The 144,179-nt window shown below is 41.2% G+C and overlaps 6 protein-coding genes across 6 annotated transcripts in view; 4 read left to right on the top strand and 2 right to left on the bottom strand.

Annotated features, from left to right (window-relative positions):
- Positions 1-2,719, top strand: part of LOC139472005 (A disintegrin and metalloproteinase with thrombospondin motifs 20-like) — a 17,943-nt gene extending 15,224 nt beyond the window's left edge. The window contains exon 5 of the mRNA XM_071254514.1: positions 2,670-2,719. Within this exon, the coding sequence (XP_071110615.1) occupies positions 2,670-2,704 (35 nt within the window). The 3' untranslated portion in view covers positions 2,705-2,719. The remainder of the gene's footprint in view (positions 1-2,669) is intronic.
- A 14,974-nt stretch (positions 2,720-17,693) lies between these two features.
- LOC139471693 (uncharacterized) lies at positions 17,694-22,065 on the bottom strand. Its single transcript, XM_071254156.1, has 2 exons — positions 22,015-22,065; positions 17,694-18,764 (listed from the first exon to the last, which is right to left on the bottom strand). Exons 1-2 carry the CDS (start codon positions 22,063-22,065, stop codon positions 17,694-17,696), a joined length of 1,122 nt encoding a protein of 373 aa, XP_071110257.1.
- Positions 22,066-26,195: 4,130 nt separating this feature from the next.
- On the top strand, positions 26,196-78,697 carry LOC139471694 (cilia- and flagella-associated protein 74-like). Its single transcript, XM_071254157.1, has 43 exons — positions 26,196-26,258; positions 27,868-28,004; positions 28,369-28,503; positions 30,117-30,215; positions 30,657-30,761; positions 32,344-32,517; positions 33,074-33,184; positions 35,645-35,747; positions 36,315-36,472; positions 37,151-37,283; positions 37,452-37,565; positions 38,205-38,325; positions 40,548-40,672; positions 41,194-41,313; positions 43,286-43,404; positions 44,623-44,689; positions 45,255-45,344; positions 45,963-46,086; positions 46,221-46,270; positions 47,014-47,131; positions 48,310-48,459; positions 48,983-49,176; positions 50,321-50,442; positions 51,731-51,859; positions 52,124-52,211; positions 54,709-54,882; positions 55,623-55,756; positions 57,167-57,342; positions 58,187-58,287; positions 58,745-58,900; positions 60,038-60,195; positions 61,956-62,081; positions 63,310-63,475; positions 64,367-64,486; positions 65,639-65,794; positions 65,935-66,064; positions 67,344-67,409; positions 67,953-68,041; positions 69,138-69,270; positions 69,820-69,947; positions 76,652-76,720; positions 76,907-76,972; positions 78,067-78,697. Exons 2-43 carry the CDS (start codon positions 27,868-27,870, stop codon positions 78,163-78,165), a joined length of 5,133 nt encoding a protein of 1,710 aa, XP_071110258.1. The 5' UTR covers positions 26,196-26,258; the 3' UTR covers positions 78,166-78,697.
- A 612-nt stretch (positions 78,698-79,309) lies between these two features.
- Positions 79,310-101,318, bottom strand: LOC139471869 (phenylalanine--tRNA ligase beta subunit-like). Its single transcript, XM_071254373.1, has 18 exons — positions 101,179-101,318; positions 99,937-99,992; positions 98,461-98,558; positions 96,874-96,930; positions 96,491-96,563; positions 95,769-95,828; positions 95,315-95,370; positions 94,646-94,796; positions 92,960-93,068; positions 91,529-91,661; positions 90,605-90,656; positions 90,161-90,222; positions 88,652-88,758; positions 86,890-87,071; positions 85,365-85,457; positions 84,553-84,670; positions 83,599-83,751; positions 79,310-82,472 (listed from the first exon to the last, which is right to left on the bottom strand). Exons 1-18 carry the CDS (start codon positions 101,234-101,236, stop codon positions 82,321-82,323), a joined length of 1,770 nt encoding a protein of 589 aa, XP_071110474.1. The 5' UTR covers positions 101,237-101,318; the 3' UTR covers positions 79,310-82,320.
- Positions 101,319-106,764: 5,446 nt separating this feature from the next.
- Positions 106,765-108,032, top strand: LOC139471825 (uncharacterized). The gene has a single exon (XM_071254327.1). It carries the CDS (start codon positions 106,765-106,767, stop codon positions 107,911-107,913), a length of 1,149 nt encoding a protein of 382 aa, XP_071110428.1. The 3' UTR covers positions 107,914-108,032.
- Positions 108,033-117,934: 9,902 nt separating this feature from the next.
- On the top strand, positions 117,935-126,953 carry LOC139471563 (uncharacterized). The gene is made up of 4 exons (XM_071253940.1): positions 117,935-118,127; positions 122,344-122,569; positions 123,547-123,623; positions 126,691-126,953. Exons 1-4 carry the CDS (start codon positions 117,935-117,937, stop codon positions 126,951-126,953), a joined length of 759 nt encoding a protein of 252 aa, XP_071110041.1.
- The last annotated feature ends 17,226 nt before the right edge of the window (positions 126,954-144,179 follow it).

Genomic DNA, 144,179 nt, shown 5'->3' with positions numbered 1-144,179 from the left:
GCAGAAACAGGCTATAGGCATTATGCAAATTAGCCTGGAAAAAAAGTTATAAAAACAACAATAAAAATAACAGCTATGTTTTTGTACATAATAATAATGACATGTAAGTTGTTGTTTGAGAAGGGAATATGTTACTTTAACGTTCTGATATTTGTTATAGCTTTAGTGCCGCTTTGTCAGCGTGTCCGTTTCCAAACACTCCGACGTCGGCAGGGATTCGAGTTTGCCGAGTTGGTTGGAGCTTTTAAGTATTTGGTGTTTTAGTTTAGGTCGTTTTTGTGTTTTGAAACTGAACTGTGATGTGTATGTATGTAGACGCTCATGTAGGCCATGTAATACACACGTCTGGGGCGGTCGGGTAGCCCAGTGGTTAAAGCGTTAGCTCGTCACGCCGAAGACCCGGATTCGATTCCCGACATGGGTACAATGTGTAAAGCCATTACTGGTGTCCCCCGCCATGATATTGCTGGAATATTGCTAAAAGCGGTGTAAAACCATTCTCACTTTCTCACACGTCTAAATTGGTGAATCCTGAATTATTTACTCATTGCTTTGGAGACGACCCTATCTTAATCCGGATTAAGCAAGACACCTGCCTGACTGTTTCGAGAAACATTTTCATGACGTCTCTGTAGAGGATTAGTGAAAACTAAGCTGGTCACCGCCCTGCGATTAAACAGTTCAAATTGTATAGTGTTGTTTTTTCAGTCTAGCAGTTGATGATTGGCCCAATAACACAAAGACAATGTTTCAAGCATGACACATCTAGATTTGTTAACGGCCATCTTATACTCCGGTACAATATCTGTGAAAATAAAATTAATCAGCCTGTTCAGAATGCAACCGATAATGCCGCGCCATTATGTTGTTGTGAATAATAACACACGCTGTCGTTTCTGAGCGCCGTCATGATAGCATCTATACATCCAAAATGGAGTATCGTCGGACAGAGACCACATGTCGATATCGGTACATGGTCTCAGCATCGAAGGAACATTTATAGACTGTGTGAGCAGAGACCAACTATTAATCGTGTTTGTATTATAGGCATAAAAGTACAGTAATTAACAACTAATTAAAGTAATTAACAATTCATTAAGACACCTACGTCATTGTATATAAAGGCCAAGAAGAGGAGTTGAAACCAGCAAGATGTAAACATAACACATTGATATATATAGATACGAGACGGGCAATTCTGATAGCTGAAGACTACGGGGAATATACTTGGCCACGAATAACCAGGGGTGAGGGTAGTAGGTCGAGGGTTATACATTAATAAAAAAGAAGATTAACCAGATGCCGAAATAGATAAAAAGTGGAACAGAGATGAGAGGAACGGAAACGCCAGGGCCTCTAAGACAGATATGGTATTGGGGGGAAATAGTTCGAATTCCAAAAGGGTGAGAAGCTACATCATGGAAGTCCAAATAAGGTGCTGGTTATTAGATAATAGTGGGTTAGAATGATCTAGTGTAGGGGGGAAAGGTGGCTGACCAATGATAGATGGAAAAATGAGTAGAGCTGTGACGTAGGTACCGGTTTAAAAAGGGGCAAAAGCCCCAAATGAAAAACTACGGCTGGAGAGACGATAAGAGACGGCTAGAGAGCGGCTGGGTAGCGGCAGCGGCTGGGGAGACTACATCTGGACTGGTGCTCCGCTCTCGGCTTGTTGTCTCGATCTTTCGAACCAGAAACCAAACCTAGGCACCAGCATTTCGACTGAGACTGAAGCTTTGCGGCCGAAGTCTCATAATTAAGTGACAAATAGTGTGGGTTGACCGGCAACACAAAGTGGGAATAAAAGCTGTTAAACGAAGATCACTCTTTGTGCTTGTTGGAGGAACTACGGTAATTCATCCAAGGCCCTCTGGTACTGACATTGTACCTCTCGCTCATCCCAGTCTGTCAGCACCAAGAACGAGGGATTGACGTGGTTCAGAAGAAGAGGTACGCGACTGGCCACACTCCGGTTATTAAAGACAATTACCGCCGGTCTTTAAGGCGTTTTAAAAGTACCTTGGATATTTGTGTTCGTCTATATATTTTGACGTACATCTATGCATGAAGAATAAGGCGACAACGATGACGACATGCAGTGAACTTGTTTTCGCTAGCTTCCCGATAGGCTGCGCAGTACAAGCCGTAGCGCTGAAAGGTTCGCGGACAGGTAAGATGGCCGAACCTTTGGTCTCTGACGTGAAGTTTTTGTTGTTAAAATCGAAATTTCAGAATCAGGTGGTAAAAAGCTGAAGCCAAATCGTTTTAGAAAGCGGTCATCTGATTGATTCTAGAACCCACGCTTCCGTCATTTAGATAAGGCTGTTCAATCGTGGTTCACCTGATGCGACCTTATATGGAGGTAGCAACAGATCTTGACACAGTGAGGTATCGTATCAGATCAAAAGATCTGGTTTAATTAGATTGAAGGGACACTTATCCTGAGGATAGAGCCGAGACAATTGAGAATCGGTTGGTCACAATGTTTGACATGTAACTCCGTACCTCCTGGGCGTAAGTGTTGATTATATTGCCAACAAGCTAAGACTCAATTTGCGAGTCCTAAATGCGAGATATGAATCTATTCAGGAGATTTTATGGCGTTTCCCAACTGTTAACCTTGTTCGTTTCACATCACCTATTAAACGTTGTTTCCGGAAATGTTTCAGATGCGAGTCCTGAAAGTGCAATCTGGATGACCTGAATGCGTAACCATGACAACGTTCTGACTGCGATGACCTTGAACCCCTAGAAGTGTTACTAACTTTCCCGTGTGAATACAAACAGTGTGAAGACATAGGGTTGAGCTCATTAAACTATTACTATGTCTGCTGTGGCGCGAGTGAACCTTGTAATGGTTTTGTGAGCTCGTCACACAAAACGACCCGACAACGTACCTTCACCAACCGTGAATACTTACATTGTGATGGAGTCGCTTTTGATAACCACCACAGCTTGGTTCCAGCGACAGGGAAACCAGCGTGTTCCCTGACCAATGACCAGTCAGATTACATTGTACAAATGATAATATTTCTCTTACAATTTATGCCTCAACTTTGCGGCGGCCATCTCCTCTACACATTGCTTCAGTATCAGGCAACCTTTGGATTCGCACAAAATTAATGCATGGTGTTCCTCTCATTTAACTTCCGGTATACACGGACTTATGTCATTGCTTGATTTAACGTCAGCAGGCGTCATCGTCCGGATTTTTTCACGGGTGATGGGGTCATCGTATCCGAATTGCGTGGATCGATGCTCATGATGTTGATCACTGGAGTGTCCTGTCCAGACCCGATTATCTAAAGACCGCCGTCATATGGCTGGAATATTGCTGAGTGCGGCGTAAAACAACAAACAAACAAAACGGGTGATAGGAGAAACGAAGTGTAAACAACTCCGTGAAGCACTGACGTTGGATTTTATGCGGCCCGTTGCTATTTACATTGGCGGATCCAGAGGTGTGTGTGTAGTTTGTTTAATAAGCATATATTAGCCACTACGAACCTGGTGTCTTATCGCTGAAATGATTAGTTGCGAGTCCGAGGCCCAACTTACCATTTCAACGGGGAGACGCCAGGGTACGAAAACTCTATCCTGTCTAAACCATGGCCAACATTCAAAGAACTCTAGCACATAAAATGTTTAAAAAACATTCGTTTAATAACCAATATTTTAAAAGAAATTTTAAAAAAACCTTCAACTGAAATGTTGAACTGTGAGAATACTGTGCGAGTCGCCCCTGCGTGATGCACGTGAAATGCGTCCTCTAAGCCTTTCGCGCGTGCATCGCTCTTTGGCGACTCGGGTTATGAATTGCATGGTCGGGGCAAATATACATTTAGTATAGGACCAACTCGAGCATATATATATCAATCACCTAAATATTACTTGCCCATGTTGATAGTCTATTCTGAGCCTTGAAATTTCAAGATATTAAGTTGAAATTTCAAGATATTAAGTTGAAATTTCAAGATACTAAGTTGAAATTTCAAGATACTATATTGAAAACTCAAGATACTAAGTTGAAATTGGCCCTAAAAGGCTTCCGTACCAACATGTCATAAACGGATAAACTATAAGTGCTGATGTAAGTAAATATTTAGTTGTTAGTTTCATAAAAAGTCGTCTTTGTCGCCGTGGCAGGAGACTTCGTTAGCCTTCGGTGCGGACGTCACGGGTTTGAATCACGCTGGTTTTTCGTGAAGTTGTTCCATCATCAAGGAAAACTTGCGAATTGTTTGATATGTTTGTGTGTGAGGTACACATGCATTATACCGGACACCAATCCGCCATGTCTGTTTGATGCTACTGATAAAGTATTTGTATCTACTTTGGTAATTAAAGATTTCATTTACTGCATTCAGCTTAAGCTATCAGTATCTCGATTCTACTACTCTTGGATTATTAGAATGGGATTCGAATACAAAATCTTTCAAACGAGAAACCAGCTGAACAAGCGATTAGGAAAATAACAACCTTTAATGACTAAAATGTTTTATTAAAATTAGGCACATTTACCCCTGATTACATTTTAATGCACATTCACATTTATGGTAATGTTCAAGTTCTCGTTTTCAAGAGCGACTCCGACACTGCGAACGCCGCTGGTAGTCGTCTCAGTCGAACCCTGAATGACACTGCTCACAGCCTTCTTCCGAGATCCGTCGAAAGCCTGTAGTGAACACACAGCCGAGTCACATTACATATTACTTGTTCGTCTTCTCCCGCCTCAAAGTCGGCTTGCTGCTGAGGCGCGCAGTGAGTGATTCGTACGGTATCCAGTAAGACCTGCTGTTTTGCATATTTTTGAAACAACACACGCAAGCTTATGTCTCCCCAGAAGTTGTTCACAGATCCTCTCAAGATGGCTTGTCCAATGGTCGTAAGTGAAACCTGTCTGTCTTCGATGAGGTGAGGTGAGGTGAAATGGGGTTTAACGTCACGTCCAAAATTACTGCACTTATATAGCGACGTGTACTTGTCCTGACTGATTTATAGTGCTAGCTCACTGAGATACCATGTCGCAGTTTAACATGATTAACCCATGACACAGTATACTGACTCCGAGCCGACCAGTCCTTGTTTTATTTAGCCCCTTAATGCCGAACGCCAGACAGGAAAACAACAAGTACCCTCTTTTAACGTCTTTTGGTATGACGCGGCCGGGGATCGAACCCCGGACCTTCCGCTCACCGGACGGACGCTCTACCACTAGACCACGTAGGCGGTCCAGTTTTCGATGCAATGCTTTGCAAACAAATGCATCCACCAGGCCTGTCCACATTTGCGCACGCAACAACACGTTTATTGTCCAGTCTACGATGTTTCAGTCCACCACGGTTTGTTTTCGAAGTTTGTTCAGTGTACATAAGATGACTTTCACAGATCTCAAATTGTGAAAATGGTCCTCTGCGCAAGTTCCTCTGTTCCTGTCCACTACGTGCAAAGTTGATACCAATCAGATGTACCATTGTGTCCAGCATTTGGGAAGGTTTGTCACTTCCTAAACAACCTTTGACCATAAAACGTCTAAATAATCTGTGCTTGTTTCTTCTGTTCGCCTGTTTTGCGATAGATTTTCACCACATTATCTGCAGTATTCCGAATCTGTGAAAACGAGTCATCAGTTAGTAGTTTGTAGCACTTGCCAAGCGTATCCAAGTACAGATGAATGCAGATGACAAAACTGTAAAGTTTATCTGGTGTGTGTGTGTTTGTTGGGGTGTGTGTGTGTGTGTGTGTGTGTGTGTGTGGGGGGGGGGGGGGGGGGGGGGTGAATGCAATATGTGGTAGTAGAAACAAACTTGCATTAAATACTACAACAATAACGTTCGGGCTACCATATCGCTTCAATTTGAAACGTGAACAAGTGGAATATATATGTACATCATTCTAACAAATGAACCTAATTTCTTAAACAAGCCATATTAATGATAAAAATGAACGAAATGCACCACGTGTTTGCTGACCATTTGGCGTTGCATATTTGCTATAAGCGCACAATACATAAATAATGTCCATATTAATAGAGTATTGCATATATTCTATTACGACGACGTCATCGCCCCAATATTTAAAATATACTAGGGTTCTGAATAACGTACGTTCTATGTCCAAAGGACGTGATTTCTTCATCCGATTTAGGCACCCCAAACCTGGACCACGCAGCAGACGGTACACATGTCCGCAGGCGTCACATCAGCTTCCAAGGTGGCCGTCAGCTCACCCTCATTTATAAAATGTCAGAAAACTCGAAAGTTGATTGTTCACAAATTCGATCTTCCTTTTCACAAGATGATACGAGTTCGTTGTCACTTATGTCCGAAGACAATTCATAATACAGCCTCTCCAAACTGCTACTTCCACAAGAAGTCAAACCCCACAGTTGTCTGAACTACCACTGTCATTTTGGGAGACAGAGGCCCGACTCTGTGTGATAAAGAGATCCTCTTCGTCTGACATTTCAACATTAACTTGCAGACCGGAAAAGACAGAATTCAGCCCGAAAATATATATGCACGGGTACAGACGATACGATTACAGCCAGAGGAAACTAAAGAACTAATCAACACCTAATTCAAACCTATATTTCTTAAAATTAAACATTCTCCCAATAAATTCAGCAATAATAAAAACAACAATTTGTCACACAAATATTATTAGTCAACAAGTCTTCATGTAAGTGTAATAATCTATCCACTACTCACCAGATTGTATCGCCTTATGACAATAGTGTATCCCAAGTAGTGGTAGCTGTTTCAGTGCACGTGTTAAGCGGGTTCGACCAACAGCGTGACGCTGGTTGTTTAAAGTCGCTTGACACGAGGGGTGGATTCTTACCGGTTATTTACATTGTGTGCGTGTTTTCGTAATACATTTGAAGTAATGTCATCACATTTCTGCATTAGGGTGTAGGAAATTATCAAGACGCGTTATACCAAGTCACATAAAATATAATTGAAGTAGGGGAATATCTCGGACATTGCCCTCTACTTAGAGTGAGTGAGTGAGTGTGGTTTTACGCCGCTTTTAGCAATATTCCAGCAATATCTCGGCAGGTGACACCAGATATGGGCTTCACACTTCCCCTCTACTTATAGCCGAGCTCAAGACAGGGTAACAACAATTATCATCTTTCAAAGTCTTTTGGAATAACCGACCTTCCGCTCTCCGGTCAGAGGCTGTCTTCACTTGGTCACAGTCCCGCTAGTGTTAAAGTTGGATACATATATATGACTTGCTTGTGAAAAATGGTATCAAATGTTCGTTGTTCAATGCCACAATGAGTCGAGCGGTGCGAAGGCAGCCTGTAAATAATTGACAAAACAATGATTGACATTGTAAGCAACGTCCCACGCCGTCCGGATCAGAAACACGCCCTCAACCAAGCCACCAAGCCTGCCAAACCCATCCATTAAGTCGCCTGTTATGACTAGAGTAGGTTGCTGGGGACATAATAATATTCTAACCCCGGAATCCCCGCGCGGGATATCATCGTATACGTCACTACTTATTTAAGAAAAAACAAAAACCTAAACCCCTCAACAGTTCTAAAGTCTTCTAATCCAACGAATCTTGGCAACTGCATAGATAATAATTGGCTTTTGTTTAAATATCATATTTTAAATCATTGGGTGACCTGATAACATTGATTTTGTTTTTAAGCGATAACTGTTTAAGGTCACGAGATGAGACCTGAATGTGTTTATGAATCACTATAAATAGTGATGATGCCAGGTGTTTGCGAAAAGGTGAGCGTATCCTGTCCCACCGGAGGTACCCGTCACAAACACATGCAAAGGCAAATTAAGTGTTCACCTGCACGGTAATTTGAACGTATGTCACTCATTGTCAGATCAACCCACGGATGTTAATCGAAGCTACAGTGCACAACATGATATTTTACGACACTTCAAATAATTGCACGCTCATTGAACGCGTTCCACGTTCATTGAAGCGGCATAACAAACATCTAACATATCAAAGTGATATATTTGTCGAAATTGACGATACCAATGTCTCTTAAATTTGTTTGTTTTTGGAGGGTAAGTTTATGGTGAGCTCAGCACGCGATTTTAGGATACCAAATTACCTCCAGGGAAAATACTTCCTTGTGGCCATAAAAGTTACACACAAATTTGGATGAGTTATCGATTAGTTTCCAGATGTTAAATATCAACCGGGAAAAAACATGGTTTTATTATTCTATTCAGAAAATGTCAGGCAGATATCTATCTCTTGATAGATGAACTGCCTGATAAAAGAAAGTATACACTTGCAAACCGTATTTGTTGCCCAGAAATACAAACATTATGTCAATGTTACTAGGCTCAAAATAGTCGCCGAAGCACTGCACACTGAAGATGCAAAACACAACTATGATAAATGAAATACATCACCATCGATAATCCATTTCTTCTATATTTCATTTTCAGCAACCATCAAACATGTGTGTACTTTCATTTTCCCGGCAGTTCATGTGCGTTGCGTTCAAAATAATATTGACGGAAACAAAGAACAAGATACAGTGTATGATAAGGACGGTCACCCTTTTTGTCCCAAAGGCTATGCATAATATAAGAAATTAAAAACACTTCAGACATCATTATGAAAGTATTCAGATGTATTTCCGTGAATGAGAATTTGACTTTCTTCATTCCAATACTGGCATGTTTTTTTACTGATAATAGACTAAATTTTTAGGTAAAAAAGCAATTTAACTTTTGGGAAGCGTTTTTTGGTGTTTTTTTTAAGATCAGCATGTTTATGAACGCTACCCTACCCTACCGCCCCAGACTTTGGAAGACTGCTGGCAGGGACAGATGTGTAAGAGACACCCTATGCATGATTATGAAATAAAACCTAAATACTTTATTTGTTTGGGCACTGGCCGTTGGAGTAAGCGGGTTCACCTGTACTTCATCTGTTCATAACAATGTTACATCTGCAGCACATGTCACAACTGTAGCCAAGCAAGTATTCATCTGGGAACTGTAACGATTATAATTCAAGATCAGTAGAGCTTGCCCTTTTGTAATGTGTCGTCCCTGATCGGGGATGTTTCAAAGATGAAACCGCCTCCCACGCACTACAGATCACAACCGTTTGTCGCTTGGTTATTGCTGAGCAATAGTCGGGGTATCGAGAAGTGTAGGTGATAGATTGAATCCATCAATAATTCAGGCATGAACACTTTATATATAACTTATTATACATATAAACATTAATCTAGCTGTGGAAACTATGGCTGAAGTAGACGGCCTGGACAGACACATTCCATTTAGTTTCCACATGTTTGTAGATATGTTGTTTAACGCCGCTTTATGACCCGCAAAGATCGGGGGTAGAATAGGTCTTCAGCAGCCAATGCTTGTCGTAAACGGCGACTATGCTTGTTGTAAGATGCGACTAACGGGATCGGGTGGTCAGACTCGCTAACTTGGTTGATGCATGTCATTGTATATATCCCGATTTCGAGGATCAATGCTCATGCTGTCAATCAATGGTTTGTCTGGTCCAGACACGATTATTTCCAGACCGCCGTCATATAGCTGAGTATTATTGCTGAGTGCGGCGTTAAACAACAAACAAACAAAACAAAACAAAACAAAACGCTGCTTTATGGCTGCGGGCTGAAAATAATCGAGTCTGAACAAGACAATCCAGTTATTGACATCATGAGTATAGCAATTGGGAACCGCCGTCATATAGCTGGAATACTGCTGAGTACGGCGTTGACTCTGTTGATTCTGTGTTCACAGGTTGAAAGGCGTGCAGTACACCCGACAACAGCATATCTTCAATACCTTGTTTCATTATGTACGCTTTTGCAACGAAATCTATAGCCGCCATAGTTCAGTTGCTGTCCGCCTCTCACAATCTTTATTAAAGTCACTCTCACTTGCGCATTTGTCATTTTGGTGGTATTATAGTTGTTGTTTCTTTAAGTGAGTGAGTGAGTATGGTTTTACGCCGCTTTTAGCAATATTCCAGCAATATCACGGCGGGGGACACCAGAAATAGGCTTCACACATTGTACCCATGTCGGGAATCGAACCCGGGTCTTCGGCGTGACGAGCGAACGCTTTAACCACTAGGATACCCGACCGTCCCTGTTTCTTTAAGTGTTTCATAGGTCTCCCTCTGCCTTCGTAATATCGGCTGATCTGTCCCTCTTCTGGGACTTATGTGTGCGAGTAGGGTACACATATCTATTGCGAGTTTTGGTATGTTTGTTTGTTTGTTGTTTAACGCCACACCCAGCAATATTCCAGGTATATGACGTCGGTCTGTAAATAATCGAGTCTCGAGCAGATAATCCAGTGATTGATAATTATCATGAGCATCGATCCAGGCAACTGGGATCGATGACATGCATCAACCAAGTAAGCGAGCCTGACCACCCGATCCCGTCAGTCTCCTCTCACGACAAGCACAGACGCCAATTACGGCAAGCATGGGTTGCTGAAAACCTATTCTACCCTGGATCATCACGGGTCGCGAGTTTTGGTATTCATATGTGGTATTATTATCGGAAAATAATATTTATATCATGCATTTTTACTCAGTGTCATGTTTTTAACAGTTTTGATCTTATTGAGCGCTTTGTCTGCAAACACATCCGCTTCGTGACTCACACGCTGCAACTATAATCATAGTCAATAACACTTAATAACTCGCTTATATCGTACAGTGAATTTCTACTACAGTAAACTACGGTTATAACGAACTCAAAGGGACCACTAACTTTAGTTTGTTATAACCATAGTTCGTTATAAGCATATATACAGCATAACTATAGCAAATAGTCGGGATAAAAAATCGGTTCGTTATATCCGTCAGTTCGTTATAAGCGTGTTCGTTATAAACGTACTTTACTGTAATGTATTTCGGTATGCCTCGTTTATATCATAAAACGGTACGCATTCACGGTTCGCCGCACGGACTCGTAATCCGCATACCCGCCACAACAGCAGAATCTCTCAATTTATGAGTTCGGCACTCCCGGGTCTATCTGAAATTCAGATTTGGCGTTCCCAGCCTATAATCGATACGATGACATGCATCGACAAAGTGATTACCCGTTCCCCCGATCCCGTTATGGGCGACTGAAGTTCATTCTAACCAGGCTCTTAATTGGGCGTTAACCGACTCTGATGTTTCTCATATGAAATATGCATACTTTGCACATCACCTTTGAGTGATTCTCCATTCGGTATAAAATGGAATCTATTTTGGTCCATTCTCCACCTGAACGCATCTCCATAGGCTGCCCCCCCCCCCCCCCCCCCCCACTGCAACTTGTAAGCTGAATCCAATTAGTTTTAGGACATCATCCATTAACAGGTGATCTCCATTCAATAAATATTTATAACCATTATATGGATCTATAACACTGGATCGAGGATGACGTTTGGGCTACAAGTATGGGTCTGTTGATTTACGATTTGAAATAGTCAGTGTTAACACATCGTGAGTACAAAATATATGTTTGCTGTTCAAATCGTTTCCCTACGAGAAACTTTAACCGGGTACATTAATAAGAGGGTACGTGCCACGCGGTCTTTCGCAGTAAAAATCGGGTTTGTCGTCGGGTTACTGCATGTACTAGTCCGGTCTTGTGTCGATTTAATTTAGTACTTACTTGCCCACTGAGATACAATGCCGCAGTCACACATTTCACTATGCCGAGCGCCAGGCAGGGTAACAACAAGTACTATTTTTCAATGTCTTTTGGTATGACGCGACCACGGGCTTGACCCACCGACCTTCCGCTACGCAGGCAGACGCTCTATCCACGAGACCACGGAGGCGGTCAACAACGTTGTACGTTTTGTGTACCTCTTTCGGTATGACGCGACCTCGGGCTCGACCCACCGACCTTCCGCTACGCAGGCAGACGCTCTATCCACGAGACAATGGATGTGGTCAACAACGTTGTACGTTTTGTGTGCCTCTTTTGGTATGACGCAACCTCGGGCTCGCCCCACCGACCTTCCCATATCCAGGTAGACGTATTTTGGTGTCCTTTGTCGACAGGCTGTATATCGTCTAAATTGGTATATTATTAATATATAAATAAGTGTTGCATTAGTCACGATATGGCTGAAATACTGCCGATGTGACTATAAATTTTAACTCACTCACTCTATCCACTACACTACGGAGGCGGTCCCATGCTATGCAGTGGTATAGACGCTGTGTCACGCACCTTGCGTGAAACCGAATCAGCGCGTGTTTATGAGCAGGTGAGCAGGGTAATCATGAAGATATACACTGTACAACCTGGGCTATCGGACAAAGTGCTGCCTGTAGGACTTGATTCAAATTTACTAAGACAGCGAATATTCCCGCCTTTGATGGTTCTGTATTTAGAGAGAAAAAACAATGCACTCAAATATTATTATATTCCGATACAATAAGAAACGATTTGATGTATATACTGCATATGAACATATGGCCATCAAACAGTGATCAACGGTTAAGAGGCGTGTATAAACATGCACCTGATTATTGAAACGACGCCGTGTTGTCTTTCAAGACTTGCTTTTATCATACAAGCATTGCACGTCAACAGAGAAAGGTATTGTGATGCACCGAACATACAGCACATCGCCATTAGTGCAAGTGCGTTGAGCGTTAAGACAACAATGCTTTGAGTCGTAACATTATGCAATCAATAGAAACGCCCGCGCTCTGGAAGTCGGGTCTCCACGAATATGACCGCAGTCTTGCAGTGCGAGCTGTTTACTTATAGCACTTTACTTAAGCACCTTGTTGGGCATCAAGCAAAGAGATTGATAGGTTGCATCGAGAGGGTAGGCTGCATCGAGAACTAGTTTCCATGTGTACTAAATACAAGGTGAGGAGAGGTGAAATGGGGTTTAACGTCGCGTCCAAGATTATTGCACTTATATAGCGACGTGCATGCACGTGTGTGTGTGTGTGTGTGTCTGGCTGCTTGTACTAGTCCGGACTGATGTCGTTTTATAGTGCTAGCTCACTGAGATACCATGCCGCAGTTTAACATGAATACCCCACTCAGACACAGTATACTGATTCCGAGCCGACCAGTCCTTGTTTTAGCCCCTTAATGCCGAGCGCCAGGCAGGGTAACAACAAGTACCACCTTTTAACGTCTTTTGGTGTGACGCGGTCGGGGATATACCAACTAGACCTGTGTATGCATTTGTGAATCTAGGAACACTACCAGTAACATCTGGACTGCTTAATGTGTGATGAGGATGTGCGATGACACCAGCTGCTTTGTACAGCTTTAGCTGATGCAAGGAACACACTTTATTAGCATCTATGGACAAAACATGTGTATCGACGACGGTACAGATGACGAAGTGAAAAATGTGACATTATCAGGTGGTTAAAAAGTTTAAAGAGGTCGGTATTGGAAACAAATCGAAAAAAACTTTTAAAGACCTTTATTTTTGGAAAGTTTCTTGAAATATCAGACTTTCCGCTGATGGAAATGCTGGAAGGAACACCCATTCCAAGTTCGTTCCAAGCTTCAAAATGTTGCTTTGTCTTCCAGTGTCGCATTGTGGACATATTGCAGTTTAATTACTCTCGCGTGTAGTTCGCTTCACATTTCGGAAACAATGATTTATGATAAAGATCCCTAAAACATAATGGATGAGGTAAAATGAGGTTTAACGTCGTGTTCAAGATTATTGCAGACAGATGACAACGTGCGTGTACGTGTGTGTGTGTGTGTGTGTGTGCGCGCGTGTGTGTGTGTGTGTTTCGTATTGGAATATTTGACTTATATAACGAATGATATTCATCCTCCACATAGCGCATGTTACCTGTCTTTCAAAACCTCTGGTCTCTGGGAGGAATATCGTATCCATATTATCCGTATTCCACATGTTAAGAATGTGAGGTACAGCGGAATCGAGCCATTGTCGATCTAAATTTATATTCCACAGTGAAGGTTGATTTAAAAAGAGCATAATGGTGCATCTTTGAGCTTCCAACAATTGAGTGCCAGTCCTGTTCATAAGCCGATTACAAACGTGTTACAAATTCAGAAATAAACAGTTTAGATAAATCGGCACTCCGACGCCCCCAAATATACCCAAAACCAAACAAAAGGAGCTTAATTTTATATGCCTAAAAACATTTACCATTGGCAGCTTCAAGATACAGCATATGACCTTTTATGGTAAAAAGATTGAGTCATATTTACAATCATGCATCAATATGAAATAGTGAGTGAGTGGATGAATGAGTGAGTTTGGTTTATCGCCGCTTTTAACAGTATTCCAGTTATATCACGGCGTGTCAGCTTAATGTGGGAGGAAAACCCGAAGTGATGCAGGTCTCAGACGTTTACCACTTCGGTGAAACCCACGAGCACGGGTATGGTGCTAACAACCCTAGAAACATAATCAGGGCGAGCCGGGATTCGAATCCACAATCATAGGTTTCTGGCGTGCCCAAGGGACGCAACTCTGCACAGCGAATCGCGGCGCCTTAGACGACTGGGTCACCCGTGCCCCCAATATGAAATACATTTCTTAAATACTGAGATATACAAAGGATATATTGTACATTCACCTCCGACACAGTGGTTTGACGTGGATGGCTTTACCTCCAAAACTGCCTACATTCAAATAGATGGACAGATTCAATTTCCTTGTGAATACCTAGCCCCAAATGTCAGCTCCTTATACAAAAATTGGGACAACTTCAGTGTCAAAAGTCTTAAAATACACATCATAATCACAAGGCTTCAAATTTCTCAGTGACTTTTAAACAGAGATAGTGATACATTTGACACATGTTTGCTCCAATTTAACTTGACACAAATATGACACACATTCCAAGGGTCAGTCACAATAATATTATTTTGCGTGTTTTGAGAAATTCCCGCCCTCTTTGAATACAGCATTGTTTGTTTTATCAAGATTGAGACTATTAACTCCTAAGGAGGTTAATACGCCTTTGGAGACCAATTACAGTGTCAGCAATAAGGGTTATGTCGTCTGCAAACAATAACAGAAAACGCTCTTTCAGCCCTGGGTGGAATTGGATTCCTTGGTACCGTTGTACAAAGCGATCTTGGCGCTGAGGTGATCGTAACTCCCATACCTTAACATAGACTTACGTCAGTCTTAGCTCTAAGGTTGTTTTGTAGAACGGCACCCTGGAGAATAACCAGATTCGATCTCCTAAATTATTTATGAACATATTAAATAAAATCGGCTCAGGATGCATCCCTGCCGAACACCTGGTAACATTCGAAACTCTCTGTAAAGTGATGGTTATATTTAATACAATAATATAAATATCTATAGATATATTTAACGGTATTATACATCTTTGGAGAAAGCCATTATAACTTAGTCCCATCGACAGAATCAAAAGCTTTTGTGAAATCCGAAAAAAGTGTATATATTGTACCCCTTCTCTTGGATACATAACGCTGAATTACTGATAAGAAAATGAAAATGTTATCCGTTGTAGAGTAGCCACTCCTAAAACCTGACTGTGATTCCACTAGTTTATCATATCCTTCACTCCAAAACTGCAATCTTGTATTAAAAATTGAAACATGTATCTCACTAAAAATCATAATTCCTCTGTAGTTTTCTGGTGTGTTGATGTCACCTTTCTTATGCAATGGGACAATTACTCCACGAGGCCAACCAGAGGGAAAATACGCCGAATCGAACATAACATTGAACAATAATGTCATGAATGGAACCAGGACATCCCGAACACCTCTAAACATTCCAGAAGTAGCTCCATCGCTGCCAGCCGATTTACCCAATTTTAGACCATAATAGGAATTGATTATCTCTTGTTGGAGGATAGGAGCATCAATAGATTGAGACAACTCATCAGAAATATGATTAACTGTATCTGCATCCTCAGCCTGGAAGAAAAATACTTAAACAAATGATCAACACTTAACACTTCAGTGATGACCAAAATAATTAACCATCATCAATATTATCCATAATGGCCTTGCGATTCTTGCTGACACACCTTTCTCTCACGAATAACGGCTGTGTATTGGTTTTTGCTTTTATATACTTATTTAAAGTACTCTGTTTTTATGTACTGTCTAAATCTCTCAGAACGATAACAACTGCATGAGACATAAGAGATTCGTTAACACACCCCGTGCGTCATCAATTTCACCAGAGGTAATAAGATCTTTACATTGGTCAAAGATAGCCAGCAAGCTGGCCGTGAGAAGACATACCGCAGTTATACCATGTCGCAGTTTAATATGATGGATACCCCACTCAGACACGGTGCACTGACTCCGAGCAGCAGTTTAACAAGATGGATACCCCTCTCAGACACGGTACACTGACTCCGAGCCGCAGTTTAACATGATGGATACCCCTCTCAGACACGGTACACTGACTCCGAGCCGCAGTTTAACATGATGGATACCCCACTCAGACACGGTACACTGACTCCGAGCCGCTGTTTAACAAGATGGATACCCCACTCAGACAAGGTACACTGACTCCGAGCCGCAGTTTAGCATGATGGATACCCCACTCAGACACGGTACACTGACTCCAAGCCGCAGTTTAACATGATAGATAACCCACTCAGACACGGTCCACTGACTCCGAGCCGCAGTTTAACATGATGGATACCTCACTCAGACAAGTTACACTGACTCCGAGCCGCAGTTTAACATGATGGATAACCCCACTCAGACACGGTACACTGACTCGGAGCCGCAGTTTAACATGATGGATACCTCACTTAGACAAGTTACACTGACTCCGAGCCGCAGTTTAACATGATGGATACCCCCACTCAGACACGGTACACTGACTCGGAGCCGCAGTTTAACAAGATGGATACCTCAGCCGACCAGTTCTTGTTTCAGCACCTTTATGCCTGGCGTCAGTTCGGGAAACAATAGTCACCATCTTTTTACGTCTGTTGATATGAAACAGGTTACCATGCATGGCTGGCTAAACCGCCGATTCGACGGATAGAGAAAAAATGCAGCCAAGCGTTTTTCGATCGAACGTATCAATTTCAGTAGGTATTCGACCGATCGGAGTGTACCGACCGTATCTTGGGAAAGCATTAACCGTGGGGCAGACGCTCTGTCCACGAGACCAAACACTGTAACTGGGCGATTGATTAATTGTTCTCGCCAAGTACCGCGTCAGTTTGTTTCAACAAGTTGATCCCCAAGCGTGTATGATGGGGTCTTTGTTCTTTGTAACCTTGTCAACTGATTTTTTTACAAGCTTTCAACCTTCATGGAACAAGAGCATATTTTACATATCATTGATGTATTACATAAAACAAATGACAAAGTGATATAACGGCATACAGGTAGAACTATTTCACGTTTACAGTATTTAATTTCAGACAGGTTTTTTTCAGTACTGTGCAGTGCGTCACTTGGGTATGCCAGAAACCTATGGTTCTGGTTCGAATCCCGGTTTCTTGATTTGTCAGCACCTTACCCGTGCTTGTGGGGTTTCACCAAAGTGTTACCTGTCTGAGACCTGCATCAGTTTGGGCTTCCTCCCACATCAATCTGACACGCCGTGATGTAACTGGAATAAACCCAACTCACTCACTACACTAACGTATGCAGCCAGTCAATACACCCATTCCATTAATGGACATTATTTAACAGTTGGTTCTCGCAATACTATGGGGTTTCTATTAATATGTCACTCCTACACATTATATAATGTTTTAAGCTCGCTGGGAGAACATTTTATCAAGCGGTGGTCCACCATGCAGTAGAGTCCCTCGGACATTCCTCTGACGTATGCAGCCAGCCGTCCAACACCACTGAACGTCAACACCAGCACATCACACGTCATCAGAGCGTGTTGATCGTAAATCACCTTCTCAAGCCCTTCGCAACCAAGTACGTTTGGATTATCACCTACATGGTATACGGACCCTCCGTTATCTATGATTTGACGGGGGAATAATGTTTGAGCCTTATTTCGGACATATTCCGAATCGGATGTGACGTACACCTTGTACCTCATTATGTCATCATATTGTCTGAGAAAGTCCCATATTAAGTCAACGTCATTTAATGTGGTTGACCGGTGGCCTAATTCCGATACCCTTATTTGGGCACATATTAGCTGATAATCAGAATTTGGCCTCGCTTTGGAAATGAAATCTGTTAATTTCCTATTCAGACTCGGAGAAAGTTGAAATAATTCTTTGTAAGCTTTTGCAAACACTTGGTCTCTCGTCATGTCATTCATCCAGGACAAAGGGCCGTCCATGTAGCGTGGGTTCATCTTAAGCGAATCTACATAATCAAGGTTTGTTATGAAATATGTTACATCATGTCTTAACCATTTGTCGAAGTCAACTGATTTTGCACGAAACACAAGGTTGCGGTTGTTGTATTGATTGTGGAAGCCTTTCGACGTTGTATGCCCAAGTTGCGCCACTTCGTCTATGCTCGAATACCAGTCTACCATGTTTGGTACGATGTATGACGTCAGATTACATGGTGGTGACGTCATTTCGATTCCGAATTTCCGATTTGTCGCGAGTGATATAAAATACGTCATCAAAATTCCAATAATACGGTCTGACCAGCCGCCGCAAAGTCCAAATCTGCCGCCACAGTTGTAGATGATGTAACGACTGCGTGGGTGTTTTGACGTCAACGACGTCGTCTTGACTTCAGTGGCAGAATCGATGTCGATAACCCTGGTCAGTAGGTACAGCGATAATGCTACTGGTAGGAACATCAACAACTTGACAACTTTCATCTGAAATAGAATTGTGAGATATATTCATAAATGATTCAATACGACTGATTCAGTGGATGGAACGTATCTTCTATTTTGTTTAATAGACAGTTGATAAAACTTCTTTGAGAGTGTTTAGGTGCAAGTGAGGAAATTGATATTGAACTTCGCATTTGCAATATTTATGGCAACAAGAACAAAGCATCAATTCATGTCACGGAGAAAGACATATTGTTATATATCATATCAGACTTCGTTTTCAACTTAAATTAAAATCACAACAATAAATATATTTACATAATACAATTTCACTCTGATCATGCACTTCAAACCCGGTGTCAAATATAACATCCTAAAAGGAACAAGAAAAAACAAGTTCAATGTTTACTGACATTTAGTGTGCTCTGTCAAACACGTTTAGGGTCGAAATACGTGAAATGAGCTATCGCATGAGCCTAAACACATGTACAGCTGAACACAACATCCTTAAAATCTATACATGTTTACGACAAAACCCATTTCATTGTGTATTATCCACATAATCTGACCATGATTGAAGAAAGTGCATATCATTGAGCATTAAGTCAAATATGGATAAGTTGTATAATGTATAATATTAAAGTTAGATATGCAAATCAAATACACAGGCACTTGCATAACACATCCACCAGGAATTACAACGGTACAATATTAACATAATGATGTACAAATAAACCAAGCTAAGATCATGGTGACTTGAAAAATTGACAATTGTGTTTGTTTGTTTGCTTGTTTGTTGTTAACCGCCGCACTCAGCAATATTCCAGCCATATGACGGCGGTCTGTAAATAATGGAGTCTGGACCCACACTGTTGGGATCGATGACATGCATTTACCAAGTCAGCGAGCCTGACCACCCGAACCCGTTAGTCGCCTTTTACGACAAGCATGGTCGCCTTTTACCGACAATATTGACGTCAGCACAATGTCAGACACCCCAGTTGTCAGACTGGTCAACAAGAAAGGGCTGTGCTGGATTACCTTTTGTTGCAATGGATCAGTCCAGATATGTCGATAAGAATCTAAATTAACACATCGTCTGTTCATATCTCAAATCATTTCAATTATTTTCCAATTCATATCAAAATGATTAAATATCACACTTAAAAATGCCATGTTTTAAATTGATGTTATTCATGTTTAGCACAATCGAATATATGTTTAAAAATAAATAAATATAAAGCCGAGTCTTATTAATTATTTTAATTAAATTACGTATTTTCAGCCAGCTGCTGGACAAGTAGGAAAGCACCACATAACCAAATTCAATCACCTGGTAACCGAATGGTTAAACAATTAAGGTAATAATCTAATTGATAGGAAATTGGGAAGACTGAAGGATCAGCTTGCCCATTGACGTAAGACCCTACTCGAGATATTAGGTTAGAGTGAGTGAGGACAATGTGCTATTTCCAAAGCAGACATAATTTATGAATAACATCTTTATTTTACTGCCATAGCGACGTTTCGGAATAGATACTTTCATACCGATGTCAAGCAAGGATCTATTCTGAAATGTCTCTATTACAGTAAAATAAAGAAGTTTCTGTTCCTAAAGTGTGTCTCCTTTGTCATCCGTTAACGGCGTGGGGAAGGAAGATAAAAACCCTGAACACTTTAACTGTTAAACACAATCCTAAACATGTCTGGACCCTAAACAGGTCAGACTTATGTGACAAGGAACGACTTAGGATTTTTTTATTTTACAGTGAAGGACTGCGGAACACACCATCTAAGAGGAATTCATGTAAGTTGTTCAGAATAATTATTCAACTGAGAAAATGAACTTCTGAATCATTCGGACCGGTGATTAAAGTTGTTGAAACACCACCGACCCTTATCATCAGGAATGTAAGGAAACACCGACCCTTATCACCAGTAATGTGGGGAAACACCGACCCTTATACACAGGAATGTTGTTGAAACACCATCGACCCTTTTCATCAGGAATGTGAGGAAACACCGACCCTTATCATCAGGAATGTGGGGAAACAACACCGACCCTTATACACAGGAATGTTGTTGCAACACCACCGACCCTTATCATCAGGAATGTAAGGAAACACCGACCCTTAACACCAGTAATGTGGGGAAACACCGACCCTTATACACAGGAATGTTGTTGAAACACCATCGACCCTTATCATCAGGAATGTGGGGAAACACCGATCCTTATACACAGGAATGTTGCTGCAACACCATCGACCCTTATCATCAGGAATGTGGGGAAACAACACCGATCCTTATCACCAGGAATGTGGGGAAACACCGACCCTTATCATCAGGAATGTGGGGAAACACCGACCCTTATACACAGGAATGTAAGGAAACACCATCGACCCTTATCATCAGGAATGTGGGGAAACAACACCGACCCTTACCACCAGTAATGTGGGGAAACACCGATCCTTATCATCAGGAATGTGGGGAAACACCGATCCTTATCACCAGGAATGTGGGGAAACACCGACCCTTATCATCAGAGATGTAAGGAAACACCTACCCTTATCACCAGGAATGTGGGGAAACACCGACCCTTATCATCAGGAATGTAAGGAAACACCTACCCTTATCACCAGGAATGTGGGGAAACACTGACCCTTATAAACAGGAATGTAAGGAAACATCGACCCTTATCACCAGGAATGTGGGGAAACACCGACCCTTATCATCAGGGATGTAAGGAAACACCTACCCTTATCACCAAGAATGTGGGGAAACACCGACCCTTATCATCAGGACTGTGAGGAAACAACACCGACCCTTATCATCAGGACTGTGAGGAAACAACACCAACCCTTATCATCAGGAATGTGGGGAAACACCGACCCTTATCAACAGGAATGTGGGGAAACAACACTCATAATCATGTTGGGGAAACACCGCCGACCCTTATACACAGGGTCGTGGGGAAACACAGCCGAAATTGATACCTGAGAATTAATCGTAATCGTACATGGTGCGACGTGTGTGTGTGTGTGTGCGTGCGTGTGTGTGTGTGTGCGTGCGTGCGTGCGCGCATGTTAACCCACTGAGATACCATGCCGCAGTTTAACATGGGTATCCTACTCAGACACAGTATCGACCACCACGGAGGCGGTCTACATTCAAAATCCACACTATAAATTGTACGCTTGTGACTTAACACTCCTCTAAAAGGCTTAAGCCTCGCCGATACATACATGTAATTCGCGACTGATAAAGAATTTAAATTAATGTCAACCAACGGTACCTTGCATCTACTGGAGTGGAGCACCATCGCAGACCAGTGGGTATTCTTCATCCACAGTGTCAGTGTGTAGACTGTAACTGCAAGTGTAAAATGGGATCAACCACCATCAAAGGCAAAAGCTATATAGACAATATCGACGTGTATACGTTTGAAGCTCACATCGATTATAGAACATACTACACTACCTACACCGACTTCAGTTGTTCAAGTATGATGATGTATCACTCTAACTTAATGATATAATGCTCGATTAGGGCGTCGCACTAGTCAACCGCTCCGGAGGGTGGTTATTGCTGAGCTCGCAAGAGAATATTGGATTTTTAACAGGTTCTCATTAATTTCTTTCTGGTGTCATAGTAACGTCACAGAACAACAGAATAAATTATTTGAATTCACGTGTCATCAGTTCCCCAAGCTCGTTATACTTCGTATAATTGCAATTGGCTTCAATTTGTATTTGAAAGAATTATATTTTTAGGACGAGGATAGTTTTTATATATTCTCAACATAAGGTTACCGCGGTTTTGCTTGATATTGAATTTTAAAGACTCACTCTTATGTTTCATTGAGAACAAAAGCAACGAAGGGTGGAATGTTTTATTTGTCCTCAATTGAAATCAAACAAGGCATAAAGGTCAACTTTCGATGTAAAAGATCCGATTTCAGTGACTTTGGAAAAAACATGCTCTGTCGTCACTTCCTGTAACTCTTCAAACAAAACCCGACATATATATGCAACAATCGTTGATGGATGATATGAACACACATCAAAAAGAGCCTACAAAGCGGGAAATTGTCAAGTAAACCGTAAATAATATACCTTGGTCAACACACCTTGGTCAACACGGCTTCACCTTGGTGAGTTTTGAAACTGAAAGCAAGCAATATTAATTCCGGACCCAGGCTGTTTTTTCACAGGTTTCATTTCAGAATAGAACGGGACCAGAGAACGGGGACAATTATCAAAATAGAGGAGAGAGTGGAAACAATGGACACTGATTTAACCAGTCAGACTAAATTAACCTCCACATGGCACAATAGAGAGGGTGGCCAACATGGAAGACAGACAGAGATTTGGCGAAACCTTAAGCCATGATATAATTGGACTACTGTTGTTTGTGGTGTAAACATCATTCACTGGGTAAAGTACTTTTTCAGCGTGAGGTGTCTGTGAAATACTTTACCCAGTGAATGTTGTTTAACACCACAAACATTAGTCCAGTTATATCATGGCTTTAGATTTCACCAAATCTCTGTATCGCTTAGTTATCGATGAAATGAATAATTTGTATTTATGACAGAAGAAACCATTCTCCAACGGTATCAGTGGTGGGCGTGGCTTCTCGACGTCCGTCGGAACTAAGCATCGTAGGTAGGTAGGTAGGTAGGTAGGTAATTTATTTCATGTCTCACCTCATACAAATAAAATATATACAGGTCACGTGATAAAATACATGTGATGAGAGACTATAGGACGTTAAAAGATACACAGACATAAAATATGGAATAAATATATATACGTCAGTAAAAAGGGTAAATAGCATAAAAATATTTATATAAGTTTAAGATGTATATAAAAGTAATTTTCTAACAGAAACCTATGATTGTGGGTTCGAACCCCGGTTCGCCCTGATTATGTTTCTAGGTTTGTCAGCACCATACCCGTGCTCGTGGGCTTCACCGAAGTGGTAAACGTCGGAGACCTGCATCACTTCGGGCTTTCCTCCCACATTAAGCTGACACGCCGTGATATAACTGGAATACTGTTAAAAGCGGCGTTTAACCCAACTCACTCACTCACTCACTCTCTTCAAGGGGTGTATTATTACGTCGGAACTAAACATCGTAATGAGCCATCGGTATATTTAACAATGTTTGTTTGCGTGTGCCGTATTTGAAGGATAACAGGAAGCTGTGTTGAGAAACGGCGCATACACAAAACATCAACATGCAGGAAAATATGCGTGTCAATATAATGAGGTTGGCGTGTTAAGTGTTAATTCACTGAGCACTGTAATTATACATATAGGCTACATGGCAAAATCAAACATTTTGTGCGTTCGTTGACAAATTCTGCAATAAAAACATGTTTGTGTTATATCTATATTTCACTTCGATATTAGCCATCGCAAATATGCCCATGTTCACATTCTGGGTCAATCGCAATCCTTGTTTTGAGCTCACTACCGTATTTCATAGATTTACTTATATCTTGGCCTAAACAAAACCCACATCCTGGAACCTGGGATCAAACTTTAATACTAAAAGAACAAGCTTTGAAAGAACAAGTAAAATACAAGCTCTCAATAATAGTACTGGGTTGGGAGCATGAAAACGGGTAGTTTTCGGTATAAATGCTGCTGCGAGCTGCGCCATGTTACGTCTGCTACTGGCTGCGAGTGCGCATGACACTTTGTCAAGGGAGGTAACACACTCGAACTTTGAAACGAGCCCGCGTGTTCGCAAGCTCCTCACAGATAGAGAGTGTAACGAAGGTGTCACGCGCTGGGAAGGAGCTTGGCGTGTTCGGGTCAAGGGGAGATAATTCATAAACCTTAATGCCTACACTTCATCGCCAGGGCGTATATTTCTTTTCAGACACTCTTTTCCCCAGGTGTTAATCGAGGCCCAGCGTATAAAATTTCAATTTGCGACTACTGATTCTCTCAGACACATCGTAGTTCTCTAAAATGCTTATGTTTAGCTGGGGCAAAGTTTTGAACGCATACTATACGATACGGTATTCGTTATGAAACTCGCGCTATTTCATTCATTTGTCTTTAACGTCCAAACCGCCAATATAAATTAATATTCACTTTATCATACCCTCCCTCCTCACTTCTAACCTACCTCCACACGACATGATTTTTCTATTTTATCCCAAAATACATAATTTTGGCAAGGATTTTCAGCAAAATCACGTGGTTCTGTCAAGAAGCAAGAAGCACCAGTGTAGGGATCGATCGTTACACAAAGATAACTTTGAATACAGAGGATCAACACGGCGCAAAGAATTGTATACAGTGATGTATCCAGCGTACATATGTGAAGCCAAGAAGGTGAAACAGTAATTTGCATGTGGTACCTTCAGAATCAGGAATGAGAATATGACACAATTCAGGAAAAATAGTTATGAAATATGATACTTGAAAACAAACATATTATGAAAACAAAACTAGAAATGTGTTTTCACGCTATGACTTCCTGAAAGTTCGAGAGTTAGAAATTTAGTTCGCGCAAGGTTGGTCTGATGTGACCCGTAATGGGATGTCCTCAGATCTTTGTTTAGCGGTAGCAAAAACAAAGATCTGATTTTAATGAGATTGGGTTACATCTTTCCAACTCTTACCCATCCCCGGGTAACTTTCTCAAACCAAAAACAAATAAAGCACGCCTGGCGCCGTGCAATAGTGGGGAGAATTCCGTGCATAAAAAAAACCTTCCAGGCGTTTAATCGAGGAAGTACGGTAAAAGGAGGATCACACTTGTCACAATGTGTTCAATCGTACCCTGGCGCCTCATCAATGCTCATCAGCCGTTGGTGCGACTGGTTAATGATTTATTATTTATTTATGCACAGGTCATGATGTAGCTGATACATCGCTGACTGCGGCGTAAAATATCAGGGGTTTGTAATTTATCATAGGGGAGGGGGTGCCGGTGAGATTCAGGGGCGGTGTTATGAAAACATGACAAAGCGAAATAGAGGGGGTCGCTGAAACTTACAACTATAAAAGGGGAGGGGGTTGCGCGGATATGAACATATGACACTGTTCTGTTTCTTTAATTACAAAACATATACATGTGTACATTTCTGGTTACGGCTCATTTGTTATAGCCCATCTACAGAACGCCGTCATATAGTTGGAGACCAATTTGAGTGCGGCGTCCACACAAACTGCATAAATATAAATGGAAGCCGTTTCCGGAAAATGTCGGTTGTCATTTTTCGATTCTGCCGTTTTTGACTGCTATTTTTCTCATTTGTGGGCAAAATGCACTGTGTTGCGTCGCGGTAATATATACATAGAACACTACAGTGAACATTACGATCTACATTTTATGCTTGACTGTTATAATGATATTGTTAGATCTAATTATAGAACGGATCCGTAATCCGCTTCTTAAAGTAAATCTCGCGAGTAATTTCGAGATTTCGTTGCTACAACATCAATGGCGGACGAAACTTGTGTTTGGACTTGAAGGATTGGATACATTGTGATTTTGCATTCTTAATATTTGAAGTAAGATCTCATTGTTTTTCTGATTATCAGTTGTTCTTTGAGCATATGATTCTTTGACAAAATGAGTAAACCATAGTCGTTGTCACCTCTTTCCATCGATTGTACATCGCTCTTTCTTTCTGCAGATATTCAAGCACTGCCCTTGGCCTGTCACTGACAGTGCCAGTCAGATATTTTCAACGTTTTCACTCTTGTGACTATCTTAAAATATGACAGTTGAACATGTTTACCTGATTTTGTACAAATTGTGACTGTTATTCTTCTATAAATTCACAAAAGAAATGAAAATCAATGCTTAAATCTTTGTTTACTTTTTCAGGTTGTTGGTTTATAATTCAATTTCCATCAAAACATTACCATTCTTAGTAAGACAGTAAGACAGGCGACAGCTTGAAAGTGCATGTTATAGTACATGTACTGAGGTGTGACTTGATAATTTCATTGCATAATAAGTAACATCATGTTGTAATAAGTTATCATCATGATCATGCTTTATACCATGTTAAGGGGTGGTCGGGTAGCCTAGTGGTTAAAGCGTTTGCTCGTCACGCCGAAGACTCGGGTTCGATTTCCGACATGGGTACAATGTTTGAAGCCCATTTCTGGTGTCCCCCGCCGTGATATTGCTGGAATATTGCAAAAAGCGGCGTAAAACCATACTCACTCACTCACTTATACCATGTTATACAGCAATATTGGAATATGTGCTACCAACAACAAAGGAAAGATTGTCCATAACACATGTCAGGGGGCACAGTATTGGTGCACCTATGAATTTGTTGTTTCATTTATTAAAATGTTTTTAAAGACAGGTCTGTCACTTTATGGTTAAAAGGTTGAATACAATCACTTTCGAATTTGTCTACCTGAGAAAAACTCTCCTTGATTATTTGTACAATTGTTTTGTTTTTCAAAATTCATCCAGTTACAAGATAACAATGTGTGCTACAATAAAAATACTTTTAATGCCTTAACAAATTTATTAATACACAATAAGATTATTACATGTAAGTAAATACTCAATGGGTAAAAAACTAACTTGAGCCCTGATGTGATTAAGTGATAAATATTATATGTTTTATGATTACCTGAGTATTCAATGCTTGGAAATTTCATTTGGAACTTGTACATAGAAGTTAATTGACCTTTAAAATGCGAAAGTCATGTTGACATAATAATTCAACCAAGGAAGCTACCATTTATTATTCAGGGGTGGGTGGGTGTGGTGCTTGGGTGCTCCTTTCCCAATTTGTTTTAAATATGTTTCTTGCAGGCAAGAGTTCAAAGAATATTGTTTGTTATTAGTTATTTACACAATTTTCAAAATAGTTTATTTTGGAAAAAATAATTCAGCACCGAAACATTAAAAAAAGCTGATCTCAAACAAAAATCCTGTCTCCCCCTTTCGAAAATGAAATGGCTATTTCTTTAGCAGGAAAAAATATCCAAATTGATATTGATCAAACTTTTTCAAGTTTATGATTGAGAAAGAAGTACTTATCAAGAAAAGTATTCTTACTCAGGGAAATATATCTGAGACCTAATCCCATTTAACAACATTCCTCAACCAATCAGATTCCAGCACACACTGTCATGACAATAATTGTAGATGGACCTGTCAGCATCAGCGAACATAGAAGGCCCTGATGTGATGGGGATCCTGGAGGATGAGGATGGAATCCTGGATTATGAAGGGGACCTTGACCTTGATGATGATGATGACTTGGATGTTGACACTGTCATTGAGTAAGTTTAAATGTTTGTCATAAAAACATTTCGTGCAAAATGAAAATAGACAATTAGTTGCAGGATGTTTGTGACCCAGCTAATGACCGATTTGCAAACAGACGGTGTCGGTATCTTGTGCGATTGGCTGATTACAGCAAAAGTACATACTTCAGAGAAGTCTTAAATCTCTGAGGAGGTTTTTCCAGAAGCAAGAGACCAGAGACCAGGCGATTGATCTGCAAACTGAAATTTACCAAAAAAAAAAGAAATCGCATCACAATGACAGGCAAATGAGAGAATGAATTGTTTCAGTTTGATTATTTTAAGGTTCAAGTTTTCAATCGGAAAAAAACCAACACATTGTCTCATGACAATATTTCAGCGAGCACCAGTACCCTGCGACGGCTGGGGAGAAGGTGACGTACCAGGAGCAGATTCGAATGATCCACCTGAGGAGTCACATCAACCAGATGGTGGAGAAGGTGGAGGCTCAACTGTACACAGCCGAGAAAACAAGGTCAGTCAGCTTCATATTTATGACACTGATTGTCTCTGTGCAAAGTTGTGTGTCTTAGATTTGAGAGGATCTGCTGGTTTTGCATTACTTGAAACAAACATTTGTCATTATCAACCCTGTATGTCACATCTTTGACTATTTTCTCGAGGCAAGAGCGTTAACTGACTATAAAAGTCCAGTTTCCACCCTTGTCGAACTAGGCTGGAATTCCTAGGCTCGATCGTGGCGCCACGGTGGCTATTATAAGTTATGTCCATTCTATGCCTCTCCCATACGGACCAATCAGATTCCACCTCTCGTATCACATGCATTTGCTTTAAACAAAATGGGGGCGCCCAGTCAAGACGATCTGATCGACCATCAAGATCTATTTTGTCATAAAACGGTTCTTACTTCGCGAAGTACATCAAATCATGTGAGCGCCTTGATTAAAAACATGAAAAGATTTGGAAAATATCTGTTGACAACGAGTTGGCGATGCACATGCTTTGCAAATCCTGCAATCGACCGAACTATGCATGACAGTTTACGAACTTCGATTTCGGTGCACGATTTTGATTGGACTATGTATAGACTCGTTAGTCCAGCCAAAATCTAACTCCATAATACTTTTATAGTCAGTTAACTCTCTTTCCTCGGGAAGATGAGATCATGGTAGACTGATGATATTGATCACATGCTCTTTTACAATGATGATCTTTGACTGATCTCGATATATGCAGTAGGGACAGGTAACTATGAATTCATCACTGAGTCAGTCAGATTGATTGTCCTTATTTGCAGTGGCGGATCCGGGGTGGGGGGTGTTCAGGGGGTGGACAACCCTCTTTTTTTGTAAGGAGTGATAGAAACTAACATTTTTAGACAACCTGTCCTTATAATGATAACATATAGCAGACCCCTTAACGGACTACAGGACTAGTGCCAATTTCTAACACTGACTTTGTCTTCCATAATAACATCTTGATTTGGTTGTAAAAGTAAAATTAATAATGGCTTACATAAAGCGTTTGTGATTTTGCGGGTAGGCTTTTGGATGGACTTCCGTTCACCCACCCTTGAAGATACAGATGGCCTGAGTGGAACCTTCCCTTTTTTTAAAAATCCTGGATCCGCCACTGATTTGTTAGTCTTTACACCATTACTGTTAGTCAAATCAAAATACAAAAGAACTGCATCATCTCATCTCATCTCTCTCTCTCTCTCTCTCTCTCTCTCTCTCTCTCTCTCTCTCTCTCTCTCTCTCTCTCATGCTTTTCATGCTCTCATTTTCTCACTCTATTGTCCTCTCTCTCACTCTCTCCCATTTATTGAGGGCACGGGTGGTCCAGTCGTCTAAGGGGCCACGATTCGCTGTGCAGAGTTGCTTCCTTTGGGCACGCCAGAAACCTATGATTGTGGGTTCGAATCCCGGTTTCCCCCGATTTTGTTTCTAGGTTTGTCAGCACCATACCCGTGCTCGTGGGTTTCACCGAAGTGGTAAACGTTTGAGACCTGCATCACTTCGGGCTTTCCTCCCACATTAAGCTGACATGCCGTGATATGACTGGAAAACTGCTAAAAGTGGCGTTAAACATAACTCACTCTCCCATTTATCTCACTGTCATGTCCAGGGAGGAACAGAAGAAGTGTCAGGGCCATATACAAGAGCTAACTTCAGAGAGAGACAGGCTGTTCATGGAGATAGAGCAAAATGAAACTGATAACAACACGTAAGTTATGGATATCCTTATGGACTTAAGTTACTTAAGGAAGATTTTAATGTCTCATTCATGAATGTAAGTTTGTTTATGATAATCAGAAAAACAAGCATTTTAGGTAATAACATGTTAGGTCATTGTATTTATATTTGTTGGATCACACATTCTTTTGGTCAAAGTCGGAGGAAGGAATAAAACATTTTTTGGAAATGCCGTCATCAGAAACCCATTTTAGTTCAGTTTTTCACTTCTGTGTTCACATCCAACAAGTTCTACATTTAAGTAATTCAAAATGTTCATCTTTTGTGTAATTGCGTTAAGTACCTTTACAGTCAGTTTTCAAATGTATTTTTTTGCTTTATTTAAATGAATGAAATCCTACCTGATACATTGTCTATCCATCCAATCAGAAGACAAATTGGCCTTATTACTGACCTCCATGTTGGTTGACAGAGCTGCGCTGTACAGACTGCGGTCGGCACATGAGAGAGTGTGCAGGGAGATCCAGGCTGAGGGGGACTTGGAGAGGGTGATTGCTGAGCGACTCGAGGAAGCAGAGTAAGTGTATAGGCTGCACTTTTTTGGCTGTGATATTTTTTCTGCTATGGGAAGAATCATGTCTTTGATTTTCCTTTCTGTTGTTCCTGGTGAAACATTCACTTTCTTGATATATTTTGTTTCCATGGTCACACTTTTCAGTATTAAGGTCTGAGATGTTTGTGTGTGAAGGCCATTTCTGGTGTCCCCCGCTGCGAAATTGCTGTAATATTGCTAAAGCAGTGTAAAACCATACTCACTCATTCAGTATTAAGGTAATTTTTCATGGATTGAATATGGCCGCTGTGACATTTCCAAGTCAATAATTAAAACAATTCAATTATTTTTCTTAATATTGTGTAATTTTTTTGTAAATATGTTGTTTATTCCTGCAAAATATTTTGTTCTGGTGCGGGTTATTCTCATGCAATGGGATGGCATGGCTGGCTCAGTTGTGCAGTTCACGGTGCATCTTACAGTGCATCTTACTGTGCTTCTCACAGTGCATCATACTGTGCAGCTCACACTGCATTTTACTGTGCAGCTCACAGTGCATCTTACTGTGCAGCTCACGCTGCATCTTACTGTGCAGCTCACAGTGCATCTTACTGTGTAGCTCACGGTGCATCTTACTGTGCAGCTCAGAATGCATCTAAATGTGCATCTTACTGTGCATCTTACTGTGCAGCTCATAGTGCATCTTACTGTGCAGCTCACGGTGTATCTTACTGTGCAGCTCATAGTGCATCTTACTGTGCAGCTTGAGGTGCATCTTACTGTGCAACTTACTGTGCAGCTCATAGTGCACCTTATTGTGCAGCTCGAGGTGCATCTTACCGTGCAGCTCACAGTGCATTTTACTGTGCAGCTTGAGGTGCATCTTACTGTGCAACTTACTGTGCAGCTCATAGTGCATCTTACTGTGCAGCTCGAGGTGCATCTTACCGTGCAGCTCACAGTGCATTTTACTGTGCAGCTTGAGGTGCATCTTACTGTGCAACTTACTGTGCAGCTCATAGTGCATCTTACTGTGCAGCTTGAGGTGCATCTTACTGTGCAACATACTGTGCAGCTCATAGTGCATCTTACTGTGCAGCTCGAGGTGCATCTTACCATGCAGCTCACAGTGCATTTTACTGTGCAGTTTGAGGTGCATCTTACTGTGCAACTTACTGTGCAGCTCATAGTGCATCTTACTGTGCAGCTCGAGGTGCAACTTACTGTGCAGCTCATAGTACATCTTACTGTGCAGCTTGAGGTGCATCTTACTGTGCAGCTCATGGTGCATCTTACTGTGCAGCTCATAGTGCATCTTACCGTGCAGCTCACAGTGCATCTTACTGTACAGCTCACGGTGCATCTTACTGTGCGGCTCACGGTGCATCTTAATGTGCAGCTCACAGTGCATCTTACCATACAGCTCAAGGAATTAAGGGTTTTTTGGTGGACAGGGATTTATGTCAAACCTTAAGGCATAAAGTAGAGTTAGAAATTATCAATCCCTTTAATCTATATTAATAGCCAGCCCTGGAATTAAGTTTTTTTTATATTCTATGTTGACTATTTGAACTGCTCCCTCATGTTTTTCAATTGTCACTGATAGATATGAGCTTGCAAAAACGGAGGTTGAGCATGGCAAGTATATCCTCATCGAGGCTGACCTGTTGGAGAGGGAGGAGCAGCTGGCAGCTGACAAGACAACACAGGCGATGGTGAGGTTGAAGAAGGAACAGAAGTACGCAGATCAGGCTGGACATGCACAACGTAGACGGGAGAGGTGAGCCCTGTGGTGTATGTCTGTGTTCACGTCAGCCTTGTGTTCTGTAGTGTCCTGTGCCAACTTATATTTAGCCCTGTGTTGAATGTCTGTTCATGTCTGCCTTGTGTTCTGCAGTGTCCTACACATTTTTCTTCATTGTTTTACTAACACTTTTGAATGTTGCAATTTTATGAAATGTGAATACAATACAATACAATACAATACAATACAATACAATACAATACAATACAATACAATACAATACAATATAAAACATTCTTTATTATCCACACTTAAAAAAAAGCTGTTGATTACCTCTGCACTCAGCAGTATTACAGCAATAAGACAGCTGACTGTAAATAAGCATTGGTGTTTTGTTTTGGGTTCAACCCAACCCCTGATCCCTTTGTTTTAAAGAAAATCCCATATGGTCACCAATGATTGAAGTAATACCTTTGTGTCATTGAAACATAGACAGATTCAGATTCCATCCTTGCATTTGAGACATTTGAATTGTGACAGTCTGATAGCACAGTGATCTAAGATTACCACTTCATGTTCTCCATATTGCCAGAGACCAGAGAGAGGCTATCCGGGCACGAGAAGATCGACACCGACATGCTATGGAGGAGGCTAAGAGAAGCCAGGAAAGGGCCAATAAGTACCTCAACATCACACTCGACAAGTGAGACAACTTATGGATATGTTTGTAGCGTACATCTCCGTGTTATCATTTTGAAAGTACATCATGAATCGCATAACCTGACTCAAGCACACCAATCTCATAAAATCAGATCTTAGTTCTCGCAACCGCAAAACAAAGATCTGAGGACATGCCATTAGGGGTCACGTCAGAACGACCTTTCATCTGACCAATCAGAGCGTCGCTTACCAGAACATGAAAGTGACAGTCGGAATGTGATTTCTAATAATGCAGCCTCAAAAACTTTAAAACAGGGTATTCTAAATGATAGTTACGGGCTTAACGACTGAATGTATACAATCTAGACCATATATTAGCCGTTCGAGAATGTTCTTTCGTTCAGGCTTTTAAATTTTTAAGCGAGAATTTGTCAACATATGTTTTGAAGCGTAGTCGCCAATTACTGCAGTTAATGCAGTAAAGCATGAGAAAGCTGATTGGCTAATGTCGACTTCTTGTCAGTAACTCCATTGGTCGGTCAGAGTTCGCGAAAGGTCGGTCTGACGTGACCCGTAATGGGATGTTCTCAGATCTTTGATTAGCGGCAGCGAGAACTAAGGTCTGATTGTAATGAGATTGCAAGCACACAAACAACAGTGTACCAACAAAATTATTTTAGTTGTAATATTGTTGAAAAAGACTGAAATTTGAAATTCTGATTCCAGAGGTTTTCTGTGCATTACCAAAATACCGATTTCATATTGGAAATAGGAACTGGTACAGTTTATTTAAGGGGTACATGTTTGTTACTTAATACTTTTTGTTTCAAAACCATTGGGTCACTCTTAAAAATGACATTAAATCGAAATTGATAAGAACATATTTTTTTTTTGTGATCATGTAAGAAGAGAGGGGGAAACGAAGTCGGGGTTAGAACTCAAGACCTTTACAAGCCCGGGTAAAGATAAAATGCTCTTGTAATATTTAAACAATAGGGAAATTTTGAAATGTGTACTAGCCTGCAGGAATTTGTACATGCCCCGGGCTGGTGGGCCAGTGTCAATTTCTAACCCTGACAAAGTGATGTGAGGTGGGTGAGGTGAAATGGGGTTTAACGTCGTGTCCAAGATTATTGCTCTTAAATAGCAACGTGCATGCACGTGTGTGTGTGTGTGTGTGTGTGTGTGTGTGGCTGCTTGTACTAGTCCGGACTGATGCCGATTTATAGTGCTAGCACACTGAGATACCATGTCACAGTTTAACATGAATACCCCACACAGACACAGTATACTGACTCCGAGCCGACCAGTCCTTGTTTGAGCCCCTTAATGCCAAGCGCCAGACAGGGTAACAACAAGTATCATCTTTTAGCGTTTTTTGGTATGATGCGGCTGGGGATCGAACCCCGGACCTTCCGCTCTCCGGGCGGACGCTCTACCACAAGACCACGGAGGCGGTTAAAGGGATGTGAAAACATATGTAATGATAACACCACTCAACTCTATCAGTTTGGGGAATTTATCTCCTAAATGTATCTGACTATATCACTACCAAGTTCAAATAGATCTGGATATGTATTTTACACTTGACTGTGAGGCTTAAGCTGGAATACATCTTCGATTATCCAGTGTATCATTTTGCCAGTCAATTATGATATGTCAGAATCTATTCAACACCTTTATTTTGGAAGTGATGTCACCAGCTCCATCTCTCCAATCACAAATTCAGCAAAGAATTTCTCTTGCTCATGGGGGGCACGGGTGGCCCAGTCGTCTAAGGCCCCGTGACTCACTGTGCAGAGTTGTGTCCCTTGAACATGCCAGAAACCTATGATTGTGGGTTCGAATCCTGGTTCGCCCCGATTATGTTTCTAGGTTTGTCAGCACCCCATCCATGTTCGTTGGTTTCACTGAAGTGGTAAACATCTGAGACCTGAATCACTTTGGGCTTTCCTCCCACATTAAGCTGACACGCCGTGATATAACTGGCATACTGTTAAAAGCGGCGTTAAACCCAACTCACTCACTCACGCTTGCTCATGAGCTTGACATTTTAAAATTGTGACCTCATCCAAGCAAGCCCTCGCTATATTTAATTAAATCGGAACACTGTTATAAATAAACTTTTCGGAAGAAAAGATGTTCCTGAGTCCTTACACAAGGGGGAATTTCTTATGCCACAACACACTCTAGGTGCATATAAGACGGTATGCAAAAGTAGAGTAGAGTACAGAAAGAACAGTATGGTTGGATTGGATGGGAACTTTTGGCATCGTGTCATTCAAACTGGGCTCAAAATGAATTTTTACGTGTCAAATGGATGTCCGGGGTATCTATCATAATCGAATGGAGATTTAATACGCTGGATAATCACGGAAGTAAAGAACACTGCTAACACTATTACTGTGACCTTGGAACATATATGATAACACTTGCACTAAATATAAGGATAATTTAGCCGAATTCACATTTTGGATTTCCAAAAATATTTGAATTTCTGCAGACTGCGCACCCGAGAAAAGGAGGAAGAGAACCGCTACCAGTCCGACATGCAGAAGAAAATAGAGATGTTGGTAAAACTCAAGAATGATATCGCAGCCAACAGGGTAAATAATAAGAATTGACAGTTAGTTTGTGTTGGAGTATGAGTATAGTGTGACTATCTGAACACTGAAGTGAGCAAGTCTGGAATACACTGTATGAATATCAGTATTGTGGTCATCTTACCGGCCTCTCATCCAATAGGGAAGCCACATATGTGTGAACTTCACATGAAAACTAAAATCATTAAATTATCTGCTGAAGACAGTTAACATAGCTGTAATATAAGTATCCATTTCGGTTTATTCTAGTCATATATATCAATACGATATTAACAATTGTGATTTGAGCATGTGGAGGTCAAAGGTCACATGATGGAGTCACGTGAACATCAAGTTCTATACATGTATCTCTGAACCAGCACATGTAGAATCAAGACAAACTGTTAATGACCTTTATTAATTGATGATGGATGTAGGTCAAGGTCAAGTGCAGTTTTGAGTCCATATTACTGGCTATATTCCTGTGAAGTTTTTATATCATGTGTCTGAACATACTTGATCGTTGTTTCAATAATTTCATTGTTCAGCAAGTCTTCTTGGAAAGTGTACTACGTTTCTTCTCACTTGTAGGAAAACCTGCGAGCACTTCGAGCTCGTGACAAGGCGCGCGAGAGAGAGGAGACTTTCATGGAGCAAGAGGAGAGACGGAGGATATCGCAAGATGGAGGAAATCCAGATGAGGCTCTGCTCATAAAGAAACGTCTAAATAGTTTTGAGAAGCAAAAACTGTGAGCATTATACCTTTAACAGTACGCTTATGTATCTTGAAAATGATGTCATTTAACATGGGTACTAATCTTTTGGATAATGTAACACTCTAGTGGGAATTCAATTCAGAAAAGTCCCTAGCTTTATTTAAGAGTCAGTTAAAAGGAGGATAGGCCTGTTGCAGTGGAAAATCTAACTGATTTGTGGGTCATCATACTCCAGCTGCATATATTGTTGCTCATGCTATCAGTCCCTGGTTCTCTGTTGTGTACTAACTGCAGCGTAAAGTAGCGTTCACTCATTCTGAAAACAGAGTTTCTTGTTAACCTACACACAATGAAAATAGTTTTCACTTCAGAGTTTTTGCATTGAGAAAATATCATGTTCATCAAATATTTATTTAATCGAATATTGTCATCTTAATTTTCTTGTTATGAGGCCTAAACTTTAAGAGGACTTTGAATTTCTTGTATATTTTTAGTCTTCTAAAAGCATCCATGCTTCATTATCCAGGGTACCTCAATTTTAGTGTGATAAATTCCCAGAATCCATTCGCCACAATAACTTTGTTTTGAGACCAATTCAAATAACGCAATGCTAAAATGCTCCAAATAGCTGTCCAGTCAAATTCTGTGCTCAGAGATATGAGCCATAATGTCACTTACGAACAAGCAACCATGGGGAACATGTATTTACAGTCAGTTTGAGGAACAGCAGGTCCAAAACAAGAGTGAAATCCTGGGGCGGGTTTTGTTGGAGGAAGAGCGGATGCGCCGGAGGAAGAAACAACAGCCCCAGTTGTGGGAGGACCCGAAGAGACAAAAGGCAAAGGTATGTAGCATTTGAACAAGGCGTGCATACAATGTTGAATATTTGAACTTGTAGCCTGGTATTTTTGTCTGATTAACACTCTGGGATTAACAGCTTTTTTGAAAAAGGGGTTGTTGCACCTCTTATGTAACTTTCCTCTGAAATTGCCTCATTGTTTTATTTTTGAAGATGGTTGCCCCCCATAAGAAGAAGACTTTGAAAGTGTTTGAGGAATATACCAAGATGTCTGAGGGTCTCACGTCAGAGGAAACATTCAGTCGATCTCCTGATCTACAACCAGAGGTGAGATGCTATCTCAGTCCAGGGCCCACTTGCACAAAGCGACTTAGCTCTAAGCTGATCTTAACTCCCATACTTTAACATAGGCTTACAATAGTCTTAGCGCTAAGATCGTTTTGTGCAAATGGGCCCTGGTCCTTTACCACAAGACGATCCTAGTGCTCTGACAAGCATAAGTCAGTGTTGAAGTAGCTGTGTGACAGTCATGATTGAAATTAAGCATGAAGGTCAAATATGCTTTTTAACCCTTGTTTTAAACTGAAAAGATTTCAGGGTGGTTAGATTAAAATGTTTGTATTCAGATAGGTGGACATTGCGTGAGAAGATGAATTCATTAATAGACAGCAGCTATGTTTCTTCAAGTTGGGCAACTTATTCTCGTCATAATATGGCCATATACCACTCACTTCTACTCTCTCACTCCAGTGGGGCAGGAATTCCCTGTGAGGGGTTGTCCCCTGTGGGAAATAAACACATCATAACAACCACTGGCCTGTTGAACTGACTTGTCAGTATTGGAAAATAATAACAAAAAATAAACTCATTACAATAATCTATGTTATGGTTTTCCTGCTACTTCTCATTTCAATTCTCTGCTATTGTTGAATTTTTTCTGAATTGTTTTAAAAACTTTGTGATCAGAAGCAGGATGGGGTGAAGGATGACACAGAGGATGAGGATGAGAGACAGGACACGTTCCGGGAGATGGACACTACCCATAAACTGCTCGACTCTAGTGACTCCAATGCCGGAGACAGTGAAGGTAAGATGTGCTGCCTGTGGGGAGTCTATGCTATGTTGTCTTCTGTACTGTCTCCCTGTGGGGAGTCTATGCTGTGCTTTCTTCTGTACTGTCTCCCCGTGGGGAGTCTATGTTGTGCTGTCTTCTGTACTGTCTCCCTGTGGGGAGTATATGCTGTGCTGCCTTCTGTACTGTCTCCCCGTGGGGAGTCTATGTTGTGCTGTCTTCTGTACTGTCTCCCTGTGGGGAGTCTATGCTGTGTTGTCTTCTGTACTGTCTCCCTGTGGGGAGTCTATGCTGTGCTGCCTTCTGTACTGTCTCCCTGTGGGGAGTCTATGCTGTGCTGTCTTCTGTACTGTCTCTCTGTGGGGAGTCTATGCTGTGCTGTCTTCTGTACTGTCTCCCTGTGGGGAGTCTATGCTGTGCTGTCTTCTGTACTGTCTCCCTGTGGGGAGTATATGCTGTGCTGCCTTCTGTACTGTCTCCCCGTGGGGAGTCTATGTTGTGTTGTCTTCTGTACTGTCTCCCTGTGGGGAGTCTATGCTGTGCTGCCTTCTGTACTGTCTCCCTGTACTGTCTCCCTGTACTGTCTCCCTGTGGGGAGTCAATGCTGTGCTGTCTTCTGTACTGTCTCCCTGTGGGGAGTATATGCTGTGCTGCCTTCTGTACTGTCTCCCCGTGGGGAGTCTATGTTGTGTTGTCTCCCTGTACTGTCTCCCTGTGGGGAGTCTATGCTGTGCTGTCTTCTGTACTGTCTCCCCGTGGGGAGTCTATGTTGTGTTGTCTTCTGTACTGTCTCCCTGTGGGGAGTCTATGCTGTGCTGTCTTCTGTACTGTCTCCCTGTGGGGAGTATATGCTGTGCTGCCTTCTGTACTGTCTCCCTGTACTGTCTCCCTGTGGGGAGTCTATGCTGTGCTGTCTTCTGTACTGTCTCCCTGTGGGGAGTATATGCTGTGCTGCCTTCTGTACTGTCTCCCCGTGGGGAGTCTATGTTGTGTTGTCTTCTGTACTGTCTCCCTGTGGGGAGTCTATGCTGTGCTGCCTTCTGTACTGTCTCCCTGTGGGGAGTCTATGCTGTGCTGTCTTCTGTACTGTCTCCCTGTGGGGAGTCTATGCTGTGCTGCCTTCTGTACTGTCTCCCCGTGGGGAGTCTATGTTGTGCTGTCTTCTGTACTGTCTCCCTGTGGGGAGTCTATGCTGTGCTGTCTTCTGTACTGTCTCCCTGTACTGTCTCCCTGTGGGGAGTCTATGCTGTGCTGTCTTCTGTACTGTCTCCCCGTGGGGAGTCTATGTTGTGTTGTCTTCTGTACTGTCTCCCCGTGGGGAGTCTATGCTGTGTTGTCTTCTGTACTGTCTCCCTGTGGGGAGTCTATGCTGTGCTGTCTTCTGTACTGTCTCCCTGTGGGGAGTATATGCTGTGCTGCCTTCTGTACTGTCTCCCCGTGGGGAGTCTATGTTGTGTTGTCTTCTGTACTGTCTCCCTGTGGGGAGTCTATGCTGTGCTGTCTTCTGTACTGTCTCCCTGTGGGGAGTATATGCTGTGCTGCCTTCTGTACTGTCTCCCCGTGGGGAGTCTATGTTGTGTTGTCTTCTGTACTGTCTCCCTGTGGGGAGTCTATGCTGTGCTGCCTTCTGTACTGTCTCCCTGTACTGTCTCCCTGTGGGGAGTCTATGCTGTGCTGTCTTCTGTACTGTCTCCCTGTGGGGAGTCTATGCTGTGCTGCCTTCTGTACTGTGACAGTGAAGAGACGACAAGAATCAGTATCAGATTGTTACGTCCCAATGGTTGTTGAAGATACAACAGTCTCCTTGACTTGCTTGTTTGTGTGCCCTGATGGTTTAGATTGTTGTTCATACTTTCGTGCTCTCAGTCATTGTCACAGTGTTTGTCTGGTCCTGATTCGGTTATTGACAGGCGGCTTAGCTGAGTAATTTGATTGGAAGGCCATACTTAACATAGTACCATACAAATCAAGCTCAAGCTGTGATGGTGACTGGTTCCAGGGTATTTATCATTATCATGATAATTGAAAAGAGACATAATACCCTGAATACTTGTGGACAGGAAGACCCCAGATTCAAATACTATAAGAAGAGACCTCAAGGCCACGGGTATTGATTTACTTGGTTTCAAACACAGGTTGTTTCATATTCTAGTAAAAATTGCAGAAAAGCCTATTCGTTCAGATAAATGTTTCGTGGAAACCACTTTCCTAATGTCATGTTTTCTTTGTGATTCCAGATGAGCAGCATGTTAACTTGGCCAAGCCAGAGTTTGAAGGGTTGTGGGACCAGCACAAGCCGTACAAGGTGCCAAAAGATATGGAAGGCCTTGTCAAGGTGCCTGGAGCCAGCAAAATGGACCAGGTGAGGATAGGCACACATGGCCCAGTGGTGTGAGCTGCCACAATTCTCTGTGTAGAGTTCAACCCCAAGCATGTCCAGATCTTCTGGTCAGTGGGTTTGAATTCAGGAGTAGGCCTGAGTATGATGGTCTGCGAGTTGATCCTTGCTCGGGAGTCTCGCAAAAGTGAGAAAGTCTTATGACCTGTGTTACTTTGATCTCTTCTCCCACATTAAGATGGCAGGCGATAACAAGATGGAAATACAACTCCAAGCAGCATTAAATCTATTGGACTCACTCATTCACGTACGGTCATCATCATCATCATCATCATCATTAGAAATTGGCACTAGTCCTGTTGTCCTTTCCAAACTGCCAAGTAGTTATGATCCATAAGGACCAGTAAAAAATTGCCATTTGTAAGAGTTTTGCTGTATGTTATCATTATAAGAACTAGTGGACTAATAATGTTAGTTTCTAACCCGGATGCATTGTGGTGTTAGAAGGTCATGTTTCACAGAGATAACTTGTCATGTTAAACCAGGAAATCTTGGCGAAGGTTTTGGACAAACACCGTGAGGGAATCATTGTCAAACAAGTGGCTGCAGGGAAGGAGTTCACAGGATGTCCCTTCTACAGCAAGCCGGACATTATACACTTCAAGGTAGGCCAGTTGTCTCCCCTTCTTGTAGGCCTCATTGCTGATCAATCTCATTAAAATCAGATCTTAGTTCTCGCTACAGCTAAACAAAAGATCTGAGGACATCCCATTAGGGTTCCTTTCAGAACGAGCTTTCATCCGACCAATCATGAAAGTGACAGTCGGATTGTGATTTCTAATCATGCAACCTTGAAAACTTTAACATGGGGTATTCCCAACAATAGTGACGGGTTCATCGACTGAATCCATAAATCTAGACCATCCATTAGCCATTCCAGAATGTTCTTTTGTTCAGGTTTTCAAATTTTTAATCGAGAATTTGTCAAAATATGTTTATAAGCATAGTCACCAATTTGAAATTACAGTGGTAAAGCACGAGAAAGCTGCCTTCTGATTGGCTAATCTCAATTTCTTGCCAGTCATTCCATTGGTCGGTCAAAGTTCGCAAAAGGTCGGTCTGATGTGACCCATAATGGGGTGTTCTCAGATCTTTGTTTAGCGGAAGCGAGAACTCAGATCTGATTTTAATGAGATTGCATTGCTCACTCATATCTCCGAGAATCCCCCAACATTCATGCTCTTGAGGCAAATATGGCACCATGTTTTTGGTACACCAAACACAACCATACCTTCACATTAAATGACATGAACATGATAAATAACTAATATATTGTAAGTAACTCTCCAAATTTATTTTTGTCATGTAAATATGTTTACATATAGTACCATGTTTTGTTTTTTTCCAATCTGCTAACCGTCATGTAAATAAAAAAGAATCAATAGCAAACAGAATAGAATTATAATCTCTTTGGTGGTTAGTAAAGAAGGGTTGATTGTTCATGTTTTCTGCGGCATTATTTTAACAGTCCTTCAGACATTCAAAAGCAGAATTTTCCGTCCTTTTTTCCTGTGTCCCAAAGTTCTTTGATGGCATTTCTTAAAAAAAAGACTTTTCCGTTCAGATAGAATTTTGAGTTATTTTTTATGAAACATCATGCTACTGTATTAATGTTCGTGTCCCGCATGTGTGTCCCTGTCATTGACGTCTCTGTGTACCTGCAGTAACTACTCATGTGATCTTTGAGTGGCTTTCAGAAGTACCATATATGTTACTGATGACAAGATTCTATGGATGATCAACTTTTTACAATTGTTTTTTCTTCTTTTTTTCAAAAAAGGTAATAATGAAGTTGATCATCCATATTATCGAGGGATATCAATGTATTTAACTTACTGTATATGTGTGCCGTTTGGAATTAAAGTGTCTGATCATGAACAAGTATACTTTAAAACATTACTGAACTCACTGAATTTCACAATAAGCAAAACAAAACGCAGTTGTTAGTTAGGAAATTTACCCCTGTCCAGTTCATTGAAAGTTATTAAAATAATTTCCATTTCTGAATCTCTAAGTTTATTTTGTGAATCATATACTGTATTCGACGTAATAAGCACCCCGCTCTAAAAAGCGCCCATGGCGATATTTGCTAATATATTGGCTAGTGAACAATCCCAATCAGCACCCCTTCCGATTGATCAATGTACACAAGACTTATTTATTCCTGTATAATACGCACTCATGTGTTATATCACCCTTAATTATGGGCAATTAAATTCTTGAAAAATATATCTGTCGTATGTAAACATTTCAGGCTGTTAGCATAAACCACGAAATTTACGATCTTTCAACTCAAATTAATATTCTAATAAGCGCCCCCTATTTCGAATTTTGAGAGCGTCCTGGGTGCTTATTACGTTGAATACAGTAGTTCATTATGTAAGTTCCTATTCTCATCATTCCATGTGTGTTTGTCCAGTTGACTTGTGTGTACATATATAACTGGATTTGAACAACTCAAATGGGAGTTTAGTTACAAAAAAATAATTTCTATGTATGCCAAATACCCTGGGAACTCACTTCAACTGTTTGATTTGAGTCCTAACTTTGTGTCTCATGACAAGTTGCTTCTCCTAGGACTTCAATGTCGGCCACTGCTACAAGAAGAAGGTGACGCTGACCAATGTCTCGTACACAGTCAACTATTGCAAGTTTGTGGGTATCACAGAGAGGCTCAAGGACTTCATCCATATCGAGTGAGTCACACAGAACACCACCTGGTGTCCAGTTGAAGAACTGGAATGAATGAATGAATGAATGAATGAATGAATGAAAAGATTAAGGGGGCCCCCAGATTAAGATGTACTATACCAGAAACCATCAAGGATCATTGACCCCCATTAAATTTGAACACTATTTATCCTGTCATTTACAGAAATTCCAGTAATTGACAGATTGGATACCTTTTAACCTGCTACATGTCAGGGATTGATCCAGACAAATTATTTATGCATGCTTTCATAAGAACCAATCAAGAGTTTGGGACAAAACAAATAACAAGCATCATTTTTTTATTGAGCATTATGACAGAGCTTCACATTTGAGAACTTATCCCATGGCAAAGATGAAAAGGTAGTCTTTTCCAAGCTGTAGTTACCCTGCACAGAGCAGGTCTCGTCCAACTAAGATCAGTATAGAGTTGTCACAATGGGCTGACATTTGTGTAAATGTACCTGATGTGTTCCCATGATTTGTACCCTGAGGTGTACCCTGATGTGTACCCTGATGTGTACCCTGATGTGTACTCTGATGTGTACCCTGAGGTGTACCCTGATGTGTACCCTGATGTGTACCCTGATGTGTACCCTGAGGTGTACCATGATGTGTACCCTGATGTGTACCCTGATGTGTACCCAGATGTGTACCCTGATGTGTACCCTGATGTGTACCCCGATGTGTACCCTGATGTGTACCCTGATGTGTACCCTGATGTGTACCCTGATGTGTACCCTGAAGTGTACCCTGATGTGTACCCTGATGTGTACCCTGAAGTGTACCCTGATGTGTACCCTGATGTGTACCCAGATGTGTACCCTGATGTGTACCCTGATGTGTACCCTGATGTGTACCCTGAAGTGTACCCCGATGTGTACCCCGATGTGTACCCTGATGTGTACCCTGATGTGTACCCTGATGTGTACCCTGATGTGTACCCCGATGTGTACCCCGATGTGTACCCTGATGTGTACCCTGATGTGTACCCCGATGTGTACCCCGATGTGTACCCTGATGTGTACCCTGATGTGTACCCAGATGTGTACCCAGATGTGTACCCCGATGTGTACCCTGATGTGTACCCTGATGTGTATGTTGTGATACAGCTGGATTAGTTATGCCTGCAGCAGATAATGTTCACTCACTCATAATGTAAATGGGAACAGCTGCAAAGTTACCTCCCCTGATTCTTCTTTCAGCTTTGATCCGCCTGGCCAGATGTCAGCTGGTTTGACCTGTGAGATGATGGTCACATTCAAGCCTATGGTAAGTTAATATATTATTATAAGATCCTGAAACGGTCACATACCGTTTCCAGGCTAGAATTGGTCCCTAGTACCCTTAGGTGGTTGTAAGAGGCGATTTAGTGGATTGGTTGAGGGCATGTCTACCTGCCCAGATGGCATGGATTGTTGTTCATAATATCAATCACTGGATTGTCTGGTCCAGATTCTATTATTTACAGGCTGCCATCATATAGCTGGGGTATTTCTAAGTGCGGTAATATGCATCAACAGACGTACACACTTGGGTTCACTGTGTGAGGTGGATTCTATATGTCTCCTGTCATGATGTTGAAGAATTATTGCTGAGAGGACCATAAAACCATGTAACCACTCACTAATACAATAGAAGTGCCAACGATATCTGAGATTCCAGTGGATTACTGAAGTTTTTTTGTGGTGTTGCCATTTTCAACCAGTGTACAACTATATAAATATTGTCCCTAATTCTGTGCCTACATTTTCAGAATCCAATGAACATACAATAATACATTATCACCTGACTGGAACAAATTCTGTTTATTTTCTTTGAACCAATTAATTCACAGATCAACGAGGACCTGATTGGTGAGGTCAGCTTCCTGTCCCAGACGGGGCCTTTTGCAATCCCGCTGCGATGTACGACCAAGAAATGTGATGTAAGTTCGAACCTGTAGTCGTATTCCATCACCAGATCAAGGAATGAATGAATCAAATACTCCGATTAGTAGCTCACAGGACATGCTGTGAATGTGTACCAAGTGCCTAAAATGGAGGATAGTATTTAACGTAGGACCTCCAGAAAAGACTCTCAAATTGATGCTCACACTATTAACAACAGGTTTATCACCTGCTGTAATATGACTGGTAGCCTAGTGGTTAAAGCGTTCTCTCGTCACGCCAAAGACCTGGGTTCAATTCCCAACATGGGTACAATGTGTGAAGCCCATTACTGGTGTCCCCCGCCGTGATATTGCTGGGATATTGCTAAAAGCGGCGTAAAACCATACTCACTCAGTCAGTCGGTCAGTCAGCTGATTTTGACATTCTGTGGTAGAAGAGCTGCAGATAGATATGATCCTACTTTTTCAAGCTCATTTGTCTGGAACCATTTTTGTCTGTGTTCCTGGTTTCTGAATGTTGGGAAAAAACATTGTGACGGGAGCTGATACAGATTCTAGATGATTAGAGAAATTGTATTCAGTTGTTATTTTAAGTGTGCATACACAAGGTGACACTAAGACCATGATCTAGTGACGGAAGTTTATTTGTTCCAGCTCCATGTTGACTCCAAGATCGTGGAGTTCGGTACCACCGTGATTGGAGAGACACTCAAACGCACTGTGACTCTCAGCAACAAGGGAGCGCTTGGAACCAAGTTTGAGTTCTTCAAGGTCACAGGTTAGCTGGACAAAATGCTAAATTTTCTTCAAATCAAAGCACTTTATGAGGGTTAACTTATGAAAAAACAAATTATGTTGCTGAAGAAGTTTCCATTGTGTAACCATGGCTACAGTGTTGAATGTGTGTTGCAGGGATGAAGCAGAGAACCTGCACAACAGCTGAGACTTCTCTAGGAAGGCTGGTAAGGCAATGCTGTTTACTGTACAACACACAGTGTATGGGTGGCCCAGTTGTCAAAGATATATTGCTCTGCATCCCTTAGGCATGCCATAATTTTTTTATCGTTAGTTCGAATCCTGTTTAAGTTTCTCAGTTTGTCAGCACCTGTGCTTACATCACCCAGGTTATCACCAGAGGGGTAAACATCTAAGACCTGCGTTCCTCCCACATGAAGCTGACATGCTGTGATATTACTTAAATACTGTTTAAAGCAGAATTAAACACACCTCACTCACTCAAAAATACAAAATGTGAAAGCATTTCAGTATGTTAAAATATAGGGATGCAACGATTGATCCAACTCTTAATTATTCATGGGCCTTGGCCCAAAAGCAATACATTGAGAATAATTGACATCGATGCCATGCTTCACTATTGATAAAATAGTTATGTGTAAAATGAAACAAATACTGTCAGCAGCTATAGATAGATAGTTGTTTGGAGATTAACTAACAGAGGTGCCTGTGATTATTTTTGCCCCCTAAAAAGGAAACAAATCGAGGATTTGGCTCAAATGTCATTGTGTCAAATAATGCATCCTGGCACAGCTACGTCGATGTATAAGTCAAAATCGGTTATAGGTTGACCCACAAATGGAGAAGACTGCATAAATGATTTGTCTCGGATATAGGCTGATCCCCAAATGTGATCCTTGAAAAGCCTTCATAAATGATATTCCTTAGAAAAGCCCTCATATCCTTCCAGACAACTGCAGACACACTGAGAGCTGTGAGCCCAGACTCGGTGGAATTCACAGACAAGGCTAAATCCATCAGTCTCACAGACAGAGGGCAAGAGAACAGAAAAAAGATGTCTATGGATGGTGAGAATTCCATAAGAAAAGCGATTTCAAGTCATTTTTGTGCTACACCCTGTATCAACACTTTACAGATTTACACAAACACACATATACAGCTTCTTGATAAAGGGGAGTGGAGTTAACATACAAAAATGCAGGCACAAAATTTTAGAAATAATTTGAGCTTGCTTGCCCAAAATAAGTCCATTAATTTTATGTCACCAAACAATTTAGTTAGTTGTTTGTTTTTTGTGAACATACTTCAAAACAGTGAGTAAGCACTCTTGCACCTCCCTTCTAGATCAGTGAATACTGTAAATCATGAAATCAACGTAAGCGTGAATTAAGTGCGAAAAATGCAAGTGGTCTTTGCTCGCATTATTAAACATCGCATTTATATCAACAATAAGATAGGTCTTCAGCAACCCATGCTTGCCGTAAAAGGTGACTATGCTTGTCGTAAAAGACGACAAACGGGATCGGGTGGTCAGACTCGCTGACTTGGTTGATGCATGTCATCGATCCCAATTGCGTGGATTGATGCTCATGATGTCAATTACTGGAATGTCTGGTCCAGACTCGATTATTTACGGACCGCCGTCATATAGCTGTAAAATTGCTGAGTGCGGCGTTAAATAACAAACCAACCAACGTTTTGGGTAGCAGAAATACCAACTTAGACATTCGCTGAAAACAAACAACTATGTATTGCACATCACTGATTATTGAGCAGCACTTGTAACAAGTATATAAACAATGTCATTCAAACACTAATTACATCCTGTGAATTGTCACTGCTGGGGTCAAGACAAGCGTTCTACTCACTCATGTCATCACTGATCACACCTGCAAGTCCAGACAGACATCACCCATGCAACACTGTGTCTTTGTTCTTTATGACTGCGTCAAAGTCCGACATGAGCCCTATTGTTTTAGGGGAAGTACTCTACTCAGCGCTAATAAGAGGTGCTATTTGGTTTGTGATTGGATTAATGTAAGGTTGGATTAAGATGAGGATTCTCCTGTAAACCTGACAGAGGACGTTTTCTTTAGATATTTGTATAAATCCACTGATGCTTGAGAGGAGGTGGGGGTCGCATTCATATTGTGTCGCATTTTCGGCGAGGGGCCAGCAGTTGCATTCTTTTGGAGACGCATTAATTTCACGATTTACAGTACTTGAAGTTTCTGTTTTGTCTCAGATTTGGAGAAGATCTCAGAACAAAGCCCTGAGTTGACTCTTTCATATGGTCAGGCCTTACCCGATGGAGCTATTCTACCAGAGGGTCCTGGTGGGAGAGCAGATGTTCTGCCAGGCAGTGAGCTGAAGCCAGGGGAGCTGGATGGAGAAGGTAGATAGTTGAGAGTTATCTCCCTTGCATCCATTGTTTCACACAGAACCCTGGAACATGCAGATGTCTGTTCCGCATCGACTTGACCAATAATGTAATCCCCAAGGGTATAGCCCAGTAGATAATATTAGTTTTCTCTCACCAAAGGTCCGGGTTTGATTCTCTTTGTGGTGCCCTTTCTTTTAATCTGCCTGTCGTGATATTGCTGGGTATATTTGGAAATGTCAGCGTAAACGTATTGTCACTAAAAAATCTCACTCTAGCTTTTGTCTGACCTTTGATGGCTAACAATTGATTGTTATTTACCCAACTATGCTTTTCTTTAAAGATTCATTTGTTGGGGATTGAAATACCAACTCTGAAGACACATCATGATTTTGTTATGGTTGCCATTTTTTCTTTACAAGCTCAAGCTAAATATTTCTGTAATTTCTAAATGAGAGATGAGATTATGTTTCAAATATATTTTGTTCAAAAATGATACCTTCATTAGAAAATATATAAAAAAATCAACTTTTTTCAGTTGCCTCCCCTGACTTTGCGATCAGTGACATGGACGATTATGGGACACTGGACGGAATGCGAGTCGGTCAAGTGGTCACAGGGGAGATTGGTGCTTTCTCGTCAATCAAACTTGAGATCATCTGGCAACCAACAATACCAGGCAAAGTGGACACCGAGTTCCTTGTTACTTTCTCAGACCCCCTGTCTGATGTGGTAGGTGGAGCTGCTGCCTATGACTTGTAATAGAAACCCCAGAGCATTCTGGGGCAGAATTGATGCCCAGTACCCCATGACGTCATAAACAAAGCATTCATAAAGAATTGGTCCCCAGTAACCTATACTTGTTGCAAGTAGCGACTCATATCGATCACATGGTCAGGTTGGTGACTTGCATTTGGCTGATGGTTTAGATTGTTGCTCATGCTTTCAGTCACTGGTTTGTTCGGTACAGACATGATTATTTCCAGGGTTGCTGTGACATAGCTGGATTATTGCTGACTGCGTCATTTGACAACATTCACTCAAAGGTGTTGACTGAAATGAGGATCACATGCACAAAGTTATTAGCAGGCTACATATCGCTGAATAAGCATAAACACACTGACTCACCCCGCTGTACCATTATGTATTATATCAGATATATATAGCCATGATTGAAGAAATCTAGAGCTGAAAGACCTTCATTTCTTGTCATATATAACATAGCTATGCAATAAATGGCAAAGAACAATGAAGAACAAAGCATGGTTTATCTCACGATAAAACATTGTTCTTTCGTGACGTCATTTCTGGAGATTTGAATGTGCGCTTGCAACTTGATGATGTCGTATGTTTGACGATATTATTTTTGAGAGGGGAGAGTCTTGTGAGTTATTCACCATAGATGTAGCAGGGCAACGCATATAAACATGATGGCCGAACTATTGCATCCAAAACCAGGAGAGATATGTCGGTCGATATTGGGGGAAAAGGTACAGGTTAATGACATGAGGATTGCGAGAATATGCGGGAAATGGCCGATCACATAATCAGACCCTTGAAAAGCCTTCTTAGATGATAACTCTTTGGATAAAGGTTTATTTTATCAACATCCTTAAAGAGGCTGTACATAAAGTTGATATCTCATATAAGAAATAAACGACTCATGGTCGTTGTTTATCGTACAATAAAACACTGCAGGGAGAATAAACCACTAGGGGCTGCAACCTTCATGGTTCAGTTTCCCTGCATTGTTTTATGGTACGGAAAACAATTCCCACTCATCATTTATGTCTTAATTAAGATATATTTTGAGGAATAATAACAAATGGATTAATGGACATCTGCATCTCTGACTGAAAATGGTGATATGTTGCAGCTCTCTGTGAGTGCATTGGGGACGGCGATGGACGTCCCTGTGTGGGTGGAGAGACAGACCGTGGACCTGAGGATCTGCATGCTGGACCGACTCTTCCAGGACACTGTCATCGTCAACAACAGGTGGGTGTGGCTTCCTGCTGTCTTTCTGTAACATGATGGAGTCTCCTGTTGATCATGATGGGTAGGAGTAATCTGTATACAGTCTCCACTGTTACTGTTTGATGGTTACAGGGATTAAATGTGGGTACTGTAGTCGACCCTCTCTTATGAGCGCCCTAGGCGATATTTCCTGATATTGTGGCTGGTGAACAATCCCAATTAGCACCACTTACGATTGATCAATGTGCACAAGGCTTATTTATTCGTGTATAATACACACTCATGTGTTATATGCACTCTTAGTTATGGGCAATGAAAAAATTCTCGAAAAATATATCTGTCGTTACTGTCGTATAAACATTTCAGGCTGTCAGCATAAACCATGAAATTTACGATCTTTCAACTGTTTTTTTTTCCACCAAAATAGTATTCTAAAGAGCCCCCTATTTCTAATTTTGAGAGCGCCCTGGGCGCTTATAATGTTGAATACGGCATGTCAAATTTAGCTTTATTTCAAGAATAACCTGGGTCTTCTTTGTGATGAAGCATTGCTTTACCCACTTGGCTACTCGACCAACAATTGGCTCCCCTTTTTGTCAGGCTCCTCATGTGTAGAACCTGTGTCAGTCCCACAAACATGTGTCCTGTTCATGACTTGGGTTGTGTACAGTGTGCACCCGACCTTTTCAAAATCCTGGCACCACCAAGGTAATCTGTACCCAGAAAATGGGAGTTAATTACCAGTCTACAAGTACGATGTTCAATCGCTCTGAAATTTAATTAACATTTGTTGTTGGATTATACATCATTCCCCGGTTTTCTTCAGTTAGCATTGTAATGGGTGTTATGTAGATTGTGTTCCAAAGCAAAATATGTCTCTAACAAGGTTGGTTGGTTGGTTTGTTGTTTAATGCCGCACTCAGCAATATTCCAGCTAAATGACGGCGGTCTGTAAACAATCAAGTCTGGACCAGACAATCCAGTGATTAATATCATGAGCATCGATGCATTAACCAAGACAGCGAGCCTGACCACCCGATCCCGTTAGTCACCTCTTTAGACAAGCATAGGCGCCTTTTACGCCAAGCATGGGTTGCTGAAGACCTATTCTACCCCGGATCTTCACGGGTCGTCTCTAACTAGGGACATTCAAAAGATGTCAGACCCACTTCACAGGTGTTACCCTCTGGAAGATCCGGGGTCTTTCTATAAAGTGTCCCTGGGACAGAAATATTTTGTAGAAAGGCTTCGAATGTTTTTTAGGATGACACGTCTAGTGGTTTATAAAATAAGGTAATCTTTGTTTTAGAGCGACCACGGCCCTGCGGCTGAGGTTTGAGGTGTGTAAAGAGTTGCGTAACCACCTGGAGCTGCTGCCTAAAACTGGATATATCCAGGCACAGTCCCAGTTCTCTGCCCAGCTCAAGTTCCTGCCCAGGTAATCACTGTGAGACTGATGTCACAGGCTGCCCTAATGCTTTAATGGAATTAAGATTAAACTTTGTATCAGAATTATTGCAACTGTGTAGCCAAAGATTTGAAATGTGGAAATAATGTGTATTTTTCAATGTTTACCAAATATTCATGCTTCGTGTGAATCACATGAATCTGTTGTCAGTGAATGTACACAGATGCCTTGAACAGTTTTTGAAAACAATATACTGTACTGCGTTATTATAATTTACTGTTTCTTCGTGGCCAGAAAGAGCCTGTTTGAGGAAGCAGGGAAGTACTTTGACAAGGAGACTGGAGTGTTGGAAGCACCCCTGCTCATACGGGTGGCAGACCAGGTTCGTGACAACTTGTATTTTGTATTCATTGTTGTAATATATTCAATGTATACACAGGGTATTCAAAATAAAAAGGCTTTATTTATGTCATTGCATTGGTTATAACAGTGTGGGCCATTTTCTTTCAAACTTTGCAATACTCTCATTTATGAAACTAACAGAAATTTCATTACTGCTGTGAGGTCAAGCTTAGAAAACAGTTCAGTAATGTCCTCAAGGTTCGAGATCAGATTTGTTTTTGTCTTCTATGGATTTTTTACAGTTTACATAATCGTAGTATGTAAATTTAGTACACACTCACCCTTGTGCATGCATGCATATTTGTGGCTTCTTGTCCTCGTCTGGACTAATGCTGGTTTTATGGTGCTGGCCCACTGAGATACCAGCGAGGAAACATCAAGTTCCATCTTTTTAAATCTTTTTGTATGACGTGTCCTTGAATCGAAGCCCCCACCTTCCACTTTCTGGACAGATGTGAAGGATATGATGGCTGCGTGAGTGCCCCCTGGTGGTGTGAAGGATATGACGGCTATGTGAGTGCCCCCTATTGTTGTGAAGGATATGACAGCTGTGTGAGTGCCCCCTGGTTGGGTGAAGGATATGACGGCTATGTGAGTGCCCCCTGGTGGGGTGAAGGATATGACGGCTATGTGAGTGCCCCCTGGTGGGGTGAAGGATATGACAGCTGTGTGAGTGCCCCCAGGTGGTGTGAAGGATATGACGGCTGTGTGAGTGCCCCCTGGTGGTGTGAAGGATATGACAGCTATGTGAGTGCCCCATGGTGGGGTGAAGGATATGACGGCTATGTGAGTGCCCCCTGGTGGGGTGAAGGATATGACGGCTATGTGAGTGCCCCCTGGTGGGGTGAAGGATATGACGGCTGTGTGAGTGCCCCCTGGTGGGGTGAAGGATATGACGGCTGTGTGAGTGCCCCATGGTGGGGTGAAGGATATGACGGCTGTGTGAGTGCCTGCTGCTGGTGTGAAGGATATGATGGCTGTGTGAGTGCCCCATGGTGGGGTGAAGGATATGACGGCTGTGTGAGTGCCCCATGGTGGTGTGAAGGATATGACGGCTGTGTGAGTGCCCCATGGTGGGGTGAAGGATATGACGGCTGTGTGAGTGCCCCATGGTGGTGTGAAGGATATGACGGCTGTGTGAGTGCCCCCTGGTGGTGTGAAGGATATGACGGCTATGTGAGTGCCCCCTGGTGGTGTGAAGGATATGACGGCTGTGTGAGTGCCCGCTGGTGGTGTGAAGGATATGACTGCTATGTGAGTGCCCCATGGTGGTGTGAAGGATATGACGGCTGTGTGAGTGCCTGCTGTTGGTGTGAAGGATATGACGGCTATGTGAGTGCCCCATGGTGGTGTGAAGAATATGACGGCTATGTGAGTGCCCCATGGTGGTGTGAAGGATATGACGGCTGTGTGAGTGCCCCCTGGTGGTGTGAAGGATATGACGGCTATGTGAGTGCCCCCTGGTGGTGTGAAGGATATGACGGCTGTGTGAGTGCCCCCTGGTGGTGTGAAGGATATGACGGCTATGTGAGTGCCCCATGGTGGTGTGAAGGATATGATGGCTGTGTGAGTGCCTGCTGTTGGTGTGAAGGATATGACGGCTATGTGAGTGCCCCATGGTGGTGTGAAGAATATGACGGCTGTGTGAGTGCCTGCTGTTGGTGTGACGGATATGACGGCTGTGTCAGTGCCTGCTGTTGGTGTGAAGGATATGACAGCTGTGTGAGTGCCTGCTGTTGGTGTGAAGGATATGACGGCTGTGTGAGTGCCTGCTGTTGGTGTGAAGGATATGACGGCTGTGTGAGTGTCTGCTGCTGGTGTGAAGGATATGACGGCTGTGTGAGTGCCCCCTGGTGGGGTGAAGTATATGACGGCTGTGTGAGTGCCTGCTGTTGGTGTGAAGGATATGACGGCTGTGTGAGTGCCTGCTGCTGGTGTGAAGGATATGACGGCTGTGTGAGTGCCCCCTGGTGGGGTGAAGGATATGATGGCTGTGTGAGTGCCCCCTGGTGGGGTGAAGGATATGACGGATGTGTGAGTGCCTCCTGGTGGGGTGAAGGATATGACGGCTATGTGAGTGCCCCATGGTGGGGTGAAGGATATGACGGCTGTGTGAGTGCCCCCTGGTGGTGTGAAGGATATGACGGCTATGTGAGTGCCCCCTGGTGGGGTGAAGGATATGATGGCTGTGTGAGTGCCCCCTGGTGGGGTGAAGGATATGACGGCTGTGTGAGTGCCCCATGGTGGGGTGAAGGATATGATGGCTGTGTGAGTGCCCCCTGGTGGGGTGAAGCATATGATGGCTGTGTGAGTGCCCCCTGGTGGTGTGAAGGATATGACGGCTGTGTGAGTGCCCCCGGGTGGTGTGAAGGATATGACGTCTATGTGAGTGCCCCATGGTGGTGTGAAGGATATGATGGCTGTGTGGTGGTGACATTGCAGGGGCAGTATTTGACCCATGCACGTTTATGTTGCAGACACAGCCTGTGCCCTTCACTGTGACAGCAGTAGTCACTAACTCAGACATGGAGTTTGATATCACCAACATTGACTTCGGCTGCTGCACCATCTACGAGTCGGTCAAGACGTCCATCCAACTGACCAACAAGTCCATCTTACCCCAGCCGTTTGGCTTTGTTGGGCATCCAGATGTAAGATGATCATAGAGAGCATATTGCATAATTACAACCCCATGGTATTAACAGACTGCCGTCATATAGCTGGAATATTGCTGAGTACGGCCTTAAACAACAACCCAAACCAAAACAACCCCATGGGGATTTGGGTTTAGCATAGCTCCTCATCAACCTATGCTTGTCAACAAAATGTATTGGGGTCAGACTCAGGGACTTTGTTAATTTCATGTCATCGTACCTTGGCGTTAAACAAGAAAACATAATTACTTCTGACCTTCATAGCGAAAAACAACAGTCATTTTATACACTCTGTGACATTTGGGGTTTGCAGCGGCTAAAGGACATAACTCTTCATAGCATTGCTACAGACCATTGACCAAGAGTTTGTTTGTTGCTTAACGCCGCACTCAGCAATATTCCAGCTGTATGATGGTGGTCTGTGTAAATAATCGAGTCTGGACCAGAAAATCCAGTGATTGACATCATGAGCATTGACCCACGCAATTGGGATACAGTGACATGCATCAACCAAGTCAGAAAGCCTGACGACACGATGCTGTTAATCGCCTCTTATGACAAGCATAGTCGCCTTTTATGGCAAGCATGGGTTGCTGAAAACCTATTATAACCCGGATCTTCATGGGTACATTGACCAAGTGCAATTGTAGGATGATGTGGTATGGAATTATAGTTGGACATCATATAAGGAGTATCAAGGCACATTGGTTTTTGACCTGATCATGTTGTGACTTCAGTACGTGGAGATCCAGCCCAACGATGGGTTCGGGACTCTGCTGCCACTTGAGACTATTGAACTACACGTCATCTTCAGCCCACCCAAAGCCAGAGACTACAAGTTTGACCTCTGCTGTAAATCTCTTATCAACAGGTGAGATGTGTTTACAGTTGGTTAATAGGAACATAGTTTTGATTGTGGACTATGAAAATATCAAATGATACAAAACGAAATTGATGTGTTTGGGTTCAAATTGAGGTTGGTGTTATTGAATCTACAGTTAACAGTGTAAAGACTGTTGGTTTTACTCCATCTTCCTGAGGCAAGGGTGTTAACTGACTGTAAAAGTCCAGTTTCCATCCTTGCCAAACTAGGTTGGTATTATGGAGTTACAGTTTGTCTGGACTAACAAGTCTTTGCATAGTTCAATCAAAATTAAGCAACGAATTTGAAATCCAGTTCGTAAACTGTTGTACAGATTTAAGTCGATTGCAGGATTTGCAAAGCATTTGCACAGATAATTCCAACTGTTTTAAACGATGTCCAACTTGTTGTGAACAGATATTTTCCAAATCTTTTCATGTTTTTCATCAAATTTTCACGTGATTTGATGCATTTCACGATGTAAGACCCGGGTGCCACCATTTTGTTTGAAGCAAATGCAAGTGAAGCGAGATATATATTTCAGGCAATTCTAATTATCTATCAATCTATATAATCTTGGAAGCGATGTTAAACCCCATTTCACCTCACCTTGACAATGATTGGCTGATTAGAAAGATCACCTGACGCGACCTCCTGCAAAGGTGTCATCAGATCTTGACGCAATGAGGCATCATATCAATATTTTGATAATTGATAATTTGAGGATATTCACATTGAGCACTCCATTTTTTTTGTTTACACCTCCATTAAAACAACAACAGAAGTAAATTCTTATAAATAAATAAATCAACAATAATAACTTCATATTCTGATTATTTGTGTATTAACAAAATACCCTTTGACAATAATATCAAATCGGTGACATTGTTCAGAGCAATAATGCAACGCAGTCTTCAAAAGTAGTCTGCTGCTACACATGGCCTAATATGTTTAGGTTTATAGAAACAAACACCAAATTAGTTGCTTGGTTAGCCAATCATATGCAATGGAAGCACTCACATTTTATATATATTTGATAAAATGTCTGTTCTGTAGTATCAATTTTTTTTATTACACTTGATTGTGATTGGGTCCCCATTTGTGAGAGCTGACAAATAAGTGTCATCATTCTCCAAAAGCTTGAATAGTTGCTCATGCTATCAATCACTGGTTTGTGTGGCCCATATTTAACTATTTGCCCGCTTATGACAAGATAGTATGGATGATCACTTTTGTTTTGCAATTTTGGTATAGAATCAAACATGCTCTTGTTTGTTTTGATAACAGTGTTAGAATCTACATGAAGTTGCCGCAATCATGTCATGAGTTACGTATACTGTCAAGTCTGTTTTACAGGCTGTCGTGAAATAGCTTGAATATTACTTTGCCGTAAAACAACATTGACTCACTTTATGGCAGGATGTTCAAGATTCAGTGTAAGGGGGTCGGCGTCCACCCCCCCCTGGAGTTGTCCCACCAAGTCATCCACTTCGCTGCTACATCACTGTACGACGTCTCCACAGCCTCGCTCCATGTCGTCAACTCTCACACCAGCAGCAATGAGTTCACTCATCCTGTTCCAAGGATTGGCAAAGGTCAGTTTCAGGATGCTACATTTGGGAACAACCTGGATTAACGTATATCACTGTGTATACAGCGTACCTAGAATTAGGGGGCTGTCAAGGGGGGTCGTCTTATACACAGGGTTGAAGAACTTTGATGCTTTTTACCCCCCAACACAAAGATATTACTGTTAGCACATAAAATCAGAAATACTATGCCAAAAAATCTGTACTGAAGTACGCAAATTAATCATGTATTTACACTGTCTGGTTATAAAAAATGTTCATTGTATATCTGGACTTATTTTTGTAACTTTTTTTTAATAAAATTTATTCAAAATTTCATTCAATATTGTTTCATTCATTTCGGCAAAGTCGTATGTGAAGTGACCGGAAGTTCGCACAGCTCACCATTATTTACAGCAACCAAGATGGGGGGGGTATATTATTTAGCATCGATTTTGAAGGCTTGTACAGGAGGTCGTCTTATACGTGGGGTCCCTTTTTTTACAGCGATTTCCGGTATTTCATAATAACACTAATGGAAGCATTCATCAATGTACAAAGTGTGACACAGTGATAAGATAGAAAAATTAACTCTGCTATCTTCTAGGAGAGATGTTGGTGGTTTAGCCAAGTGGTTAAAGCATTCGCTCATTGCACCAAAGATGCCATGAAACCATACTCACTATTTTTTGAGTGACACCGGGTTGGCACAGTATTGTTGCAATATGCAGTGCAGATTTGCATCCCTCAGAAACCTGTACTCATGGGTTTAAATTCCAGATTTGCATGATTCATTTTGATTAGTCAGTACTCTGCTGGTATGTTTTACCAAAGTGGTAAACGTCTAAGACGAAATAATGTAATGTTGCAGGTGAGATTGCTCCTGTTGGTCCGACATCCTTCGAGTTTGTCCTCCCGGAGGACTGCCCACTGACCGTCTCTCCTACTGTCGGCACCATTGAGCCAGGAAAGGTCTGTTATTTTTTGTGTCATTTTGCAGGGAATCTCTTTCTTAATTCTCCACAGTCCATGTACATTTCTGGGATGGAAAGGGGGAGGGGGGGTCCTATTTTGGCCTTCAGTTGGGGTGGGGGGGTCAATCAGTCCATCAAAAAAAACACAAACTCAATATCATTTAAATTTAATGTTTCTGTCATGACATCACAATGATATTCATTGAGATACAGGATCTGAAAATGCCAATTAAATTTCTTATAAGTGTTGCAAATACCATATACGGGGGCCTTTCAGTGATGAAAGTAAAAGAATTAGGCTCGCTTCAATTATGCACTGATGGATCCAGATTTGGGTCTAGTATGCACACTCCCTCTTCATCAGATACCTTGTGTGTTGTCATGACTTTTGCACTGTTAGATCTGCCTCTGCTTTGTCAGGTGTCTTGTCATTGTGTTCGTGATTGTCTCCCCAGAAATGTCGCATCCATCTGCGATTCTCCCCCAAGCTGAAGGAGTCTGACATACGTAAGGAGGCGGTGCGGATGGCCACTCGGATCATGGAGGCCCAGGCAGACAGGGAGTACCGAGAGGCCTTGAAGAAGGAGAAGGAACAGCAGGAGCAGGCACAGGTAACATGGGGGCCTTCAGATACAGTCTAGTCCCGTTCATCTTCCCGAGGCAAGAGAGTTAACTGACTATAAAAGTCCAGTTTCCACCCTTGCCGAACTAGGCTGGGATTATGGAGTTACATTTTGGCTGGACTAACGAGTCTATGCATAGTCCAATCAAAATCGCGCACCGAAATCGAAATCCGGTTCGTAAACTTTCATGCATAGTTCGGTCGATTGCAGGATTTGCAAAGCATGTGCATCACCAACAGATATTTTCAAAATCTTTTCATGTTTTTAATCAAGGTGCTCACGTGATTTGATGCATTTCGCGAAGTTAGAACTGTTTTATGACAAAATAGATCTTGATGGTCGATCAGATTGTCTTGATTGGGTGCCACCATTTTGTTTGAAGCAAATGCATGTGATACGAGAGGTGGAATCTGATTGGTACATATGGGAGAGGCATAGCATGGACATAACTCGTATTTGGCGTGGGTGGCGCTAGGATCGAGCCCAGGAATTCCAGCCTAGTTCAGCAAGGGTGGAAACTGGACTTGTAAAGTCAGTTAACGCTCTTGTCACTGGAAGATGAGTCCCGTTAATCTGCATATGATTATGTCGGATTGACAAGTATGTCGGATAAACGAAATTAAGATGTATCAACGCTCGTGATAAAAAATCGGACAACTACACAATAGATAACGATACAAACACTAATTGTTCATTAATTGTTTATTGTTAAGCAAGTTTATCTCTGCAGCTGTTGTAATATGCAGCTACCAGTTGACTCGTCTCGCATCAAAACACGGGCTGTGTACTCGCGGGCAGATGACCATGGAGTACGCTGATCACTGTGTCAGATTAACAAGACTTATTAATGAGTGATTTGGGCAATTGGTTGCAAATTAGGTGTGTCGGAGTCAGAATGCAAGACTGTCAGATTAACAGGTCTAAATAGCTTTAATTTAATTGGTTCCCATCATAAATGTTGAATAAAGCCGATTGTCGGATTAACAAGACTTGACTGTATGCAGGAAGACATAGTTGTGTACCAAGGTCACAAAATAAGAACATCTCACTCAAAAGCTTGTAGATGAAATTTCTCAAAAGGAATTATTGCATGTAAATTACTTAGGCTTTGTGTTCCCTCTTTAGAAGGCAGCTGCTGTCGCCAAGAAGCCAGCCAAGGGGAAGGCCTCCCCTAAGCCTGCGGGGAAGGGCAAGGGCCCGTCTCCCCAAACACATGGGGCAGGGTCAGCGGTTGCCAAGCCTGGTACTGTGATCCCACCAGAGCCAGATGCTATCAGCACAGAGTGAGTTATCAGTTTAATTGACACATGCCATTTTGTAGCAGACATGTAGCATTTTTTATTGGTTGTGATCAACCAACATATGTTCGACAATCATTCACAAGTCAAAAAGAGTGTTGCCAAAACTTAAATGTTGGCCAAAATATTGATGAGAAAGGAGACCAATTCAATTTCTCACCCAGTTTGTCAAATTTCATAAACTTGTTTGCAAACTATTTGTACAATGCTTACACCTTGACAAACTTAGTTTTGAAAACGCAAATCAGCCCTGTTAAATATGTCAAATATAGCCACCTTAAAAGACACCCTACTTCCCATGCAATCCTTGGAATCGAGGATTTGCTGTGTGTTTTAAGCATGAGAGCATGTCGAATACCGTATTCAACGTATTAAGTGCCCGGGGCGCTCTCAAAATTGGCAATATTGGGCTCTTATTAGAATCTGATTTTGGTGAGAACAAAAACAGAGTTGAAAAATTGTAAATTTCGTAGTTTATGCTGACAGCCTTACATGATACAAAAGAAAAGTATGTGCGTATCATACACGACAGATATATTTTCCAGAATTTAATTGCCCACAATGAATGGTGCATATAACACACGAGTGCGTATAAAACACGAATCAATCGGAATGGGTGCTAATTGGGCAAATATATTAGCAAATATCACCATGGGCGCTTATTAGAGCAGGGCGCTTATTACGTCTAATACAGTAATTCAAGGACGCCTTCTTTTGGAAGGTTTGGGGGATAATGCAATAGAGTTGTTAAAATTGAGACATTATTGCAGTACAACCCCTAATAGCAGGACCTCTTGATATACACCCCTAATAGCAGGAACTCTTGATATACACCCCTAATAGCAGGAACTCTTGATATACACCCCTAATAGCAGGAACTCTTGATATACACTCCTAATAGCAGGAACTCTTGATATACACCCCTAATAGCAGGATCTCTTGATTTACACCCCTAATAGCAGGAACTCTTGATAAACACCCCTAATAGCAGGACCTCTTGATATACACCCCTAACAGCAGGAACTCTTGATATACACCCCTAATAGCAGGACCTCTTGATATACACCCCTAACAGCAGGAACTCTTGATATACACCCCTAATAGCAGGACCTCTTGATATACACCCCTAATAGCAGGAACTCTTGATATACACCCCTAAAAGCAGGAGCTCTTGATATACACCCCTAATAGCAGGATTTCTTGATATACACCCCTAATAGCAGGATCTCTTGATATACACCCCTAATAGCAGGAACTCTTGATATCCACCCCTAATAGCCTTTTATGAACAGCATAGGTTGCTGGGGAATTATTCAAACTTGGAATCCCAACCGATTCCTAAACCTACTAAGCAAAGTAATTCTGTTGTTTTGACAAACAAAATTAGATTTGGAAAACAGAAAAATATGCTGCTGACCGACATCACTCTTTCCAAGTCACCGAGTCTGACCACCAGATCCATTTTGTCCCCTCTGGAAACAGGGTTGTTTGGGACCTTTCTTACCTGGAATCCCCACTTATATAACGTCAGATCCACACGACAGTATGTTCATAGAACTTGACAAGATAAATATTAGTTCTAATGACAGTAGGATGTTTGAAACAGGTGTGTTTAAAGCTGGTCGTGATACTGTTTGGAGAACATTTGATTTTATCCTGTTTCCAACAGCAACCTGAGCATAATAAAGTCGCGTGAAGATATTAAGGTTTTTCTCTAAGTGTTGTGTGTTTATGTTGTTGTCCAGCTCCCCGGCCTATGCTGCTGCTATAGGATCTCTACTGAGGCAATACAGGGGAGGCTTCAAGACTTACACTGTGCCCTGCTATGTGGCCTCAGGGACATGCGCCAACCCTGGAGAGTTGCCCTACAGGTAGAGTATACTCCAGAGCTGTGAGGGCTCAGGCTGTGTCTCAACATGAACATACATGGGTCAAAACCTATAGTATTCTCTGGTGCAATTCCCGGAAACTCTTTATCAAGAGGGATCTTGTTTTGTAATAAAACTGTCAGCAGATCAGTGCCATGTGTCGGTAGAGATTCCAGAGTTCCCCAACCCCTGTGAGATTGACACAAGGCAGTCTCATATACCTGTAAACAAACAAATCTGGTGCCCAGTCAGTATAAGAGAAGTGAGTGAGGGAGTATGGTTTTACGCAGCTTTTGCTATAGTCCAGCAATACTGCTGTGGGGGACACCAGAAATGGACGCTTTGTACCTATGTGGGGATTCTAACCCGGGTGTTTGGTGTGATGTGCAATTGCTTTAACCATTTGGCTAGCCCACCGCCCTAGTATAAAAGGAACGAAGTTTGCACCACTAACATATGTCATTCCTTTGAAAAATCTGTGATATGGTCAAAATTGACTGTCTGTCTCATGGACTGTCAGGGGCACTGACTGTAAACAGGACAGCTATGAGGTGGAAGGCCAGGGTATTAGATTACTTGATTTTTACATTCTGCGAATTTCATGAGAGTAAGTACATCAATAAAATAATAATAATAAGTGCATTTATAATGCGCCAGATTCCATTCACCAAGTGGATGCTTATTGCGTTACACTATTATTACCCCGGTCAATGGATCAGTGAGCACTCGATTTTCAATCTCAGCTCCCTGGGGAGTATACAACCCAAGCTGCCTGTGAGGCGCTAGAAGGTTAACAGCCACATTGCCATCTCATCCTACTGGGTACCCACTCACTGCTGGGTGAACAGAGGCACATTTCGAACAAAGTCACTTGCCTAAGGAGACACCACATGTGGTACATGTGCTTCAGTGTGGGGCAGGACCGAAGCCCTAGAAACTCTCAGTAGTTAAGCTGGTGAACGTGGCCATCCATCCAACTACTCTCCAAGACCGGCGTTGCTTAACTTCACCTGATTTGTGATCTGTGTGCTGTGCACAGGACCACATGCCACCACATATACATCATACAGTTTAGTCTTCTTAGTAAACAACAAAATACTTATCCATTTTTTACTTATTTAAGACTTTTGAGGATTCAAAGCCTCATGACAAAGCTGTGACATAAAGTGCTTTAGATACCTTGAACAAGCAAGCTGTGAGTTTAATCTATTTTTTCCATCCTCTGATTCAGCATCCACAACACACTGTACCTAGATGTGCACTGCCCAGTGGTCAAGCCTCCCATCGTGGTCATCTCTGACAATGGCAAGACCACTCTGGACTTCGGTGAAGTGTCTATCGGTCAACATACAACCAAGTCTGTGACAATACAGAACATTTCAGACACAAACCTGGAAGTATCCTTACTGTCATGTGTTGTTTGTGTGTTGTTTGCACTAAGCAATATTCCGCTTCTATGACAAGCCAGTGTTTGATATGAGCAGCAGTCCACACCTTCAAGGTATAATGACACGCTATATACTAAGGGTGCCGGGTATTGCCGGTATATTGGTATATTAAGGTTCACTCTTTCCATGATACATATCACAATATTTTAAAATTATCAGTATATCGGATGATTTCAAAATGCGATTTTCATACTGTGTTTTATGTTATACACTTGCCAAATACACGGAGCGTGCATCCTTTTGTATATATTAGATGAGTTTTCAGTCTTTTGAAAATTTTTTTGAGTATTATGTGCAGTAAGAAATGACATCATATCCCTTCAGCGAATTCAGGTATCAAACTTGGTTTCGTATAAATTCTATTCTGAGTTATGTCCCTTCTATGTCCCTCCTATTGACCAATCAAATTCCACCTCTCATATCGCTTGCCTTTGCTTCAAAACAAGATGGCAGTGCCCAGTCAAGATCTGATCGATAGTCAAGACCTCTTTTGTAATAAAATGGGTCTTACCTTGCAAAATGCATCAAATCATTTGAGCACCTTGATAAAAAACATGAAAATATTTTGAAAACATCTGTTGACATTCATATGATGGTAGACAGGCTTTGCGAATCCTGCAGTTGACGAAAATCTGCTCGTTCGAAATCCATGTTGTTTACGAACCGGATGTCAAGTTTGTTTACCCAATTTTGATTGGACTACTATCTAACCCAGGAATCCCAGCCTAGTTCAGCAAGGGTGGAAACTGGACTTCTATGGTCAGTTAACTCCCTTGCCTCGGGAAGATGAGATCATGGTAGACTGATGATATTGATCACATGCTCCTTAACAACGCCCAGCTTCAAGCATCACTACTGGACACGACAGGACCATTCCAGAACCTGAATGCCCTCCGGATGCTGCCACCAGGGGGCACTCACACAGCCGTCATATCCTTTACACCAACAGCGGGCAGAGTGGTCAGTAGTCTTTACATTCATCACCACTCGCCCCTTTCCGTGGCCTGCAAGAAGACTCGTCCCCCTATCGATGAATGTTATGTGCGAAAATACGACAAACCAATCAGAATGGGCGTATGATTTCGAGTTCTTTGTCAAATAATCCCTCAGAAATAATTTTTGATTTTACATATGTCTTGCATCTAAAATTATACCCAAAACACAGTTAAATGTGTTCAATCATACTGTATAATTCCGCACGTCCAGATGTGCTTTAATTTGCATCTGAAATATATATAATATATGGGGAAATATATGTGAACCATTCCGCAACGAGTTGACAATTGTTTTAGGTTTGCGCTAAGACGGAACCCGGTCGCAAAAATGGCCACGAGAGAGGCTTGAGTCTCTATTCGGCTTGTCCCAGAATAACACGAATGTAGTCTTTAGTCTATTCCTGGCATCAAATGACCGCCTCCGTAGTCTAGTGGAAATAGTATCTGCCGGGAGAGAGGAAGGTCAGTGCTTCGATCTCCGGTCAAGTTATACCAAAAGATGTTTAGAGATGATACTTGTTGTTACCTTGCCTGGCGCTAAGCATTAAGGGACTTAAACAAGGACTTGTTGGCTCAACGTCTGTATACTTTGTCTGAGTGGTGTAACCATGTTATACTGTGGCGTGGTGTCTCCATGGGCTAGCACTATAAATCTGAGTAGTACAGGCAGTCACTCACATGTACATGCAAGATGCTATATAAGGGTAATAATCTTTCATGTGGAGTTAAACCTCATCTCAGCTATCATCATGTTCGGGTCATGACAAGCTGTAAGTGTATTTTCTATATTTAACTTGAAATTTATGCAGGAATGAACACTGTTTTGCTTAAAAAGTGAAAACATTGTCCTTATTTCAAGTTTCATGAGTTCTCTTCAGAAAGTAGTATATGAGAACATCAAGATGAGCAACTGTTGGTAAATGTGACTTATATTCTCTAATGTTCAATGCACACATTTTTTCAGTAAATACAGCTGTGTAGAGGGTACACATTAAGTCTTACAAACAATGTGTTTTGATTTTCTTCTCAAAGTTAAAACATTACTATTAATATTTAACATGAATAATAGCATGTAGGCATTGCACTGTTTTGTATTTGAGGTGTTTTTTCTTTCAAGTTCCATGAAGTTTTGGAGATTCACAGCCCTACGGCCATCTTGTTCCTGACACTGTCTGGACGAGGTGTCAGCCCCATCGTCAACCTGTCCATCGACTCGGAGATGTTTGACATGGGCTCTGTACTATCTGGGGAGTATGTGGAGAGGCCTTTCAAGGTGGGTACTTCTGGGGTACTTTCCCTGTACTGGAGAGCACACGTCACCTCACACAAACATGCATGCATGTCAGTGCAATATTCTTGTTTGTGACATGTCAACCCCATTTCACCTGACCTATTTCATGCTCCTCTTTTCAGATCCATAACACATCTTCCTTGTCCATAGACTATGTGATTAAGATGGACAGTCTCTCCCTCCTCCGCCATGCCAAGAGTCAAGTGGTGCCAGGCTTTGTGGACAGGGACAAATCCAGAAAAGTATTTGTCGGTAAGTCACATGAGTCAGTGAGTGGTTGCTTGGTTTGTCGGCAATATTCCAGCTTTATGACACCGGTCTGTAAATAATCGAGTCTGGACCAGACAATCCAGTGATTAATATCATGAGCATAGATCCACACAATTGGGATATGATGACGTGCATCAACCAAGTCACCTAACCTGACCACCCGATCCCATTAGTTGCCTTTTACAACATGCATAGGTTGCTGGGGACCTTTTCTCTCAACCGATAATCATATGAATGGAACACTGAAGATTAGTGATGACACAAGGTGTTCACCAAAAGGGTAAGCCGATCATTTGTCAGAAAACGAAACAAGATTATTTTTATAAAAGCATCTTCACCTTTTACGGCAAGCATGGGTTGCTGAAGACCTATTCTACTCTGGATCTTCCGAGGTTGAGTGAGTGAGTGAGTGAGTGAGTGAGTGAGTGAGTCTTTACAACACTGGAGCAATTTGCAGATACAGCAATAGAGACACAAGCATATTTCCTTGTTTTTCATAATATACCAGGGTTTGATGGGTATATGACATGTAACCCATGGGGACTCGGGGTTAGAACAGGTCCCAGAAACCTTGCAGGCCATAACAGGTGATTTCATGGATTGGTTGATCAGGCTCAGTGCCTTGATGGAAGGCATGTCACCATATCCCAGTGATATTGATCATTACTCGTAGCATCAATCAATGGACTTTCTGGTCCAGACTCTGTTATTTACCATTTACCGGCTGTTGTCACACACATGGAGTGTTGCGTTAAACAACAAACACATTTTTTGGTGCCCTTCAATTACTCACTATATCAATCATAACCATCATCAACGTCATGGGCGGTCGGGTAGCCTAGTGGTTAAAATCGTCCCGCTGAAAACCCGGGTTCGAATCCCAACATTGGTACAATGTGTGGAGCCTATTTCTGGTGTCCCCCGCCGTGACATTGCTGGAATATTGCAAAAAGCGGCGCAAAACCTTACTCCCTCATCAACGTCATCATTATCATTCCTATGGCAAAGATGAGGATATATATAGAGAGGATATTTGACTTTTCTAAACAAGTAACATGTTGACTTCATCGAATGATATCAGCATCACTCCCTTGCCAATGATGAAGGTATATGCATGTGATTATTATCAGGAACAATGCATCATGTGTTGTGTAACTTGAATGTGTTTTTGTTAAAACAGCGACCAGCAGTTCCTATTTGAGTTGATGCAAATTGGGATTAATCAAACTTTTTTTTATCATTCTGTTTTCTTCCTTTTCAGGAACTCAGAACAATAACGGGCAAAATGTGTTTGACCTAGTTCCATCAGAAGGCACAATAGAAGCTGGTAGGTACAATCAGATCTAACAATAATTACTCCACATTGTCATGGCAGCCTAATTTTGACAAACCTATGAAGCTTTCTACAGACTTTTAAGACACAGATTGTCATAGTGGTAGGATTGCTCAACAGTCTGGACTGCATAAGAAATAAAAATGAAGTTTCTGGTCCAAATGTCCAATCCCATGATTTATGTTTTTGATAGGGGTGTTTGATAGTCAAACAAATAGTACTTTTAATCAAAATTGCATATTCTTGTGTAATTTTGGTGTCCCCTGCTGTGATAACATTGGAATATTGCTAAAGCCGGTGTAAAACCAAGCTCACCCCTCTACCTTGAGGGTATTGTTACCTGAGTTTAAATGATACATACAGTTATAAGTGGAGGTGTGCAGTGCATCGGTATACCACGATTGGAAATACTTATGAATGCGTATCACAATACCCATCACGAGTCCTGCTTTATTTGAAGAAACTGTTTTTCACTAATACAATGATATGTTGAGAGAAATAGTATACAGTTGCATCTGTCATTGAATGTTATAACAGGTGCTTCCAAAGAAATCCTTGTCACCTTTGCTCCTGACCATGCCAGTGACCACTACTCTGATGGGGTCCGAATAGAACTCTTCAATCAAGTAAGTCAGAGATGAAGATGAGGAAGATAGCAACACAAAACATGTACCGCTGGATATCGACTTATGAGAAATGTGGATTTAAGTGACATTATTATGTAATTCCTGAGTATGAGATCGCCTCCGTGGTCTAGTGGTAGAGTGTCCGCCTGGAGATATGAAGGTCCAGGATTCGATCCCCGGACCTGTCGTACCAAAAGACATAAAAAGATGGTACTTGTTGTTACCCTATCTGGCGCTCGGCATTAGGGGCTAAAACAAGGACTGGTCGGAGTCAGTTTTCTGTGTCTGAGTGGGGTATTCATGTTAAACCTTGGCATGGTATCTCAGTGAGCAAGCACTATAAAACGGCATCAGTCCGGACTAGTACAAGCAGCCACACACACACACGGGCACACATAAGTGCAATAATCTTGGATGTGACTTTAAACCCAATTTCACCTCACCTGAGTGAGAGTGAGACATATGCCACAGTAAGAGGGAGAGATTAACTTTAGTTGTCAACATTACAAAAATAAAATTTTCCTGAGTTTGGAATTAAAACCATTGCTTCATAAGGTTGTAATACTGAAGCCAATGGTTGTCTTAACATTTGGTGTCAGTGTTGTGTAAGGCTAAAGGTCAGAATCAATTCTCCAATACCAATCACTGGATTGTCTGGTAGATTTGATTGTTTAAAGATGTCATTATGTAGCTGGAATATTGCTGAGTGCTATTAAACATCTGGTTTTTGTGTCATTCGTGAAACTGCAAAGGTTTAATGTTTGTTTTACTGTCAAGATTAGTCCAATTACATGTACGGGTAAGATTAACATTAAGCAAGTTCAATTCAATTCCCGCGATTGTGTTGATTTGCCGCTGATTGCATAGAGCCAATTGTCAGTGACACTTGACACTTGAGTGAGATTTATCAGTTCACTACACACATCACTAATTTGTGGTATTTAGGCTTGTTGGGGATCAAATATCAGTTCGCTATGTATGTTAGTTTGCTGTTTGTTTGTTATGTACGTAAATTTTATATGATAATAAAAAGGAGATAAATGAGGATTTTTATAACAGTTTGTTATCCCTGTGTTCTACTGTATTTTCATTTCAGGAGGAGAGTCACTTTTTCCGGTTACTTGGTGTAGCCAAAGACCATATCATGTACCTGGAGGGCGGAGAGGATCTGTCTCCAGATGTCGAGTCTCTGTCTTTTGTACCGCTTCCCACGGAGGAGGATGGAGAGGGTAATGCAGTCAGGTCACACAATCAATTGAGTGAAGAAATCAAAATGGCATAGTCTGCTGACCATAGCACTTCATGAACAACTTTAAATCAGGAGTGGAGTGGCCGGGTACCCTAGTGGTTAAAGCGTTCGCTTGTCACGCGGAAGACCTGGGTTCGATTCCCGACATGGGTACAATGTGTGAAGCCCATTTCTGGTGTTCCCCGCCGTGATATTGCTGGAATATTGCTAAAAGCCGCGTAAGACCATACTCACTCACTCATTGAATCAGGAGTATCCGATCTGTTCCGAGATAAGAGTCCACAATGCACGAAACCGTTTCCTTTTCAGACTTGAATAGTCTACACTACCTAACACACTCATACATTATGCAATGTTTTTTGAACAATTTGAACCAGCAGCTTTCATGTGCCAATTTTCTAAAGAAGGCAACAACATTTAAAGCCAACATTAGGTGCAAGACTATTAAGAATACTGCAATGTTTAATCCTGTATTGTTCCAATCAGTATGGTGCTATGCTGATAATCCCACACACTTGATGTCTTCCAGAACTGAAGCCATCCATCAAACCCCTGCTCATCACATTATCTAGCGTTGCCAAGGACGACGAGTTCATGACAGCAACCAGGGACATCTTTGTTGGCTGTGTTAGAACTATGGCAGTCAGTCAGAAAAAGGTAAGATCGGGCTCTGGGCTCTGGCTTATGTCTTGAGTTTTCCTGGACCAATTCTTAAACTCAGGTTCTACCATTCTCTAAGTTGCAACATTCTGTGTCCTTGAGCTGATAATGTAGTGATTGCACGAAACCGTTGCTGTGAACATGATTCCCTTTTCCTCCAGTAGACTAGCTGTTACCCTGGCGTCTGTTGATCCTGGTCTATTCTGAGAATAATCCCTGGCTCTTTGTAGCCTATTGCTTGTTGTCAGTGATTCCTTGCAATGTATCTTGATGCCTCTTAAGTGAATAACACTTTCAGAAGTACTTCTGCCCATGACTATTCGATGTGTTTTCTCAATAAATTTAATAAATAATAGATTTATCATCCAAAGCCGTTTAATTAATAAATGTTAAAAACATTTTTTCAGACACCCAAACCATTTATTTTCAGGCCAAAAAAATTCAATATTATAATATTTTCATCGCAGTGTTTCATAAAAATAAGGCAGCAGGCAGTTTTTGAAAAAGACATTGAAACAAGCTGAGGTGGATGGGGTGGAAATGTAATAATTAGTTTTAATTGCCTAATAGGGTTGATTTGTATACCTTGTGATATATGTCCCTAAATTGTAAAAGTGTACATATTTTTTTACCGGATTTTTGTCCGATCGGGTGTGCACTGTGTCTGTGAATTGTCATGTTCACGTCCTATTTGAAGACATATGCCTCGCTGTGAACTACACTGTATAGTTTGAGGAATGAAGGAACATACAGTAAAACTGCATAAACTTGAAATTGTAGTGTGACGTATCCCTTGAACTGTCTTCATTTGAATTTGTAACGTGATGTATGCCTCATCTTCCTGAGGCAAGGGAGTTAATTGACTGTAAAAGTCCAGTTTCCAACCTTGCCGTACTAGACTGTAATTTCTGGGCTCAACCGTAGCACCACCAGTGGCTATTACGAGTTCGGTCGCTTCTTTGACTAATCAGATTCCTCTTCTCATTTCACTTGTATTTGCTTCACCGATAATGGTATCACCCAGTCATGCTGATCTGATAGATAATCAAGATATATATTGTAATAAAACGTGTCTTACTTTGCAAAGGGCATCAAATCATATGAGCACCTTGATTACAAACATGAAAAGATTTGGAAAATATCAGTTGACATTGAGGTTGCGGTTCATATGCTTTGCAAATCCGGCAATCGACCGATATCTGCATGGCAGTTTACGATCGGATGTCAATTTTGTTACGTTGATTGATTGATTTTTAAGCATAGATTTGTTAGTCCAGCCAAAATATATAACTCCATAATTCTAGCCTAGTTCGGCAAGGATGAAAATGAACTTTTATAGTCAGTTAACTCCCTTGTTTCGGGAAGATGCCTTGAGCTGTCATCATTTGATCCTGTATGACCACTGTTAGCATCAAGTTAATGACGTTTCAATGTAATCATTCCATCATTGGTATGCTTGAGTTATTAACAACCTTGTAGACTAATAACTTTAACATCTTGCATGCTTGCCAACAGCTGAAATGCTTAAAAAATCTCACTGTTGCAGTGAGTGAGTGAGTGAGTTTGAGTCAACACCGCTTTGAACAGTATTCCAGTTATATCATGGCATGTCAGTTAATGTTTGAGGAAAGCCCGAAGTGAAAGCTATAAGCATGGGAATGATGTTGACAAACTTAGAAACATAATCAGGGTGAAACAGGGTTCAAACCCAATATTTCAGGTTTCTGGAATGAAAAAGAGGTGGTCAGAGGTTTAATGATGAACAAATGTACTGAAAATAAGTACCCTTCCTTTAGTGTTTGCTTGTCATATTTTAGGATAACTCTCGCCATGTCCTTGGTAATTTTTTCATGACTCTCCCTGAAAAGACAAAATGCAAATGCACTTTATATTTTAAAATATAATTTCAATTTTTTATGAGCTTACGCAAATATGTGTATTATTTTTTATGACCCTCCCCTAGAGAGTGTCATATTTTTCATGTCTTGACTCCCTTGGACCCACCCCTATTATAAATGACCGGTCCCTGAACACCCAAACAGCAAAATGGTTGTCAAAAGGTCACACAAATATGAGTATTATGTTGAAAGATCTTGGATCATTATCCAGCCAAATCTGTTATTTGAACCTATGATCAGCAGATACTAAGGGAGGTAACTCTGCACAGTGACTGCAGCACCTTGACCTCTGAACCCCTGTGCTCCATCCTATTGTAAACAAACAGAACAGAGTCAACATGCAACATGTGTGGTAAAACATACAGTTGTCACCATGTAGAGTTGGCAAGTGTGGAAGAAAAATGCATGTCTTTTCTAATATCTAACACACGGCATATCTTTACACTTCATGAGGTAGGGTTATGGTTAAAACTGCATTATTGACTTAACCAAGGGAATGTGTGTTGGATTGTTGCTTGTGTTGCATTATAGAAAGTTGATCATATCTAACCGTCTATTGTGATGGGCCAAGTACATAACAGGTATTAGTTTGTGTTAGGTTGTCAAGGTTCTATCCAGGGGCTATCCAGGGTTTTTAAACAAAAGTACGGGAGATGAGGGGGGTCCACTTGGGCCATTTTGTATTAAGTTTCCTTCAAGAACCAAATCAACATGTTACCATAGGGTAGGAAATGGGCATTCAAAATGTCATCAGATGTAAAAAGAAGGGGGTGGCCACACCAGGAACCCCCCACCCCCCCCTCGGGATCTGCCATCCGAACTGATACTATTCTCTGTCATCACAAGTGTTGTAACTATCTGTCATCTGGGAAAATGTTAATGGGCAAAATAACTCAATGCATATATTTCTTTGGATTTCTGAGAAAACTCTACTTCACAAAAATATTCAAGAAAATTCTTTTGCAACCTTTTTGTGAGCTCCTGGTATCATCCCTATTTGATAGTGACACATGCTCATGATATATATTTTGAATCATAGAATAGACTCTTCTAGTATATGTTACTTTTGATTTCGGATTTAATTATAAGATTTACAGTAAAACTTTTTATTGAAGATTACAGAAGGGTGTTGTAGGAATTGTTACCATCAGTATTTTATAAATATTTATTTACAATATTTAGTTCATATTCGTTGATATGAGACTTAAAAGTCAAAGGTCACCTGTCTCTTTCGAACGTTTAATTCCATCTTTTAAAATTCCTTTCTTTTTATTGAATTTTCTTTGATATTCATGATCCATTTCTTGAATTCTTCAGTTTACTAACTGAGCAGATCTGTGAAAAAATACCTGCATAACAAAATGATAATGCCTCATATAAATATATTTATGATGCATATGATATTGTCACAGTTTGTATTAAACTTATAGACAGATATCGTCACAGAGAGAGTCAAGGTTCTTGACCAATAGAACAGCACTGTTGAGACCTGACTGAGAAATAATTGTCCAATCACAGAGGCCGATTTTGGAAAAACGGGTGAACACAAGAGGTGTCATTGATGTGAAATTTTAGTGTCTATATATCTGCTCAAAAGTATCACAATATATTAATTAATTATAAACTTCATAACTCTAAATATGTACAGATGGAAATTACCTATGTACACATGCAGTTAATCAATATAATATAAACTAAGCTGTTCAATTAGATGTTGAATTTTCAGCCTTTTCATTGACCACCTCAACCTTGGTAATCTCAATAAATCAATCTCTTCTGTGGAAATGAATTATTTATTTAGTATTGATATTCATAAATTTGTTTCCATTCAGTATTGACATTGAGGATTTGTCGATATCACGACATACGATGACGCCCCATGTGAATGGTAAACAAGTCACAAAAGAATACAGTAAAATATGAAGAGACTGATGGTATATCATGTTTCTTTTTCTCATTTTCTGACAGTTACCGTATTCGACGTAATAAGTGCCCAGGGCGCTCTCAAAATTAGAAATAGGGGGCTCTTATTGGAATATTATTTTGGTGAAAAAAACCAGTTAAAAGATCGTAAATTTCGTGGTTTATGCTGATAGCCTGAAGTGTTTATATACAACAGATATATTTTTCCAGAAGTTAATTGCCGTAATTAAGGGTGCATATGAGTGTCTTTTATATGCGAATAAATAAGTCTTGTGTACATTGATCAATTGGAAGGGGTGCTAATTAGGATTGTTCACTAGGCAATATATCAACAAATATCGCCGAGGGCGCTTATTAGAGTGGGGCGCTAATTACGTTGAATACGGTAAAGGAAAATGAATAAGCGGAACAGTTAATTTTATGTAGTAAATAACAGTTGATGTAACAGTCATGAAAAACAGAGTATTTCACAACAAAAAGATCTTTCAGTGTACTATATCTGTCTATCTGATCACCATGATGCATGATTAATGATGTTGTTGCACTTGATTATACAGGGGTTAAAATATATGAGTCACTGAGTCTTGACAACCTTACAGGAAAAGTTAAAATAATTTATATGTAAATGTACCAAAATTTGGTGCGTCATTGAAAAGTTATGTGATGCTAACATCCATTACTGTCGGCAAACTGAATGCACATATGGTAGTTCTGTTCGTGACAGTTTAAAAGTGCAATATATATTAACAAGAGCAAGTGCAATTGCTTTCACGAGTCGGTGACTTGAAACACTTTTTAACCCCTGTAATGTGATGAATATTTTGCCTCATATTAATGTGTGTCAACCATGATTGTCTCCCCCTACCTAACGCTTCAACCAACATCTGATTGCATGGCGTGCGCTCGTCCCAATGTATTGTGTTATTTCTTCACCATCTTCGGCATCCAGGAAGGAAAGAAGGTAGGGGACATAACTCTGCATGACATGCACACAACCCACTAAAAAGCACATTTAACCAGCACATTTGCATGCATGACAACATAGTAATATGCCATTCCTAACAAAACAAAATGCATTTTCATATTTCAGTTGCAAGTTTAATTGTACCCGGTAAACTAAATTGTCGCAATGTTTCAGTTTAACATTTGAGAAAGCCCAAAGTGATGTTGGTGATAATCTTTCACTTTTGTGAAAGACATTTGTATTGTGCTGATGGATCAAGGATTGTGATATAGGTGACCAGGGATTCAAACCCATGATCAGCGGATCCTGGTGTTTGTAAGTGACAGAATTCTTCATAGAGTATTGCAGGACTTTAGCAGTTGGACCAAATGAAATCACAGACACGTACAGTCTAGCTGCTGTATCTCTATGCTGTTCCTTATAAGCGATTTTGATGCTGTAGCCACAAGTCCATATCCAGTTTGTTCATAGGGAGCAACAGAGATATGGTTGCCATACCCACATACAGCCACACAACACTTCCACATTGTCTCACGCTGGTCAATGTTTGGTTTTGTACTGCCCCTTGTCGCAGAGTCCAGTCTTCAAGAATAACTGCATCCTCAATTAGCCAGGTTATTATATCTCCATTATAGCGTGATGGTTGGTTGGTTTAATCTTAAAGCAAGAGAAATTCTGTGCTGTCACTTCCGAAACCAATTTCTGGTGGCCAATGGTCGAGGGTAATCATCACAAAAGAATTGGGATAAACTGGCTGATTGAGGATGGTAGAACTGTTGTGTTTATATTTCATGCAATCAAAGCTTTTTATTGTGTCCGTACATCTGAGTGCAGTGAATACTGAAGCTTAATGAAACAACAGAAATGTATGCTCAATAATACTGTGTATGTGAATGTCGAAACGCTTTTAACATAATAACAATCTACATACATGTTTGAAACACCAAAATATAATGAATGTTTTTGAAGTTACTGTGACATGTATGACCTCTTAAAAAAACACCTTGTTGAGAAACAGGGAATACACTTATGAGAAGAGTCCATGTATTAAGGTGCCTTACTCTGCAAAGAGTGGGTTCAAATCCTGAGTGGGACTCCACCCAATGAGTTACTAGAATCCCAAATATAACATTTATAGGCATGAAAATATCTCTTTCCCCACAGTCACTCAATGAGAGAAACATTATATTGCACTCATCACATGGAAATGTTGTCTATCGGAAATTGAATTATTCATTGCAAATGTAAAACCTTGAAACATAAATTCTCCCTACTTTACATGCAGGGACCTTTCACCACAAAAATAACAAAAAAATATTTGAGGTCAATAAAATTCTTTATCATACATTTGCACATGATCATTTACAAAATCAACTTCAACAAAAAGTAATCTTGACATCCACAAGACCGTTGTTGGAAGCGAAAGTATTCATTACTGTTAAGAAAAAATGTCGCTTTGCAAAACAAAGAGTCTTGATTGACAAATTAAATGAGAAATTTTCAGTTAAAACGAAACATTTTCAAGAGAAAAACAAGGTCAAAGTCAATAGGAAGTAAGACACTTATGAATTCAGGTACATAATTTGTTGGGAGGTATCTCTTGAAAGACAATAGCTCTGTCAGTCTTTCACACTGAAGTATATAATAATAACATATTCCAGTTATCGCTGAAAGCAGGGTTCGATTTAAGAAACTTGAATTTACTTGCACCAAGTGCATGTTAATATGAAAACTTAGTTGCACCAGACACTTGAAAATTAAGCCTTAGTCAGACACAAATTTAAGTTTTTTTGACATGCACTTGGTGTAGACATAAATAGTAAGTTGCATTTTTCAATGATAGTTTGCACTGGTGCATGTTTTGTGCAATTAAATCGAGCCCTGGATCACTGTTTGTGTGTGTGTGTGTGTTTCAGAACGGGGAGTTCCAGATCGAGAACCTGCAGTCGTTGCAGGCTAAAGGATTCAACATGGATCCTCAGAGGGTCAGTCAAACATCATTGCCGAGATCAATTTATTTTCTTGTTTTAGGAGCCTACCCTAAAGTATGCTATATTAATACTCTTGTGTTTGGATTGACGGTTAACTTTTATTTCAATAGATTTTGTGAGGAAATGTCATGGTTGATTACCGGTTTCTCGTAGTGTAAGTGTATTGTTTTGTTGTAACAGGGGATGATAGAAGCTGGCAGCAGAAAGCCCATCACTATCACATGGACACCACCTTCAGGATATGACGTGAGTAGAATTGACAGAAGGATTCGATTATTTGACACAATATTTGTAAAAAAAATGAACAAAGAGTTGTTATTTTTTTGTCTTGAGTGAGTGAGTATGGTTTTACGCCGCTTTTGGCAATATTCCAGCAATATCACGGCGGGGGACACCAGAAATGGGCTTCACACTTTGTACCCATGTCGGGAATCGAACCCGGGTCTTCGGCGTGACGAGCGAACACTTTAACAACTAGGCTACCCGACCGCCCCTTTTTTGTCTTGAGATATGACCAATCCTTCATCAATGTTAAAAACAACAACATGAGGTCCCCTGCAGCCTATTCTTGTCAAAGGATTGACTACACCGCCTCATGTAGCTGGAATATTGTGGAGGGGTGTTCAACAAAAAATTAAACAAATATAAAAATAACAGTCACAATTTCTCAATATCCTCATAGATTAATGTATACAGGGATGAGATTGGATATTTTCCTTTTCAGCTGAAACTTTTTTGCAATGGAGCATGGTCCATAAATTGGGGTGTTTATGGGGAAGCCATCAGATTTTAACAAATTTGTGGTCAATAAAATTTGCAGATTCTCACCCGTGTATATAATATACTGATTGACAAGGATGTATTAATCAATGTATTTTTAAAATCTTGGGATGATTTTGAGGGATATGACTATATAGCTAAATGTGACACTAAATCTCACGAAAACAACTTTGAGAAAACAGCAAGTGTCTTTGTTTTTGACAAAAATATGTTTCCCATTAGCTTGATTTTCTGATTTAAGTTGAATTACAATATCAGGGAACATAACAAAATCTTCATTTCCAAAGTCATTGACCTCCCAGCTAATCACTTATTCCATGGGGGCTGTCGGGTAACCTAGTGGTTAAAGCGTTCGCTGGTCACGCCGAAGACCTGGGTTCGATTACCGACATCGGTACAATGTGTGAAGCCCATTTCTGGTGTCCTCTGCTGTGATATTGCTGGAATATTGCTAAAACCGGCAAAAAACCATACTCACTCACTCACTTATTCCATGATTCAAACTTTCACATCATGTGTTCACATCTTTACTTTGTTGATACCCATATTTCTCCCACCAGCCCACTGTCCCCACAGAAGGCTCAGTGATCGTCACACTGAAGGGGGACGTCACCGAACAGTACAAGGTCATCGTCAGGGCCATGGTCATCACAGAGTGACCATCACCATAGCACTGACTGAAGTCCTCAGAGAGCACATGTATGAACATTCTGAGGAATTTGGTCATCAACAGAAGTGTCTTGATCTGTGCCAGTACACCAGAGGAGTCCTCTTGGGAGACTTTGGAAGTGATTGACAAATTATTACAGAAAACAGGGATTGCTGTTTGAAAATATGTCAAAACAAATGTTTCCGGTTTCCAGATATTTGTTTTCCCCATGTTGGACCAATTTATCACCATTCCAGTATTGTCAATAATTTATGCCAAAAGTGTGAATTTGTTATGCTTCACTGAACAGATTCAAAGTGTTCAAAGCATTGTAACTGAGTTGTCATTTGAAGGCAGGTATTTCAAAGAAAAAACATAAATAAACCTTAAAAATACTCTGACCTTCTGACCCTATTTTTGAATGGGCTAAAGCCGCTAAACGTGAGTGCTGAAATTGGAAACTTGTTTTTTTGGCCTGAGATATGCGAATGTCTGTGACATTATTTAGACTGAAAATGCAGAGAAAGAAATATGTTGACAGATTCACTATCAACTCTCGCCTTCTTTCCAACATGATTTGTGTTCATCCGTCCACAAGTGAACTGATATTCAAAATACTACAAAACTGTGAAATAATAATGTGAACTTTTGACATTGTCATATCTGTGATATTTTTCTATGTATGGTTTGTATTTACTTATTGTTAAAGTGAATCAACATAGTAGACTATGTTTCAGGTGTTATTTTATGGACATTCCAAAGCAATAAATAATTATGAGAATATCTGGTGTTTTGTGTAAAACTCTCAAGTGTTTGGAGATGCAAACAATGACATGCTATATACTTCCGCATCAAAAGGATAAACAACTGGAGTATTTGTTTTCACGTGATATTTGACATATTTCTCAATTTATTCTGGCATAATTCATATTTATTTGTAGGTATCTTAGCTGGATAAAACACTTCTGTTTGGTAATTCTTGGTATTGTAAACCCTCGAGAAGAGACCTCAGGTCTTACTATCTCTCGCCTCTCATGGAAGTGATTCTGCTGTCCAAAGTACAAGCTGGTTGTAATGTTTTATCTTATAAAAAATAATTAATCTTTATTCATTTTAATTGAAAACAAAAACAAAGACAATATTTCATTGTTATTTATTAGTATCTCACATGTTTTGCCCCTTCCATTTTTCATTAAATTATAGACACGATCCAAACGTTGAAAATGTCTTGACATGAAGCCACATTACAATGTTAACAAAACATTCATGGCTCTCAGAAAAACAGACACAAACATAAGTACCACTGGAAAACCTGTATGAAGACAAATCAAATTTCTTTTGACCAACAAATGGAGGGAGATAAATTGTCTTCCTGATCTTGCTCTCTGTGGTGTTGGGATCTATCATCTGGATCAGTTCATAGCTTCAGTTGGGAGAGACCAGCTTTTCAATTAATGTTTACAAACATCCACTTGTTGGTGTCTATTCTTATCCTATTATATCTTTATTACTCATTTCAGTGCACCAACAACAACAAATGACATATTACCGTATTCTACGTAATAAGCGCCCACAGCAATATTTGCTGATTTACAAGACTTATTTATTCGCTTAAAATACACACTCGTGTGTTTATATGCACGGCCTGTCCTCATTTCGCCTACACCTCATTTCGCCTACACCCTTAATTATGGGCAATTAAATTCTGGGAAAATACATGTCGTACATAAACATTTCAGGCTGTCACCATAAACCACAAACTTTATCTTTCAACTCTTTTTTTTTCACCAAAATAATATTCTATTAAGAGCCCCATATTTCTAATTTTGAGAGCGCCCTGGGTGCTTATTACGTCGAATACGGTAACCATCAAACAGGACAATTAAAAATATATTTGCCAACTTGATCCAAATTTTCAAATGTTACAATGCCTGAAAGTCAATAATTTTATCCTTCAAAATAATCTCATAATCTGCACAATAAGTATTGACATTAACCCTGAAAGACTTGAACACAATATGAAGCATCGGGTGATTTTTATCCTGAAATACGAGTGATGGTCCCAGAGTTCTCTAACGATACTACTCCATGACTGCACTAGTTACTGCAAATGGTACGAGGACACATAGCATGAATAACTCCATGAGAAACTTTACATATCAGTTTTAATCCACTGGAGTTAATGTGAAAGCAACCTTGAAGAAGCTGACAAAGAGAATCACAAACAGCTGTCATGATATATTTAGGCTATTACTGTTGATATCTTCATGAAGACTATGCTCAAGGGCTGTGACGATATATACCGGAACTCTGTCACCATGATATATGTCTCACCTAAGTCGGGTCACCATGCAACAAAGAGAAGCTTGACACACTTCTAAGAGGCGGATCAAGCATCCTTTTCAAAGTGGGGTTCACAGTTTAAATTTCTGCCTTCAGTTTCAGGAAAAATTAACTAAGGGGATTGACATTTTGAATTTTTTCCTTCATTTCAGATGGGTGGGGCTGTTAACTTCTTTTTTGTGTCACTGGTCCATGATTTTATTATGTTTTGAAAAACTATAAGTCTTTTCCCATTTCATCCTTAATTTCAAACAATGGTCAAAGAATCGTGACACATCAGTTCCAAGTAAATCATTACAATCCTGGATGCCAAGAGAAGCAAGGAGCTACCCATGACCTCATGTCCAGAGGTAGAATTCTGTGGGGGTGCTGTCTCGTATTCTAAGAAGGGGACTAATAAATTAATCATCTTTTAATAATGGACGTTCATCCCTGCCCACCTCACTACCTTACGCCCTGCCTTACATCATTTTTTATCCCCAAGTACCTTCAGACTGTTATGCACATTCCCTTATTTCTCCACTGGATGAAATTCACCATTATTACATAAAAAGTAAATCCCACATTTGTTAAATTTTTGAAAGAAAAAGCTAATAATAAATTTCTTAAGGCTAAATGCTCATTCTATGTTCAGTATGTACCTTACAGTTGGTTGTTTCTGTGTTGTTTTGAGCCAGTCACCAATATTCCAGCTGTATCAGAGTGGCGTGTAGAGAAACAAGTCTTGACAAACAAGTGATTGATATTAGGAGCAACATCCCACCATTTGGGGTAAGATAACATACAATCAAGTCACAGACTCTGACAACCGACTAATTCCGTCGCCCCATATGACCAGCATAAGTTTCTGTGTTACTATTAGGACCTGGAATCTTCCCCAGCGTACCCATCATTATGTTAATTACAACTGCTGGATCAGCTCCAGGTGTCACAGACGAGGTTTCTGTTGTTGGTCCTGCACGTAGAATTACAGTGCCTGAATCCATGGTAAGATCACATAACTAGCACCATGGTCCATCCTCATGTCCTCATCCTCAAGACCAAGTCATCACCACCAGTGTAAGAATCATGAATGATACCAAAGCTGTCTGTGACATGAGCCAACAGTCCAGAGCTCCGATCTAATCAAATCTTTTTGGTCTAAAAGATAATAAATGTTCTCATATTAACAATTGACACTAACATCCACTGGAAATGATGTCAGTTCAGGTTAGTTGGTTTAACTGTTTTTGACCCAGATTGCCATAGTAAACTACATGAGTAATGGACCCTAGAGTGGCCGATAGTGTGAATGGGATCCAAATATCACTAAAATCAGATTGTTTATTCTGAGAACACTTCCATATGAGGTCGCATCAGGTTGACCCTGAACGAAATTTAACCACCCAATCTGAATGTCTTGGTTCCTGCTTTCTAAAGATGTCAGCTTTCTAAGATCTGATTTTAATGAGATTAGAATGGTCCAAGGTGTACCACCAGACCAGTCCCTGCTGGCAGTTGAGCTTCACAAATGATCCCAATAGTGCTGCATTCTATAAACTGTGGCCACTGAGCGAAATTTAACCACCCAATCTGAATGTTTTGGTTCCTGCTTTCTAAAGATGTCAGCTTTCGGAGATCTGATTTTAATGAGATTAGAATGGTCCAAGGTGTACCGCCAGACTGGTCCCTGCTGGCAGTTGAGCTTCACAAATGATCCCAATAGTGCTGCATTGTATTAACTGTGGCCACCATGAGACCACTAGTTAGCTTCATTAGAAAGTGAAAAAAAAGAAACCCTGAACTTAAACTGAACTTGATTGCATCTACGATGTGGTGTGGATCAGAGGAATGGCATGATGTTCAGGTCCAGCACTGCACAGGGCATGTTCAGTTCAAACTTAGTGACAACGTCTGGGTGTAGCACACCGAACTTTCCAACTGACTTGCCACACACAAGAATCTCCGCACATCTTCCAGGGAAATATGAAGGATCTGGAAAACAGAATTGGCATGTGTCACTCTCAGCAACTATAGCAGTTTGTAAATAATCGAATCTGGAGTAGACAATCCTGTGATTGATATCATGAGCATCGATCCACCCAATTGGGATACGATGACATGCATCAACCAAGTCAGCGAGCCTGACCACCCGATCCCATTAGACGCCTATTACAACAAGCATAGGCTACCTGGGTCTGGAACATAAAAGGCAAAATTGTTCTGAGATCAACAAGTTAGGTTCTTGTTTTGAATCAAGGGAGGGATGCAATGGAATTGAGTAATCTGAGAAGGTTGATATATTAGTATTGCTATTAAAACGTAACATACATTGAAAAGACATTGGCACCATGCTTTGTGATGTGAACATTCCCAGCCTGAGAGATGTGGACCCTCCCAGGGAACCCACCTTGATCCTCAGTGATTGTGGAGGACCCACCTTGAGCCTCAGTGATTGTGGAGGACCCATCTTGAGCCTCAGTGATTGTGGAGGACCCACCTTGAGCCTCAGTGATTGTGGAGGACCCACCTTGATCCTCAGTGATTTGGACCTACCTTGAGCCTCGGTGATTGTGGAGGACCCACCTTGAGCCTCAGTGACTGTGGAGGACCCACCTTGAGCCTCAGTGATTTGGACCTACCTTGAGCCTCAGTGATTTGGACCTACCTTGAGCCTCAGTGATGTGGACCTAACAGTGGTGTGGACCCACCAGTGGACCCACTTGAGCCTCAGTGATTTGGACCTACCTTGAGCCTCAGTGATGTGGACCTACCTTGAGCCTTAGTGATGTGGACCTACCTTGAGCCTCAGTGATGTGGACCTACCTTGAGCCTTAGTGATGTGGACCTACCTTGAGCCTTAGTGATGTGGACCTACCAATTGACCTACTTTGAGCCTCAGTTGTGTGGACCTACCTTGAGCTTCAGTGATGTGGACCTAACTGTGATGTGGACCTACCAGTGGACCTACCTTGAGCCTCAGTGATGTGGACCTACCAACTGACCTATTATGAGCCCTAGTGATGTGGACCTAACAGTGATGTGGACCTAAAAGATTGACCTACCTTGAGCCTTAGTGATGTGGACCTAACAGTGATGTGGACCTAAAAGATTGACCTACCTTGAGCCTCCGTGATGTGGTAGCCAGTCTTGGCATCTCTTGTGATCTCCAGCAGCTGCATCACTCTATCCAGGAGTCCGTGGATGACCTCAAACCCTGCGGTCTTGTTATAGTTGACAGCACAGAGGCGTCTCTCATTCCTGGCACCAACATCTGAAATAACAATATTTGTCATAAATCAAAAAAATCATATATTATGACTTCTTTAAATGGCTTTTAGAAGCTGGTATGATGAACAAGGGAGATAGTACTGTTGAAGTGTGAATAGAACTCGCAGACACAGCAGTAAATCCAGGACTTCACAATAACAAATTGCATTTTTTCATATGTTTGTTTTATGCCAAGTCAGCAACTTTCCAACTCTATGACAGTATCCTGTAACTAACCAAGTGTGAACCAGACAAACCAGTCATTAATATATTAAGCCATGTTCACACAGGTTCAAGATCACAATATATAGTCAAAAAAAAAACTATGTTTGTTCGAGGCGACATAATGGATCAGTTGATTTGGGTGATAGTGTGTCAACACACCCAGGTTGTTTGGATGGTTGCTCATAATATCAATCACTGGACATAACTGGTCCTTGTTTGATTATATACAGGCCATCACAAAGTATAGCATTAAAAGACAAACACACTCACACACACATAACAAGCAAGAAGGTAACACACATAGCCAGTCTCGGTGTCTGTAGTTACTGGGAAACTATAACATGATGTGAGATTGGTTGTTTGAAAGTGAGATGGCCTGTGATGATGAAGAACATTGTAAGTACTGGCCAGTAGGAGTGAGTGAGTATGGTTTTACGCCACTTTTAACAATATTCCATCATTATCACAGTGGGGGACACCAGAAATGAGCATCTAACCATTAACTCACCATGGCTTAAGACAAACAAATAAGATGCATTTACATATCAACTAATTGCACTCCTAAATGAAAACAACTTACCAGTTTGTGAGTCCTTGAGAACTACATCTGAGATCTCAAACAGTCGGAGTGGTAGCGGCATATTTTTGTTGAAGTAAACAGTTTTCAGAATACCAGGAAGAAGGGTTGTCCGGGCAACCTGTTGAGATAATCATGCCTTGTAAAAACAGCACTGGTCACTATGAACAATGGAGGTTGCAGCTGGCTTATTTTGTTTGTTTGTTGTTTAATGCCGCACTCAGCAAGATTCAAGCCATATGATGATGGTCTGTAAATAATCGAGTCCGGACCAGACAATCCAGTGATTGATATTGACATGCATCAACCAAGTCAGCCAGTCTGATCACCTGATCCTGTTAGCAGAACAATAACAATGTTATATACCATACTTCATATCTTTGCGCAATGATTTCTTTGGTCTAAACTGTGCGTTGTTAAAAGTATACTGTCTTGTTTTTCCCACCAAAATATCTAAAAGATTTAGGGTAGAACTTATACATACCAATGATAAAATTGTTGAGTGAGTGAGTGAGTTTGGTTTTACGCCGCTTTTAGCAATATTCCAGCAATATCACAGCGGGGAACACCAGAAATGGGCTTCACACATTGTACCCATGTCAGGAATCGAACCCGGGTCTTCGGCGTGACGAGCGAACGCTTCAACCACTAGGCTATCCGACCGCCCCGATAAAATTGTTGAGTAGATATCAGGTATGTCAATACTGTTTTTGACTAATAGTATGTCCATACTAATTTTGACTTTCACATTGCAACATCCAATATGCCATTGATAATCCCCCTGGTGAGAATGGCCTCCTAAGGCTCTCAAGTACCTGGAACTCCTGTGTTTTGGGGTTGGCGATGTGAACTGCAGGGATGTCTTCAAGCTTCCGACACATCTTCTCCGACAAATCATCCCGGGAACACTGAACATACAAGCAGTTTTATACTGGATTATCACCATTGTACGTTGATAACTGAAATTCATATGAGATCTAATTTTTGTGAATACTGCGCAAAAAATGACACGTTAATTTGCTAAATTTAATCTTCACTGTGAGTGAGTAAATGGGTGGAAGAATGTTGCAATAAGAAGCATCACAGTAACATCCCAACTGTCATGACCATATCACTGTTATCACACCCATCTGTAAATAATCATATTCACGACCAGTGGCTGAAGGCATGAGCAACGATCCACGCCATGGTTTGTTTGTTAGTTGCTTGATTGGTTTAACTTAACTCTGAACAGAACTTAAGTCGCTGCTTGATTTGGGGAGAAAGTGATGTAGGTCACTGATAAAACCCACAAACATGGGTATGGTGCTGACAAACCTAGAAACATGATCAGGACCAATCTCATTAAAATCAGATCTAAGTTTTCGCTACAGCTAAACAAGGATCTGAGGACATCCCATGAGGGGTCACGTCAGAATGACCTTTCGCAAATTTGGACCAACCAATGAAATGACCGACAAGAAATCGACATTGGCCAATCAGAAGGCCGCTTTCTTGAGCTTTATCACACTAGTTTCAAACTGGCGACTACGCTTCGAAACATATTTTGACGTATTCTCGATTAAAAATTTTACAACTGATAAGAAGAACATTCTGGAATGGCTTATAGATGGCCTAGATTGTATGGATATAATCATAAAACCTGTTATTGTCGTTCAGAATACCCAGTGTATAATATATCATGTTTGCATGATTAGAAAACACATTCTGACTGTCACTTTCATGATTTGGTAAGCGACACTCTGATTGGTTGGATGAAAGGTCGTTCTGACGTGACCCGTAATGGGATGTCCTCAGATCTTTGTTTAGCGATAGCGAGAACTAAGATCTGATTTTAATGAGATTGGATCAGGACGGATCTGGATTAGCCGCAATCACCAATTACTGGTAAACCAAAGGGACAGAACTCTGCAAGACGAATTGTGTCACCTTCATGGACTGTACCATCTAGTTTTAACATGACTTTATGGAACAGCACCAGTGTTTACTAGTGAGTGAGTGAGTGAGTGAGTTGGGTTTAACACCGCTTTTAACAGTATTCCAGTTATATCACGGCTTAATGTGGGAGGAAAGCCCGGAGTGATGCAGGTCTCAGACATTTACCACTTCAGCATTGTTCAGTGAAACCCACAAGCACGGCTATGGTGCTGACAAACCTAGAAACATAATCATAGGTTTCTGGCATGCCCAAGGGACGCAACTCTGCACAGCGAATTGCGGCATCCCAGACAACTGGGCCACCCGTGCCGCCCAGTGTTTGCTAATTTGACAAGACTGATGTTCTTAATGTCAATGTTCAGACAAATGGGAACTGAAATGTTTCCATGACAACCTACTCACCAAAGCGAAAGTGAGCGCCTCAGTGAACCCTGAGGATGCGACCTCGTATCGGAGTTGGTCTGTCAGCTTGTTGATGGGGAACTGATGTCCGATGGTGTTGCAGTTGGGAACTGTCATCTTTATGTTGTCGTAGCCGTATGCTATAGCCACGTCCTCGTAGATGTCACATGCATGGATCACATGTGCAGAGAGTTAAGTCATCATAACAACAGACCTGGAGTATCACAGGACACAGTGATAACTGTGTGTTTCTGAGGGGACACACAAATAACAAGCCTTTAATTTCCAAGGTTATCCAATGACATTGTCAAAATCATAACATGTTTCTAATGGCTATTTTCCACCAAAACATTAACTATGACAAGTGCTACATAACACCTAGGTCATCTTAAGGCCTAAAAAAATAAAAGAATTGGTCCTCAGGCAAAGACTTTTGAAAATATATTGCGGGCAGGCGGTGTTTTTTAAAATTTTATTTTGCTTGTTCAAACTTGTGTGTAACCAAATAAACAGTTGTATACCATTAACCTGGGAAAGGGCCTCCCAACATAAACAAGCATACAAACTCCTATTGACGCCATGACCTTAACATGAGATACACAGTAAAGCAGTGCGCCAAGCTCCTTCCCAGCGCGTGACACCTTCGTTTTGCTTTGCTGCCACCAGTGTGGGCGCGGCCATTACAAGAATCTTGAAATTTGGCCTCTAACCCCAAATGTAGTAACGTTTATACCTTCATTTATGTCTTTGGGAATGCCATCATAGTGAATTTTGAAAAGGTTTACGACTGACCATGTTTTCCAGATGAATTTACTTTGTTGTTTGTATAATCAGATTGGTTAGAGATTGCAGACTAATGGAAAATCAAACAACTTCTCCCTTACATTCTTACTATATCATATATAGATAGTTTTAATGAAATAGAAATTCAAATTGACAAAGAAAGAAAGTAATTTAGCAGGGGTAAATGTATTCGGTGTCACGACAGTCGTCACTTGTTTGTAAACATAACGGGCATTCGGCTGCGAGTTCAACTCCAAGCATGGTTGGGGCAACCTATCACAGTGGGGAGTTTTGACTGGTGGCAGCGAGAGCATAGAGAGCTCTGCAAACGGGCTATTGCTATGAGGAGCCTGGCAGTGCGCATGTAAAGGGAAGTAACTGTGTGCTTTATTGGATCGCATTGTTTTAAAGTATTAGGATTATTATTTTTTTTTAGATGGAAATAAAAACGAAATGTGCTGCAGACTTTTTGATGATGCGGGCAGTGCCTGAGAACCAAGACTATTATCCTTTTGGGCCTGAGACGCGTCTTAATTGCCTATTTTCCAACTAAACAAAGTACATATACTTCAACAATTCATCACTGTCTTGTACAGAAACTAGTTCAAGCCATTGCGACACTTTTCAGGGAAGTTCAAAAGTCCTGGCATTTTGGAAGATGTGCAAACACCAAGTATTCACTGATTACTGAAATATGCTCTGTCACAGGTGTGTGTTTGCCAAGGTGGTTGCCTGTAAATTAAAAAAATATAGGGCTACTCAAACTACTTTCATGTCATCACTAGTGTTAATTTGTTAATTTCAAAATAGGGCGAATCATATTATTTTCATGACACAATTTAGGTAAAGTGTCAGCACAAGTGTTAATTTGTTGATTTCATAATTTCCTGTATTAAATCATGTGCTTGTACCAAAACCATACTTTCTATATTATATCATATAAATACAACATGTACAATAGTTGCTGAGACAAGGATATCACTTCTGGTGGGCGGGATCTCGACTCGGATGGTCTTGCCATTGTCCACAACCTCGCTCTCTAAACACATCTTCGTCAACAGTCTCGCCATTTTCTCTGCTTCAAGGCTGAAAGAGGATGACATCGTTCAAACTTCTCTCAAATGAGAACAATGAAGAATGAAGCGTGGTATATTTCTCAATAAAACATTGTTCTATCATAACATCATTTCTGGAGATTCGAACATGCGCCGCAACTTGATGACCTTGTAAATTGGACGACATTATTTTTGAGAGGGAAGTGTCTAGTGAGCTGTTCTCCGTAGATGTAGCAGGGCAATGCAGATAAACACAATGGCCGAACGATCGGATTCAAGAGTGGGCAAGATATGACAATCGTTATTGGGAGAAGAGGTACAGATAATTGACTTGAAAATTGTGAGAATATCCAAATACCAAATGTAACATGTTAATAAATTGGACTTGTCCGACATTGCTGAGGTCAAATTGTATTCAGGGAGTTATCATTATCTAAATATGAGTAGATTTTTTTGAAGCTTTTACATTTTATTGACATAATTAAAAAGGCTGTACAAAATGTTGATATGTCATATAAGAATTAAACGATTCATTGTCGTTTATCATGCAAAAAAAAAACACTGCCGGAGGAATAGACCACTGCACTATAAACAACCCCCACTCGTCACTTATTTCTTTAATATGTACATCAGAAAAAGGCTCCAGAGAGAGTTTGTTGTTTAACACTGCACTCAGCAATACTCCAGCTACATGATGACAGCCTGTAAATAGTCAAGTCCATCCAGACAATCCAGTGATCAATATTGTGACCAACAATCCATTTCGCCTGGGTATGTTGACACGCTTTCAACCAAGTCACCTTGTCTGACCACCTGATCCATTTGGCTGCCTTTACGACCAGCATAGGTGGCTGGGGACCAATTCTAACCTGGAATCCCCATGGGAGGAACAATATTTGATCACATAGTAAACAATGGGTAGATGAGTAGTGGGGAGTGATTGTGTGGAGTGAGGGAGGGAGAGATTTTTTAATTTGTTTGTTGTTTAAGGCTGCAATCAACAATATTCCAGCTGCATGACAGCAATCTGTAAATAATCGAGTCTGGACCAGACTATCCAATGACTGACATCATCTGCATTGATCTAAGGGACATGATGACATGCATCAACCAATTCAGTGAACCTGACCACCCCATCCCGGGAGTCGCCTCTTATGACGATCATAGTTGTCTCTTAAGGCAAGGATGGGTTGCTGGATACCTATTCCAATTCAAATCTCCTTGGGTCAGAGCAAGTGAGAGGTTGGAGGGAGGGAGGGGGGGGGGGGGGAGAAGCTGGATGTGATTCCACATTTACTGAATCAGCTTCATGTAACGATGATGTATTCCCCTATGACATTGTCTGATTTCCCACAATTCTGTATCAGCAAACAGCAAACAAGCACTTCCAGATTTCAGATGTGCCACCAAATGAAACAGGTGAAGATGCTTACTTTATTCCAACTCTTTTATTGGTTTCCTGGACATCAATAGTCTCATGACGATATGTCAACAACTGAAATATACAACATGTGAAATACAAATAAACAACCTGTTGCTAGTAACTCTGTATCAGTTATTACCTTTACTGTGTTAAAGTAAGTGAGTGGGTATGGTTTTATGCCACTTTTAGCAATATTCCAGCAATATCACGGCGGGGGACACCAGAAATGGGCTTCACACATTGTACCCATGTCGGGAATTGAACCGATATCTTCGGCGTGACAAGCGAACGCTTTAACCACTAGGCTACCTGACCGCCCCTTTTTACTGTGTTAAAAAGACAAAAGCCTTGGCTAATGATGTAAGTATTGAAGTTAACAAATATTTCACTTCTATCACAATTATTGATTCAATGTTATCGATGTGACAGGTCCATTATCTGATTATACGCTTACCGGATACACAACTTTAGAACCGTCTGGATTCACAACTTCTGCACTTTCAACACTGAAAATTGTAAAATAATAAAGTCAAATTCTCAGAAGAGGACTACGTTTGTTGCTTGTTTTAACGACACACTCGGCAATATTCCAGCTGTATTACAGCTGCCTGTACATAATCCAGTCAGGACCAGAAATTCCAGTGATTGGCGAACAATAACATGCCATCATTTGAGTCACTCAGTCTGACCACCCGATCCATTTGGTCACCTCTTATGACCAGCATAGGCTGCTAGGTCACTCAGTGTGACCGCCCGATCCATTTGGTCACCTCTTACGACCAGCATAGGCTGCTGGGGACCTTTTCTAACCCAGATTCCGGGCAAATATGAAGGATCTGGAATACTGAATCTATTTGTTTGTTTGTTTGTTTGTTTGTTTTTTTGTTATGTCACTTTCAGCAATATGATGGCAGTATGTAAATAACTGAGTCTGGACCAGACAACCCAGGAATTGATATTGTGATATGATGACACACTATCAACCAAGACCACCGGATCCATTAGGTAATCTCTGACAACCAGCAGAGGTTGCTGGGGACCGATTATTACCCAGAGTCCCCACAGGAGTAGATTCTGTTATGTTTGTTTGTTTGTTTGTTGTTTAACGCCGCACTCAGCAATATTCCAGCTATATGACGGCGGTCTGTAAATAATCGAGTCTGGACCAGACAATCCAGTGATTGACATCATGAGTATCAATCTACGCAATTGGGATGCGATGACATGCATCAACCAATTCAGTGATCCTGACCACCCGATCCCGTTAGTCGCCTCTTACAACAAGCATGGGTTGCTGAAGACCTATTCTAACCCAGATCTTCACGGGTACCCATTATATGAGCATGATACCTCCTGCTACAAGTCAAGGCAATCTTACGTGAAGGGTTCCGCACAGTATTCACTGAACATGGTGACCAGTGAGTCCAGAGTGACCTGTGCCTTGTACAGATCTGTTGCCGTTGCCTCGATGAACACATTCCGTGTGTTCAGGGTAATCCTTGTGTGAAAACCTGCAGGGAAGGACAATATCAGTTAAAAATATCACACAGATTCTCTTCAAAACTAATTGTTGTGAACATTTTGTTGGAAACAATACACAAACCAGCAGGAATATGAAATTAAAAATTTTAAACATTATAAGACCTGGCCAGTAGGAGTGAGTGAGTGAGTTTGGTTTTACGCTGCTTTTAGCAATATTCCAGCAATATCAAGGCAGGTGACACCAGAAATGGGCTTCGCGGCGTGACGAGCGAACGCTTTAACCACTATGCTACCCAACCGCCCCCTGGCTAGTAGGATACAGACATTTAAATTTAAAAGTTTTATCTACATTTCTATTGAAAGTGAAATCTTGTTATCTGAGACTCCATAGACTTGACACATCATTTAAATGACTGAGAATGGTTCAACACATTCTAGCTGTATTCCAGTAGTATGGCAGGGGACACCGGAACTGGGCTTTCTACATAGTGGGAATCAAACACCGGCCTTCAGTGCAGCAAGTTAATGCTTTAATCACTTGGCTACTCCATCGCCTATATCACTTAAAACTATTGATTCTCTTGCAGAATCCTTGTGACACAGTGGTGTTACATGTGCACACTGCTTGTTTCAAATTACGGACATAGCCATACTACTTGATCTATTTTCCATTGTCCTGAGGTTTTAAACTTGACAACTTTGAACTGTACTTAAGTTTTCGATTATCATATAGAATACTACATGTACAGTAGTTTAGACAATGGGGGTATTGTTATGACGGGGGAAGGCGTTATGTCCCAATTATTCAGGCTACAACTGGCAACAAGAAATAACCTTGAAAACTTATTATAATTATTGAGTGAATGAGTGAGTGAGTAAGGTTTTACGCAATATTGCAATATTCCAGCAATATCACAGTGGGGGACACAGAAATGGGCTTCACACATTTTACCCATGTCAGGAATCGAACCCAGGTCTGCAGCGTGACGAGAGAACGCTTTAACAACTAGGCTACCTGACCGCCCCTATTATAATTATTGGAAAGTGGTTGATATAACATATTGTTGTAAGACCACAGGTCAACATATTCATGTTGTATGGTTGTGTCACAATGGTAAATGTGTGGCCACCTTATTTTCCATGTTCACGAGACTTCAACTTATATTGTACTTGCAATAATAAATTCAAAACTAATGTAATTTCATATTTTACCTTTAATGATTTTTGTAAATGCTTCATGTTTTCTGAACTTTTCTATCAATGACGTGTCTGTGCAGAGTGACAGACAGACTTGCTACATATTAGCAACCCAGGTCTATGACATTACCATTGATAATAGGAGGCATGGAGAGTACCACGTTGTTTTGGTCGTAGATGACGGGGTAGACAGGAGAGTCTCGAATGATGGGAAGATAACCCTTCAAGTGACTGTCAGTCTGAAACATCAACATTGGTATTTGATGAGCAGGAAAGATCAATGTCATTTAAATCATTTTGTTCTCGCTTATGCTTGATAAAGATCTGAGGACATTTCATTGAGGTTTACTTCAGAATGACCATTAAACCGATCAATCAGAGCATCACTAGCCAGGAAAGTGACATTCAGAAAGTGATTTTCAATCATGCAACATCGAAAAGATCAACATGGAGTATTCCTATGGACAGTTACAAGCTATACGACTGAGTCCATCAAAACCTAGCCTGTCTCTCGCTTCAGACTTTGCATAGTCCGTGGGAAGTACTGCCATACAATCTCAGCCATCTATTAGACATTGTTCTAAAAAAATGTTCTATTGTTCAGTTTTCAAATTTGGAATCAAATAAGACTTTTTGAAATCTCAATGTAGTCTTTAATGGAAGTCGCCTGTATGAAATGAGAGCCGTATAGTTTGAGAAAGCTGCTTTCAGATTGGCATTTCACTAGTCTGTCAAAGTTTGTGAAAGGCCGTTCTGACGTGACCTGTAATGGGATATCTATCAGTAGAGAGAACTCAGATCTGTTTGTAAAGACGATTGAGGAAAGAGTGTGTATCTGGCATTTTCAGACTTTATCTTGTTCCAAAGGAACATATATATTGGAAATCTGTAGCCATTGTAGCACCACACAATTAAACAATCTCTATTATCATCACAGCAGCCACTGCCAGACTATGTTCTGGAAATGTATTTCATGAGCTCACATCACATTCCATACCTAACACATTTTACAGGAAGAAACAAAATCTTCAAATTTTACAAATGCCTTGGTAATAATTATTATTTTTTTAATGCTGCACTCAGCAATATTCCTGCTATATGATGGTAGCCTGTAAATAAGTGTGTCTGGACCAAACAATCCAGTGATTGATATTATCAGTAAAACACAATCATCCAAGTCACCAAGTCTGACCAACTGATCCACTTAGTTTGCTTGGGGCCTATTCCAACTTGGAATAGTGATGAGGTGCAATGATACAGATAACTGACTTTAAAAGTCCAGTTTCCACCCTTGCCGAAATAGGCTGCAATTCTAACTCCATAATAACTAGTTTGGCAAGGGTGGAAACTGGACTTTTATAGTCAGTTAACTCTCTTGCCTTGGGTGTAATAGAACATATTTTTAATATTCAAATTCCTGACAGACCTGTTCCGTCCAAAATATATAAAACCTAACAAGTACACACAGTGAAGCTTGAGACATTTGACTTCCATAACGCCAACAAGAGACAATACCCCTGAAGATCCGGGTTACAATAGGTCTTCAGCAACTCCTGCTAGTCGTAAATGGCGGCGATGCTTGTCGTAAGAAGCGACTAACTGGATTGGGTGCTCAGACTCGCTGACTTAATTGATTCATGTCATCAAATCCCAATCGATCAATGCTCATGATATCAATCACTGGACTGTCTGGTCCAGACTTGATTATTTAAAGACAGCCATCATACAGCTGGAATATTGCTGAGTGCGTCATCAAACAACAAACAACAAACAAACAAACAAAGTCTGTCACCAATAATAGCAATGCACATCTCACCGAAAACTTCTCCATTATTTCTGGGGCTGTCATCTCAGTGTCCAGGTTCAGAGCCCTGAACTTGATCTCTGCTGGTGGTTTGGCATTGAAGGTGAAAGGTCCTTGGATGGTGTCAAGGTCATGTGTTCCTATCGCAACCAGAGTTCTTCTCCTGCAAATACATTACAGGAGCATTATGTTATTAATTGTCAACAACACAGAAATATGAATATAATATAATGACACATTTTGAAAATGCATATTCGATTTTTTAAAAATATTTTGCAAATGGCTACAAAAAACAAATTATGTTGTACGAGGTATCTAGGCATGAAATAACCAAACACAACAATGTTATCACATTTAAAGTGTTTGGAAATAATTGTGACGTGTGGAGATCTGTCAATCTGTCGATCCCATGATCGTGTACAATCCAACAAAGGATGACGATCCTATGCGTGAAGATCAGTCGACAGTTGGCGATCACTTTCTCGATGAAGATCGTCCTGTTTTCGGTCAGCCAATTTCATCCTTCACTGAACATTTGAAAAGTTCTCACACATTACTAGATGAACAAGTCTCTCTCACAATGAAGATTCACAACTCAACTCTAAGAGGTTTTAGTGTTACAAGAAATTGGTAAAAATCACAGTCAGCAAGGTCAAGGGCAACAACATTGGAAGAACGAACCTGCAGAGGTTCTGATGAAGCTTCTCCTGGAGGTCGATGAAGTTCCTGTAATTCTCCTGAAATGATACAGCAGTTAGCTCAGTGATGAATCATTATCATGTCTGTTTGTTGTTTAACACCACACTCGGCGATACTCAAGCAACATGACAGCGGCCTGCAAGTATCACTTGTCCCCAACTTGTATTTTCATGATTCAAATAAAACTGTTTTCTATAAAAAATCCAAGGGGGCAATTGCCCCCACTGACCCCGGACCCAGGACCCATTTGCACAAACAGATCTCAGCGCTGCGACCACTGTAAGTCCATGTTAAAGTATGGGAGTAATGGCATCGTATTGCTGAGATGGCTTTGTGCAGGTTGGGCCTAAGTGTCCAAGGTCATCTGTAAAAAAAAAAAGTATGTTGATTTAATTTCTTCAGCTTACACTATGTGAAGGTATATTGGTATACTTACTGGTGTAAATTTTATGTTTCTCAGCGTGGCTGCAACAGCATACGGTCGAATTCTTGCAGTCTGTAACAGTACAATAGAGTGTCGCTGGTTTGAGCTGACAAAACAAGCTGAAACGTGTGATGAATGACGTTGACTTCAATCATCAATATGCATGTTATTATAGCAAAACAACACAAGGTTTGCAAGAAATACTATCCATCAAGTAGATACAGATTTTTATGTAGGACAGGCAAATTGGGGGGAAAATCATTATTTTCTTAAAAAATGTGTTCTTCCAATAGTTCTTATTAGCCTAAATGTATTTTAACATTGCATTTAGTGCAAAATTCAAAACTAAGTATTTAAACCTCTTTCTCTTCATTGTTCCTGTTATCAGTGATATACAAGTCACCTCCACAACATGAGCAATAACTATACTGACAGGAATTGGGGGAAATTATTATTCCAATTTGGGTTTTTTACCGACAGTTGCTGCAGACTATTAGCCTTAGTGAGTGAGTGAGTATGGTTTTACACCGCTTTTAGCAATATTCTAGCAATATCACGGCGGGGGACACCAGAAATGGGCTTCACACATTGTACCCATGTCGGGAATCGAACCCGGGTCTTCGGCGTGATGAGCGAAACGCTTTAACCACTAGGCCACCCGACCGCCCCACTATTAGCCTTAACAATTGCCTCTGAGCAGGTATAGATAAACCACTGACAACATATGTACATACATCTGGTAATATAATCAGCTGCTGCATCGAGCCACTAGAGGGAGCCACTGCCTTGTATCGTGGGGCTTTCATCCTGAAAATAGGATATGTCACCATTTGAACCTGCTATTCCAGTGAGCATCTTAATATGATCATCGTTGTCCCAATAAGGATGTTGATGGCATGTGATTAACATGCAAACAATGAAGTAATTTACATCAATTGTGAGAACAAATGAACATTTTGTGCAATTAATTCAGAATATTTCCTGTATCATTTTGGAGTGTCATACATTTCAATACTAGTAACACTCATATCAACCACATTTTCAAGAAAGACATTTTTTTCTTTATAATCATAACAATAAATACACTTCTGTCCAAGAGTGACAACAAGCCACTTACTTCTCCAGAAAGACCTGTAGTCCACGAACAAGCCCCTCCAGACACAGCAAGTCATATCTGAAAACATGATTCATCCTCTAGTCAATATTTCCAGGGATATTAAATAACAAATTGCAAGTGCCTCTATGGCATCTGATTGGCAAACCCAGCAAATACTATTTTCCGTTTATGTTTCCATGAAATGTTTTTAAGCCACTCCCACTAATGGACAACTGTTTACTGATTGGCTGATATTGTTTGTTCATTATTCCATGGATTTATACAGTTTAGACACCATTTGTTACATTTATACTTCCCTCTATGCAGGTTATTGATTAAATATTCATTAAATTCTTAAAAATCAGTTATTTTATGGTTAGCAGATGGTTGCTAACACATTAGCCTGGCTCTTGTTTAGGCTTGGAATTGTTACAGATTCTACATCCTCACTGTATCACAAAGTAGAAGAAACAATCATCTGATCAACAGTGTTACAAATACCCTCTCCTTTCTGTACCTCAAGCATGTAATAACAACATGTACTGTCCACAAATATATCAGGTAGTTTAGATGTTGAAAATAATGTCCCTTGTTTTCCAGTTCAAGCCAACAAGACCATGGACAATCATCAGCAGGCCATGTCCTAGGGGTGTCACGATTCACCAACATATAGCGATGTTACATCTCACAATATAATAATGATGAGACTACCCATGTAACGATTCAAGTTCAAATACTGTATTGACTTTCAAAAGTAATATCCATTAAGTTTTGCAATAATCCATGCTGATTACAATTAAGGCTAATATGGAACATTTTACAATAAATTGTTGATTCATAATTATTTATCCTATCGCACAGTTTGCACTTGCGATTTTATATATTATACCCTACTGATGCAAGCGAGTTAACTGACAATGGAAGTTCAGTTTCCACCCTTGACAAACTAGGTTGGAATTCTGGAGTTACATTTTGGCTGGACTAACGAGTCTCTGCATAATCCAAACAAAATCACGTACAAACTAGACATCCAGTTCGTAAACAAGATGGATTTCAATGCGCAGATTTGCAAGTCCTGGGTGTCGACAGATACTTTGCAAATCTTTTCATGTTTTTAATAAAGATGTGATTTGTTGCACTTCGTGGGGTAAGACCCATTTTTTACTATTTAGATCTTGATTATCAACCAGATCCTCTTGACTGGGCGCCACCATTTTATTTGAAGCAAATGCAAGTGATATGAGAGATAGAATCTGATTGGTCAATAGGTGGGACATAGAAAGGATATAACTCATTATAGCCACTGGTGCGCTACGATCAAACCTGGAAATTCCAGCCTAGTTTGGCAAGCGTGGAAACTGTACTTTTAAAGTTAATGCCCTAGCCTCAGGAAGATGGATTGCAGTTACACAAGCCTGTACAATTTGAAAGACAATGAGTAGGCTTGGGACGTCATGTGATCAATTAGGCGGGAAGCAAGGCAGAGCACGGCCTATTGTTGGTGATGGTAGCAATGGTGCTGGGGACCACTTCTAACACAGGATTCCCAACGGAGACCTCATACCTGAATACCAGCAAGTAAACGTGACCCTGTACCACTATGTGTACCTGTTGGCGGGCACCTCCACCTTGTACTCCACTGCATCTGATGCTCCAGACGCCTTCTCTTTCCCCTGCTCTCGTTCAATCTGCTCCTTCTCACTTGTCTGCAAGAAGAGGGTATACCATTACACTTATTGTTTCTCTCGATATCAACCAATACAACACACCTGCAATGTTATCCCTAGCATATAAAACACAATTCTTATGGTCTTGATATTTACTGATACTTGCAAAGACTGTAATAGACAATTTCACAATTCCAATTTTATATGTATTAATGAAATAATTTTTATGTTTTGTTCAACGGAATAATCAACAAATATTCCAGTAAACGAGTTTGGACCAGACAAACCAGTGATTGATAGTATGATACACATCTTCGGGTTATGTCATCATGCTATCAATTGCAACCAAGTCCCTGAGCATGACCACCTGATACAGTAAGTTTCTGGTATACTGGTAGTTTGCTATGAACCTATTCTAACCTAGAATCTCCTTGGCATTTGTCCATGGTTTACTGGAAAGCTATTAACCTCCATCTGGGAAATATTTCCATGACAGACTGAGCTTAATTTACAAGATTCCTCAATGAATGAAATCTATTATTTGTATATAAGTGTCTGATCTAGAGATCTACAATATATATATCATTCCACATCTGAGGTGCTGAATAAAGCAGGACCTGTGACTGACTCAGCTCATGATAGATTTGTTGAGGTATAAAAAGAAACATAGCTTATAACTGTATAAGGTCAGTCTCAGACACAGAAGACCATCACCATTGCTACAGTGGCAGTTTTCATAGATGATATTCAACTTATCTTTCTCAAAGACCATTTTTCAGCCACAAATCTGCAGCAAGTGTCAGTAAATAGAGTTTATTTTAATTCCTGAAAATTCAAATTCTGGTTCCCATCAATTCTAAATATATCCTACATAGTAATCCTTTTGTGTGAAGATGTCAAACAACAGGATGTATTAAAATTCCATAACAATTTAAAGGTGCAGCATTATGTTTTTGCATTCACATTTTCTCGATCATAATCAATTTTCAGATACAGAAATCAGAGATGATTGTCTGACTGCTTCAAATTTTAGAGAGGTATCAAACTGGAGTAAAAAATCTGATTTTAATGAGAATTTAATTGCATATTTTATCTGAAAATTTCTTCTTTGAGAAATTGAGAGGCATTTAGAAGTTGGAGTACTAAGTGAGGATAGGGTATTCGGATGAACAACTTCTTTATTACAAAAAGGAGCGATGTTTTGGTGTAGGTTTTAACACCATTGTCAAGCATCACTTGCTTGATATTGGTGTCAGAACCTTCACTGAAAGGTCGCTCCTTTTTGTACTCAGAAAAAATCATATGCACTTATGCGGATGTTAGATACAGATTATGCAATTCAGAAAATTAAAATTTAACACTCACTAAAATATGTTTGACAGACTACAGCCTGTCCTGAAAGAGAAGGATTACTTACCACTTCATCAAGTTCAATGCCAAATTCAAAACAGAGCTCATCAAACTCCTCATCAGCTGAAAACAAAAGGGTAATTTGTCATGCTGACAGCACAAAAATAATCTGTGAAGAAGGAAAGTGATAAAAAATGTTTGGACTAAATGAAGTTTCAATCACACAGATTCCAGACTCATCACAAACATGTGCTGATAAAAGAACACTCTCAGCATTAGAAATTGGCGCTCATCCAAATGTCCTTGCAAAACTGCCCAATAGTTAAGGCATCCTAAGGAAAAGTAGAATTTTGCCATTTATAAGGGTTTTGCTATTATGATATCATTGTATTACTAGTGGACTAAAACTGTTAGTTTCTATTGGTGATTCTCTTTGCAGGGATGCAACTAGCTACCAGTTGATCTAATGTTAAAGGTCTCTTAGACCCTCCTGGCCGATAGTAGAATCTCAAGCTTTTAAGGGGTGTCCATTCATGTTATCAAATGGTTATCACTATTCAATTTAATTTGCATCCCTGATGTGAGTAATAATTGTCATTATTTACATGTATACGTTGTGGAAATAAAGGGGACTATGCTATGCTATGTATAGTCATGGGCCTACTGTCGGAGTTCACGACCAGGAGGTTTACACTCACAGTTTTCGAACACTTGTGTGCTACTTGAAAAGTATTTTAGGAATACTCTGTCTAACATTTAGATTTCGAAGTTTTTACGACCTATACATATATCTTCGGACTATCAAGTTTTTACGATCTATACACATATCTTCAGACCATCGGTTTTCGGACATCATACATTTTCAGACAACCATGGTTATCGTGATTACTCGTGCCATAACAAGGGGTGTGGCGTCACACAGATCATTGTAAATACTCAGACGATGTCCTGTTTGTAAGATAAAGTTGTCTTTTATAAGTGAGTGAAATGTTTTACAGTTGTTCTTGTTATAAACCAGAAAATTATAGACGGGGATACCACAACTCAACAAACCATTCACTGATGCACATTCTACAAGTCTTGCACTTATTCAGCTTGTAATGGCCATCATTTTGCCAAACATTTTAGGTAAGGCTTAGATAGGGTCCCATAGATGTGTGGAAATAGTGCGAGACCTGAGCCTACCTTCTGCATACCGTTACACATTCATGTCATCATAATTATCACAACATATTGATGAGACACCGAAACGGCAAAGATCAACAGGAGACCACGCCTTCTGTTAAAGCTGATTATCTATATAGCTTACTGTACGTTCTTCCAAGTGCCCTGAACAGCTCGTCTCTCTGGACCGATATCGTCGGCATGATCGACTTGGTTGCTGTGTCAACGATTCGTCTGCAATACCTCTCTCTGAGGATGTCCCAACCCTGTTTACCGGCTGATGAAACGTGCGACCAGTGAAAATATATTTATTACCCAAGTTGAAAAAGTTATAAAGTATCAACTTATTTGGTTTATAAATTATGTGTGTGAACTTGCAAATTCATCCCCAAACTCAGAAATGAATTAATTTTGATAATAAATGTTGTTGGTCTCAAATAACAGTATGCAGGCAATATTTATTGTCCCCCGAAACGCCACAATAGGGATACAATTCCAGGAGAATCAATACGAAAGATCACCGGTACACATTTTATAACCTCCTTTACAAGAGACATGTGAGAAGAGTTATTTCCCTTGTTCTAACCCATGCAATGATTGTGAAATATTTTGATAGATACATGAAATACGTCCAGTGTAACCAAATTGATTCAATTTCAATTAGGATTCAATCATTCTTTGTTGTTTTATGTCTAGATCATACGTATATTGCAGAAAATATCTTTGTTAATTGCCATCAAGAGAAATTAATGGCGACACAAAAATGCAATATGTAGGTTTGTAACTGTTTAGATAAGATTACAAGTAATACAATCAAATGGCATTTCATGAAGAAAAACTATATAACAGGCCATGTCAGGCTGAGGGGCAAAAGAAAGTAACCGGAGTGTGTTTTGTTTTGTCATTGAAAAATAAACGTTTTTTAAATGTGATTATGTCGTTTTATTCATGCAACAGTTTATGCAAAGTAAATCGTGGCTGGGTATATTTGCGTAAAAATACACTGGTTCGATGAAGGCTATATTCTCAAGTTCAGAAAACTCAGTCTTTCACACTGAATCTTTTTTTTTTACAATTTGCTCTCGCAATCCGTCATATATTTCGTTGTTTTAAAGTTTTAAAGATTCTGGTTTTAATTTTAGTATTTTAAATAATTAATTCATAATGATATTGACTGTGTGGCGAGGAGAAGTTTGGTTGTAATTGATGTAACTTTGTTCTGATGGCTATCGGATTCAAATGTCAACATATGGTTTAGTAAGGTAAGGAACGGTCTAGCGGAGATAATCCTGATGGACTTTACCGATGCATTCGTCACCACTCGAATCGATCTTTTCGTAACCTTCAAAAAGACTCGTTCCTTTCTCCATTCGTCACCACTCGCATCTTTCCGTAACTACCAATAATCTCAATGTGTACGTCATCATATTAACATGTACGTAAAACATGGATACAGTTCAAAGGATGTTGCATTTTTTCCACTGAGGGGAAGATACTCCAATATGTGTAACTGGTATATTTATTTTATGACTGCTTACAACACAGCCAGTGGCAAATTTGACCATCATTTGTGATCCGTAAGCAGTCTTAAAAGAGGGTCTAAAAAGGTACTGGTGACTTGTACGATATTACTTTTCTCTTCTGCTGACACTAAAATTCAGAAAAGGTTGATCAAATAGGTAGTTATTTTATTCAATTTATATTGTGCGAAACGAGCGGTTGACCGATAGCCCTTGGCTATCAAAATTCTGATTGGACTATATGATGTGAGAAACGAAGCTTGACCGATTGTCTACGATGATTAAATATTGAAGGATCAGGTAGAACTGAGAAGTATGGCAGATGCATCGTAGCCATTACTTTGCCAACACATTTTAACATCGTTCAGACTTTGTTCATCTTGTCGATTTGGCTACATCTATATTATTTCATCATTGATGGTCGTTAATTCTTGCACCAAATTGCTCTAGATTGCATCGTTTGCTGGGGGAAAGGCTATGCGATTTACGTGGTCTATACCGTCCAAGGTTCTGGAATACCAGAATGGTAAGACTTCCTCCCGCATCCCCCTCCAAAAGTTATATAAGTATATGCATTGCCGTTCAATCATATATATCTTTAATGGAGGATACGGGCTCTAAGTAATATTTCTTGGTGCCTTATACCACAGGACCATGTAAAATGATGTTATAACAAAACAAAAACAAACGGCTTTCGGCCTCCACTACGAGGTTTTTTTTGCGAAATTATTATTATTATTATTATTTACATGGTTCTGTGCATACACTGAATATATATCTCACGCACCGGCTCTAAACCGTGGCGAAGGCATGATCCATTGGTTTAGACGTCATATCACGGCGGGGCAGCAAAAGAAGCACGTTTGTTATTATTGTGCCGCCATTTATAAAATGTCAAATGTCGTACTTGACAGCAGACGTTTCAAGTTTATCTTAACTGCTGATCTCCAAATGAATAGGCGTTTCGTTGGCACATGTGAGTAAAGTAAATCATGTGGTTTCTTCGAATTTCAAACGCTTTTTCTCTCTCAAAGGACTATTCTTTGAAACCATGTCACGGCGTGTGAACAGACAGGCAAACGAGACTTACTGTCATCAGCTGATCATCTATCTTGCATCCAGTTTTCTGTCAGTCAGCTGCATCATTGCCTTTGCAAACAAAAATGAATTTACAAGCCCGAACTTGGCACTTGGCACCATCTTTATGAGAATTTCAGCTGAGGTTACTACGACTAGAATAGCACTTACGTCAAGGCCTAGTGGCTAAGGTCGCAGACTGTTTTCACATTTTCAGTTGCATGTATTCTTTTCACAAAAACGTCAAGTCACCAGGATGAAGTAGTGTCATTTCAAATTGTCTCAGCTGCAGGAAACTTTCTATCCAGGCACTTTCACTCAATACACTTCTTCTGGGAGCACCTTTAGAATACAGTACCACAACTTATCGTGAGGACGATCCCTGCCGTAGGTCACACGTCTCAAGACAAGCAACCAGTTTTTGTGAGAACACTACGGATTGTTAGCCTGACAGCTAACCGACTGAGTTACGTCCACACTGTTAAACTTAGTGCAAATTTACCTAGTCATGCCTATGACGTCACGGAACTGAACGAAAAGGGTCGAATAGGTGTCGGACACTTATGAAGGTTACGGGTAGGCATGGTGTCTCGTGACTTTATAGTCTACGGACACTTACGAATGATCCTGATGCCATTTGGCACACTCATCTCATTCCGTAATCTACATGATACCGAGTGGTGAGGAATGAGCCGATATGCTGCGAACTGAAAACGGCTTCAGGCGTCAGACGTCGAACTCGCGAGTACGCATGAATGATATGGTGATTTTTGTGACAGAAAAGTGTGGTAGGGAACACTGTAAGGATGATGTGGATAATAATAAGGAACAAGGGTGGAATAAGCATGACTCGTGACGACACAACGGTGAGTTCGCTTTTGAATCAGTACTAAAAAAATGTAGCCGGGACAGTTTCCAGTAGCCAAAGTATTCAACAAAAAAACATTTCATACTTTTTACTCGACGTTTTTGTGTGAAGAATATTAGGAGCCGGTAAAGAATCAATAATAGCCACTAAACGGGTAGATTTACTTAACCCTAATGATCGTAAAGGAATGATTGACCGTGAAGGTAACCTACCCTAACACTAGCGATATTTGGATGTGTTCAGCGCCAATATAATATCCCTAATAAACTGCGTTCTTGTGCATAATAATGAAAATTAATGAACCGAAAAAATAATATATGTATATTAGTTCCCATTTATAACCATTTTAGCCACTTGAATTACGAGAAAAACGTAAACTAGCGCTTGCTATAAAATGCGCCGCCGCAGGCTATATTTAGTAAACAAATATTCAAAACTCTCCACACTGCTTGGCGTATTCAATGGCATTTCATGTAGAGATGATAGATCACTGGGAGGAGCTTATGCACACCCGATGACCCCTGACGTCACAGGGCATTGTTTCGCCGGTGTGACTGGCAACAAAATACTACAAATTACGTTATAGGGTATGATCACGTGTTTGAAAAGTTTGTGGTACTGTATTCTAAAGGTAGGCCCTGAAAATTTGGTTCACATGCTTCCATATTAAACATGTCAAAGAGCAATCTGAAGACGTTTCAAGCAAATAGTAAATAAATTAAATAAAGTAATAGATTCTTAATCAAATCAACAAAAGGATTTCTGAAAATTGTCAAACTTACGTCTAAATTCCTATTTCCATTTTTTTCATGTGATCGTGTATCACAAAGACTTTCATCTAAATCTGAAATCTAAATGTGAATATATTCCTGGCGAGGTCCTTTATGTTCATTGTTTGTCTTGTCTACAGTTGCATGTCAGTAAATAACTCTTTAAAGTACTTGACACCCTTATCATGCTTATTTTCAGTCTCTGGGAATCTCTCACCAGATCTTCCCCTGCAACCTTCTGTCTATCTTAAGACATTTTTTCACACGTCCATTTTGGCTCATGTGCTTTTTCAAGTGTCATATAACTTTAATCTTAATTTACTACTAGTTTTATTATGGTTACAAAATGGCTTTGTACTTTTGTATTTAAGATAAAATACCTGTAATTCTGCAAATATCTGACTTCATGTGCTGCTGTTGAGGAGGAAGGATATGTTCTTTTCTTCAGATTATTTCTTCAACAGCAGAAACCCCCATGCTAACAGATAATCATCATCTGCCTGTGTCTCTTTTGGCCCGAGCCTGATCATAAACACCACCCCGGCTACACTTCCTTGGTTCTTAATCTGATATTGTAAGAGCATGTCTCCCTGGTTCAGCTAAAATGTTTGGGCCTACAGTTTTTCTTCTGGGCCTACAGTTTTTCCACTGGACATACAGTTTTTGAAATGTGCTGGCCCTAAAGGCTCTCAGTTTCCTCTGCTGAGTTTCAGACACTTAAGTGTCCACTGACTGTAGTCATGAGACACCATGCCCACCCATAAACTTCGAAAGTGACCGTCACCTATTCAACCCTTTCTGATCAGTTCCGTAATGTCTGAGGCATTACAAGGTAACTTTTTAATCAGTATTGCAATACAAGTTTAACAGTGTGGATGTAGCTCAGTCGGTTAGCTGTCGGACTAACAATCTGAGGGACGCGAGTTCATGTTTGACAGATTATCACAAAACTGGTTGAGACGTGACCTATGGCAGTGATCATCCTCACGAGAAGTTGTACTGTATTCTAAAGGTGTTCCGATTTGTCTAGTGACAAGTGGTAAGAGGACATTTTCATGATTTTATAAGCCATTCTTCTATGTTGATCTTTTCCAAATTTGAAAATAAATGTTAGAACATTTTGGATGAGAATCAGAAAGTGCCCCGGAAAAGGAACAACTCATTTTCGTCTGTTGTTTTAGGCCTCACTCAGGAATATTCCTGCAATATGATGGCAGCCTGTAAATAATCATGTTTGGACCAGACAACCCAGTGATTGATATTGTGAACAACAATCCATGCCACCAGGGTACAGGACACACTATGAACCAAGTCACCAAGTCTGACGATCCAATCCATTTCTTCAACTCTTATGGCCAGCATGGGTTACTGGGACCTATTTTAATGTCCAAGGGGTTCTAGTTATTGCGCTGGTTAGGCTGCTCTTACCGAAAATAGTATCATCATGTTTTCTTTTATTTTCAGAAATGAAGTCTCAGGAAAGAATCTGACATTTGATGTTAAGACATCTTACTTTTCACGTCATGGTGGAACACACACGCATCATTAGACATCAGAACAATGTCTACAAGATCAGGGTCAACATTGAAGAATCCAGCTTAAAATCAAGATCAAACGAAGTAATCTCTTTCGAAACAATGGAGCCTGTTATTCGAGCAGTGTTGTACGCCGAGGAGAGGGGCCGGCTGTTGGGGTTTGTGGACACAAAAGAGTATACAGTCTCTTGTGCAAAGAAGTACTGGAAAGCTTCTGAAAAACTGGGATTCAAGCAGAACGGGAAGACTCTGGTAGCATACCCCTACATGCTGTTGTTTAATGTCAGGTTAAAGCCTAAATGTAATGAGGCAACCAGAAAGAGGGCTGTGAACTTAGAGAACAGTCGTGCAGGTGGGACAAAAGGACAGAGAGGGTATATGTCAGACAAGTCCAACAGGCCTATAAGTATAGCTGACATTAATCAGAACTACAGCCAGCCAGTTGTTGTGTTATCTAGAGTATCTGTGCCATCTTGTAATCAACAGAAGAAAAACCCCGCAAACACTCCTGTTCGTAGATCTGCTAGGAAGATCGGTACACAATGTTTGAGAAGTGAAAGATTTCCAGAAAAACGTAAACTGTCCAGTTTTGTTAGTGAGCCTGAAATTATGAACAGCAGTACTAAAAGGCTAAGATTTAATCATGAAGATGGTCATAACAATTGTTCTGGAAAGAAACGTCATACTTTTTCAGGAGTTGATGATTTTGGTGAACTCTCACAGTCAGAGCCTCGTGACAGTCGACTGCATCGATCGACAATGAAGAACTCAGTTGGAGAAGAAATGGTGATGCCCCCAACTGTTCCTAAACTGACAGAAAAACTAGACAGTTCAAGTTCTCAAAGAATTACATCTGGGAGTCATCGACAAGCAGGTAACAGAACTGAATCCCAATTTCATAATTCCACTGGATTGTCGAGAGCTGCCATAAAAAATACAAGAAAGAGCCCAAGGATACTTCACAGAGAGAAAACTGAAAAAGCCAAGTGTTCACCAGGACCAAGCTCTCCGCCAAGAGAGACACACCGACGGGCAAGTTCAGGATTCTGGAGGCTTATGGAAACTTTATTGACACCTGTGAAATTGTTAACAGGACGACGCAGTAAATAGATTGGAATCTGTGATTCTGTGCCATCTAATTACAGGAGAGGCTTCTTAGACCAGACCTTTGAGAAATCCAATTTTTCCCAAAAATTGAAATATAAAAAAATGATAAGTGAAAAGCTGAGTTTTATCATGTTTATATTCTGCCGACCAGTGAATAAGTCAAATGTTAAAAAAAGTAAACGTTATTTACTGTTGCTGTCAATATAGGTATATCATTTAAGATACTATAGTTAAAACCTGTTGAAAATTTATTTGAAAAACTTCCAAGCACAGCCAAATATAAAAAAAATTACAAGAGGAAGTTAAAAAAAAATTGAATTATTTTACTTTGATGTTATACCGACCTACCAATCTGAATTTTGGGGTCCAAAATCTGGAGAGAGAAAAGATAAGAAATCTAGCATCAGTTTTTAGTCACGTGTTATATAGAGAATCGCACCCGTGTGTCTTTTGATATCAAATATATCAACACAAGTTGATTAAAGCGAAAAAACTCTTAAGGCTTGAGTTTTTCCATTTTTATCAACGACTGTTGATATATTTGATGTTAAGACACACAAGGGTGAGATTTTATTTATCATCCATCATCATTCTTCCAACTTTTTCAGTTTGTAGACTGCAATAAGCAGTGTCTTCAGTGTAAAAAGTACTGCTAACAGCTTCAGTTGCAGAGCCATTAGTGATGTCATTTGATTGTGGCTTATAATTATCCTAATATAATATAATGAATGATTCCCTTGTCCCTGGAGTAATATGATTCTGCTAACAACAATACAGTGACCCTACTTAATTTCTCACAATGAAATTTATTACATTTATGATTATTATTGCAATTCTTGTTACGCAGTACTAACTAGACGTTTTACTCTGAATTTGAAGTCAAATTATTATAACTACAATTCAATGATGTTTCTAAGATACTGTTGAACTTGTTTTAGTTGCAGATGAGTAAGTGAGTATGTTTTTACGCCGCTTTAAGCAATATTCCAGCAATATCATGGCAGGGAACACCAGAAATGGGCTTCAAACGTTGTACCCATATTGGGAATCGAACCCAGGTCTTTGGCGTGACGAGTGAACGCTTTAACCATTAGGCTACCCGACCGCCCCTAGTTGCAGATGAGATGATTTTGAAATTTCATGTTTTTTAATTCAGTTTAGTGTACAATTATGAATCAAAGTTACTTTGTTCTGGATACCAAGATACCAAACCCTACCCACCAAACTTGTTTTGCTGAAGACCCTCACATGCCTGACTCCCACAAATCACTCTTGATTCAGTGTTATCTCAAGTACCTTCTTCAGAAAAGTCACTTCTGATGTGATTTGCAAACATTCCTTTAAGAACTATATAGAAATGGAAAGCCTTTCCAATACCATATTTAGTTTTAGCATGTAACCATCATAAACTAAACGTAAACATTTTATGCAATAAGCTGTGCACATATTAAAACAGTGATCAAGTTTGGTTAAGTTTTTGGGACATGCAGTCTGCGACATAATCCACATGTCTGAAGCCCGACTGGATGAAATTCTGTTGATCAAGTAACCACCATTCATAACAGTTCATAGTAGATACTAAATCTACGGTGAAAATAATGCTTAGAGCCAAGTCTGGGATAGTAGACGCAAATGTTTTTGGCAAGTACTGGGATAATGAAGTTACTGCATAATAGTGTCTGATGCTTCTGCAATTTGTGCCAAATTGTGAGTCTGCAAGCCTAAATTTGTTTCTTGGCGTTATTTTCATAAACTTTGAAAACAAGCATATGGACTATTACTAGCTGATCTTATTTGACTGAAAGAACTTTTCCTAGACTCAGCTTCAGATGAGTGACTAAACAGTTGTAGACTGTTGAAGAAAATATTACTCCTGCTACAACTCGCTGTCCCCCCTGATATTGTACTCAGTATTATGCTGCATATATTTCATCATGTTCACTCCATGATGATACAAATGTGCGGCGATAGAAAATTCTTTCAGAAGACCTTAAATCCTAGACCTCGTCCCAAAAATATCTACATGCTTGAAAAATAATTTGTCTGGTCCCACTCGTTTTCTTCCTAAAATCATATGTTTGTCTAAATGTTGTATTTGGAATACTATAACCGAGAAATACAGGGTTTCACAGTTTCTAGGATACTGACTGGTTGTAAACCAAAATATCCTCATTTGGTTTTTCAGATTTGGTAATGATACGGATGAATGGCCTATCAAAAGTTCGTAAAATCATAAAAATGCCAGGCTGACTTTTGTCTCTGTTTAAATCACTGGAAATACATCAAAAATTTACTTTCAGACTCTTTTGCTGATGTTCGTACACACATTTCACATTGATAAGTGCTATAGGTGCCCACTGAACAACTTCTAAACTAATCTTTACAAGTGCCCCGTATTACCAAATCCTTACATGGCAAGCAAGCAAGCAGCTGTGTAGAAGGGGTGTATAGTTTCTGTTATCTGTGTTGATGTTTGAACCAATTTGAAAAAAACATATTTAACTTAGGTATGATGTTCACACGTGCCTCCTTTTGTCCATCTTCACAGGGCACTTACTACGGCAAATGCAGTATAATTATATATCATAATATTTTCATGCACTTTGAGTGCTGTGACTAGGTATAAAAAAACATATCAAATCCTTTCTTTCAGCCTAAGGTTTGCCTGTTGTGTTTGGCCTTGTGAGGATGTCATGAGTGTTTAATATGTTCTACCCCGGTACTCCACTTTTGATGGGAATATTTTCTTTCCATGATACTCAAAGCTTATTATCATAATATGTATAGTATATATAAATAGAAAGACATATCTGATTATTTCTATTGAACATTGAATAGTATAAATAATGCAATAAAATGAGCATCACCATTGCTATGAATCTTGTGTTTATCAAGTTAAGTCCTCCGTTATCTTGTGAGAATTACGATCAGAAAACAAGCCCTATCTGTAATGTGATCCCTTATTGATTGTTCATGTTCTTCAGGGCAAGTAAATGTTAATGTTTCTCACTGTTATGCAATAGCATGCATGACTAAGAAGGTATGGCGCCAGTTTCTAAAGTGCTAATGGTGTAATCTTTTTTTCATTAAGTAATTTAACTGCAAGTCCTGTTGGCAGTAATAGTTTTGTGATTTATTCACAAGAAGTATTTATTGGTTCCTGATGTCATTGGAAGTTTTTGATATTCTAGTTACCATGTGTATGTTTGGTTGATATTACCATTTTGTCTTCCCACCATGTTGTAGGTCTCAGGTTACATTTTCAAGGCCAAGTTCAGTCTTCTGTTGCTCTATTTGAGGCCAGACCAATTTTAGTATCAAAGCCTCTTTCTCTGTCTTCTGATATCTGTTAAAATCCTTCCTAAAACATTTTTTAAAACATTTATTATTTATTACAACATATAGCAGTCACAAACATACCCAAGTGGGGGCACGGGTGGCCCAGTCGTCAAAGGCGCTGCGGTTTTCTGTTCAGAGTTGTGTCCCTTGGGCACGCCAAAGGCCTGTGATTGTGGGTTCAAATCCCATGGTTCTTTTCGGTTATGTTTGTCAGCACCATACCCGTGCTCAAGGTGTTAAATATCAGAGACCTGCATCTCTTTGGGCTTTGATATCACACTGTGTTATAACTGGAATACTGTTCAAAGCTCACAGGGCTCCAGATAATGTTCAAGCCTTTGAGTATTTATTCACAAGTTATCCTTTGCATTGGGTATTGATAGGTTTCTTTGGGTATTCAATGTATTTTCAGACCATTGCGTTGACATTAGAATGCTGTTTCAGGTGACTTCTTATATCAGTTTATATGCTGCCCCATGTATGTAGCATATAGTTGCATAATCACACATCAGTGACAGGCATATCTTATTAGCTAGCCAGGCATATGCATTATTCACTGGAGTAGAATTCATGTATGTGTGATGCCTGCATTTGATCAGTAACTATAGATCTGTTGAGAAATACAGGTATGCAAGTTGAAGAGGATACATTGGGGAATTATGCTGAGTCATCAGACTATTTAAATTTGATCTAGTTTTCCATGTGTATTTGTACACAAGCATGTCAAATTTAATGGCATACTGGTGATTTATTTTGTGTATTTAATGCAAATACACAAGTAAGCTCTGTGCTGATATTTCTTCCTGCAAGATTATTTCTGGCAATTAGTAAGTAAGGCTTCATTGTATTCAGTCAAACCTCATGTCTTGAAACTCCTAGGAACCAAAGGAATACTTCAGTTCATCGGGTTCATCACATCCAACTCAACCTTATCACCAAATGACGTTAACATGATAAAACAGAAATCAAACATACCACATTGTGCATGTTTATATTGTTATGTAATAAGAAAAAAACAAGAAGCATTTGTCACATCTATGCATTTTAATATGCATCTGTATGCATTATATATTCAAATCACTGGATTTTCCTGACATCATATTTCTTTTAATGTAATGATAGGATAGGTGAGTTTGCTGGGACTGGACCGTGAGTTTGACACGTCTATGTTTTAGATGATAGGGCTCAACTGTATAACTTTGAATGCTCATCTATGAACAAATTGGTCTGGCCTGAATATAATTTGTTATAACTGTTAAACTGTTAAATAAATTGATAGGCTTGTATACTTATATATCACTGGCAGAAAATAAGGAAATGTTTGGTTACTGATATCATTAACATAACATTTTGGTTGCTGGGTTACAAATATTGATAGTTTTCCAACATTTTTGATAGTTAGCCTCATAGGTCAATAGTAAAAACATGCATATTGGGTATGTGATGCAGAGTTAGGAATTAAGTTTCATTGTCACTTGTGCACAAAGATGCTGCTGCTGCTACAGAGTTTTCTATCTCGCTGATGCTAAAAGTGTTAGACCTGGAAGAACATTCACAAGACCTTCCTAAAATTTCCTAGTCTTGGACTGCTGGACCTGTGTTAGTTTCAAACCATCAAACGATAGTGACTGTGCTTGAACTGGTTTCTACACCTTAATTTGAAGACCTTTTGGTGGAATTCAACCCAGAACAAAAACAAGGTCAAAATTGTTGTGTTTCAGTTATGTAGTCCTATACATAGTCTTGCTAAAACTGCAAGAGTTCAACCAGAATAAATGTTGCAAGTATTGATGGTGGCTCATTTGACGGACCACAATCTGCAGACATTGTTTGTAGTAATTTGCAGACAGGGTGACCTCTTGTTTATGTGGATTTTCAAACGGGTCAATTCCCTTAACTCTATGCTGTAATTCAATTGGAGCATTTCAGACTTGTTTTACACATTGTGTGCCCTTATTGTTATGCAAGACATAACAAAGGTTGGATGTATCATTCCCTTATCTTCTGTCAGTATTATTATTGAGAACATTGTGCGTGTTGTAAGAACATCGAAATCACCAGAAAGTGTGTTATTATAGTTACTGTTGATATACATTATTTATGTGATACATGTTGCCTTGTCAAAAGTTAATTAAAGTTATTTAGAAGCTCCCTTGGGTTTGTTTTCTATTTGTAACAACTGCTGTGCTTATTTTAGACTTCAGCATCACTTATGGCAATGCATTGCTAATGCAACATGACATATTGACACATTTACACTTTCACAGTCTCCCTGCATGTGTTCGAGAGAGAAGGTGGGGTGGTCTAGCAGTGTTCCCTTGTGCTGCCTAATGCAAAATAACATGTCCAAGATTTGATTCCTTGAAAGTCTTTTTTGGTAGCCTGTGCATGATGTTCGAATATTGCTTAAAGCAGGAAAAAAACAAGTTTTTGAGTTTTCTGGCATTATTGTTTGAGTGTCAAGGTCAATAATAAACAAAATATTTCATGAATGCCACAAAATAGCTTGATTGAAGTTTCGTTTGATTTGGACTAAACATTCTATCTGATCTGTAAAACTGGTGTGGATCCGATGATGTTAATCTGAGGATAGGTGGCAAACAACAGAATGTTAGCATTTCAGTAGATTATAATAAAAATCAGGCTTGTGACCAGTTAAACTTTGTTTTTTTCCATCGGACTTAGATGAGGATGAGCTCCTGTAAGAAGTTGTGTTTGGATCCCAGATTCCCCTGATTATGTTTCTAAGTTTGTCATTACCACAGAGGCAATGGGTCAGGACTAACTGTATTTGATTGCAGTAAATGCACTCTTACATCTAATGGGTTTAAAAAGACTCTCCAATTATTTCTCAATTGTAACTCTTTTATGTAATAGATCAGAATTAATTTACAAGTTAGAGAATCACTAAAATGTTGGAGAAATTTAAAGGTTCCAGATTACTGCAAAGGACACAGTCCACACTTGATAGGGAACCAATATTTGCTCTGCAGATTTGTGTCGTAGTAGGGACAATCTATTTTATATTCTTGTGGGGGCTGGAATTTTTTTTAACGTGAATTGTTTTAAGAAAACACCTTACAATTTCTTTTTTCCAACAATCTGAAGCCTAATTATTTGTTTTCTATAATTTTCAGGGACAATTTATTTTTCAGATAAAACCCATATATACAATACACAATACCTGTTTAGACAGTTGTCAGACGTAACATGTTATAATTGGGATAAGACTTTGTAAGTAAAGTACAAATTCTACTACTTTTGGCGGGTTGAGTCCCATCCCGGTTTCGAACCCACACTCTCAGAGTGAGGTACCCAATTAGCAGCACACAATATCAGCGATCTAAACCACTTCAGCCACTGAGACTTCCACGAAAATGCAAGTCCGACAACTGGTAACTTGTCGAGATCATGTATTTTGTGTACCCCTCTGGTAAGTGTAAATTGGCACGCCCCTCATCGTCAAAAGGTATGAATACACCTGTTTGCCTGTTTAGAAAGCGATCAAATGTGACAGGTTATGTTTGGGTCAAAACTTTCTCAGTAAAGTACAAATTCTAATTCTTTTTTACTTTCGTCCCATCATTACATTTTACATCATCATTTTACATTACGTATCGCTGACTTTGTGTGCTTTCGGAAGATTAGGTGCCTCTCATTGAGAGCGTACGTTGTTCGAATCTGGTTGCAACATGTGTTCCAGTAGACGCACGGTAATAATGTTCAAAGCAGTGCTAACCCAACTCGCTCAAACATGCAAAACATTTGTATTGTATGCATACACACAGGTCGAGACTGGCTATTAATTTACTGTTATTAACGTTTTTGATAAGAGATGGCGAGTGTGACGCTTCTTCCCAAAAATATAAAACACGGGATAAGCAAGGATGGTTGTTGTGCCTCTTTTTGGTAATATACCCGCACTATTACGTCAGGGGACACAAAGAACGGGCTTTTACACAGTGTACCCATGAAGGGAATCGAACCCAGACCTCCCTTGTGACGATCGAAGGTTTTAATAAATAGGCGATAGCAATGCCCAAAATTACAATGATTATATATCCTCTATTTTATAAAGTCTTACCTGGAATTTGCATATGGGCATTTATTATAATGACTTCTGGTATTAAATAAGTATTATTGTTATGATATTATATCACAGGACACTGATGCTTCACCTATCAGGACACGGTTGACAACTGAAACATTTGAGCACTGGCTGAACTTCAACAAAAGAAAGACGGTTGCCAAGGTGAGTGATTGGGGACAAAGCCACAAAGACGGCACACTCATATGATTGTGATTTCCATCTAATTCGTTGAAAAAATCCGGCTCCTTCATTCTGATAACGAAACATTTTTTTGTCTCCACCAACCACCGCTTGGTGTCCGTTTGACGAAAAACTGAAAATAAAATTTGCATCAGGTTTTACACATGCAGAAGAACTGTTTTATGAAAGAAATATGTCCCGAAAATTGCGGTTGGTTCTTCCTTTCAGAGAGGAACTTGTGGCTGTATTGAAGCAGAGGCCGAAAACAATATCCTGCCTCGAACAATAATCTTAGATTAACTTTATATCAAAATTCATGGGTTACTCAAGTAGTAGTTGAAGTAGTAGTAGCACTAGTAGTTGAAGTCGTTACAGTAGTAGTTATAGTAGTAGCAAGAGTAGTAGTTGTAATAGCAGTTGTAGTTGCATCAGTACTAGTTGTAGTAACAACAGTAATAGTAGTAGTAGCAGCAGCAGGAATAGTTGTAGTAGTTGTAGTCGTAGCAGCAGTAGTAGTGACAGCAGTAGTTGTAGTAGAAGCAGCAGTAGAAGTAGTAGCAGTTGTAGTAGTCTTGTCACAATTGTGGTAGTAGTAGTAGTCATGTGGGTTGGCTGCTCAGCAATATTCCAGCTATATGACGGCGGTCTGTAAATAATCGAGTCTGGACCAGACAATCCAGAGATTGACATCATGAGCATCGATCCACGTACTTAGGACACGATGACATGCATCAACCAAGTCAGCGAGCCTGACCACCCGATCCCTTTAGACAACTGTCAATGTATATGAATTTCACGCCATGACTTTTTGAAAATCTGTTGGAAAAAGGTTTGTTTGCAATGCAATATACTCACTACTGGACAGCTTGTAATGTATTATAGGCCTGTGGCCTTTAAGTATGTGAAACAAAGACTGACTAAAACATGTCATCAGGGGCACGGGTGGCCCAGTCGTTTAAGGCGCCGCGACTCGCTGTGCAGAGTTGCGTCCCTTGGGCACGCCAGAAACCTATGATTGTGGGTTCGAATCCGGGTTCGACCCGATTATGTTTCTAGGTTTGTCAGCACCATACCCATGCTCGTGGGTTTCACCGAAGTGGTAAACGTCTGACACCTGCATCACTTCGGGCTTTCCTCCCACATAAAGCTGACTCGCCACGATATAACTGGAATACTGTTATAAGCGGCGTTAACCCAACTCACTCACTAACTCACTAAAACATGTAATCATTATGGAACAAGGAAGTTTCTGTTTAGTATCTAAACACATGATTTACAGTGTTTCAGAGAGAAATGTGCTCAAATTAACCCAAATTAGCAGAGAACAATGTGCTTACTGAGCCCAAACTAGCAGAACACTTTGTGCTTATTGAGTAATAACTATCAGAGCACTTAGTGCTTATTGAGTAATAACTATGAGATCGCAATGTGTTGAAGTGATCCAAAACTAACAGAGAACAATTTGCTAACGGAACCTTAACAGGCTAAGACCAATGTGTTTATGAACGTAAACGATAAGAGAATGTGCTCACTGGCGAAAAGTATAATACAAATACTGTTTGGCGAAACCACACCAATGTAACAATTCACTGATTGTCACTTTTTGTTTGAAACTGACGTAAAATAATAATGCATTATTTGAGACTGACATGCACGACATAGTATGACGCACATTCCGTACAAAGTAGTGATAAGATGTAATTGAGGGAGTATGGTTGTACATCGTTTCTATCAATATTTCAGCGAAATCGTGGACCACTAAGATTTGGCTTCACACATTATACCATGTCGAAAACCGAACTCGGTCCTTGGCGTGACGTGCAAAACGCTAAAACAACTAGGCCACCTCATCGCCCCACCTGTGCCAGTAGATTTAGTTTTATATGACACGCACGTAAATAGCCCACCACCCTTCAGACAACATTTGAAGCAACCCAGCTGTTTTCCTGACACGCATTCATGTCACATGAGTATATAGGTGTTCTTGTAATAATCATGTGACAATGTAATCTCTCAGATTATTCAACCAAGCGTCTCTCAAGATTGGTGACATATTCTTAATAAAGCTATATCACGTGAATGCCTTTCCTTAATTCAACTGTAACAAAACAATAAAAAAAATGAAAATAATGAATCACGTCGCGATTAAATACATGCTTAATTCTCTCGGTTGTACCATTCTCAGCTGGCAGGGATGTTGGGGTGTATGACTCGCCGGCGGTGTGGTAAGGGCGTGTAACTCTCGTGCCAATCACTGGTACCTGTCACATGTCATACGTGTTTGTGGCAGCGATTTTTCACGAAAGGTCTTGCCGTCGACTAGCAACGTCACATCACACATACGGGTCCTTTCATAATATCTTCCCTCCAAAGGTTCAACACCATCGCCAGATTGTGTTGAAGCTCTGTGTCAGAATGTCTTTGTTTGTGTTTTGCGCATTGTTTGCCGTTTCCATTGCCTACCCCGACGGAGCCCCGGAGTTGGGATGCTACACAAGTCGCCCAATGCACGATGAGTTTCTTGGGCAATGGACGCCAGCCCCGTACGTCCTTGAACTTAACCTGACCAATGGCGCACGGACATACTCGACAGGACAGTCAGTGGCAGGTGAGGGGATCTTTGTTTCAGTCATTTTCAAAGTCACTCCGAGCAGTAAACGTTTGTCCTTCAATGTGTAAAATTTAAAAGGTTCAAGAGAATCTGTAATTTCTGTTTAACGTCGTTTTCGACAATATTGAATGAGGCGTTGCAGTTTAATCTGGCCGAAAAGCCAAAACTTTGGCAGATATTGGACGTTTATCTCTTCTGTGAAACCTACAAGCATGGTATGTGGGTCAATGATGAGTAAAGACGGCAAATACCAATCAGTGACAGTGAAGGTCCGGGTTAGAAATGGTCTTCAACATCCATAAAGCCACTGGGATCGGGTGGTCAGGCCCCCAGACTTGGTAGATGCATTTCATGGTATCCTAATTGCGTAGGTGCTCATGACGTTAATCACTGGATTGTCTTGTCCATACTCGATTATTTACAGACCGCAGTCCTATAATATTGCGGAGCGCGGTGTTAAACAACATCTGAGGGTTTGCAAGTAAGAATCCAATCCTCTCTTGAAGAACAAATAATGTGCCTGTATATAATGAGGGGACCAAAAAAAGGCTCTACTCACACTTTTTTTTCTACTAACACTATGTTAGTTATCCGGTTTTAAATGATGATGAATATTAATATTATTTATCCGGGTTGGACTGATTGTTCTATTGTCATTCGCCGTTTCTGTATTGTCTATACGGTTATCAGACCCATGTTCAGAGTTGCCTCCCTTAGCTACCCGGATCCGCTTGTCTTCTTTGCGATAAGAAATACATTGTCGGAAAATAGAAAGTATACACATGATTAAAAATTGGATCTGATGAAAACATTACAAACGTTATCAAAACGCCACTAGGTTGACACTGGTCGCCGAAACACTACAAACTGAAGGTCTAAAACACAACTATGATACCCGTGTCAAATACATCACCATCGAATAACTATGTGTTAAGTGAGGATAAGATATATGGATGAACAACTTCCTTATTACAATTAGGAGCGACGTTTCGGTGTAAAGCAAGCAAGTAGTGTGAGAACCTACACCGAAATGTCGCTCCTAATTGTAATAAAGAAGTTGTTCATCCATATATCTTATCCTTACTTAGGACTCCAACTTCTAAATGCCTCTCAAAGATGTTAACTATTTGTTGTCTGTTTATTTTTAACACCATAAAACATGGATGCATACTTTCTTTTGCGCGTCCAGTGTTTAATTTTGCCACGAAACTATGTTAGCGACACCCCAGGCATAGCTGAAATATAGTGCGGCGTTAAACAACAAACCAACAAACAAACAAACAAACAAACATCCTCGGGCTACTGATATCCACCGAACAATCCACGATGCGAGAATATTATCGGGATGTCAAGTTTAAGTTCAAAACTCTACATATTTATAAGGAAATATTATTAATAATATTATAATGAAAATAATATTTTCAGATGTTAGAAGAATGGTTTGGTTGGGCCTCACCATTCTCCTGGAAAGATGATGACTAATTCCTGAAGTATCAAGCGTCCAGTGTCGTATATCGTATATCTCAGTGTTATATAGAAACGGGCTCCGTCCGTCCGTCCGTCCGGCCGTCACGTTTCGTTTCCGGAGCAAAACTCAGAAACCGTTCAATATTTTTTCATGAAACTTTGCAGGTCTGTCCGGTACATGCTGAACTGGTGCCTTTTGCTATTTAGAAATTTTAGAAAAAAAAATTATATTACACGTTTCCATGGCAACAAGATGGACTTAGGTTCCAAACTCCTCTTTTTTTTACACTTTCCATGACAAGTTCCACCACGGTTAAAAAAGGTTAGGGTTTGTTTAGATTCAGTTATGGCATAAATTTCTGCAACAGGGGCGGGGGATATAGCCACGTTAGTGGCAAACTCTTGTTAAGTATTGCTTTTTATATCAATAGCTGAAGTATATTTCTCGTCATACCATTTTTCCTACAACAATCATCGGCATAAATATGATTCACCTTGCTAATTGTGGTGTCACATTGTCTGTCATTGTGTTTATAATTTAATTAAACATAATTTTAGTGCGAGTCATAAAACTTTACGTGACGGCCTGGGGCCATTTGCTCTGTCTGGGAACACGTGCTTCCTTCCCACTGTGACACGATGACGTCACACGTGTCACCCAACACGGATGTAAGCAGTGGATAGACTATTCAGTGGCCATAACGTGAGTGAGTGAGTTTTATGCCGCTTTTAGCAATATTCCAGCAATATCACGGCGGGGGACACCAGAAATGGGCTTCACACATTGTACCCATGTCGGGATTCGAAACCGAGTCTTCGGCGTGACGAGCGAACGCTTTAACCACTAGGCTACCCGACCGCCCCTAATGGCCATAAGGGATACTTGTACTGTACAGTAAATAGATCGCTTCCCTTGTCCAGGGAATGCCAAGGCCGTAGTTAACTTTTTTTGACAGGGGAGGCAAATATTTGTTCGTTCAAGTATCACTTGTCCCCAACTTGATTCAAATAAAACTGTTTTCTATTAAAAAATCTGGGGGGGCAACTGGCCCCCCTGCCCCACGGGCAGGCTACGGCACTGTCGTCGTCAAATTAATGTTTGTCGTCGTCAAAATGGATTGCGTATTTTCGTACCCCAACGGCGTGGAACGTTGCTTATGATATTAAACACTGGTTTGTCTGGTCCATGATCTACGTAAACCTCATCGTTATATAATAATATTAATATTAATATTTATAATTGCGCATTTATATTGCGCATAATTCCGCACCACATAGGGGCATGCTCAAAGCGCAATTAATACCCCGGTCACTGCATCAGTGTGCACTCAGCAATCATTCTCAGCTCCCTGGGGAGTATACAACCCAAGCCGCCTGTTAGGCGCTAGATCAACCACATTGCTATCTCATCCTACCGGGTACCCATTCACTGCTGGTTGAACAGAGGCACATTTCGAACAAAGTCACTTGCCCAAGGAGACACCACATGTGGTACATGAACTTCAGTGTTGGGCGGGACCGAATCCCTGGAAACTCTCAGGATCCAGACCACCAAAACGTGGTCACCAATCCAAGGACTCTCCGCGACCTGATTTGGTGTGCGCAGGTCCACGTGGCACCACTGGAAAACAAGTAACTGTGGCAACAAACAACAAAAGAAAATACAAGAACAAAAACCGTTTACACTGATTGTCATTTTTGGCATAAATGAGGCAAAGCATGAATGCTTATCCGTGTTATGGTTGATATGTAATGTCTCCATAATTTGTCATAATGACCTGTAGTTACGTCAGTTTTACTCGCACGGGACACAGGTTGGGGAATTTTTAGGGAGTTGGGTTTAACGCCATTCTAAACACTATTTCACTTTTTTTAATAGGCATTTCTCAGAAGTTGATGTAATCTCAAAGTACATGACAAAGTTTTGGCTACTTGGTATTTCAGTCTTATCACGAACTGTAGGCTTAATGTGGAAAACAAAACCAAGCGACGTGGGTCTTATAGACCATTTTGATGAAACCCACGAGCACTGGTATGGTGTTGATATAGAAATATAATGGGGGCAAATCTTGGATTCGAATCGACGATAATAAGTTTCTGGCAGCACTTAGCCATTGTTTTGTTTTGTGTGTTTATTTGTTGTTTAACGCCGCACTCAGCAATATTCCAGCTATATGACGGCTCTCTGTAAATAATCGAGTCTGGACCAGACATTCCAGTGATTGATATCATTAGCATCGATCTACACAATCGGGAGACGATGACATGAATCAACCAAGTCAGCGAGCCTGACCACCCGATCCCGTTAGTGGCATATTACGACAAGTATAGTCGCCTTTTAGGGCAAGCATAGGTTGCTAAAGACCTATTCTTACCTTGATCTTCAAGGGTTCGAACAAAGTAGAAGACCAGCTACCACGGCTGGACCGCGCGCATTGCAGCTATATGGGAAATCGAACATGGTGTCTTTGCCTTGACGAGCCAGCGCTTTAACAACAAGGCTATCTACCGCCCTTATTGTTTCGAAGAATGTGTATGACCATGTGACATTTCACATTTTTAAGCAATAATCCAGCTATATCGTATCAGTGAACTCCAAGTTCGGTGATTGCGCCCTTGTGGGGATCGAACCCAGGTCATCGGCGTGTTTCCACTGGTCCCCTGGTCTACCCCTTCGTCCTGACTAAACGCTATGGCTGCATTTTGGTGGTGTTAATGTTTAAATGACGTCTGTGCAATGTTACAGTGACCTTGAAGTCCACGCACCCCGACTTCACGATCCGCGGCTTCCTGGTGACTCTCCTGACGTCAAGCGGGATCACTGGCGGCACCTGGAAGAACTTGACCTCGGACTCTAAGGTCATCACGGACTGCGGGGTGACTCAGTCAGTGAGCAGAGGCAGGGACTCCGTCACCATTGTCTGGGAGGCACCCACAGCTCAGGAGCTCGACCTTGAAACCATCCAGTTCAAGTAAGTATAACTCCTGTCATTTTTGTATTGAATCTACCCTGGTCAAACATGCCGACCTTCTTCGGTCAAAGATGCCGACCTTGAGGCCACCCAGGTAAGTGCGTATAGCCGCTGTCACCTTTGTAAGGAGCCTAACGCGGGCAGGGATGCCGAACTAGAGGTCATCCAGTTTAAGTACGTTTCACCTTTGTATGTCTACCCCTGTCAGTGAGGCCGACCTTTAAGTAAGTAGAGACCCTGCCACCTTTGTATGGAGCCTAACGCGGACAGGGATGCCGACCTAGAGGCCACCCAGTTAGAGTAAATATAGACCCTGTCAATTTTGTATGGAGCCTGACGCGGGCAGGGATGCCGACTAGAGCACACCCAGTTTAAGTAAGATTTTCCCCTGTCACCATTCTATGGAGTCTACCCCGGTCAAAGATGCCGACCTTGAGGCCACCCAGGTAAGTGTGTATCGCTGCTGTCACCTTTGTATGGAGCCTAACGCGGGCAGGGATGCCGACTTAGAGGTCATCCAGTTTAAGTAAGTTTTCCCTGTCACCTTTCTATGGAGTCTACCCCGGTCAAGGATGCCGACCTTGGGACATGCAGTTTAAGTAAGTATAGACCCTGTCACCTTAGTATGGAGCCTAACGCGGGCAGGGATGCCGACTTAGAGGTCATCCAGTTGAAGTAAGTTTTCCCTGTCACCTTTCTATGGAGTCTACCCCGGTCAAGGATGCCGACCTTGGGACATGCAGTTTAAGTAAGTATAGACCCTGTCACCTTAGCATGGAGCTTAACGCGGCCAGTGTTGCAAATCTTGGTGGCATTCATTCAAAAAGGCTGATGCCCTTTCTCCAATAATTGCGATAATCTTTTTCCGTGTGTATCTTAATGTCATCACGATTATCTCATGATCTCCTAATTCTATATATGTCAAATTTGTTACTCCTTTTCATTACCATGACGACGCTGTCCGTGTATGTCCGCAGGGCCATCGCCGTCCACAACTTCTCCGTCTACTGGGACCACATCCTCTCCCCGCCTCTCAAACCAGCCGTGGACTATTGTAAGCTTATTGAAATAACCTTTAAAAGATTGGGTATCCATTACATTTACGTTAAAATATCAGTCAAACTGGGATCGGGTGGACGAAATGGCTCATTTGTCCGACTCTCACACCTTCTCGTGCCTGTTCGATGTTCTTGCTATCAATCACTGGATTTAATGCTCTGGATAAGACAACACTTCAGGTTATCATCTATGGTTTTAAAGTTTGTGTGGGGCAAAGTGGTCCTAGGCCCCGTTCCTCAAAGCGATCTTAGCACTAAGGTGATCGTAAGGCCCACACTTTAACATAGGTTTACGATCATCGTAGTGCTGAGATCGCTTTGAGGAACGGGGCACAAGGCGCCGTTTTTCTTCATAATTTATTTCCCAAGCGCTACGATTGTTTTTTCTATAATGACAAATGTCAAGTTTATGAATAGATTCCAATATCCACACACACAATTACATTTCATCAGTGTCAAAGTTTTTATTAATTCTAAAATATGTCCAAAGCATTTTGGCTTATCGTTATTTGTCCCTGGGATGATTTTAAGTGCACAAATACTGTATATAGATATGCAGGTAACGTCAGACTTTTGTATAATTAAGATACGTAATTTCCACCATCATCATGAATATGTTCTACAACCTCCTTCAACTTTAAAAACATTCACTGTATACCCATTATTGTTTCATCAACTAATCTGATCGGAAGTAAAATTAACACCAAGCAAGCAGTAAACACTGTCCGGCTGAGTAAAGTATTTGCTTAAAACAGTCATCGAAACACTGCAAACTTAATGTCCAACATTTAACTATGATACCCGAGTAAATATGCATCACGATTGAATGACAATGTCTTGATTGTTTCATTCTTAGCCACTATCCAACATGGGTGTATACTTTCTTTTACTTTGTAGTATTTATAAAACCTAGGAATTTCAAAACAGTTTAGTACGCGTTGAAACTGTTGATTTAGCATGCCTCTCCTTTTTGGATAGAACTTTTAGATTTTTGGTCATTAGAGTTTTATCTGACAAAACCATCAGTATACGTGATGCAAATATTTAGATTTGTATGATGGGCAAACATTCTAATATCGGTTTGTAACAGGCATTGTTTGACTCTTCGGTCACTCTCCAATGATGAAACTAAGGAAGCGTATTAATGCCACATTCTAATACAAAATGATAGGTTGCTACAACCATGCTTGGAGTCGAACTCGTAGCCGACTGACCGTTATGTTCACAAACAAGTGATGACTGCCGTGACGCCGCATACTCTTACCCCAGCTTAATTATTGTCTTTGTTTGTCAAATTGAATTTCTGTTTCATTACAACTATCATGTAATTGTTGTAGTAATAATTGAAGGAGGAAGTTGGTTGATTTTCCGTTCGTCTGCAATCTCGAACCAATTTGATCAAACAAACAAAAAGGCAAATAAATCTGGGAAATATGGTCAGTCTATTGCTGGGACGGGTAACTTGGGTACCCGGGTCGGATGGGTACTGAGTAGGACCCGGGTACCCACAGGACTACCCGGACCCGTGGTTAGTCACATGATATATTGTTTGATGACAAAAACTTATCAAGAACTCTATGGTTACACTACAAGTCACTATTGTTCGCATTTCTTTCTGACAAAGCACCCATTCCTTCTGATTTTTCATACGGTTGAATAAAGACATATATAACTTAATTCAGCTTCAGTATGAATGACCAGATTGTTTAATACATGTATCTAAATACGTTTTGCCAGGGCTATGCTAAAAATGTTCCTAATCGGACATTTTGAGACATCTCCGGAGACCAACAGTGGGTACCCGGGGTGGGTCAGGTAATGGGGGGGTGGGGGTGGGGGGTGGCGGGGTGGGGGGGTGGACTAAGGACCCGGGCCGTTGATGGTCAAAGGGAAGTAATTATAATCTGTTTAGCAAATGATGATCGGACTTACCGCCCTTTGGAATAAGGGACATAACTCTTCATTTCTTTACCCGGTTAGCTCCCTTGGGTTGACGGCAGTCAAGCTCCTTCCCAGCGCGTGACACCTTCGTTACACTCTCGGTAGTATAGAGAGCTCCGGGAACGTACTATCGCTGTGAGGAGCTTGGACGGCAGCGTGTAAAGTTTTGGTTAGACACTGTGCGGAGTTCAGGCAAGGGTGTAAACCCTTGTACAAACTACAAACACGATTACCTCCCTTTGACCTTAAACAAACCCATTCCCGACTACAACTGTTTTTTTTTGTCTTTTTCAATCTGAGTTCTATTTCACGTTCTGTATCAGCTTAGTGGCAGCAATGACATCGGGAAGGAGCTTGTTCTGTCAACGCTTCAAGCAATAATCTGTGTTATATTATGCTGAGTAGACATAGTCCGCGCATCCATGATTTCAGTTTCATTCGGGTCAACCCGGCTTATTCCGTTACTTACATACATCGATACGACTCATTCGATTTGAGGTCCCAAGCTGTTGTATTGATGGTCACAGGGACGCAACTTTAAATCCTGATTAGCATTTCCTAAACAGACTTACTTTCCTTTGGGACAAGGGACGACCCCTCTCAGAAGCCAATGGATTTATGTAGTGGCCAACTCAGAAATAGCTATTTCTAGACATTCAGAAAGAAAAACATGACATACAACGTTCAAGAATAGTTTCCAACAAAAAAAAATTCAGCATTAAATATTGGATTTGGCTTGAGAATAATTTGTCTTTACTTGAGAGCTTGATATGATATTAAATATCTTGAGACTGCCAGGTCTGGATTATAATTTACGTAGATGATAGTTTTCTTAGAATGTGGTACGAATACGTTCCATATAAAACGCATCACAAGGATGCATGCTTGTTAAGTGAAAATCGGTGGTTACAACTTGCGTGATTGTGTGACGTACCCCGACGACGAGAGCCGTTGCTGATGATGTCAACCATTGATTTGCTTCATCTAGACTCGGAGTATTTACAGCGCAAACCGCCATGTTGTTATTGAAATGTTACTGACTGAGGCAAAAATCATTCTTTCATTCAACTAATTATTTAATTAAATCATTCAATTAATTCATTCATCCACTCTGTTTTGCAGCAAAACTACAGTTTCAGCAGCTTCTAGATGAGCTGAAGAAGTTCTCCGAGATGGCATCAATTGGTAACTTTGGCTTTGACGTTAACGTCCCCTCTCCGTCCTCCTCGTCTTCATCCTCTTCCCCGTCTTCTTCATCATCATCCTCATCATCATCCTCCTCCCCCTCCTCCTCCGGCAGGAACAGCAGTAACAAGAAGTCAAGAAGGCAGTCTAGGGATTCTCGTAACCATGGCAAGTCACATGGTTCCAGAGCTTTCCGCTAGAACTCTTCATGGCAAGAATGTATCCTTGGTAATATTGATTGTGGGGGTAAACTTGATCTGCAATGTTTCTGGCAGCACGATTCTTCACACCACCGTGACGTTGCCAACACCATACCTTTGTCATTTGTAATAAAAGGTTGCCACTTGACTGTTTCATAACCTGTTTTACTTATTTTGCGTCGTATACATACATCCGATAAGCGGTGTTGTGACGCCTGTCAGTGTGAATTCAACCAATGAAATAAGCCGTTTATACACATGGATCTCAATTCGGCCCTCCGTGCATGGATGTTTTGCGAACCATACCCTTGACTGACATGGAAGCAAATATGTGTAGCCGATAGACGCAAGGCTATGCTACCTCTTACACGAGAAATACTGTCGTGTTTTAGATATAAAAACAAAGTGAAATACAACGTGATATACCAGGGGCATACATGCCACTATACTGTGCTTATACAATGTGTTATACAACAACCATGCAACATGCTGTACAAAGTTCATACCAGTTATACAACGGTCTAACTGCAAGCAATACAACAGTCATGCAATAATCTATGCAACGGCCAAATAAGTTATACACGGCCTTACAACAAGCTATACAACCGGCGTACAATTTATACAACGGGCGTTCGGCAAGCTTTTAAAAAATCGAAAACTCCAGCGACACTCTGGTAAAGCTCCTGTAATGCACCAGTTACACACGGGTGTCATTCGAGTTACACTCCAGCGATGCTCTGGTAAAGCTCCGGTAATGGACCAGTTACACATGGTTGTCATTCGAGTTACACTCCAGCGATGCTCTGGTAAAGCTCCGGTAATGCACCTGTTACACATGGTTGTCATTCGAGTTACACTCCAGCGATGCTCTGGTAAAGCTCCGGTAATGCACCAGTTACACATGGTTGTCATTCGAGTTACACTCCAGCGATGCTCTGGTAAAGCTCCGGTAATGGACCAGTTACACATGGTTGTCATTCGAGTTACACTCCAGCGATGCTCTGGTAAAGCTCCGGTAATGCACCAGTTACACATGGTTGTCATTCGAGTTACACTCCAGCGATGCTCTGGTAAAGCTCCGGTAATGCACCAGTTACACATGGATGTCATTCGAGTTACACTCCAGCGATGCTCTGGTAAAGCTCCGGTAATGCACCAGTTACACACGGGTGTCATTCGAGTTACACTCCAGCGATGCTCTGGTAAAGCTCCGGTAATGCACCAGTTACATAGGGGTGTCATTCGAGTTACACTCCAGCGATGCTCTGGTAAAGCTCCTTTAATGCACCAGTTACACATGGATGTCATTCGAGTTACACTCCAGCGATGCTCTGGTAAAGCTCCGGTAATGCACCAGTTACACACGGGTGTCATTCGAGTTACACTCCAGCGATGCTCTGGTAAAGCTCCGGTAATGCACCAGTTACATAGGGGTGTCATTCGAGTTACACTTCAGCGATGCTCTGGTAAAGCTCCTTTAATGCACCAGTTACACATGGATGTCATTCGAGTTACACTCCGGCGATGCTCTGGTAAAGCTCCGGTAATGCACCAGTTACATATATTGGTGTCATTCGAGTTACACTTCAGCGATGCTCTGGTAAAGCTCCTTTAATGCACCAGTTACACACGGGTGTCATTCGAGTTACACTCCAGCGATGCTCTGGTAAAGCTCCGGTAATGCACCAGTTACACATGGATGTCATTCGAGTTACACTTCAGCGATGCTCTGGTAAAGCTCCGGTAATGCACCAGTTACATATGGGTGTCATTCGAGTTACACTTCAGCGATGCTCTGGTAAAGCTCCTTTAATGCACCAGTTACACATGGATGTCATTCGAGTTACACTCCAGCGATGCTCTGGTAAAGCTCCGGTTATGCACCAGTTACACATGGGTGTCATTCGAGTTGCACTTCAGCGATGCTCTGGTGAAGCTCCGGTTATGCTCCAGTTACACAGACTACTACCGATGTTGAGTGTTTTTGCAATTCATCGTTCTCAGTTGGAGCCAAGCGAACTGCAGGTATGCACCAAGTAAATATATATCTACAACGGATTTAATCAGTACAATTTACAGGACGGATTGTCTGGTTCTTTTTCTGTCCCTTATAGATTCCTCTCTGCATTAGTGACCAACTCGTGTTATCCCGGGACAAGCCGAATAGCGACTCGTGTCCCTCTCACGGCCAATTTTGGGAGGGTACCGTCAACATGTTGCGCAATGGTTCACATATATTATACATATTTTAGATGCAATTTAAAGCGGAATTATACAGTATACTGTGTCTTGGTATATTTTTAGATGCAAGACATATGTAAAATCAAAAATTATTTCTGTGGGATTTTGACGAAGAACTTGAAATCAGCCGCGCATTCTGATTGGTTTGTCGTATTTTCGCTCATAACATTTATCGATAGGGGGACGAGTCTTCTTTCAGGTTACGGAAATGGGCGAGTGGTGATGAATGTCCTCTGTTTGATCCGTATCACATACCTTTATGACATTAATAGGAGAACTAAATATATTTTTTGCAGGATGTTTGTAAACTCGGAAAAATAACCACAACTATATGGTGGATCGTATATCACAAATTATGTACGCACATACATGAGAAGAATTCGAAATTTGTGAAAGAAAATTCTTAGTCCTACATATATTACAATATGTCTTGTATCTTGTATATACCGACACATTTCGAAAACGCAAGTTGTAATATTGTAATGTTGTTCTGTGCATGAGATAATCAAACAACAATGTCTCCACAACATAATCTGGGGTGGTACCAAGTCACTGTGCCTGACCAATTGCAAGCTGGAGCTCACGCCAAACTCGGAATCACCACGGGTTTGAATTTTACATTGTAAAATAAGATGTTTTGGTTTAACAATTCCCACAATCTAAATTTGCAAGCACAACATTAGAATAAATGAGTTGAATTAACAAAATACATGTTTTTGTCGATAAACTCGGTTAGAATAGGAGTTACCGTTCTTGGTTGAAGCAGTATGGTGTGGCACCTGTCTCCATATGGTTTGTGCCAGAATGGCGTGAGTTGGTCGCGAAGAATTCAGACGGCATTCAGCATGGAGTGTCCACCATTAGCGTTAACTGTCACACATCATATAAAAGTCTGTTGTCTGTGATTCTTGTTCTGTATATAATGTTTTGTTGATCCCAATTTAGAGGGAAGGAATTTGGCATAGAGACTGACTGTTATAAATGAAAACCAAGCTCCATTATAGTCAAGGACCCCATGTAGGGGGTTAACGCAGTTTTGAACAGTATTCCAGTCATTTCACGGCGTGGTGCTTACAAATTGGGATCTGGGATTCGAACCCACACTTAGGGTTCCAGGCACGAGACGTGACAGCAAATAGTAACCAGGTGACAACATGATACAGCTGAGTTTAAAACTTTATTAAAAACAAATTTACAAATGTCATGAGGGAAAGCACCACACATGTAAACAGCCACGTGTTCTTACAAGATGATTTATCATGGTTTTGTGGCTTTTGACTGCTTTTAGCTGTATATTAAGAATATCAGAAAATCAGATACCGTGACATGTCAACAATCGAACCTAACCCTTCAAACACTTCAACGAGGATGATGTCACCTCAAGGTAAAACAATATACTTATTGAATGTATAGATGTGAAATATTTATCGTCATTAATATCACTGGAATTTGCAATGACAAGATCAAATGTGACCCAGTGTACAGTGGTTTGATATCCCTGTTTGTACTTTGAAGACTATGCTTGTTTAGAAGGTATCAAATGAATACATCCAGAGCAGCATGGCTCAACCACATCTGTATATATCCATTCTCACGAAAGGCCGAAAGAAAGTTAAAATGACAAATGCAGACAGAATCTGAAGCATGGCGGCAACCTGTATACTTTTGAATTTTGAAACGTTTGATTTGTACTTGTATTCAGATGTATATATCCAGGGCAGCATGGCTCAACTACACCTGTATATATCCATCCAAAATAAATTTCATATGACGTATTGGAGAAAGTGGTAATAGAACAGGGAAGTAAGAATTACGTTGTACCCCAAAACAGGTGACGTTGAAAGACAATTATAACTGATCTAGGAGAAGGGATTTGAATTGAAGAACGAATTAGTTAACTGTATCAACTGATATCTGATGTTGTCAGCATCCTTTGTAACTATGATTATACAGATTGTCGAGTTGTGTTCAGTGTGACAACCACAGATATTGGAGCAGCATGGCTGTTGGGACACTCCGGTCCTTGAGAGTTCATATACATCATGGAGGACAGAAGCTGGGTACACACGAGTCCATTGGTATTCGGAGGAAATGCCTGTTGGAGAGATAGATACATTCGTTTTATATGAACACAGATGGAAGATGGTTAAACATAAATGTGTATATTCATATCTGTATTATCAACAGTCGGCCTGTTCTGCCATAACGTTAAGAAGTTCAGTCAGAAACAAGGTAACAATTCATACATTTTTCGCCTAAATCCAACTATTTGTGGAGAAGGTTTCAAGCCGCAGAGGTATACAAGCACACAAATCCCTGATCCCGCTTGGCTAGGCCTAGTGCCCTCGCAAAACAGTTTCGAAATTTATATTTCCAAAATTGCCAAAACTTATAAAATGCCTTAGTTACGTCGCAGGTCGACACTGATTTTCAGTATATAAGACTGTTCTTTTAATAATTGTGGCAATTAACCCTGTAGTCTATCCAGATTCACGATGGTTAATTCTGACTCGATCGCCGAATGACAAGTGTGACGCCATGTTTGTAAAACGTGAATATGAAAGCATGAGAATTAAAATTAAATGATCCGGGTATGTTGTACAAATATGGAAAGGCCAAATAAACACGGTGCCGAACATTTAAGTAGTAATCAGCTATAAACTAGTGTCCAACTAGGGTCGCAACTTCACAAGACGTAGACGAAAGTGTAATGGTTATATGTTTGGAGACTGGGACTAACATGTTTCCATACTGGTATACAATCAATACTACAAACATATAAACTGCAGCGACCGAGCCTTCATACACTCACCATAGATTACGGGCGGTGACGGTTGCAGTAGACGGCTGTGGTTGGCGGTGTACGGTTGGCGGTGTACGGTTGGCGGTGTACGGTTGAGGCAAGGGTGCCTGTAAACGTTGAGATTGTGATCAGAGGTGAGGTGAAATTGGGTTTAACGTCGCGTCCAAGATTATTGCACTTATAAAGCGACGTGCATGCACGTGTGTGTGGGGCTGCTTGTACTAGACCGGACTGATGCCGATTTATAGTGCTAGCTCACTGAGATACCATGTCGCAGTTTAACACGAATACCCCACTCAGACACAGTATACTGACTCCGAGCCAACCAGTCCTTGTTTTAGCCTCTTAATGCCGAGCGCCAGACAGGGTAACAACAGGTACAATCTTTTAACGTCTTTAAGTATGACGCGGCCCGGGGATCGACCCTGGACCTTCCGCTCTCCGGATTGTGATCAGATGTCATTTCTCATATACCTGAACACGAACTTGGAACTGAATTGACCAAAGGAGTGTTCTGTAAAGGGAAAGATAGGAAGTTTTGTACTTCTTAAGAAAGTTGTTTGGAGCAGTCTGTCTATTAGTGAGTCTAATCATTTGTAACCATCAAAAAAGCGCAGTTTGGAACTTACCTTATCACTTAGTCCTGTTCAACATTCATGCACGTCAGTGGTAGAGTGGTACTGCCAACATTCTACCTTACACCGCACATGATTGGGAATATTCTCCTTTAACTCATTGTATCATGATTGTCAACCGAAATATTTTGTTTTTAACCACATTCATCTTCCGAGAACGTGTTAAAATCTTTCACAACAATCCCCTGACTAAAGACGTTGACCAAATACAATTACCCTAGAAAATGTTTGTGAATACAACCGAGTTATCGTTCAACTAGAAGGTGTTAGCGGGTGTTTCAGGCAGAAATTGAGCCATGAGACATGAAACACCCCTTAACACCTCAGAGCTGCCGAGTCATCAGGAGGTACACATGGACAACATCAGGGACTTGGAAGTGGACGAACGTGTCAAAAGCAGGATGTTGTTCCAAGTTTTAAACATACAAAACAGATCCTGATAATTCCAACATGTTAAGTTGGCATCTTTGGATCATCGTGGTTATGTTAAGATTGATGAAATGAAATGATTCAGTAATAAGATACATGGATATAGAGTGTATCAGAGGGTGTCAATTCCTGCACATGAAGCGGTGTGATTGGCTAATGTTGGAGAGGGTAGCTGTCACCAAACCTGAAGAAAAACAATATTTTGTTAATTCAATCACTTTTTTAAACAAACATGACGATCAATTCACATACGTGTGGCATTTTTTGAAGACGGACAAATAATGTAGGAATTGCATGCACTAATATGACAACTGTATCTATATACATTAAGAATTAATTCCTACAGTATAAATGATTCCTTTACAGCTTCAGTTTTACTTACTGCATCTTAGGAGGTAACACCAGATGGCGTGGAGGAGTCAGTGACCGTTGGATTGTTGACGGTGAGGCAGCTGGAGGATGAGGCTGAGGTTGGTGGAAACTGAGGATGGACGGCTACTACATGTACGCCTGGCAACTGTTAAGGTGACAGCCTGCGTTCTGGTCAGTCGGAACGACACCTGAAGTGATGAGGAGATTTTCGTTAACATATATGACAGAGGCAAATAACAAGCACCAGGATAACAACGTCTATTACTTGCCATCAAGAATCTCCTTTAGAAACTAACTTTGTTTACGGTGAGACCATGGACATGGTGGCTGGTCCGGATTAGTTTAGTAAGAGAGTCTGACAAGTATGTCAGGTGATGTACCTGAGGCAGGTGGAGGTTGATTCAGGTGGAAGTGGAGGCAGGAGGCAACTGAGGCTGGTGGCAGGTGGCAACAGAGGCAGGAGGCAACCGAGGCTGGTGGCAACCGAGGCAGGTGGTAACTGTGGCAGGTGGCAAGAGAGACTGTTGGCAGGTGGCAACCGAGGCAGGTGGCAACTGTGGCAGGAGGCAACCGAGGCAGGTGGCAAGAGAGGCTGTTGGCAGGTGGCAACCGAGGCTGTTGGCAGGTGGCAACCGAGGCTGTTGGCAGGTGGCAACAGAGGCTGGTGGCAGGTGGCAACCGAGGCTGTTGGCAGGTGGCAACAGAGGCTGGTGGCAGGTGGCAACAGAGGCTGGAGGAAACCGAGGCAGGAGGCAACCGAGGCAGGAGGCAAGTGGCAACTGAGGCAGGTGGCAACCAAGGCAGGTGGCAACCAAGGCAGGTGGCAACCAAGGCAGGAGGCAAGTGGCAACAGTGGCAGGTGGCAACCGAGGCAGGAGGCAACCAAGGCAGGAGGCAACCAAGGCAGGAGGCAACCAAGGCAGGAGGCAACCGAAGCAGGAGGCAAGTGGCAACAGTGGCAGGTGGCAACCGAGGCAGGAGGCAAGTGGCAACAGTGGCAGGTGGCAACCGAGGCAGGAGGCAACCGAGGCAGGAGGAAACCGAGGCAGGAGGAAACCGAGGCAAGAGGAAACCTAGGCAAGTGGCAACCGAGGCAGGTGGCAGGTGGCAACTGAGGCTAGTGGCAACCGAGGCAGGAGGAAACAGAGGCTGGTGGTAGGTGGCAAATGAGGCTAGTGGCAACTGAGGCTAGTGGCAACCGAGGCAGGAGGAAACCGAGGCAAGAGGAAACCGAGGCAAGAGGAAACCGAGGCAAGAGGAAACCGAGGCAAGTGGCAACCGAGGCAGGTGGCAGGTGGCAACTGAGGCTAGTGGCAACCGAGGCAGGAGGAAACAGAGGCTGGTGGTAGGTGGCAAATGAGGCTAGTGGCAACTGAGGCTAGTGGCAACCGAGGCTGGTCGTGGTGGCAACTGAGGCTAGTGGCAACCGAGGCAGGAGGAAACAGAGGCTGGTGGTAGGTGGCAAATGAGGTAGGTGGCAACTGAGGCTGGTCGTGGTGGCAACCGAGGCTGGTCGTGGTGGCAACTGAGGCTGGTGGCGACTGAGGCTGGACACAACCTTTAGAAAATAAATTAATGAATACAAAATCTTATTAATCTTATTCTGGTTGACTCGTTTGTTACTTCAGCATGTCAGACAAAGAAGCTATTCAAAGAATTCCCTGGCCACACTCGATATACATTGAGTTTTCTATTTGTCAAGAATTGTATGTCAACATGTGTTATTTTGCTTGGTCTTTTCACACTAATATCATATGCGTCAGACCTGTTCCTCTTTGACGAGGTGTATTGAATTGGAGTTTCTGGGACATCTAAGGGAGGTAGAGTTACCATTGCATGTGAAAAGGGGAGGAGGTGAATGTTGTAGAACGCCGCAGTCAGCAATATTACAGCTAAAATGTGACTGACAAGCGAACAGTGGTCGATGTGATTGTAGAATGATCAACGTAAGTACAATGACACATGTGACTGGCCCTAATTGTATTCAACAACTTTTAGGTTACCTACTCTGCCCTGGGTCACCTCGAGAGCATATAGAACCCTGTTAAATGCAATGTCGGTTCACAATACAGTACTTGCTTGATAACCTCTATTTTTACATATTGATATTATCTGCCCACTGGTGCAATCGAGTGGCGTCATAGGACTTTTCCGTTCTTCATTGTGAATATAAAATATCCAGTTAAATTGCATGTATCTAGCGTTCATATACTAGTACTAGAGGAGGTGTGGTAGACGGTTGTGAATAGAATTTAGAATTGAATTTACAATCGGGGTGTTCTATACGTCAGTGAGTTCTGCACAGTTTGAAACTTACCTTGACACTTGGTTCTGTTCAACAAACATCCATCTTCGTTGTAGACTGATATTGTCAACATCCTACCATAGCACCGCACATGATTAGGAAGAGACGTCTTCAACTCAGTGTATCAAGAAAGCAAACTGAAATATTCTGTTGAGGTGACGCAACCAGTAAGATATGACATGCACATTTCAATGCTGGTATTAAAATCTTTCACAACAATCCCCTAACTGACGTTGTCCAAATACAAAATACCCGAGAAAATGTTTGTGAATACAACCGAGTCATCGTTCAACTGGAAAGTGTTAGCGGGTGTTTCAGGGAGAAATGTGAGCCATGAAACATGAAACACCCCTTAACACCTCGGAGCTGCCAAGTCATCAGGAGGTACACATGGACAACATCCGGGACTTGTAGGAGGACGATCGTGTTAAAAGCAGGACGTTGTACCAAGTTTTAAACATACAAAACAGATCCTGATAATTCCAACATGTTAAGTTGGCATCTTTGGAAAATGCCAGTTGTCAAGATTGATAGAATGTTTTGAATAGTTTATGTATAAGATATATTGATATCAAAGGGTGTCAATTCCTGCACATGAAGCGGCGTATTGGCAGGTGTTGCAGAAGGTAACATGTCACCACACCTGAAGAAGAAACAATATTTTGTTAATTTCAGAATTATTTCAGAAATATTCAATAAACACACATGACGATCAGATCACGTTTGTAAGTTGTTTTTAGTGGACGGACGAGTATCGAGAATGTATGCACTAACATTTAACTGTTAAAGTGTACTATAAAGCAGAAAATCAATCTTGTTTCAAATTGACGGGAAAATGTTTGCTCTAAAAGAATTGATTCCAAGAGAATAAATAACTCGTTTATAACTATAGTTTAACTTACCGCATTTAAGGATGTAACACCAGATTAACCTTGTCGCCAATGGCAGCTTGTGGCCACCGAGGGTGGACATCTATCACTGCCGGATGAACGAAGCCTGGTTGTTGATTACGAAGCCTGGTTGTTGATTACGATGCCTGAAGTGGTAAACATACCATTTAAACACCAGGGTGGAAACACCTATTCATTGACCAAGATACGCACTAATCTACTAATCGACTAATCATCTCCCAATACCAATTTTACAATTTAAAGAGAGGTTGCCTCAGTGCCGAACAGTTAATGCATGTAATATATGTCGATGTATTTTCATAGAGAACAGAACAGTTTGATGTTGGAGGAAAGCCAGAATTGATGCAGGTCTCAGAATTCACCACTTTGGGCAGAGTCACCATTGCGTGTGGAAAGGTGAGGCGGTGAATGTTGTAGAACGCCCCAGGCAGCAATATTACAGCTAACATTTGACTGACAAGCAAACTGGTTGATGGGGTTGTAGAATGATCAACGGGAGTACAATCACACATGTGACTGGCCCTAATTGTATTCAACAACCATAAGGTACCGGGTTACCTATTCTGCCCTGGGTCACCCCCATGTAGAAGAACCCTGTTAAATGTTGGTTTAGTGGGTGAGGCCAGTGCTCGCTAAATGTTCCCATAATGACTGGAAAATGTTTGCCCTCAAGAATTAATTAACTATAGTTTAACTTACCGCATTTTGGGATGTCCCTTATCGTTGCCGCTTCCTAATGAATGCTACCTGGTCGTTGGTTACGATGTCTGAAGTAGTAAGGAGATGTTCGTCAACATATTTAGAAACATACCATTTAAACAGGGTGGAAACACCTCTTCTTGGACCAAGATACACACTAATCTACTTCTGCAACACCATGCTTGCTGTAAAAGGCGACTATGCTTGTCTTAAGAGGCGAGTAACGGGATCGGGATCGATGTTCCCGTCAATCACTGGATTGGCTGGTCTAGTCTCGATTATTTACAGACCGCCGTCATATAGCTGGAATATTGCTGAGTGCGGCAAGCAACAAACAAACTAACTTCTGCAACATCTACTAACACCAATTTCCGAAACATATCAATCATGTCCGCAAATTTCACAATTTAAAGAGAAGTTGCCTCAGTGGCGAACATCGATCCACGCTATTTGAATACAATGACGTGCATCAACTAAGTTACGAGCATGGCCACCCGATCCCGTTAGATGCCTGTTACAAGTATGGGTTGCTGAAGATCACGTCTGACCCGGATGTTCACGGAACTAAATGTGAGTGGGTGAGTGAGTGCTGTTCCAGCAATATCAGAGATTGGGACAAGAACGGGCACAGCACGTGGTGGGATAACGTAACAATAGTTGACACTAGGTCAACCCACGTAGAATGTTGACTCCCTTTGTAGTGAGTGAGTGAGTACGGTTTTATGCCACTTTGAGCAATATTCCAGCAATATCACCGCGGGGGACACCAGAACTCCCTTTGTAAATGATACATCTCGACACATTGGGTCAACTTACTGGTGATGCCTCCTCCCAGGGTCATCTGTAGCGCACCAGCAGGCTTGCGGACGCGTCCCCTTCTCTGTAATGAAACAAACAATACTTAGACCCTTACTCAATCAAAGGATACAGTCCCACTTACCAGGAATATATATATAAACGATACAAATCATTTATCACGTTCCTCTTGTGTCTGTCGGTTGGTGATTTAACGCTTAGAAATAGGTCTCTATATAATCGAGTCTGGAACAGACCATCCAGTGATTGACATCATGAAAATCAATTGGGATACGATGACACGATGAACCTGACCACCCGATCCCGTTAGTCGCCTCTGACAAGCAAGTCGCCTTTCATGGCAAGTAAGGGTTGCTAAAGATCTACTCTAAGCCGGATGTTCACGGGTCTTGTGGACAGAGAGTCGGGGTTTATTGTCGGAGTACATCAGTGTTATGGTGAAGTATCGGATTAAAGCGAGACCAAGTTCTTGTTAAAAGGGAACAGCCACCGTTAAAAGTATATATAAACAATAACGATACTAATCACGTATCGATGGTGTTGCTATTGTAGAAAGTGAGGGAGTTGGGTGTATTGTTCAAGTATATTAATACAACATTTGAAAACAATTTTGGAACAAAGACAATTTAATGAATAGAAGTGTCTATTGACGGTATTATGGTCAGGAATCAGCGTACAGTTGGACGAGCGTCTCGTGGTAGCCGCGTTGATTAAGGAACTCTGCAGAGTGAATGGCGGCGCCTTAGACCTATGTCCCCGAATGTGACAATGAAACACCCTAACACACTATTGTCCTCTGTCGGATTCTTTCATGAACTGATGAAAGCGCATTAGGAGTGTTTGTTGCAAAACGCAAGTCGGTGCTGGTAAAACCAGTACTTCTACAATCGTTGGGTATGGAAGTTAACTAACAAGAGATGAAACGAAATCTCACCGAAGTCCTTTGTGCTTCATCTAAAACACGCAGCAGAGCCTGGTAGGGTAGTTGTTGTTGCTGCTGCTGCTGTTGTCGTTGCTGGTCCCGAGCCTGCCTCTGCTGCTCCATCCGCCTTTGCTGTTGACGCTGCTGCTGCTGTTGCTGTTGTTGCTGACGAAGCATGGTAACCGTTCTCTGCCTGTGTCGTTGGTCTCTCCTATTGTTGGCAGCCTGATTCTGAGAGAAAAAATACCCAATTATAAGATATAAGATTATAAGATTATTGTACTATTCTAATGGCGAAATAACTGTTGTATTCATATAAATTACTGAACTGTCTGTACTATATACTGCAGCTATGTCAACAACCGAAGGTAGATCACCATGCTAGGGTCTCGTGTGGCTGGAATATTGCTGAGTGTGGCGTTAAACAACAAACAGATGAAATGTACAAAATCATGACCATGTGATCGATATTGTGAGCATAGATCCACGGCTTCGAGGTACGATTCAGGAAATCAATTAAGTCACCTAGTCTGATCCCCAGATCCACTAAGTCACTTAGCCTGATCCCCCGATCCACCAAGTCATCTAGCCTGATCCCCCGATCCACTAAGTCTCCCAGCCTGATCCCCCGATCCACCAAGTCACCTAGACTGATCCCCCGATCCACTAAGTCACCTAGACTGATCCCCCGATCCACTAAGTCTCCCAGCCTGATCCCCCGATCCACAAAGTCATCTAGCCTGATCCCCCGATCCACTAAGTCTCCTAGCCTGATCCCCCGATCCACTAAGTCACCTAGACTGATCCCCCGATCCACAAAGTCTCCTAGACTGATCCCCCGATCCACAAAGTCTCCTAGACTGATCCCCCGATCCACAAAGTCTCCTAGACTGATCCCCCGATCCACTAAGTCACCTAGACTGATCCCCCGATCCACTAAGTCACCTAGACTGATCCCCCGATCCACTAAGTCACCTAGACTGATCCCCCGATCCACAAAGTCTCCTAGACTGATCCCCCGATCCACAAAGTCTCCTAGCCTGATCCCCCGATCCACTAAGTCACCTAGACTGATCCCCCGATCCACTAAGTCACCTAGACTGATCCCCCGATCCACTAAGTCACCTAGACTGATCCCCCGATCCACTAAGTCACCCAGCCTGATCCCCCGATCCACTAAGTCTCCGAGACTGATCCCCCGATCCACTAAGTCGCCTAGCCTGATCCCCCGATCCACTAAGTCGCCTAGCCTGATCCCCCGATCCACCAAGTCATCTAGCCTGATCCCCCGATCCACAAAGTCATCTAGCCTGATCCCCCGATCCACTAAGTCTCCTAGCCTGATCCCCCGATCCACTAAGTCACCCAGCCAGATCCCCCGATCCACAAAGTCACCTAGACTGATCCCCCGATCCACTAAGTTACCCAGCCAGATCCCCCGATCCACAAAGTCACCTAGACTGATCCCCCGATCCACTAAGTCACCTAGACTGATCCCCCGATCCACTAAGTCACCCAGCCAGATCCCCCGATCCACTAAGTCGCCTAGCCTGATCCCCCGATCCACTAAGTCGCCATTCTATCCCAGAATCACCAGATATTTTAGTGGAACATTGTGTTGCTATGCACAGGAGTGTTGAATACGAGGTTTAACTGAAATTCACCCAGCCTGATCCCCCGATCCACTAAGTCTCCGAGACTGATCCCCCGATCCACTAAGTCGCCTAGCCTGATCCCCCGATCCACTAAGTCGCCTAGCCTGATCCCCCGATCCACTAAGTCATCTAGCCTGATCCCCCGATCCACAAAGTCATCTAGCCTGATCCCCCGATCCACTAAGTCACCCAGCCAGATCCCCCGATCCACAAAGTCACCTAGACTGATCCCCCGATCCACTAAGTCACCCAGCCAGATCCCCCGATCCACAAAGTCACCTAGACTGATCCCCCGATCCACTAAGTCACCTAGACTGATCCCCCGATCCACTAAGTCACCCAGCCAGATCCCCCGATCCACTAAGTCTCCGAGACTGATCCCCCGATCCACTAAGTCACCCAGCCAGATCCCCCGATCCACAAAGTCACCTAGACTGATCCCCCGATCCACTAAGTCACCTAGACTGATCCCCCGATCCACTAAGTCACCCAGCCAGATCCCCCGATCCACTAAGTCGCCTAGCCTGATCCCCCGATCCACTAAGTCGCCATTCTATCCCGGAATCACCAGATATTTTAGTGGAACATTGTGTTGCTATGCACAGGAGTGTTGAATACGAGGTTTAACTGAAATGCTCAGGGGAGGAAGAAAACGCGATGGTGAAGCTAAGCCCTAAATTGAGGTCTTTTAACAATGTCAAGGACGATTAATTCAGGCATCTTAGGCTACATGGCAAGAGAGTTAGTAAAAAAAGATGAATCTAATACTGTCAATGAGAATTAAGTACATAGTATACTCACAGTTGGAACCGTCTGTGTCGACAAAGTCCCTAAAGTTACTGACGTCACTGCCGTCACTGCCGCAGCTGAAGTCGAGGTAGAGGCAGTGGAGGTAGAGGCAGTGGAGGTAGAGGCAGTGGAGGTAGAGGCAGTGGAGGTAGAGGCAGTGGAGGTAGAGGCAGTCGAGGTAGAGGCAGCCGATGATGTCGCCGTTGCCGCAGACGAGAAACCCTAAGAAGGAATGTAAGAGTAGGTGTGTACATGCATGTATACAGACAGTGCACGTGCTCGTTATGTATATTGTGTAGATTGTCCAGGTGGCCCAAACAAATATTTTCCATGCCTGTTACCGACCCCAAAACATGCCTTGTTTCTTCAGGGAGATTTATATTTATATTTAACAGTAACTAGCAAAAGCCCTGACAATAAAACAACGCTTAGTCACCAACTGTTAGTCACCTAGTTTTGAACTGGATGTGAAACCCTTCATTTTGCCCTAGCTCATTTCCTTAGTACATGTAGACTGGAATACGAATTGATGAGCAAATCTCTCGTTTTCATAATCATGAAGTTTGATTAAAATCTATCTAGTAGTTATATAAATAGTCGACGAGTTATCTGATAGACTCGATTACATCATTGTGCAGATAGAAGACGTAGCTCCAACACTGCAGGTGCGGCCTGTGTCAACATCAAGGTGTCACGCCACCACAAGACTGTTATGATGTTCACATTGGTCTTATGTCTCACTTACAATTACCTTTAGTCGCCTGTTCTCCGCCTTCACCTGCCTAATGTCCTCCTTAGCCTGTCGAACCTCCACCGTTGCCAGTCGAACCTCCTCCATTGCTTGCTGGTTCTCCCCCCTCAGTCGCCGGTTCGCCTCCGTCAGTCGCCGGTTCTCCTCCATCAGTCGCCGGTTCTCCTCGCGGAGCTGGCGGACCTCGGTCTCGACAAGCTGCCACACAACAAATGTAAGATGTCAGCCTATTGCAGTTATAATGCTTCACCTATGTATTCAAGGCGTATGTACATAGGAGTAAGTGAGTGAGTGAATGAATGTACATTAAAATAACTAGAATATCACACTGATATGTAAACCTAGCATAGGAGTAAGACGGAGTAGGTATGTATAAAACTAGTGGAACTGGTTGAATGAGTTGAAGCAGACATATTAAACCACAACTATTTACTCACATTCATTGGTGCCGCCCCCCGACGGCCTGGCACTGCTGACCGCCTCCTTTCTGCCGGTGTCGTCGTCATCGGGGTGGCGAATGGCGTAGAGGAGGTAGACGACATCCTGGATGTTGACGGCGTCTGGTCCTCCTGCTGTGCCTGGGAGGTGCCCTGGGACGCTGGAGGTGCCTGGGAGGTGCCCTGGGTCGCTCGGGGTGCCTGGGAGGTGCCCTGGGTCGTCGGAGGTGCCTGGGAGGTGCCCTGGGTCGCCGGAGGTGCCTGGGAGGTGCCCTGGGTCGCTAGGGGTGCCTGGGAGGTGCCCTGGGTCGTCGGAGGTGCCTGGGAGGTGCCCTGGGTCGCCGGAGGTCCCTGGGAGGTGCCCTGGGTCGCCTGAGGTCCCTGGGATCCGGTCTGAGAGACCTGCGGGGCCAATCCGAGTGACGAGAAAAATGAGAACATGATGTCTGGAAACAAATCAGTGGAAATAATCGCAAGAAGAAGTATGGAGGTGTGCAGAGATCGTTAAACGAGATGCGCGATGCGACTGGCGAAGTATCCATGCTTTATACTCCAACCCGAAGGAGCTTCCATTTGATTTCAAGGGGGTGGGGTTGGGTTGGTTCGGGTGGTGGAGGAGCTTGATTAAGGTTTGAGATTAGTTGATTTTACACAGACATTTGACTCCTCGATAATACAATACCCACTTTCTGTAAAAAAAAGGCATTTAACTGTTTTAAATACAGCAGGGGATTGAGTCTCATTTTAGAAAATACCCCCCCCCCCCCCCTCCTCCCCCGACAATAAGATGGTTGCTCCCACAGTCAAACCAGCAAGCACGTGCCCAGGGACTATTGGGGTGTTCAGTGACAAGCAACTGAAAGCGTGTACGTTGATTTATTCTCGTGAAGCTCAAACATACAGCCATGTCGCAAGCGCCTTGAAACAATGGGGAGACGTCACCAACCTCCCGGCCTGTCTGACAATGTTATGCAACGAAGCTCTGGATGGGCATGTCGAACGTTCTCTACTCGAGTGACAAGCCTTGCACATTTCATGGGACATCAGCCAGACAATGGAAATCAACATCGTGTAAAAACATCGCACACACATTTTACCAATAATATTATTTAATTTATAAGTTGATCATTCTTGATCATTATCCATGTTTCAACGTCCATTGTCCACACACTATCGCTGCAATATTCAGTCAGAATTGTTAGAATAGTTGTAGTTTTCATGCTTTTCCTCATTGGCGTGCATGTCATATAAGTAAACTTTATCATCACGTGTTACGGATTTCATTAAAGCACATTTTCAGAAATAACCTGATTGATACAAACTGCTTTATTTGATTTGACAGGGATCCTTACAAGTAACCACTTTAATTTGCAGGGGGATGGGGTGGGGTTGGGTGGGTCGTGGGTGGGGTCGGGGTGGGGTTGGGGGTTGGGGGTTGGGGTAACCTATGGGATAAAGCAT

Source organism: Haliotis cracherodii, unplaced genomic scaffold (genome assembly GCF_022045235.1).
Source record: "Haliotis cracherodii isolate W230 unplaced genomic scaffold, xgHalCrac1.p SCAF_23, whole genome shotgun sequence".
Taxonomy (NCBI): domain Eukaryota; kingdom Metazoa; phylum Mollusca; class Gastropoda; order Lepetellida; family Haliotidae; genus Haliotis; species Haliotis cracherodii.
This window is presented reverse-complemented; position numbering and strand designations above follow the sequence as displayed.

What these genes read in the sequence shown, in the direction of transcription:
- LOC139471869 (XM_071254373.1), bottom strand. Translation starts at nt 101,236, where the DNA reads ATGCCGACGATATCGGTCCAGAGAGACGAGCTGTTCAGGGCACTTGGA. An exon ending in CTTCATCAGAACCTCTGCAG is followed by an intron (nt 94,797 to 95,314) that starts GTTCGTTCTTCC and finishes ATGTATTTGCAG; the next exon opens with GAGAAGAACTCTGGTTGCGA. An exon ending in AAATAATGGAGAAGTTTTCG is followed by an intron (nt 93,069 to 94,645) that starts GTGAGATGTGCA and finishes TTGATGTTTCAG; the next exon opens with ACTGACAGTCACTTGAAGGG.
- LOC139471825 (XM_071254327.1), top strand. Translation starts at nt 106,765, where the DNA reads ATGTTAAGACATCTTACTTTTCACGTCATGGTGGAACACACACGCATC.
- LOC139471693 (XM_071254156.1), bottom strand. Translation starts at nt 22,065, where the DNA reads ATGAAGAATACCCACTGGTCTGCGATGGTGCTCCACTCCAGTAGATGC. An exon ending in TCCACTCCAGTAGATGCAAG is followed by an intron (nt 18,765 to 22,014) that starts GTACCGTTGGTT and finishes ATTCTATTTCAG; the next exon opens with ATGAAAGTTGTCAAGTTGTT.
- LOC139471563 (XM_071253940.1), top strand. Translation starts at nt 117,935, where the DNA reads ATGTCTTTGTTTGTGTTTTGCGCATTGTTTGCCGTTTCCATTGCCTAC. An exon ending in CTTGAAACCATCCAGTTCAA is followed by an intron (nt 122,570 to 123,546) that starts GTAAGTATAACT and finishes GTATGTCCGCAG; the next exon opens with GGCCATCGCCGTCCACAACT. An exon ending in CAAACCAGCCGTGGACTATT is followed by an intron (nt 123,624 to 126,690) that starts GTAAGCTTATTG and finishes TCTGTTTTGCAG; the next exon opens with CAAAACTACAGTTTCAGCAG.
- LOC139471694 (XM_071254157.1), top strand. Translation starts at nt 27,868, where the DNA reads ATGGACCTGTCAGCATCAGCGAACATAGAAGGCCCTGATGTGATGGGG. An exon ending in GCACCATTGAGCCAGGAAAG is followed by an intron (nt 58,288 to 58,744) that starts GTCTGTTATTTT and finishes TTGTCTCCCCAG; the next exon opens with AAATGTCGCATCCATCTGCG. An exon ending in TTTCAGACACAAACCTGGAA is followed by an intron (nt 63,476 to 64,366) that starts GTATCCTTACTG and finishes AACAACGCCCAG; the next exon opens with CTTCAAGCATCACTACTGGA.